Here is a 127,108-nt window from a genome sequence, read left to right as displayed (position 1 = left end):
GTGGTTCTAGTATCATATATACAATTTATAGCAAAACAATAACCTGTGCAATTCCAGTATTTTTCACAAATTCAGATAATCACATTGGGTTCAAACCGACGCCTTTCCACTCATTTGATCCCTTTTTGTTTACTGATTCAGTTCGGTGTATCACCGGTCTCCATTTTTCACATTCTCAGTATAACAAATTGGAACTTCGTTCCCATATCTATATCAATAGTATGGAAAATTCATACATTTCCATTTCAACATATTTAGTATAACAAATTGGAACTTCGTTCCCATAATCTATATCAATAATATAGAAAATTCATACATTTCCATTTCATCATATCACAAGTTTAATCCCAAAACCTGCTAAATGATAGAAATCCAGTAAACATTATTTAAATGAATAAGTAAAGGATTCAAGCATCTTCTACTATAGTATAAATTTTTTTTATAAAGTTTGGAGATCATACGTCAAAATCCTCATTTTTACCAAAAATCGTAAAATCATAAAACCAGCATTTCTACTCAGTAGAATTTAGCAAATAAACAGTTAAATCATACATAATAACATAAACTAGCTTTTTAGCGGTTTGGTTTTTCCAAAAATGCTGTTGTAATCAAATTCCCCTTACCTTACACTCGAAACGAAACTTCGTACGAACACGGTCCAAATCAACAACTCGGGACCCTTAAAACCTAAAACCACAGAATATAATCTTACTATATTTTGTACTACTATCCAAATATCCAATCAAAACTAAGATCAGATCCCTACCTCGATTTTTGGGAAAAACCCAAAAATCTCCGAAACGACTATCCAATCTGCTAAAATTGTAGAGTTTTCTCTTTTGATCCACGCAATACCCTCTGTTTTAGGAAATGGATGACGAACGGTGAAGAATCTTAGAGAGAGAGAGAGAGCTTTTGGGAGAAACTTAGTTCTTAAGCAACTCAAATTGGATATTTATAGGGCCTTTGACCAAGTCTAATTCATCGACAAGGCAGCGTCTTTGTCGATGAATCCACCACACAGCTCGTCGACGAGGCCATCCCTTCGTCGCTGAGTTCAAGTTCTGGATATTTCTCTAATCCGTTCGGTATTTGCTTGTCGACGAGGCTCTGAATTTCGTCGACAAGGATCTGAAGGACTTCGTCGACGAACGTGACCCTTCGTTGACGAATGCAGCTTATTTCGGGTTTGGGTCTCTACAAAGGAAGGGAGGAGGGTGATGAAGAGGAAACTAAAGCTGATGATGATAATGATGATGTTGATGCTTGATCTATTTTATGTTGTATTAAAGTCTTATCTATGTATTGGCTTAGTCTTTGTGTTGCTTTGTTTGCTCTTTTTTTCTTTTAGTTTGGCTTGTAACTTCCTTGCTTATGACTTTTTGTAATTTTTAATGATTATATGATTATGCTCTTTATGTGTTATCCTAAGACTCTTTGTGACTATGCTCCTCATTTCTTTTTGATTGATGTCAAAGGGGGAGAGATTTTTTAGAGTGCAAACATGAGAAGAGAGTATCTTAGAGAGCAACAATGAGAACATGAGAGCATGGCAAAAATGTAAAACACATAATCTTGACATGAGATATAGCATGGGCCATGGGGGAGTAAAAACAAAAATGAGCACAATGAGAAAAATGAGAACATAAGAAGAATGAGACCATAAACATATATGTTGACATAAGCTATAATGCATTAAAACATAATATACTTGATTGTGACTTATTGAGGTTTGAACTTACTTATATTTGAAATCATCATTTTTCATAATTGTTAAAAGGCATGCTTATTGTAAGCGGGAGCCTTATCAAGGTTCTCTCATCTTTGCTCCTTATTTGTCATTATAAAAAAGGGGAAGATTGTTGGCCTAATATGATTTTCGAATCTTTTTTTAATGATAACAAATAAAGGTTTCTTTAACAAGTTATTGTTTAAGTGATGATATTTCATGAAACCTTATATGACAAAGTTCAGAAGGATCAAATAAATGAAAGTTCAAGATCACATGTACCATAAAGCTATACTCCATCAACAAAGTGATCAAAAGAAAGCTCAAGAGGACTAAGATGTTCAAAACATATGGAAGCTTAAAGAATTTTAAAGCTTAAGTTTAAGAGGATTCAAAGTAAAGATGTGACGACCTGCTTAATTTCCTCATTTTTTTTTTCCATAATATAATCAATATCACAAAACTCAGCAAATCATAATCCACTTGGACCCGTGGGTACCAAGGATACATCAGAAACACAATGCGGAAGCCTAAGCAGCAGGAAACATATAATCATACACATCTCATTATACCATATATTACAGTACCAGAGTTACTACAATTACTGTATTTATATACACACAGTACACAACTCAAAAGCTATCTTAGGACCATCTCATAAAAATACATTCGACCCTATCAAAACACTTACCCTTCTGGAAGGGCAGATCAACCGTACTAGATGAGCGGGGCTTTACCCGCTCTCCTATTAGGGGCTCCTGAAATGTTTATAAAATTTGGGGTGAGACACCTCTTAGTAAGAGAAATAGACTAACACTAGTGTGTGACAACATGAGCATTTCTGTGATATACATATAATCATAAACATAATCAGTAAAACTGTATATACATCATTTCTGGAAAAACATGTATAATCAACATGGCAGAATGTAATGGTTTCCATAGCATAATTCATCTTATATAAATAATAATACGAAAACAATCATGGTAGGTTAGCTGGTTGTTGTCATGTATTACTCTCACATGACTGGGTTGTGTGGCCCGAAGGCGGGACCTGACAATGGTTGACCGACTACTGCCAAGTCAAAAGTACAATCTGTAAGTCTGATGGGTCTGCTAGACCTGGTCCGTACACCAGGGGCACTCTCACACTTCTTAAAAACCACATCGACCATCCAATCTCACACCACTCCGTATAGCGGCGTTAACATAAATATCATGATCATTATGACCATGGACACATAACAACGGTACCGTGCAAGTGTTAGCCTAAACCAAGTCAATCAGGTTTTTATATTATATAACATATACTGAAACTGTAATACATGAATATTTCATATCATTAATTATTAAATCAATCATATCATTTTGCATATATACGTATATCATGAAAATTATCAGCCCGTACGCCGGTATTTCACATTTTACTATAGCTCGGCCTGTATGTCGACAAATCGTATCCATAGCACAGCCCGTACGTTGGCAAATCATTTCCATAGCTCGGCTCATACGACAGAAAATCATACACATAGTACACCCCGTACGTTGGAAAATCATTTCCATAGCTCGGCCCATATGCTGGCAAATTGTACACATATCTCGGCCCGTACGCCAGCAAACAAATATAAAAATCTCGGCCTGTACGCCGATTTTCCATTATAAAAATCTGTATCATTAACACATTCCCAGAAAACAGTTTTTCATTATAATTTCTACTCATGCCACACTAAACAAGTTTTTCGTATATTTAACATACCATCATTTTCAGCAGTATTTCCCAAATATAACTCATATAGAAATATATTTATTTCCTTGAAATCAAATGCTATAATATTATATATACTTTTCATAAAATACTAGCTTAGTTTATCCCCTTACCCGTGTCCTGAAAAGCCCTAAAGAAAATTTGTCCTACACCCACAGGGTTTCTCGTTCAACACCCTGAAAACAATATTTTTCAGAACTAAAGTTTAGTATTTCTACACGTACTATGCTTTCTACAACTGTAAAATAACCAAATACTGAGTAGAAAGCGTTATCTTGGATTTGAGATGGTTTCTAACTTAGCCCCACCTACGATCCGCTCCGGCAGACTTGCAAAAAACTTTCCTAGGAGTGTCGTAGTGGCTTCAGATCGTCGAATTGACAGAAAATCGGCCCGAGATCTTAGAGAGAAGGATGAGAGAGAGAGAGGTTCTGCGTAGAAAATGAACTGAAAAATCACGTTTAACCCTATTTATACTGCGGGATTCGTTGACGAGCCACGTCACCTCATCGACGAGTCCTGTAGAAAGTTCGTCGACGAACTTCAACCCTCGTCGATGAATTTCAGGCTTCCAAAAATCCTCTCTCGGTATCTTCTCGTCGACGAGACAAAACTTCGTTGATGAGATTGTGTAGAACCCTCGTCGAAGAAGTCCCTGTGTTTGTCGACGAGGCATGGAAAATTTCTTGGGATTATCCCATCCAAAATGCATTGTCGTTGACGAAGTCGACTGCCTCCTTCTGTTCCTGTTTCCATTTTCCTTTCTTTTTATTATTTAAATACCATTATTCTTCGGGTCGTTACAAAAGATATATATGAAGACTTCAAGCTTAAAAAGTTTTTATGTCTTTAGGATGTCTTATATAAGTACTTCATTATAAATATCATTTAGAAATGCTTTGAAGCTTAGGGGTTGATATGGACTTAGAGAACTTATTTTGAAGACCTCGGAAAATGCTTTTTAAAAGTAACAAAGCAAGATGGTTAGTTTTGAAACTAACCTAAAAAATTAGATTTTATAAAAGTTTAGGCGACTAACTTGTGATTGGTTAGGCGAATGAAGATTTTTCTGAACTGTTTTTGAACAGGCAGTGAAGGATCAGGCGACTGACCCTTGAATCCTCAGGCACTTGACCTTGTTTTAAGTTGAAAAATTACACTGTATTTAAAAGGATCAGGCGACTGACCCTTGAACGGCTAGTTTTTAAAACAGCCTTTTAAATCAAAAATTTGAATTGCTTGTATCCCAAACTTCGTATAAACTTGGGAAACACTCCAAGTAACTTGGGCAACACGAATTAAACACTTTTTGATCCTATAAATACATGGTTTCTCAAATCCAAGCTATTACTAAGAAATTGAAAATCAGTTTTCAAAACTCCATTGCTTATTCTCTTTCAAAGCTCTCTTGCACTCATACTTTTGCTAAGAATTTCCTAAGATAAACTGACTCTCCAATCACTGATCTGAAAGCTAATCTTATGAGGTTTGATATAAATCAAAAGAAGAAACTTGGTGAAATACTTCTTTGAGCTTCAATTCAGTTTCTCTTTGATATTTAATTTGAAGTATTAGGTGAGCTATATTTGTACTAACCAGCTATATCTGAGAGCATCTCTTGTACACAAGAATCTTCTCTCGTTTCCATGTTTTCTTTGACGATTCAGGGTCACTAGATTGTTGTACCAAGCATGAGATATCGTTTGGAGAGGTGTATTCTAACCTGTTGAAGGAGAGATTGTAAAGGCTGCTCCTACCCGTCAAAGGAGTGTGTAGCGATATGTTTCGCCCGTAAAGGAATACTATAGTGGAATCCTTAGGTGGTCTTGCCTAAGGCGATGACGTAGGTTGAGTATAAGTCGAACCTCGTAAAAAACTCAGTCTCACTCTCAACCTTTACTCTTTAATTTTTCTGCATATATAAATTGTATGATTGTGTATCTAAGTGTAGGTAGTTGAGACAATTGAGATTGAGAAAAACTTTTAATTTAAGGAAGTACTTTAATTGATCGTTTGAGGAAACCTTAAAGGGAGTACGTTGGTCAATCGTTTGCGGAAACCTTGGTTAAAATGAAGCGTATAAGATTCATAAAAACATGGCTATAATCAAACTTTACGCTGAGTTTTGCAAACACTGATTCAAGGAAGTGCTGTTGCAACTTTTGTGTTGGTTAAGTATTTTGTATTTGATCGATTAGTTGATTGGATTGTCATTGTTGAAAGTATTTGGTTTGTGTGGATTGTGGTTGATTTAATTAAAGCATTAAAAATCAAAATCATTCTTATTTGTTTGTTAAGTTTACAAAAGGTTGGGATTTGAGATATGATTTAAAAGAAATTTTTAAAAACTCAATTCACCCCCTCTTGGGAATACACTTTCTTTTCATTGATGGTTTGTAAAATCAAAATTTTGTTCATAGGTTTGATATATTTTTTATTTTCTTTCTTAGTTTTATTGATAACTAAATATAAAAATATGAATCCATTAATATTTTCTTTTCCTTTCCCTTATATTTTCGGAGTTTCAAACTATGTCTTAAAATTTCATAATTTCATAATAAACAGATTCACAAAAGGAGCAATCTGATCTTCAAAATATTTTTCTTCTTCCATAATTTTGCACCAACTACGGCAGTAGCCGGGGCGGTTTTCAAACAACTGTAGCAGCAGCAGCTGTGCTTCTTGTTTAACGACCACCAAGAAAATCAATCTTCAGATGGCCGGCTAAGATGGTTGAGGAGGAGTGAATGTTGATTGAAAGAAATAAAGAAGAAATAGGTTTCTAAACGGCAATGAATGATTTCCGTTGGGGAGTAAACGACAACGTTTTGTTATTTGAAGAGAAAAAAATTTTTTATTTTAATCCCAGCCGTTCATTTTTTGAACGGACAGTTGTTGCACAGCTGAGTCCTCTGCTGCCCGTTGAGGAGAGGAGCCGCAGCCTTAGTACATAGGTCTAACTATTTTCTCTTAATTACTGTCTCATCTCTCTTAATTAATCTTTCCCAAATAGAATTTGGGCTTAAATTAGGTTCGGCTCCACTTAATCACTCCCTTAATCAATAACATTCAAAATTTGAAAATTTGTGTGCATTGATTATCCATTTTTTCATTTTTAGTAATTTAGTGACAAAATATATATATATATCAAATCAATGAACTAACGCTTGATTTTACCCATCAATAATATTTTATTTATTTGATTTTTTAAAAATGATAATTGAACATGGTATCAGAGCTAATTATCGGGCGTTCCTAAATTCTAGTCTTGTTGCTCATGTTTATTTTGTATAGTTTAAAAATATTATACTCTTTATTATGAGTGTTATTTGCTGTTGAGAAAGTTTGATATATATATTGTTGGCCCACGACTTAAAGGCTTAAAGCTTTTAGGTAAAGCGGTAATTTAACAATAAAAAATAATTTTTTATGTTTTTTATTTTTATTTCCTTACCTCAAATCAAATTCTTGATTCAAACATTAAAGTTAAATTGTGATTTTTTTAAGTAATTTTTTTTTTTTGTAGCTAGAGATTATTAAAAATTATGTTGAAACTTGTAGATTACTAATTCAAATCACAAATGCAATCTTTTCAATGAACATTTTGGCTACTCCCAATGGCATCAGAACCTGGTGCATTGAATGTTATGTATGTAGTAACTTTTTTCTCACTTACAACAATGACAGCAATAGCAACTAAGAATTTCAACAACACTAATTAATCAAAATAGCAAAACTTTGAACCTAATTGCAACTGTTTGTTACGATCAAACCCACAATACCTAAGGAAACGTTAATAAGTAGAACATGAGTTAAGCTTGTAGGATAATGGTAAAAAAATTATTAAAGTTTATGTAAACTTTTGTGTATAAAAACTTTGGATCATTTATTCACGTGGACCTTTTCTTGTAAATCAGTAAGCTAGCCAAGTCTGAATAAATTTTTCAAAAAAACTTTGGGACTTCTTACAATGCACTTGCTTGCTTTTCTTTACACTTGTCCTAGAGAGAAATTAGGCTCCAAAATTTCAAAAGAACTCCTGCTACGACTTCTTGAAATTCAATAGCTGATCACATTAGAAAATCCTTAATTTTATTTTTCTTTGAACAATCCTAGTCTAGCCCAAGAAAAAATAAAAAAATAAAAATAAAAGCAAGCTAAAGAACCCCTGGCTATGGCACATGATGGAGTTTCTTCATACTTTATTCAGACTTTTATTTTGGTGCATGCACCATGTTAGGGGGCTCACTCACATGGGCATTCTATCATCAAAGCATCCAAGTCAGGGGAGTCATTTTTCCATACCTCTCAAAAGTTCAAAGCAAGGTAGACCAATTGCACTTTCATATTTTGCTTTAACCAATTAGTTGTCTAAAGTAACAATTAATTAAGTTTCACTTTATACCCTAATTTTTTTCAATCATATTATAACCTTCGATTAGTATAGTATTATAGACTCGTCATTTATTATCATCAAGAGTCCTTACGAGTTGTCTTCAGATGCACAAGTGAGCACCAACTTGAAAAAGTCACCAGAGTTTTGCTAGCCTAACATGAAGGCTTAGCTACGACTTGTTAGCACCAGAGTATCCTCATGAACATGATGAGCATCAAGAGATACACATACACAACTCATCTTCCATTCAAATTTCTTACAGGACAAACTTGTGAGTAGAATTTCTCAATAAGACCCATCAAACATATACATAATGAGTGGATTTGATCCTAAATCATCTGTTAAGTTTGGAGAACTAGTTAGGTTGATTCAATTTCACTTTTTTTAATAAATGGAAAACTTGGTTGGTTGAGTAATTTTTGTTCAACCAACCCAAGGTAGCCCATCTACCAATCACAGCTATATCTATTTTCCTCTGTTTGGTGAGCCTAAAACTGATCATTTCTCTGTTCCTTTACGAATATCCGGCCACACAGCATTCCAGGAATTTGAAAAGAGAGAAGACGCTATAAAAATGGAAGCCCTGGATTTATTCTTTTTTGCCCTTTAATTAGAGCATCAATTCCAGATAGTTGATTCACGTTTGCACAAGCATATAAATAGAACAGTGTACTGGTAAACCGAAGTGCAAAAACGATGGAGAAATCACAGGTTCAAACACTTCCTAACCTAAAGAAGTTACATGAAATTAACCATATAATGTACATAAATTTGATGCATCTACATGCACATATATGTGTTCGTATGCATATATGAATATGTGTGTATGTATGTAGATCTCATGCCAAATTCTCGGTAAAGCCCCCAGATTTCTTGTCTATGATGAATGTACAGAACGAAACAAGAACGATGCAGCTTTTGTACAATAGAAACTAAAAGAATAGTTCTCAATTGGGAATTATAGAATTCTTCCCCTTGTCATGCCTTGGCAGCATGAATCTTCCGGTTGAAATGGATCTCTTCACTGCAGCAGGACTCCTAACTAAATTCAACACACTGCTTGTATTATTTGATTTGCCGTCTTCTCGAACATGTTCTGTTGAAGATCCACCGCCCATTGGAAATTTGCAGTTTCCCATTTCAATTTTGCAGTCATCTTCATTAGCACGCAATATGTCAGCGATCAGTAAGCGGCCTTGACCGGAAAAAGAATCCAAGGAAATGGATCTTCTTAACTGCTGAAGCTCCTCCTGTGTAACCCCAATCATGTTCATGCCATTTTTTCTTGTACTCTCCTCCTCACTAGGAGCTTCAAATTGATCGAAGGGAGTCTTTGGGGCAGTAAAGCTTACCACCACCTCCTCGTGATGACCCATTCCGAGATGATCGACCATCAAAACTGCGGCGTTCGGATGCTGAATTTGAAGAGAAGAGATCTGCAGAGCAGCAGGGTTCTGTGGAGCTGGGGCTGGCGACGGTGAAGGATTGAGAATTGCAATATTTGAGCGGCACATGGGGCAGTTTGTGTGAGATTTTAGCCAGGTGTCAATGCAGGGGATGTGAAAAGCATGGTTACACTTAGGCAACAACCGGAGGCTCTCCTCTTCCATAAACTCACTGAGACAAACAGAGCACTCTGTTCCTTCAACCAACCCATCTCCCTTCGTGTACTTGCAGACTGTGATGGACTTGATCAGCGATTCGTCTAACCCGGCCGAATTGACCTGCCAGGGCTCGTGGTTCATTTGGCTGTGATCATCTTCCAATTCGGCACCTGGGTTTTGATGATCTCCTCTCCTCCTGCAGTATTTTGAGACTATGGTGTAGTAGCTTACTAGCAGGAAAGCACTGGCCAGGATGCCGATGAGGGCGATGACCAGTGGGGATAAGCCGGAGCTGGAATCGTTGTCGGGAGGCGGAGGAGGGAAGATTATGTAGCACCACTGTGGGCAGTATATGCTGCAAATTCCCCTGGAGCAGTCCCTGAAATCGTCATATGTCGGCCAAGGAGCAGGGCTCCCCTGAGAACCCATTGCCCCTAATCTGAATTCGTAGCAGAACTTGGAAGAGCCTCTTTTTTTCTATGCGATCCCCCTCTTAAGGCGTTTTCACACAACGCATCAGAAGGTTAGCTTCAGGGAGAAAGGAGAAAGAACACAGTAGGAGAATGGAATTATGAAAAAGGGGAAGGGGGGGTGGGGCGGCTTGGAAGGAAAGAGAAGCAAGGGTGAGGAGTTGGGAGGTGGAATTGATGTGACCTTAGCTCTTCCTTCTCCTGTTTTTGTTTTTTTCGTATTTGTTTTTGCTTTTGCTTTCTGTCTTCTCTTTGCTTCTAAGCTTTATTTTTCAATAGAGGCGATGGTGTGTGTTGACTAAAATTAGATGATGTATGGTTGTTGATTCATATTTGCCTACCACAAATATATAAATAAATAATTAAATAAATAGAAGGGAAAATGTAATGGCCTTCAAGCTAGGGTTGGGGGGTTGTAGGTGAGAGAGAGAGAGAGAGAGAGAGAGAGAGAGAGAGAGAGAGAGAGTGGAATCCGGTGTAAAGATGTAGAGGGGCTACTAGACAAGAGTGCCATCTGGACCAATAGCGCATCCCCATATCAGAAATGTCAACCCATTTTTTTGATCATGTGCAAATCCTGTGGATGGGAAGACCCCCAAAGGGCTTATTAATTAGCTCCAAAAAACATAAAGATATAAAAATAAAAATAATGAAAATAAAAATGAAAACGAGAAACCCGCCTGGGGCTGGGGTACAAGGGCGGTGGGGTATTTCACCGATTGCAACTCAAGAGTAACGCTATATTAGTAATGGGTCGGAGGAGGATGTACAACAGCTACAAGTGAGAGAAATGAATTCAGCGTGACCTCACAAAACACACCCTTGGGCCTGTAAAACCACACTGTCCAGAGCCATCTGGACGGGGGAAAGATTGTGACAAGCGAACAACCTAGCATTAGGAAATATTAGGATGACGAGTTAAATGACTTACTGTTTTCTACTGGGATTTTTTAGATCTTGGAAGTCTGGAGAGCCACCTGGTTTAGATCTCGTGGTTGGCAAGTGAAAGTGAAAACTGAAAAGTGAAAACCACATGGTGCCAGCAGAGTATACCCTCTCTCTCTCTCTCTCTCTCTCTCTCTTAAGGATGAAATAAACACGCCGTTCGCACATCACTGCACGTAGGGGTGGAGTTAGGAGGAAAGATCAAAATGCAAAGGAACAAAAAATTAGAAAAGAAACTCTTGTTTCTGGGTCGGCTTTTGGGGGGTAAATTACATCACAGTTCTTCTCATTTCATTCCGCTTTTAATTTAAACAGTTTCATAGTTGAAGTTATATTTTTGAACTAGCCAAATAAGTTCTTGTTTAGAAAATTCGTCTAAAAAAATTTACGATTCAAATTAAATGTCAGCGCCGTTTTACCTTTTTCTACTTTTCATAGGATTAATTCTGATTTACCAAAAAATGAAAGGGAAGATTCATTTTTCATTTTTCATTTTTCATTTTTCTTTTTCCCCTCATTTAATACATTTTCTTTAGCCTTCTCTTTTCTTCCTCAAGTGCAATGGGTCAATTTTTCAATCTCACCGTGCTCCTCCTTCCTACATTCACTTGCATGTAGAACATTTATATAACATTTGATTGGTACAATGAATATGACAAAAATAGTTTACAGAGAAAAAGATTTTTCATTCTAAAACAAAAGACCAAGCAATTACTGACATTATTCTATTAAATTAGTACTAATTTCTATATAGTCAATTACATCTGATCCTCATTTTATTTCACTTCGAAAACCAAAAATAGCAATTAAAGTTAATCCAACGGCTTAAGGCTGACAATCCCTCCTTCCACAAAGGAAGTGCTTTGAGATGACTCGTAAAAAGTGATATACGACTTTTGACTCTTAAAATTGTTTCCCCTAATTTATGTAATCCAAAACATTTGTCATCTGAGTATTTCTGTAAGACATCCAAACACCCCCTAATGGACCTAATAGACTACTTCCATTAAAAAGTGATAAATGACTTTGCACTCTAAAATTATTTCCCCTAATTTAAGTTATCCAAAAACATTTGTCATCTGAATCGAAGTAAACAAGTATTTCTGTAAGACATCCAAACACCCCCTAATGGACCTACTAGACTACTTCCATCTCATCAGGGAGCAGGCAGCTGCTACCCACGAACTGCATTTACCAAACTAACCAAGACTCCTAAGACGGTAAGTAGTTGCAGCATTGCTTGTGTCTGGCTGCAAACCAACATCTTACGTTCTCCGAGTATATATATTATAGAATAAAGAGTCACATTACACACTTTGATAACAAATTATGATTTAAGATGAGATGGGGGTGACCTAGTCCTATTGATTCAACCCTCACAAGCAAGCATACACACTCAAATTTAAGAGTCTTATGTGTTCATTTGTTTTGTTTTGTTTTATTTCATTTCTTTCTGTTTGTAGTTTGTTTTCCTGTAACCACGGTCTTCATTCACCGTAAGTGAGAGATTTTCTAATAAAAATAGGAGGCACTGCCCTCTTTTAATACACACTCAAACACTTTAAATTAAGAATTCAATTATCCAAACATAAACACAATAAATCATGTTATATTTCACATTTTTAAGGATTTTGAAAAAGTGTATGATGTTGTTGATAAATAAATCCCAAGAGTTCTTTCACAAAGGTATTAAGTTAAAATGCGGAAAGATGCTACTCCAATATTTCAAGAATAAAGTCCTATGATTAACACAACAATATTCCCACAATTGATTTAAAGCTAGCAAGTTCCAATATTACAATCTATGGATTCAAAGGACTTATCAACTATGGAATTTCAAATTTACAGTAAAGGCTTACAATATAAAATAAGGGTTCAAATAAGTGCTGAGATTACCAAGAAAATTGTTTGGGCGACTTGACGTTGCTCAACACAAGTCTTAGACCATGCCAGAAAATTCCTTAGAACAAGCTTTAAAATATCGAGACAAACGCAGCAATGTAATGGAGGGGAAGTGAAACTGCTGTATGTAATGATCCAAATGAATGCTAAACTTACCAATCAAAATGATGGTTGACTTGACGATATTCTACACAAGATAGAACTCTCTTGAAGTCCATCATGCAAACTTTGAAATGTAATATGTATGTTGCAATGGAATGGTGGATTGTTGGCCTTGGCTGTAACTTGGTGGTGGCTGTGTGGGTGATCGAGGGAAGTAGTGAAAGTGGGATAGGGATGGAGTTGCTGGATAGAATAGTGATCTCTCACCACCTGATCTCCGAGGAGAACGACGTAACCTCTCACTACACAATCACAAGGATTGAACAAAACTTAACAAGCTTCACAAAGGAAAAACATTTTTAATTCAATAACAATACTTTTCTCTCTCTACATAGTTCTTACAATGAAAGGGTATATGTAGCTAGCATGAGGGGACAAAGCATTAATAAGCTTAGCTAGCATGGGGGGACAAAGACATTAAACAACTTATAATTCCCATACAAGCATGGGAGACAAATAATAAAGACTTTTTTTTTGGAAAAAGAAGATGGCACCTCCTATCTTTATTAAAAAAGCCCTCACTTATGGCGGAGGAATAATGTGGTTCCAAGACACACAATTTCCTAACGTACATATGCAAGCAAGTTGTCTTGCATGTTTACAAATTAAATACAAACAAAAGTCAAAGGGAGACCCAATTCGTGTGGGCTCAATGGAGCCATGTGGGGCCCACAAGACCGTGTGGGACCCACATGAATTTTGAACTCGGTCTTGCTTCTGCATCTCTACTAGAGTCTTTTTCACACTAAAAAGTCTTCAAATAATCCATTCAAAATCTACAAACAATTATGAATCATTGTGAACATCGAGAGGTTGTCCACGTGTCATCATGTCGGCAAAAGAAATGTGGACATTGAGAGACCGTCCACATGTCATAACATTTGAAAATGACATAGGTAGGGCATACTGATCCCCATCAAATTAGGGATATGAGATGGTGACAAGCCACCTAATCAAGCTGTTTTCCCCCTAACTTGGTACAACAAATACCAAGCCTTCTGCTACCCTAGGTTTCATGGTGAAATGCAAGCTTCCTGAGAGAAGGGAATGAACGGGTATAATGATAGCATAACCTCCTTGGTCAATGGATTTTAGGATGAAGGAATTATTATGGGAAGAAAACCATAATAATTGTTTAAGCTTCTTCTGGATTCATATGCCCATCCATTTTTTTTTAAAATCAAATTTGTTTCAAGGCTGAAGAGTGATACCTCACAAACAAGACAAAAATACTCTCTAGATAAGCATCTCATTCTCGAAAATAAGATTATTGAAATACGTCATTTCATGGGATACCTTAAATTTTTTAAACCGAGGGGAATCAAAAGATTTCAGATCTCTTATCCTATTCTCACCCCTTTAGGCCCTTCACTAATCAGTGAGATTAATTGGTGCTAGTCATGTTCTCCAGAGGACACCAACCACCGAATCATTTCAATTGTCTTTTTTGATCACCTAACATCCTACTCTGTACTGTGTGCAATGGTCAATCGGGAAGCGCTATCCCCACCTTCTGCAGAACCACTTTTGGACCAAAATGATTGGAAAGATAACATAATAAAACAGAGCTGTAGTTAAGACTTTTGAAAAAAAAAAAAAAACGCTCGAGAGAAATTGCCTTGAGCAACTGAAGCAAATGTATCAGCAGTTTCTAGGGGACGAATCAAAAGAAGTGAAAAAAAAAAAATAAAAAATAAAAATCTCAGTTTGATATGCCATGCCCATTAGCTACTATATTAATGTGATTAGTGGACCACAGCTGAACCCATTACACATATTTAAGATGAACAAGATAAAATAACACAAAGCATCAAAATTTTTATAATTAATTTGATCTATGATAACAACCTTAATGTACACTTATTCATTCTCGTTTGCTATAAAAAATGGGTAATAAAATCATTCTTGTCTATGACTAAACTTTCTACCAAGAAATGAGTGGCGACTAGCAACACTGCACTGTACCAAAGAAGAGGGTCTCTATGCCTTGCTTTTCCTCTTGTCATCCAATGCCTAATCCAAAATAGTATGGCTCCAAATTAGAATGTCTGAATAAACTGATAACAAATCATGTCATACCATAAGGAATAAACTTTAATGCAGCCAAGTAGATTTTTAGTTGAATAAGTAAAAAAGTACATAACCATAGGGTATAAACTTCAATGCAGCCAAGTAGTTTTTAGTTGAATACAAACAAAAGCATGCATAACCATCCATGAATATGCACAAATGACTAGTTAGAAACCAAGAATTTAGTTTTGACTTTTTTCCCTTTTCAACAAAAAAGAAATGTGCGACTCACAACAAAGTACTGAACCAGAATAGAGTTTTAAGTTCCTAGAACCAAAACCATAGTAGTTAAGGCAAAAAAATAAGAAGGATTTTTCTTTAGAATGCCATTTGAATTAGAAGGATTTTTCTTGGGAATGTCATTTGAATCCTGGGTGAAGCTTACTGCAATATCCAGAATGAAGCTTCTCTGTCTGTCACCAAAAAAATGTAATTTATATGTAGGCAAAATTCTGCAAATAGTTGGGATTTAGCCATCATTTACATGCCTGGACCATGATTAGTCTTTCAATGTACTCATCTAGAATGACTTAAAAGATTATTGAAGCTTTCTAAGATATTTCACGGCTAAGGATTTCGCACTTAAGTCACAACCATTAAAAAAAAATGAACCATTCACAAAAACATGTTAGTCAACTCTATCAACTTACACGGTCCATTTCAACTATGGTGGAGATAAATTTGTCACACACTGAAGCAATCAATAATGGTAAGATCAAACTTGGTCAATGAAGCATGTAATAATTTTGCTTTAAAATTTTACCAAGTTTAGACAGCAAAGCTACCACCAATACAGCACTAGATCAAGTTCATCATAATAGCACAATGGGCATGGGAATAAGTAGGGTTACAAAATCTTTTGAATTTATCTATTAGCTATAAAGATACACAAGTAGGCAAGATCAAACTTGGTCAACGAAGCATGTAATATAGTTTGGCTTAAAATTTTACCAACTTTTGACAGCAAAGCCACCACCAATATAGCGCTAAATCAAGTTCATCATAAAAACACAATGGGGATGGGAATCAACTTCTTCTTTTGGCAACTTTCTTCTTCTCTTATTTCATCTTATTTCTTGTTATTATTGCCATCCACAAGACAAATCAGATTTGTACTAGTGCCGACTGATCAAAGAAAGAATATGTTAAAGAGTGCCCGAGGGCTGCACTGATAATTGTAATAATCCTGGTCATCATCTATTAACGTATATTTGGGTTGGCCTGGCTATGAGAGACCTCTCCACCAGCCAATTGCTTACCCATCCTTTCTCTTCTCTCTTCTCCTTGCACAAACCCTCATCTTCTAGTTAATCAATCTAGATCTTTTCAAATACATAACAGAGTACTGAAGCATGTTACTGTCATAATATTGATGAGTCCAATTCATAACACTGTTCATAATCACTGTTTATCTCAACTATTCACAATAACAGTTCATCCTGATTGATTTGACTTAATTTTTAACTTCTTTTTTCTCATATTCTACCCCTGCTCAGTTCTTAGATTAAGTACCTTCATCAGGTTTAAAAGTGTCTTAGGGACATTTTGTCCTTCTCAATTCAGTGTGAAATCAGAATGAATAATTTCTGTATTTCTTTTAAATTTTGTACAAGCCAATACAAACTACTTATAATACAATCTCTACTCTAAATATGGAAACAATCTCTTAAAAGAATCTCACTCAATAATATACAATAAATACCCCCTAAATCTCCCCAATGTACATAGGATCTCTCCAATATACACGGGATTTCTACACTTCCCCTCAAGTTGGATCATAGATATTGATCATGTCCAAATTGCAGATGAAATCATCAAAACTCTGTCAAGCTAACCCTTTGGTAAAGATGTCTGTGGTTTGTTCCTTGGTAGGTACATACGTCATACAAGTGGTTCCTTCTTCAACCTTTTCTTTGATAAAGTGTTGGTCAACTTCTACACGCCTAGTCCTGTCATGTTGAACTGGATTGAGAGAGATACTGATGGCTGCTTTGTTGTCGCAGTAGAGTTTGAAAGGGAATTTCACCGGGATTTGTAATTCTTCAAAGAGTTTCCGTAACCACAATCCTTCACATATCCCTTGTGCAGCTGCCCTGAATTTAGCCTCAGCACTACTTTGAGCCACTACATTCTGTGTTTTACTCCTCCAAGTCACCAAATTTCCCCATACAAAGGTGCAATATCCAATGGTAGACCTTCTATCTTCTGTTGATCCTGCCCAATCTGCATTTGTGAAAACTTCTACTTCCCTGCTTTCACACTTCTTGAAGAAGAGTCCTTTGCCTAGAAAGCCCTTGAGATACCTAAGGATCTTGTACACGACACTTAGGTGAGTCTTTTTGGGTGAATGCATGTGTTGGCTTACGACACTAACTGCAAATGCAATGTCGGGTCTGGTATGTGATAGATAGATGAGTTTACCAACCAATCTCTAATACCTCTCCTTTTCAACTGATATTCCATAGTTTTCAACTCTCTTTACTGCTTCAATGGGGATTTCACTAGGTTTGCATCCAAGCATGCCAGTTGCAATTAGGAGATCAAGGATATACTTTCACTGAGAGATACTGATACCTTTTTTTGATCTGGAAACTTCCATTCCTAAGAAGTATCGCATTTGTCCCATATCTTTAACTTCAAAGTCACCAGCTAGGACTTTCTTCAATCTTTCCATCTCCACCGTATCATCTCTAGTTAGGATTATATCATCAACATACACAATTAGAATTGTTTTCTTACTACTTTCTGACAGATGAAAAAACATAGTATGATCTGATTGCCCTTGTTGGTATCATTGGTTTTTTATCACCTTCGCAAATCTGTCGAACCATGCTCTAGGAGATTGCTCGAGTACATACAGGGACTTGTGGAAGTATCATCATGTAGACTTCTTCTTCTAACTCGCCACGTAGAAATGCATTCTTAATGTCGAGTTGCTGCAGTGGCCAATCTAAGTTGGCTGCCAAGGACAGGAGGACTCGAACTGTATTCAATTTTGCCACTGGTGCAAATGTCTCCGTGTAGTCAATGCCATAGGTCTGTGTAAACCCTTTTGCAAATAGTTGGGTTTTATACCGTTCAACTGTCCCATCATCTCTATATTTCATTGTGAAGACCCATTTACAACCAACAAGCTTCTTCCCTCTCGGAAAATTCATAACATCCCAAGTTCCATTCTTTTCTAGAGCCCATATTTCCTCCATTACAGCTTCCCTCCATTCAGGATTCTTGAAGGCTTCCTGGATATTATTTGGAATTTTTATCCTGTCAAGGTTAGAAGTAAAAGCACGATACTCTATAGACAGGCTTTTATAAGACATGTATTTTGACCAAGGATATTGAGTACATGACCTAGTTTGTTTTCTGACTACAATGGGTAAATTGATTTCATCGAGTACAGGCTTATCAGAAGGGAGCTCATGGTCATCTATTAACTGATTGAGATTGGGCGTGGACTCAAGATTGCTCGGAGCTATCACCAGTTCCAACTCTCTTGGTGCCTCAGGTATGAGATTCTCCTTGTTCTTTGTGTTTGGCTTTCTTAAGTAAACAAGTATTTTTGTATTGTTTTGTTTTTTTGCATCTCCCGTCAAGTTTAAGTGGTCTTTTGTACATGACATTATGCAATGGTAGACTTAGTGTATGGCACAGATTCATCAATAGAGAAATCAAAGAACCGATCTTCACTCCATTTCTCCCCTTGAAGAGAGGGCTTTGGGAAGTAAGGAGTGGTTTCAAAGAACGTGACATCAAGGCTAACAAACAATTTTTTTGTGACAGTTTCATAACATTTGTAGCCTTTTTGAGTAGGAGAGTAATCAATAAAAACGCACTTAATGGCACGAGATTCCAATTTATCCCGATTGTGAGCATGAACATGAACAAATGCAGTACATCCAAAGATTTTCAAAGAGAGATTAGAGTGGAGACGAGAGTTGGGAAAACATTCATGAAATTTCTGGAGAGGAGTGGCAAAAGAAAGAACTCGAATAGGCATTCGATTAATGAGAAGTGTAGCTGTTAAAATGACATTGCCCAAAAAATATTTTTTCATATTTGCAGTGAACATTAATGCTTGAGCTACTTCAAGAATATGCCTATTTTTACGTTCAGCAACCCCATTTTGTTGAGGGGTATCCTCACAGGAACATTGATGAACAATTCCATTTTCTTGGAGATAATGTCCAAAAAAATCATTGAAATATTCCATACCATTATAAGTACGTAAAATTTGAATGTGAGTTTGGAATTGTGTTTGAATCATGGAGCGAAAATTGACAAAAATAGAACGGACTTTAGTTTTATCTTTCAGCAAGTAAACCCAACAAATACAAGTACGATCATCAATAAAAGTAACAAACCATCTCATGTGAGTGCAATTAAGAGAGCGTGAGGATCCCCATAAATCACTGTGAATCATAGTAAAGGGTCTGGATGGTTTGTATGTGGATTTTGAAAAGGAATTACGATGGTGTTTTGCAAGTTTACAAATCTCACACTGAAATTCAGAAGACGTTTTATTTGAACAAATGGAAGGAAATAAATGTCTTAGATATTGAAAATTTGGATTACCCATCCTAGAATGCCATAACAAAATTTCACTATCCCTAGGAATAGATGCAGAATCACAGATAGCAGTTTGACATTGTTCACTCACATTAGCCTCCTCAAAGTAGTAGAGTCCCTCACAGTCCTTAGCAGTGCCAATCGTCTTCCCCAATGATAGGTCTTGAAAAAACACAATGAGAGGGAAGAAATTTAGCAGAACAATTGGAATTCTTAGTTAACTGGCTAATGGATAGTAAGTAGGATAAATTAGGAACATGAAGAACGGACTCTAGTGTTATGGAGTTAGAGATTCGGATATTCCCTTTGCCTGCAACAGACGAGAGTGATCCATCTGCAATTTTAACTTTCAAATTTCCAGCACAAGGTGAATATGATAAGAAAAGATGATAGGCATGTGATTAGAAGCACCAGAATCAATAATACAAGGAGTTTTGGATTTAGAGGTTATATTCAAGGCTTGCAAAAAATTACCTCTTTGGGCTAAAGAACCCGAAGAAATATTTGTGGAAGATGAAGCTCTGTAATAACTAAACAAGGTCTGGTCCACCAACTGCCTCAACATTTTCTCATCAATCCCAATTTCTCTATCTGAACCAAAGACATAAAAATCTCGTTGGATGTCAAAGTATCGCTCCAGTCTTTCCTCTTCTTCTTCTTCCCAGCCACGCAACACGGAAAAATGGTCAACGTTATCGAGAGGAAGCTTGCGTCAGATGTCAATGAGGCGGCGAAGGACTTGGTCGACGCCGTTCTTGTGAATGTATAAGGCGGATGGCATAGATCTGGGAGGTGTGGCCTTCGCCCTTGACACGGATGTGCATGTCGACGTTGTTGAAGAGGTGGCGGCCGAGCAGTAGGATGGTTTGCAGCGCCTTGTAGTGGTAGGACTTCTGGAACCTGGCGCGAGCACTGTGACAACTGAACTTCTTTGGCTCGCATTGTCGGAGATCGGCAAACAGGAGGGTCCGGTCGTAGCGAACCAAGATGTCCTTCTGGTAGAAGGCGATGAGGGCCTTAGGGATGCTCTGGCGGAGGCACCGATCAAGACGGAGATGGCCAGATGCAGCGACAACGCCAGTGACGAAGAGGAATCCATGGAATTCTCGAATCCTGTGAAACTCTATTGGAGGGCCTTGTGAGATTCAGAGGTCATCGAACCTCTACTTTGGCCGGCGGTTTCCGCCATTGATAGTTAGGTTTAATCTCCTAGATCTGATACCATGAAATCAGAATGAATAATTTCTGTATTTCTTTTAATTTTGTACAAGCCAATACAAACTACTTATAATACAATCTATACTCTAAATATGGAAACAATCTCCTAAAAGAATCTCACTCAATAATATACAATAAATACCCCCTAAATCTCTCCAATATACACATGATCTCTCCAATATACACGGGATTTCTACACAGTGATTGCATCTATATGGATGCTATCTGTGTGTGCATCTTTTATGCATGTGACATGGCATGAAGAGTTGAGTTCTGCTATTAGACGTCTGGCCTAGTTGCTCTTTGATTTGGTAGTCCTACTCTGCACTTACTATGTATTACTTGCTGCGTTCAATAGGTTGTAGTGTCTTGGTTCTCTGGCTGGCAGCTTCATGGCTGATTTGTGAGGCCTATAGTTAATGTCTACAATGCTCTGTGCACTTGGTTCAAAGTGCTATGGATACTGGTTACATTTTGCCGGGAGCAGCCCGGTTGTGTTATGCGTGTTGAGGAATGTGGCTGCTCTTTGAAGCTCTCCAGGGTACTATTTATTGCTTGCGCCGCTGTTTGAGTTTCTGCTCATGCCTACACCTGCTTCTTTTTGCGGTCTGGTGTCGTGTCTGGTGTTCTCTTGTTGTATTTGTTTTTCTCTGCCTTATCTGAAGACTCTGAACTGGTGTGAGCCTAGTTTGCTCCTCTTAAGATCAGCTTCTAGTGTTATTAGGTGGTTGTTCGGTGTTTGATCCAGCTCTTTGAGATGTGCCTTTGCGTCTTGTAGATATGTGATGTACTAGTGCCATTTGCTTTTAGCCTGCCATACCTCACAGGGTGCTGGATTATGTTGTGTCAGACTCTGCTGGAGCTGCTTTCTTGGGCGTTGAAATCTAAGTTCTTTGTTTAGTTGTGCTTCTTGTGCTTTATCTATTTTCAGAATGTCTTCTGTCACGTGGAGGATTTCTGTTTGGCCTTGCAGCATAAGAAGAAGAGGCGGCAGTTCCCCTGGAGCCTTACGACTTACATGCAACTCCAGATCTGCTCACTAATATATTATTAATAACAGAAAAGTCTTAAGGACAAAAATTCCAAACTGTTATCCAGCTTCTTCAAGATATGGTAATCTTCTTCAAAATAACCCTATCTTCTATTCTCTCTTGAGATTTACATTATGTTGGATAATTAAATGATACATCTCCAATAGCTTTAGTGTTTGTGAGTGCACACAAAACCGAGCTAACTGAGTAATCCTGGAGGTTGTGCACACAGTCACTCTATGCACCAAGAAATGTTCTTCGTAGGCGTGAAATCGGGTTTGAGGACAGTGGTCCTTCCATGCCTCAGCTTATGACAAGTATTTGTATAACTCACACAACCTAATTGCTGAAATAACATATTTTCTTCTGATACTCCCCCTCAAGGAGATGTACAAATATCACCCAACCCCAGCTTCTCACAACTATTAGAAAGGCAGATTATATAAAGGCTTTGTAAAAACATCATCTAACTGATCCACATATTTCACAAAAGAAGTCCTCAAGACCTTCTTCAGCACAGCATCTCACAAAATGATAGTCAACTTTAATGTGCCTTGTCCTCTCATGAAATATTGGATTGCTGGCGACATAAATGGCAAATTTATTATCACAAAAACATATCCATAGGCTTCGTTGCCAAAAATCCCATTTCTGACAGAAGAGACTTCAGTCGCATAAGCTCAGTGTTCTGCTTCAGCACTGGATCTTGCTACAGTTTGTTTCTTGCTACGCCAGGTAACAAGATTACCTCCCACGAAAGTACATTATTTAGCAGACCTTCGATCATCAACAGAGTGAACCTAATCTAAATAAGAGTATCCCATGATCTCACAGTTTTTATTACATTTATATATCAAACCTTTGCCGGGATCAGGGAGAGCCTTTGAGATACCGCAAAGTCCTAAAACAGCTACTCAATGTGGTTGTTTGGGATTTTCTTTTATGACTCACCACCCCCACTACAAAATATATGTTAGGTCTAGTGATAGTCAAGTAGACCAACTTGCCAATCGAGTGCCTTTATCAATGTTTGTCTTCAGAGTCTAGTCCAACGTCCCTACAAAACTTCGTGTTAGGATTCATAGGAGTATCAACTGATAGCTCCCAACAAACTAGTCTCACTTAGCAAGTCCAAGGTATACTTTCGTTAAGATAGACTCAATCCTCTCTTACATCGACAATCTCAATACCAAAAAAGAGACGCAAAGTACCCAAGTCCTTGATTTGAAATTTAGCTTGAAGCTATTGCTTAACATCTGCAATCCTGATCTGATCAGTGCCAATGCTGATGATATCACGAACATAAACTACAAGAATTACCACATTTTTCTCCTTTTTGTGGGCGAAGATCGAATGATCAGAATACAACTGAACTAAGCTAAATGTAGAGACCATCACAATAAATTTGTGAACACTGGCTTGAGGAGACTGCTTAAGACCATAAATGGTTTTATGCAACTTCGATGTTTTACCATTCTCCTCTTGAGCATCATCCCTCGGAGGTTGCTCCATCTATACCTCTTATTGCAAATCTCCATAAAAAAAGACATTTTTCAGAAATATGTTAGAATACTACTTTACCTAAAAGCTTAATCCATTATGTTGTGGGCCAACAATGTATATCAAGCCTTAACACTCCCCCGCACGCGCAAACAGCAGCATGGAAAGATAAACAAACAATGATTAACACCCATATTGGGGAGACAAATCATTTTTTTTTTCAACAACTTACATTAAATATGGGCAATATACTAGAACCCAGGACCTCCTCATAACCAACTTTGACACCATGTTATATTACCGCTTTACCTAAAAGCCTAAGCTATTAGGTTGTGCATCAAAGCCTTAACAACATCCAACTAGTATAAGGACCAATCAACATTAACTGCCAATGAGATCAACATTTGAACAGAATTTAGTCAAGCAATAGGAGAGAATGTCTCAATATAATCAATACCATATGTTCGGGTGTACCCATTGGCAATCAATCGAACCTTAAGCCATTCAACAATGTTGTAGAAGGATATTAAATGTGGTAGGCTCAATGAAGCCTAACCACCTTCTTACAAGGAGGAAGATCCACCAAGCCCAATGTCCCTTGAGTGCTCAAGGGATCCACTTCTACATCCATTGCATGCTTCCACCCAGGGTTAGCAAGCACTTCAACATGCAAGGAGGGGGAAAAATAGAGGAAATAAACAAGGCAAAAGAATACGTATGACTAGGAAGGTGAAGAACTGAAACATAATGAGCAACAAAATAAGTAACTAAGGACTGCTGAGTGCATCTTTAGGGATGTCAACGGGGTGGATTTGGAGTGCGATGGCCAATACCATCACTGCTTGGCCAAATTGCCCCGCTTCGAAGCCGCTTCGGGGAAAAATCACCATGCCATCCCCAAATTGTTAGGAGCCCTGCCCCCAGCTGGGTACTTGAATGCTGCCCCGAGTAGTGCCCCGACACCCTGAAGAAGAAGGATTAGGGCTTGGGTTGTCAACATCAACCCCCCTCAGTTTTTCAAATTTGAGCATATAAGCAAAACAATCCCAAGAATAGGTATAACATCATTATAAATTCAGAATAAATAAAACAAAAAAAAAAAAAAAAAAAAAAAGAAGGAAGATCCCCCAAACAAAAATACAAACCCAAACTGTGGAAGATAAATCCAAACACAAAAAGCATGTACACCAAAATCTGGAAGGCAAGCACAAAATTCAACAGAGAAGGTAGGCACAGCACACAGAGAAGTTAACAAAGAACATGAAAATGGATCAAATAGGGAACACCTCTCCTGTTATATGGAAACATCAAGTCTAAAACACAACTGCAGCTCCAAGGAACCATATTAATATATTAGACATCACAAAGCCATGGGCTCCCTTGCATCATGGATTCAAGCTTGCTATGGTACTGCTCCCATCCTTCTGCCCCCATTGTTTTGAACAGTAATTAACCCCCAAGAACAATGCACTTCACTAGCTATTCAGACATCCTCCTAATCCCACACTTGGCAATTGGCACTCCCCTTCCGAGATCTAATTCATCTAAATGATTGAATCATTCTAAACCCTAATTCCCTAAATGATATGTTCTTTCATTTAAATACCACTTTTACCCCTAATATATCTTATTCCATTTTTGCCCTTTATTTTTAAAATTTGTATTATTATCGACACGGGTGTAATGTTATTACACATACATATTATATTATATTATATATATATATATATATATATATAAAATTTATATATTAAATAACATTTGGGGCAGGGTAGAATGGGGTGAGTTATAAACGGGGCAGTAATCGGGGTGGGGCGGAATTGGGGTAAGAAAAAACTCTTCATGTTTCCAGCCCAAAATCCGCCTCAATCATAAAAATCTCCCGAACTACTGCCCCGAATCTGTTTAGAGACTCCCAAATCCGCCCCTATAGGGGCGAATTGGGGTGGGATCTCCACTAAACCAAATCCATTTACATACCTATGCATGTTTGAGTGCCTTTCTGATGAGTAAATACATTAAGAAATTCAGACCTCTCGTCTAACAGATAGATCTGGATCATACATAAAAAATCATCCACACAAGACACAAAATATTGATGACCGATCAAATTCTAGACCTTACATGGACTCTAAATATTAAAATAAATAAGATAAAACAATGATTTACTAAGAGACTCGACTCTAGATGGAAAAGATGTCCTAGTATGTTTTCCTAATTGACACACAAAACACTTTGAATGGGAAGTATACTTGTACATAGGAAAAACTTGTTACAATTTTTAAGTGATGGATGACTCATATGAGCATGCCAGTGATATAGAGAAACGTAATGATTAGAAATTGGGTCTACCACCACCACCATCGAAATAGTACAAACCATCCTTCTCAAGCCCTCCACCAATCCTTTTCTTTCTAGATAAATAACACAATGAGAAGGGACAGAAGGTCTTAGAACAATTATGTGGCTTAGTTAATTGACTAACTAATAATAGGTTGAAGGGAAATTTATGCACACATATAACATAAATAAAGATGAATAGAAGGAAACAAAAGAATATTATTGTGTAAAGTAATGGGTTTTATGGATTATAATAAACTAGGACTATCAGTCATATAGGAGGAGGTAGTGGCACCAGAGTCAATAATCCATGGTGAGGAGGTTGAAGACGTAAGAAGGCAGTTGTAACTTGTACCTAAATGGACCATAGTAGTGCTAGATGTAGAAGACTGGGTTGGAGTAGTTGAACCATGCAAAGAAGATTGTTATACTCCTCTCGAGTAGATCATGTACTCAACTCCCTAGTGGAGTGGCCAAGTGCATTGGTGTCAATCATAGTATCACCATCAACAAGTGACTTACTGGCCCAAGTAGGTTTCATATGGAGATCCCTACATCAATCAATTGCATGATTGTCCTTGCCACAATGTGTGCAATAGCGAGAATTGCCACAACGAACTCCTTTTCTTGATACACTACTTTTGCCATGACAGTGATCCAAACCTCTTCCACATCTTCTAACACTTCCTCAACCACAGTTGAATGTACGACCGACCATGGTTGAACTATCACGTGAAGAAGCTTGAAAAGAAGATTGAGAGCCATCTTTGGTGATCCTTTAGGATTCTAGCGTAAGCTTCATCCATACATGGGATAGATTCATAGGCAAGAATTTGATCGCAAATGGGTTGAAGCTCTAGATCATGTTTTCAAAACCTGAACCAATGATTGACCCGATGAGGTCATTGGATTGGTTCAACTAGTTGGACAGCCGGACCACTGGGTCAAACCAGTGATGCCAATAATATATATTTGTATTTATGTGAGCATGTATTTATATATGTTCTTCACAATGATAATATTGCATTCATTATAGATAATATTGTAAATATGTTGGTCATAATCATTTATTAGCTAATTGCAATAACATAGTTACTAAAAATGATTTTAGACAAAATTTATAATTTTTTTATTTTCCTAAAATGTTCTTGAAACTTACTACTATTATTATTAGGTAAACAAATATTAGAAGGAAGAGAGAATAGTATGATTTAATTATTATTCATTATTAAATAGTCAAATAATTTTAAAAATACTTAATCTATGTGCATTATTGGTTGTTTATATTTCGTTTTTGACTTGACGCTATGGCAGCAACAATACTTAAGCAAGTGGTGCCAGCCAAGTAATTTTCGATTTCGATATCAATTTTGAATTTGATTTTAAAAAATTATAAAAATTAGTAGTAAAACATGGAAATTTGTTTTTTTTTTTGTTTTTGTTTTGTTTTGTTTTTTGTTTTTTTTTTTTTTTGTTTTTGTTTTTGTTTTTTTTTTTTTCCTGATTGGTAAGAAAGGTATGCATTAAAGGGCATCAAGGGGATGCCAACCTGAAGCACAAGAAATCAATCACCCTATAAAGTGTCGTAGAAATAAAAAATCCACTACGCCAACCAGTAACTCTAGTAAACAACTGCTCTTTGCTGAACTGAAGCAACGAGATTGAATTTTGAAAACCCTTATGTTCCTATTTTTCCAAGATCACCTGTAAATTGTGAGGGGAGTGAGAGACAAAGCCTTCCTCTTTTTCTTGTTGCCCAGATCCCTCTCCAAGACCAGAGTTTCCCGTCCATAGATCTAGCGGTAACCCACCTTTGTTCGATAAGAGACAAAGCCACATTCCAAGGATTTGTAGTCCAAGGGCAATAGAGAAGGGTATGGTCAACTAATTCAGCCTCAACCGTGCAAAGGGAGCATCTGTTGGCAATGGAGAAGCCCCTTCTCTGCAAGTTGTATAGGGTCAAGATCTTACCATGAGCTGTTTCCCAAGTAAAAAAAGCACCCTTTTTTGGGGCAGCTGTCTTGTATAAATCAGACCAAGGGGACTGAATGTTGATTGATTTCTAGATAAAAAGTTTCTTGTAAAAGGATCTGATAGTGAAAACCCCTTTCTTGTTCAAGGACCAAATAGGAAGATCAAGAGTGTTTTGAGGCTGGATTTAGTAAAGATGACTGTAGAAATCAATGAGCTGGTGAAGTTCCCAATCTTCCACATTTCTATGAAAAAAGATACTCCAGAAAACCCCTGTAATAATGCTTGAGGGTGCTGACTAATGTGAGCATCTCTATCACAAGCAATGTTGTAAATGGCTGCAAAAGAGACACTGAGAGCAACTGGATAAATCCACGCATCATGCCAAAAATAAATGTTGTTTCCTTCCCCCGCCTGAAATCTAATAAAGCAGAAGTCATTCCAACCTTTACTAATGTATTTCCACACTTCTACACCATATGATCCTCTGCTAGCCCGAGAGGTTCGCCCGTTGTGCTCAAACCCATATTTGATAGCAACTACCAAAAGTGATCCTTCTCAATCATGAATCTCCAAAGCCATTTTCCAAGAAAGGCTTTATTGAATATGTGGATGGACTATAAACCCAAGCCTCTTGAACTGATTGGTCCCCCAAAGGAATCTCCTTTGAATCCCTTCCAATCTCTTGGTACACAGGAGGTGTCAATAAGAATAGGGAACTGAAACAATGTGGGTCTGAGAAGGAGTCCTTGAGTGGCTTTGGATAGTGAATGTCCCAATCTACACAGATAAGGAATCTGTCAATCCTAGAGAAAGAGGGTGGCTCTCTATTGTTGGACCAAGTAAACGTTTCTCCCATGAGTAGAAGATCAATGAGGGCATTCGCATTAATGAACTCTAGAAACTCTCTAATGCAACTGCTCTCCATGCCACCTCCACTTCTTTCATGAGGAAAAAGCACCATGTTGAGATCCCCATCAATAATACAAGAAGCATCCCAATAACTTCTAATTTCGAAGAGCTTTGCCAAAATAAAATTTCTAGAGGGTCCTTCACCTAGTTCGTAGACTCAAGTGAGATTCCAAAAGAAATTGTTGTCTAGGTTTTTGAACAAACACGAGATTGAAAAGGAGTTGATGGAATGATCTAGAAACTCCACCACATTAAGATTCCACATAACATGGATGCCTCCAGCATTACCCACAGCACCAAGGGAAACCCATCCATAGGTCTCCCATCCCCAAAGATCTCTAACAAGAAAAAATCCATGTTCTCCACTTTGGTCTCTTGCAAGGAAACAATGTCAATTCTCCAATCCTAGAGAAAGGATCTAATTATGCTTCTTTTGGATTTGTCATTCAGCCCCCTCACATTCCAAAAGACGATTTTCCCCAACATTATTTAACCAAGCACCTCAACTACTACTTGCCTCCACCAAATTTGTACAAACTCATAACCTATCATAATTAACTGACCATTCTAAACGGTTTAGCTCCCTGTTTATGTCCAATTTCTTGTTGCATTGTCAATAGCTGAAGGAGAAGAATTAGAGTTGGGAGACCAAGGAGAGTATCCCCTTTGATCACATTGTCAGAACCCTTCAAGTCCTTCTCGAGGTCAAAGAAGGAGGAGAAAATCTTAGGCCTGGCAGGCTTAAGACTAGAGAAACCAAGAACAGAGGGGCTCCTGCTCTTTTTAACAATTTGAAAAAGTTTAAATGCCTTCAATCTTCAACCCAACTTGTGGTGGCACTTGTAGCTAGTTGGCTCTAGGGAGCAATTGAGAGGGTACACCATAATAGGGGCAGATGCAGTGGGGGCACAAGTGGTGAGCCAATGGACCTGCCAAAGATGGAGGAGCCAAAGGAGGGGCTGAAGCCTTCAAGATATCCAGGTCTGAGCTGTGGGAAAATGGATTGGAAGTCGAAACATTGGGCTTCTAGGAGGAGGGACTAGGGAGGGAGGGAGGGAGCAAGCATTATCCAATGATGGCGACTGCATCAGGCAACTTTTTCTAACCTTTTGAACCGAACCTCTCTAGGAAGACCAGATGCCTCCAACCACCGCTATTGGTCTCCATAAGGGATAAGAACTTGCCATGTCTATTCAATTTAAAGGAAAGCGAAAGGATTTTATCCCTAACCCTTGATTTGCAAAACCAAGAGGAAGAATTACCACCCATAGCCCAAAATTCTTCCCAAGCACGAAGGAACCAGGTGAACTTCTTAAGGTCCAAGAAAGACTTGTGGTGGCCCTTGCAGTACTCCATTCTAACAATATCAGAAAGCTCGCCTTCTAAAACTATGGCCACTACGAGTTTTTAGTCATGCCTTTTGGGTTGATGAATGCTTCGGTGGTGTTCATGGATCTGATGAACAAGGTTTTCCATGAGTACCTAGATCGGTTCGTGGTGGTATTCATCGATGACATTCTGGTATACTCGAGGAGTACGGAAGAACACGAAGAACATTTGAGGTTAGTGTTATAGATTCTGTGAGAGAAGAAGTTGTATGCTAAGTTGAACAAGTGTGAATTCTGGTTGAGTCAGATTGCGTTCTTAGGCCATGTGGTTACTGGGGATGGAATATCTGTTGATCCTAGCAAGATTAAAGCTGTGGTCGACTGGGTAAGGCTGAAGAATGTGCAGGAGGTTCGGAGTTTTCTAGGACTGGCAGGTTACTATCGTCGGTTCGTAGAGGGTTTCTCTAAACTGTCTGAACCTCTGACTCGATTGACCAAGAAGGGAGTCCAGTTTGAGTGGACCAATGATTGCGAGCAGTGCTTCCAGGAGTTGAAGCACCGACTAGTTACTGCTCCAGTGTTGACCATTCCTTCGGGGGATGGTGGATTTGTGATTTATAGCAACGCGTCTCTGAAGGGCTTAGGATGTGTGCTTATGCAGCAGGGTAAGGTTGTGGCATATGCTTCTCGGCAACTGAAGGAGTATGAGAAGAATTACCCTACGCATGATTTGGAGTTGGCTACTGTTGTGTATGCACTGAAGATCTGGTGACACTATTTGTACGGGGTGCAATGTGAGATCTTCACTGACCATAAGAGCCTCAGGTATTTCTTCACACATAAGGAGTTGAATATGAGGCAGAGGCGGTGGCTAGAGTTGATCAAGGACTACGATTGCACGATCAGTTATCACCCGGGGAAGGCAAATGTGGTGGCTGATGCATTGAGTCGGAAGTCAGGACCTACAAATGTATCTGCGGTTGTAACTCAGTGTCACATTAGACGGGATTTGGAGAGCTCAGGTATAGAGTTGGTGGTTGGTGATCATCAGGCTTATTTTGCTGGTTTGGTGGTCCAACCGACCCTATTTGAGCGTATAAAAGCCGCGCAGGATAGTGATGCAGAGTTGGCAGAGGCTATGGAAAAGGTACAGCAGGGATTGGCTACAGAGTTTAACATCTCTGAAGGAGGTATGTTGAGGTTTGGGACCAGACTGTGTGTTTCGAACGATGATGAGATTAGAAGGATGATTCTAGAGGAGGTGCATCGTTCTATGTATACGGTACATCCTGGTAGTACAAAGATGTATCGAGACTTGCGCGAGACCTTCTGGTGGTTTGGTATAAAGAGGCAGATTGCTCAGCTTGTGGAGCAATGTCTGACGTGTCAACAGGTGAAAGCTGAACATCAGAGGCCGGCAGGGCCGTTGCAGCCTTTGCCTATTCCGGTGTATAAATGGGAGCATATTTCCATGGATTTTGTGACCGGTTTGCCACCAACGCTTCACGAGCAGAATGCTATCTGGGTGATCATGGATAGATTGACGAAATCTGCTCATTTCATACCGATGAAGGTTAGCTATCCTTTGAGTAGGCTAGCAGGTTTGTATGTGCATGAGATTGTGAGAATGCACGGGGTACCGGTGTCCATTGTGTCAGATTGAGATCCGAGGTTTACTTCTCGATTCTGGACAAGTTTGCAGGAGGCATTGGGGACGAAACTTACTTTCAGTACAGCGTTTCACCCCCAGACTGATGGACAGTCGGAGAGGACGATACAGATATTGGAGGATATGTTGCGAGCTTGTGTGTTAGACTTTGGTGGTAACTGGATATAGTTTATGCCACTTGTGGAGTTCGCTTATAACAACAACTTCCAGTCTAGTATCGGGATGACACCGTTTGAGGCTTTGTATGGTCGGAGGTGTCGATCTCCCTTGTGTTGGGATGAAGTTGGTGAACGTCAGGTGTTAGGACCTGAATTTGTGCAGCAGGTGTCTGAGAAGGTGGGTTTGATCCGGGAGAGGATTAAATCAGCTCAGAGTTGACAGAAGAGTTATGCAGATGTTCGCCGCCGTGAGTTAGAGTTTGAAGTGGGAGGTAAGGTATTTCTGCGTATTGCTCCGATGAAAGGAGTGATGAGATTCGGCAGGAAGGGCAAGCTGAGCCCGAGGTATATTGGACCATTCGAGGTACTTGAGCGAGTGGGTCCGGTCGCCTACAAAGTTGCATTACCTCCAGCACTTTCGAGGGTCCATGATGTTTTTCACGTCTCCATGTTGAAGAGGTACGTGTTGGATCCTTCACATGTGATTAGTTATGGTGAGTTGGAAATTGGGGATACTTTAGCGTATGAGGAGATACCTGTTCAGGTTCTGGATCGTAAAGTTCAGAAGCTTCGTACCAGAGAGATACCGTTAGTGAAGGTATTGTGGCGAAACCATGAGGTTGAGGAAACTTCTTGGGAACTGGAAACGGAAATATGCCGAAAGTATCCACAGTTATTTTGAGCACTTGTACATGATCCTACTGTGGGTTGGGATAGGTGGTTAGTCGTCAGGAGTGTGAGTATTGTGAACTCCTGAGACTATTGTATATGTAACCACGGTATTCCTCCGCCATAAGTGAAGGTATGTATGTGTATGTGTATGATGGGACTGCGCTATGGTGATCGCCAGTTCGCTCTTGAGTTGTGTCTATGTGTATGTGTATGATGGGACTGCGCTGTGGTGATCGCCAGTTCATTCTTGAGTTGTGTCTATGTATTTGACTATATGTATGAGTCTAGGAATAAGAGATGGCAAATTTCGAGGACGAAATTTTTGTAAGGAGGGGAGATTGTAAGAACCCAAAATATGAAAAATGGGTTTAAATATTAAGAGAGGGGCAAAATTGGAAATTGCTGGGTCAAAGGGCTATAAAAGGAAATTTCCTTTGCTTCCTCATTAAGAAATCTCAAATATCTCTCTCTCTCTCTCTAAACCTCTCCCTACTCCTCTCTAGAATTCTTCGCCGATCGTTGACAGAATTGAGAAACGGAAGCTACCACGAGGATTGTGGAAGGATTCTCTACAACTTCTAAGGATCAGAATCTCGTTTCGGAGATTTTCGGGTTTCGGCGTAAAATCGAGGTAAGGCTCGATTTTCAATTCTGATCCAGTAGATTTGTAGGTAACTGTCTTGTGAACATATTCTGTACTGTGATTTGTAGGTTTTGGAACTCGATTCGCTGTTTAGGGACCTTGGAGTTCGGGATTTGCTTACGGGGTTAAGGTAAGGGGAACTATGTTTATATTGGTTATTTTTTAAATTGGACTCGGTGGAACTGTGGTCCACGGTCCTGTGTGTGTTTTGTCTACTCATTTGGGGGGATCTAACAGGGAAAACTATGGGTTTTTCATTATTACAGTTTTGGGAAAAAGGGGGCGACGGGCTGAATCCCGGGTTTTGTTGAAAACCGAGTATATGTGTAATTTATACTGTGATATTAGGATGACCGTGCCTTGACTTATTTAAACTGTATTTGTTTGGAAAACCATGATTTAGATTACCAAATGAGTGTGATTTGTTTGGTTATATGAGCATGCATGTGTGTGTGATATGTTGAAATGCTAGTAGGAACGCGGTTCCGAAATTGTCTCAGGTACTTAGAGTGTCCAGCTCTATATCCGAGAGCGTGTTATCGCCTACCATGTAGGCAAGAGTGTCCGGCTCTATATCCGAGGGCGTGAGCCTATTCCGGCAGATCAGGCCGAAGGATGTGGATCCACCAGTTTAGCGCCGGTACGATGCCATGTGAGTCGAGGACTAGCCATGTGCCGGTGGCGCCGTGTTCGAGGGTTGGCTACAGGCCAACGCCGTATGTCGCGGGCCGATTTCGGGCCGAAGAGTGTGACGACACTGAGGATTACTGATCATGTGTATGTATTGTGATGGGACTACGTATAAATGGCCGCTGTATGTGTGCGTGTATGCACTGTGTAAATTAGTACTGGAATGCATTTAACTGCGTGTGTGTATCATGATAACACTCAAATGCCACACACCGATATAACCTGTGTTCTTCCTTACTGAGAGGTGTCTCACCCCTGCTGTACGAACATTTTTACAGGTCCTTCGAGTAACCGGAACTAGCGTCCTGGTGTAGGGAGCGTAGTGGCTGGTGTATTGCATTAGCACTTGGGTAAGTGCTATGACTGTAGTTTTGTTGGGTTGTCATTTTGGGTTATATTTGGGCACCCGTTTGTACGTTTTGATAGAGCATTGTGTCCGCTCTTGTATAGACTCTGGTATGGTACAATTGGTACTGCATATGTTGATATAGAATGACTTTTTTCCGCTGCGTATATGATTGTGGTTGGTTGTGTTTAGGGTGCCTGCGAACCCCACGGGGTCGGACCCTCATCCATTGTACTGTATCTGTGATGATTTGTATGATACAGGGACATGTTAGGTTACATTCTCACCTCCGGGTCCTATTTTGGGGTTCGGGGCATGACATTGTTAATGAAGTTCAACCCTTGCCAATAGCTTTAATTTCTCAAGGGGATAGAAGAGCTAGTCTTTTTTTGACATGTCCTAGGTATCCAACAACAAAGTAGAGAATTTTTTCAGATAATATCTTACTGTAGCAATGTGCTTAAGATCTCGCAGTTTGCATCGAGCATTATACTCTAACATTATCCGGAAAGAATTTGACCTCAATCTCTCTCTTCAAGTTTGCCCAACTATTAACTACACCTGTCCATTATGTATCTCATTGTACTTAGGACACCACCCAAGGTCTTAATTTCGATTTTGACTCAAATTTCAAAGCTCCAAAAGTACAAAAAATTCAATTTCGACGTCAATTTCAATTGCAATTTGAAAAAATAACGGAAATCAGTAATAAAGCATTGAATTCTTTAATGGAAACTTTAGAAATGGTTAATAGATGTAATAATATCAGTTTTAGGACTAATATATTACAAGTTAAATATATCTATGTTGTGTATAAGGTGGAAAAGTTGTAATATAATGTGTATCAAGCATCTTTGTAAGATAATGTGCATTAAACATATTCAATTAATACAAATGAAATTCGTAAATCATTTATATATTATTTATTATAAAATAATGATAATTTAGACAAATGATTAGATAAAATGTTGTCGTAAGTTAATATAATGTCAAACGCCCTTGTAATAATCTTTTTGTTTCAATAAAAAAAATAAAATAAATTAAGATAGAAATTTCACTTGGCTCCTAAATTGTTAAAATTTCAAGATTTTGATAAATTTCAGATGATTCTTTGAAATTTCGACGAAAATTACGTAAAATGGACATTGACTGCCATTTCAATTTTGAGGGTGACAGAAAATGGAAATTTGGACAACTTAGTGGAAATTTAAGACTATGACACCATAGCTTAGCATCACCACTTAAGTACATTGTCACATGTTAGATACCACTATACCTAAAAGCTTAAGTTGTTAGGTTGTGAGCTAACAATGTATATCAAGCTTTAACACTCCCCCACATGTGCAGTCCGACAGCACATGGAGAGATAAACACACAATAAATAACACCCATCCAAGGGAATACAATAATATTTTAAACACAATAAAATAGACACGAGCAGCAAGACTAGAATCCACGATCTCTTGGTAACCAGCTCTAATTTCATGTTAGATTATCACCCTAAAAGCTTAAGTTGTTAGGGTGTAGGCCAAATATGTATATCAAGCTTTAACATCACCTTTGATACTTTCGGCTCCTTTGAGTCGGCTCTCACCACATGAAAGTATTGCTCCATGTCAGATAAGAAGTTCTCCAATTCCTTAGCATTATGGGCACCTCCATACACTCGTGGTTCTAGAACCCTTGTTCTTCTAGACTCTACTATTGTAGGGTTGGACTAACCAATAGTAGGAACCATTAGGTTCATCTTGGCATTAAACTCACTCATCTGAATTTGTAAAGCTTCTACTGTAGCACGGAGATCCCTCAAATATTTTATAATAGAACCCCATTGAAGTTTTTGAGATCCCTCCCATTCATCATTCAACAAGTTTGGCCATCTTTAAGACCATATTATTGGCTTTCTCAGTTTGCACCTCTAAAGCTTCACACAATCCCACAATATGAAGGCAACCGAATTTATGAAGCACTAGTTATAACAATCTTTCTTAACGAGTCAGTCGAAAGTATACCTCAATTTTAACACATGAACAAATGCTCGACCATCAAATACAAAGTTAAGGAGACATAGTAAACAAGCACGAAGTAGACAAGAGTCAGATGATAAACTGAAAAGCAACATAATTCATTATTAACACCTTCGTAAGCAACGTGTGTTTAGCAATGGAAGAAAGTAGGCTGAACATGTCTACAAATGCTAGAAAGTTTAGTTTTACAATTATTGATGAACATTCACCCTCCCCTAAAAAGCTTTCTACGTTATACTAGCTCTAGCATTAGGAAACATTAAACTGACCAAGGAATCATACTCCCATTTTACACTAAGGCCTTATCCTACTTAATGAACGAAACCTACCATGTACATGATGGTTGCCCATACCGTGTACATAAGACAAGCGATTGCAGGCAAGCACAACACCCTGCATAAACTTGGCTGGAGACAACTAGCCAAATAGCAAAAATTTGACGGTGATCGAGTACTGATGTGATCAAATAGCTCACAAAGTGACCAAATGTACAAGTAGAAAAAAAAAGATAGAAAAAGAAATCCATGAATTGATCTCTCATGTAGCTTCTGTATATTTTGAAGAAGTTACTTTTCAAAATCGAATTGTCTCTAAATTAGATCATACTCTCAAGTCCACAATTTCTACTCTCTTGCTCATTATTGATCCCGATAAAAAAAAAAAGAGTTGTCAGCCTACATAGCAGTCCAAATGTCGTTCATGTCCATAATACTTTGCCTACTCCATCACAAACTTCTTGCAAGCTAAATTATGGAATCAAGATCACTTTGCCTGAGTTTATTAAAGAGGGTGATCTAGAACACCTATTTGATTAGTTCAACCAAATTGAAAACATCTTCACTTATTGAAGGGTTTGTCCAGAAGAAAAGATTGGCATGGCATTCTTCGTCCCAAGGGTCTTTCATGTACTTGGTGGCATAGTCATGTTAATCAGCACTAACTTTGGAGGAAAGCTCCATTCACTAAATTGGAATCTTATGCAGCATATGATGGAGGAAAATTCATTGTGATCAATTATGAACAAGAGATGTACTTCAAGTTGTGAACCTAGACCCAACAAGATGAGGATGCTGATGCTGATGCATACAAGCTTGAGTTTCATAAATTACTCGCTTGATGTTCTTTTGATAAAGATGAACAACAATGCATCCATTGGGGGACTTGGTCATGGTTTACATGTTGAGCTACAGTCCTATGACTTTAACCCTGTGGATCAAACCACTACCTTTAGTAGGAATGCAGAGAAAAAGGCAAGTATTGGAAGTCAACTTGCACGAAACTGTTCCCCAACATAAACCACCTCCTGCCCCTATCAAGACACTTAATTCCAAGTGGGATGAATAATTTCAAGTTGAATGCGCTAATTGAGGGCTTAAGTGACACTCTTAATTGCAATTTCCCCACAACTTGTGTTCGTTGTAGCCTATAGTAGAGATTAGTGTGAGAACTCCACTCATGGTCACATAGTCAATGCACTTCAATATTCTTGGGATGAAGTTGAAGATGGTAATGGGAGTTGGGATGCATAAACCGTTCTAATGCAGATGAAGCTGGTAACGTGAGCTAGCCTGTGCACCCCTTTGACTCTAGGAAAGACTGATGGAACAGGCATAGAAAAATTTAAATTTTAATTCAATTTTCAATTTTATGGTATTGGACCATACCTTCAAGATTCTACCCCATTATTATTTAAGTAACTTTGCTTATTTAGGTTCCATAGTATTTTAGATCTAGGTTTCCTAATATTTTAGTTTATTAGGTTTCATTAATTAGTTTCTATATCTTCCCAGGCCTTGTAAGCCTATAAAATTCCCCTATGTATAAGATTTTATTTAGAGTTGGATTGAGAATTTAAGTTGTCAGACATTGGTCCGGCATCACACAGTCCCCTTTTCCGTCTAAAAAGGAATTCAAAATAAAGTGTATGGGTTACATATATATGAGGTGGTAATTGATTCATTTTAAAGATTAAACCAATAGATAATTAGTCATAAATAGTAGAAATCAAATCAACCGACATTACACTTGACAGTAATAATAAGAATACCTTGCTTTGGAACATTCTCATAATCAACACTAAAGTGTCACGCATCCTACAAAAGAAAATTAACAGTATTATAAGATATCATTAAACATAGAGGAAGCAAATTATTTGCAGTAAAAAATTTCTGCTGTCAACAACTAGGTTCAAGAAAAGCATTGACAATTTATGCTTTAAACAACCAAATTTCCAGTTCATTAACCACATAGAAACAAGAAAGGATATTAGCTGGCTATTTACTTCTGATAATTATAATTAACCACTCTAATTTAGGCATAATATGGCTCCAAACTTTACATTGGATTCATAAAACGGGGGATCATTGTAGTTAGAATCTTTTTTTTTTCCTTGATTTTTTTTTTTGTCCAATTGTTCTTTCTCAACGATGAAACCTCAAAAGTCTGTCCAACTACCATGAAATTGTTTCAATTTTTATTTAAACTTCATTCAGTTTATTGAGCTTATGGATGCTAATGACCAAAAGTCCCTGTTATTTTTTCTCCTAGACACATGGTTTTTGGCGGCCAAGCAAGCAAAGTGATAACAACATAGAGAACAAACTTTTAGGCGCACCAACAATATGCTAATTAATAATGACACAGTACGATATATTAAATAAAGGAAAATTAAAGCATCTAATACAAAAGAAAATCCACAAACAAAAATAATGTATTACCGAACATCATCATATGTGCTGAAAGGATGTGAAGATCCATTGGCACATATCAAAACAAACTGGGTTGACACCCCACAAGGAACTTTGATCTGCAACAATAACACATGATAAAACTATATTGGATAACTCACAATTATTCTCAACTCAACTATGCACAATGGTAATACAGACAGCAACTAAATTATTATTATTATTTTTTTTCATTTTTCAAAGATAATGAACATACTGATAAGTCCTTGGAAAATTTTTCTGCAATTACTACGGCACCCGTCTTATTTATCTTAACTTGGTATCCTGACCGTCTCAGAAAAAGAGTTGTTGGCTCCCAATCTTCTAAAGAATCCATCTGTCAAATATGTCAAAATTACCTTGTAGTCAGATGATATTTACAGCCAAATGTGAGTTTTAAGCATACCATTTTACCCATTGTTATTTTACCACTTTGCCTAAGCTTAAGCTGTTAGGTTGTGGAACAACAATGTACATTAAGTCTTAACACTCCCCTGCATGTGCAGCCTGATCGCACATGGAGAGATGAACAACCAACAAATAACACCCATTACAGAGAATAAGATAATTTTAGCAACCAATGAATAAATGCGGGCAACAAGACTAGAATACAGGATCTCAGGGCAACCATGGCTTTGTGGCATGTTAAGCAACCACTTTCACCTAAAAGCTTAAAGCCTTAAACTATTAGGATGTGAGCCAACAATGTATATCAAGCCTTAATACCCATAATTTTTTAAACCACCAAAAAACATGATTTTTTAAATTCACACCAATATGCATTAAATTAGGAAAGAAAAACTAAATCAACAATGTATTGACTGAAATTTTCATCAACTGCCATATCATATAACTGCACATTACATCTTAAAATACAGTAGAAAGCTAAAAGATCAAGCATGCTTAAGTTCATTTGATTCCATAGACTGAAGTTTTGCACACCCATGGCAAGGAGGAAAGCAACCCCCCCCCCCCCCCCCCCCCCCCCCCCCCAAATTACAATTACTGAATATAGTCATCCAGACAACACTGAGAGAATGTACCAAGAACCATGAATAAAGGCCGTAATCAAAGGCTGTGTACCAGAATAAAACAAGGATCCAAAGTACATAAACCAATTAAATACTCCAAACCTCAGACATAAAAACTGAATTCAAAATCATACAGACCAAAATGGAACTCAGAGGAATCCAATTTCAATGGGGTTTGAGGAACACACTAAAGTGTGGACCCCATTGTATGACATTTATGTTTTTATCTCATTTTAAGCTCTGCTTCTACAATTTGTTTCATGCATCATGTATAGCGAAGATTTAATACTCTCCATCATCAATATAGTTTGTACCTATCCCATATTAGTGAGAACGTTTGAGATGGAATCAAATTTAAGATTAAATTCAAGTTTGAGCTTTGAACAAATACAGAAATGAATCTTAGGACTCAGTTGGCAAAACAAAGTTAAATCAATAGACTTAGTCTTGCAATTTGAGAAATTTTCGGTGAGAGAACATGACTTTTGTAAACGGACTCAAGTAAACAAAGCTTTTCAGCCAGGATTCATCCCAGGGAATTGAATCTGCTATAACTATGCAATCACTCGCGTAGAAGTCGGAACCACCTGAAAAATAAGTAATCTGGAATTTATGAAGCAGATGAGAAAATATACCTATATTTACTATGGTCTCTCTCTCTCTCATGTGCGTAGACAAAAGGGGCCAATGTATTTTTTTTTCAATAAGAAAATCATCTTAATGGGAAAAGAATTTATAAGAGGGAGAATAAGAAATCTCCCTAATAAAATCTGGAACAAACCAGAAAAAAACAATAAAAACCAACAGAAATAAGAAACTCAACAAGCCATCATGTTCCTCCAATCTCTTTGAATCTCCTTTAAGCTATTTCCTCTAAAAAAACCAAAACCAACAATCACACTGATGCTACGAAATGAATCTTATCCAAGACCAATTCAAAATTTATTTTTTTCTCGGAGAAAATTCATGTGTTCCATTCCATCTATAACCCCCACAATATTGCAAATACACCACACCTCCATAACGCTGCCCTATCCTTCCTTCTGCCAAAACCTGCGAAAGGAGTGGCTAATAAGTCTTCCACCGATACAGGGTGTTCCCAGCTCTCCCCCATTATACCAAAAAACATATTCTAAATTTGAACTACTACATCCCACCCAAAAAATATAAAAGAAAAAGGGAGGAAAAAGATAACCATCTACATGACACTTGCCCACTGCCCGAGTGTCATGGTCCCATACCGGATGTGTACTAGGGAAATCTTGGGCTTATAAGGATGGTTTAGGCTCCAACTATGCGAGGCACCTTCCCTAGGACAAACCTGTGAGGCCACTAGAACAAAGTGGACAATACTTCACTAGAGTTGGGCCTAAGACCGTTACATTTGGTATTATAGCCACCCTAGGAGTACTATCATGTAAATGGATCCTACACAAAGGTGTAAGCCACTCTGACGAGGGTGTCAAAGATCAAACGAGAGATCCTATCACGGTCTCATATCGGATGTGTGCTAGGGAAATCTTGGGCTTATAAGGATGGTTTAGGCTCCAACTATGTGAGGGGCCTTTTATAGGACAAACTCGTGAGGCCAATGGGCCAAAGTGAACAACGCCTCATTGGAGTTGGGCCCAAACCCAAGACTGTTACACCAAGGCTCCCTCCCACATGGGCCACACCACATCTGCATCTAGAGAGGGCATGTTGCAGCCTTTCCTTCACATTTGTTGGAGGCTATTTACTTGATTTGAATTTGTCTCCAAGTTTAGGGATGCAAACATCCACTAATATTTGACCTAAATATTTCAATATGCTCAAGGGAGTTAAACCTTGACTTACTATTTATTTGTTTGATATAATTTGAGGATTTGATCAAAACATCTCCACCTCTCTCACACTTAGTTCCCTAACTCTTTACAACCAATTCAAGCCCAAATAAAAGAGAAGAGTTGCGTTAGGTAGGTGACAGGCTAACAGCCAACATTAAACTTGTCAAATCTCCATGACATGGAACCTTATTGATTATTAGATGGGGCATCCATAGTACTCCAATGTTTTGAGGATATTACCTTAGATCATGTAGAATTGCAAAGGAGACTCCTAGAGGGAGTTAAGGCTTGGTTGTTGTTATCATTGTTGAATAAATATTGATAATAAATACATCTAGGGATCAAGTTCTACAAAAGAATTATGTATTTCTCATAAGACCACATTTTTGTCGATGTTATTTTACCACTTTACCTAAAAGCTTAAGCTGTTAGGTTGGGCCCAACAATGTATGTGAAGCATTGAACCTATAGTTTTAAAAACAAAACCAGAACAGCTACCCCATAGTTTTAAAAACCGGACCAGAACGGCCAGTCTATTCCGATTGGACCAGTCAACTCACCATCCGAGTAAAGGGCTTAAACTGGATATAGAGTGAACTCATATCAACCTAGTCACGCTTGGATGAACGAGTCGATTAGGTTGACCTGGGTTTCGTTAAAACTGAAAAAGCATGGTGTTTTGGGAGGCGCTTGGGATAGAACCCAGGACCTCAAGTGTGTATTGCAAGGGCTTTATTGAGGAAGCTACATTTGTTTTGTGTTTATCATACGCACACGCACACACACACACACATCTACATATACATGTGCATATAAAATTATATATAAAAAAGTAAATTTTACAAAAAATTATATCTTTTACCTTAAAGTCGTGGTTTGAAGCTTCAAATATTAAGAAAAATAACACCAAATATAAAAAACTCTAAAATTTTCATCCTTGGTCATCGAAAGTAAAAAAAGAAAATAAAATATGTATAAATCAATTAAACAAAATTTTGATTTTGCACAATATTAATATTTTTTTTTAATTTTAAATAAATATTTATTTTTAATGGTGTTTAATATAAAAAATAATAATAAAAAATGAATTTTCTACTTATTTTTCTTTTATTATCATTCTTCAAAATAAAGTCCTTGATCCAAAAAATATGATAATAATTATTAATATTAATATCATCTCTCTTTGTAATGCACAATTATAATATCACCGGTTCAACCTGCTGGTCCGACCGGTTGAACCAACCTGGTGGCTTCACTAGGTCAATCATTGGGCCCAGTTTTTAAACCATGCTTGACCCTCCACACATGCAGCCTGACTGCACATAGAGAAATTAAAAAACGCTAAAATAACACCCATTACAGGAATAAGATAGTTTTTAACAACAAAACAATAAATGTGGGCAGCAAGACTAAAACCAAAGACCTCTTGGCAACCATGGCTCATATACCATGTTAAATTACCACTTTACCTAAAAGCTTATGCTGTTAGGTTGTGGGCAAACAATATCAAGCCTTAACAAGTGTTTTGACACAAATTCCACAAAGAGTTATTTTTTAAAACTTTCTACATCGAAGCAAACTACAGTCATCAATTATTCTGGACTTTGAAAACTACTATTAGAAATGAGCCCTTCACCATACTTTAGTAAAGCATGTCGTCAGAATGGTGTTAGATTGTTCATCCAAATATCCCAAATGAAAGGCATGATTCAGTCTGTTGAGGCCTCTCATTGAACAAAGAACTCATATCAAGCACCAATATCTAGGGACAACGCTAGAATAATGAGTCCAAATGCCTTCTCCAAGGACTCTAAACTTCTAACTTCAGAGCTTCACCTAAAGACACAATACAACTGTCCAGATGTCTCAGCAGACTGTTTTATGGAAATTTAGAAAATTATTGCCCCAGAAAACCCACCCACTCCATTCAAAACCATACTCTTAAATTTGGGAATTTCACCTATAATTATTTCAGATTTCAGGAGGGTTTGAAAAGAAATCAAGGCTCAAGGAAATTTCAAGAATTTCAAAAATTTCAGCCAAAATTCACAAAATTTTGGGAATTTAGGCCAAAAAAAATACCAGCTAAAATTGTTTATATTTAACCAAAAATTTGAAAAGGAGCTAAATGTGTGGTCTTTTATTTTGCTTCTAAATTATTCACAATTTATTTTAATATTTCCAAAAGTTTCAGTCATAATTTACACCATTTATTATAAACTTCCCATATGTGCTTTAAATAAAAATCAAATATTCCATCAAAATTGAAAGTTCCATGGAAATTGCCATAAATTGAGACCCTTGAAATTTCCACCAAAATCAAAATTTTAGTCCTCGCCAGAAACCATTAGAGATGCCTGTCCACATTCAAAATCTCTGAAGCTACAATGCGTCCTAAACATCAACTGACCAATTAAGTAATCAGTCCCCGCCTCCCAGGTCAAATGATGTGCGTATGATTGTGACAAAAGGAACAGGATTCTACAGCATACTAAGGAATCATCTCCAATGAGAAAGGTCCTTGGGGAGTCACAGGCTCGCAGAATTGAATGCAGGGAACATGGTTTGGATTTCTTTAAAGGTGTTATCGGAGAGACCTACAAAGATAGCAATTTTTCTTAGTTCTTCACTTATTTGAATATTGGGAAACCCTCAAACACCCTCACATTTCCATTACTTACTTGAATCCAATCTCCACAAGACAACTGAAAATACAAATATAATCAAAGGACGACAGCACCTAATCACATGCTTTCCCCTAGGATAACCTGATAAGGCATAACCCCAATAGGCTAGCACAATGGTAGAACAAAATGAGATGAGCTCCATAGGAAGCATAGATCTCAATTAAAATTCCCTCGAAGGCAACCACAGAGCCCATGTGGTCCACTTTACCTAGGTTCACACTGAGGCAGTGGTCCAAAGGCCAAAAGAGAAGTCATTTAACAATGTAAATTGTGCTTTAAAAAAGGGGATGCATAAGAAATTGAGGACTACAAAAGAAAAAAGTACAACCACCCACAGACTGGTTTGCCTTTCTGTCTCAAGTGCCCTTGTTTTCCTTTTCAGAAGCCCCTAAACATGGGATTTCCCCAATTTCAAAAAACTTTAGCATCAGCTGTAGTTACTAAAAATATTTCCTGCTTAAAAATGATATTAGGGGAAAAAAAATGTTGCTCATTTTCATGAAATAGAATTTTTGTTTTGGAAAAAAGTAGCATTCCAAAAAGCATTTTAAAATGCCCTGCAATGTTTAAAGTTTCTGGCAGACCAAAGGAGAAAGTTCAACTTGGAAACAGAACTAACAACCAAAGGAACACAAGTAATGCAGGATGGAGAAGCAGAAAACTTGAATCCAAGTCTAAACTAAAGCTCGTAGATACATTGGGAATACATGTATCTATATTGATTTCCTCCTAAATGGCTTCAAATATATCTTCCAATCTGAATGTTTGAATTTCAGCACCATTTTCCCGATAAACTAGCATCTTAAAGCATATTAGCTGTTAGGAGATGGTAAGACACACTAAATGTTATTTTTATATTATCAAGAAAAAAGTGAAAAATCTTTAAAAACCTACCAGTCGCAGAATGCTGAATGTAGCTTGACCTTTAGAAATATGTGTGTCAATCTCTAACTGCATTTCAGGATCTACAATACACAATGATTATCAGAAAATAGTGCAAGTAAAATATCATTCAAGGTGAAAGAAAAATAGCCAAAGGTCTAAAGAATAATTTACAAATGTATAAGGGATACAAATGATTAATATTCACACAACATTTAGAAAAATTTTCAAGCTAAAAGTTTGGTTGCTAACTAATTTGGAAAGTGCCCAAAATATACCTTTGGCCAATTACACATAGTTTTTCCCATCTTTCTTCTCATAAATTAATGTGAAGGGTAAACAACAACAACAACAACAAAACCAAGCCTTAGTCCCACTAGGTGGGGTCGGCTATATGAATCCTTTTCCGCCAATTTATGCGATCATGGACCATTTCTTTTGATAGATTCAAGGATATTAAATCCTTACTCACTATCTCTTCCCAAGTTATTTTAGGTTTACCCCTACCCCTTCTATTGCCCCCCACAGTAACTAAGTCACTCTTCCTCAAAGGTGCACTATGTGGCCTACATTGCAAGTGTCCATACCATCTGAGTCATCCATCCCTTATCTTATCTTCTATAAGAGTTACCCCTAACTTACCACGAATATTTCCATTCCTTAATTTATCTTTCAATATTATACCACTCATCCATCTAAGCATTTTCATCTCAGCAACTTTTACATTTTGGATATTATGTTTCTTCGTCGCCCAACATTCCGATCCATATAGTATAGCTGGTCTAATAGCTGTCCTATAAAACTTCCCTTCCAATTTTAAGGATATTCTACGATTGCAGAGCACACTTGAAGCAGTTCTCCATTTTACCCAACCTGCTTTAACTCTGTGCATTACATCATCTTCAATTTCTCCTTCAGCGTGCATAATAGATCCAAGGTATTGAAATCTACAAGTGCTGTTTATTTCTTCATCATGAAGTTTAACTTTGTCTCCAATATTCCTCCTATCATTACTAAAATTACATTTCATATATTCTGTCTTATTTCTACTTATCCTAAAGCCTCTAGATTCCAAAACTTCTCTCCATAATTCTGACTCAGCCTCTACTCCATCCCTAGTTTCTTCAATTAATACAATATCATCTGCAAACAACATACACCATGGAACCTCTTTTTGAATACTCTTAGTTAATTGGTCCATCACTAAAGCAAAAAGATAAGGACTCAAAGCCGGTCCTTGATGTACACCTATGGTGATTGGAAATTCTCTAGTTTCTCCATCTATAGTCCTTACACTAGTCATTATTCCATCATACATATCCTTAATAACATCGGTATACCTACTACATACACCCTTTTTTTCTAAAACTCACCATAGAACTTCCCTAGGTATCCTTTCATATGCTTTCTCAAGGTCAATAAATATCATATGCAAGTCTCTCTTCTTTTCTCTAGACATTTCAATTAATCTTCTTAAAAGATAAATAGCTTCTGTGGTAGATCTCCTAGGCATAAAACCAAATTGATTTTCTGAGACCTTCGTTTCCAACCTTAAATAAATATTCCTATTGATAAATATTATAAATGTGAAGGGTAAAGAAGACAAAAATTTATCCCACACAATCCTTGGCTTTCCATTATATAAATATTCCTATTGATGGTTTGTTCCAGATTTTTTTGTACTGTTCTTCAGCTGCCCATTGTAAAGCTACAACTTAGTATTTATTTATTATTTTTTGGCATTTCTCACATGGCCTAGTGAGTGGTGATTGACACTACCTCCTCGTTCCACTAATTGCCCTGTGTCCTTTGGTCTATTTATTTCCCCCTCTCCACTTCAAAATTTCATGCCAATTAGCCATACATTGCATTCTCCCAGTTTGTTCAATAAAAAAAAAAAATTAAACAAAAAAACAAAAAAAATGTTTGGCTTGGGAGAACCAAGGAGAAAGTCAAGGGAAGAATAAAGGAAAAAAGGGACAATCTGGATGTTTTAGACAAATATATGAATTTTCTTGAAATTTTTTAAAACTTTTTTTGACATTCTTAAATATTTAACTTTTAGATATTTATGTTTTTTACATATAATGTGTATTCAAGTTGATCTTGAAAGTTGCAATTGATTAGAAAATTATTTGTTAAAGCTTGATATACATTGTTAGCCCACAACCTAACAACTTAAGCTTTTAAGTAAAGTGGTAATAACATGGTATTGAAGCTAGTTACCAAGAGGTCCTTGATTCTAGTCTTGTTGCCCATGTTTATTGTGTGATGTTTAAAAAATTATTGTATTCCCTATAACAGGTGTTATCTATCGTGCATTTATCTGTCCATGTGCTGTCGGGCTGCATGTGCTGGGGAGTGTTAAAACTTGATATGCATTGTTGACCCAAAACCTAATAGCTTAAGCTTTTAGGTAAAGTAGTAATCTAACATTATTAAAGTCGAACTTTTTTTGGCTGCAAGTTTTCTAAAAATTTAAACTTGACTCGATTAGGCTCAATTTGATTACAAATTAATAATAAAATTATATAATGAACATATAGTCTTGGATATCTAAGTAAAATATATATTATATGACTTGTATAATATAAAAATAATTAAATTACAAAAACTCGATTAGCTTTGCGAGTGGTATGCAAAATTTGAATTCGACTTGTTAAGCTACTTGAGTAGTTCGCATTCGACATGAACACAATTAGAATTGAATCTAGTATGAGTTAGTAAAATCTATTGAAATTCTATTTCATCTAAATCTTACTCCATTGATCACTAACAAACGCAAGCCTTTTAGGACCGGGGGAGTCCTCAAGTGCAGGCTTGATATGCATGGGTGAACAAAAAATTGACCCACAAGCTTAAGCTCAATGCATATCAAGCCTTAACACTCCTACACGTGGAACCCAATTGCACATGTGGAGACAAAACAAATGATACGCAACACCCATGACAGGGAATAAGATAATTCTTAATAGAAAAATAAGCGCAGGCAACAAGACTAGAACGTAGGACCTCTAAGAAAACATGGTGTTGATACCATGTTAGATTACCACTTTGCCTAAAAGCTTAAACTATTAGGTCTTCGGCCCAACCATGCATATAAGTACACATCACTTACTCAATTTTTTCAATGTGGGGCAAACTCACAAGAAGAATTCTCAACAATCTCCCTTTTGAACAAAAGTCATTCTTAATCACTCACTGTCATGCAACCAACTAGGAGTCATTATTCAAGGAAAGCCTTGAAAGCCATGGCAGTCCACTTATTTGGGGATTAGAATCCATGGGATTCACCACTCATTTTCTACAGGATCAACATCCATGGGAACACATGCATGAAAACTCAAGCCCAACTCGAATCATAGTCTAACATCATTCCTCATGCGTAGGCTTGACATGCATGGTGGGCACCAAATTGACCCAAAAGCTTAAGTCATTAGGTTGTGGCTGACTTTGATACCATTTGAAGGTCCTCATGCACAGACTTGACATGCATGGGTGGGCACCAAATTGACCCAAAATCTTAAATTGTTAGGTTGTGGCCTAACAATATATATCAAGCCTTAGCACAATACTTGGGAAGATTCTTTCCCTTGATAATCTATAGCAAAAGGAGTTTTCCCATGTTAGTAAGCACTTCTTTTGTTTGGATAAGGCCGAATCTATTGATCATATCCTCATGCACTACTCTTTTGACCAAAAACTTTGGAACTTAGCCTCTTTTATGACCAGGCAGCAGTGGGTCACTATGAGAACAATGCAAGAAGAGTTATGGGCCTTGAAGACCCAGCAAGGAAAGGAGGAAAGCTTTGTCCCTCATTCCCCTCGCCATATTTTAGTTTTTGTGGAGGAGACGAAAATAAAATAGCTTTTAAAGGATCAGCTAAGCCCTTACATGTTTGTAAAGCCCATTGGATCACTGCAGTGTAGCATACTAGGTTGTAGGTTGTTTTTCATTAATACTATCGTAATTCTTGACTCTTTTTTTTTTTGGCACCCTACACACTAGGTAATTTCCTTTTTTCATTTGTGCTTTGGTGGCACACCCTTGATTTTTTTGTTTTTTTTCTCTTTTGATAATAAAAGAAAATGCATTAAGAAAGAAGGAGAGCAATGGAAATCCTCATTAAAGAAAAAAAACTGAAAAATAAAAAGAAACAACACACCCTAGTTAAAAACCCCTCTTTGAACCCTTGCCATTGTACTTCATAGAGTACTATAAATTAGCTAAGTCTCACTGACCTTTCCTCGCCTTACTCCATCTGCACAAACTTCTTGTCATACAAGATTAGACATCCACAATCCCAACATATAGAATTTGGTGTGTGGGACAAGGAAAAAGATGCATTATTTGGCTTCTCTTTGGTGTGTGGGACAAAGGAATTTTAAGGGGCTGAGCTTTTCTGATATTCAGCGCAACTGGCATATGTTTGGGAGAGTTAGTTCGTTCTGGGTTTTTCTCTTTTGTTCCTTAGTCTTTAGGTTGCTCCTTTGTGTTTTTTAGTCTTTAGGTTGGTCCTTGTGTTTTTTATCTCGATTTTCCAGACTTTGTTAAGGAGATGTCTTATTCTCCTAGCTTTATATTCTTATTCTGTTAATGAATTCTTCTTTATTATCCAAAAAAAAAAAAACCCCAACTTATCCATCTTGAGAGTTTCAATACTCTTCCCACTAATTTTTTGGGGGAGGGGGGAAACAGAATCCCTACATTGATTACTCACCAACACCTCTTTATCAAACCCATCCTCCTCAAACATAGAGACCACCTCCGAACCTTCAAGGGGAGATGGAGGCACGTAAAACCAAGGTCTTAAATTTCGATTTCGATTCAAATTTCGAAGCTCCAAAAGTACGGAAATTTCGATTTCGATGTCGATTTCGATTTGAAAAAATAACGGAAACTAGTAGTAAAGCATGAAATTCTTTGTGAAACTTTAGAAATGGTTAACAAACATAAAAATATAAGTTTTAAGACTAATATATTACAAATTAAATACATCTATATTTTGTATGAGGTTGAAAAGTTGTAAAATAGTATGTGAATCAAACATGTTTATAAGATGATGTACATTAAACACATTTAGTTAATGCAAATGAAATTCATAAATCATTTAAATATTATTTATTATACAAATATTGATAACTTAGACATGAATGGTTAAATAAAATATTACTATAAGTTTATTTTTTTATATAATTTCAAAAGCACTTGTGACAACCTTTTTTTTCAATAAAATAAATTAAAAGAGAAATTTCACTTCACTCTCGAGGTTTTGATAAATTTCGACAAATTTTGCTAAAATTTTGAGGTTTCGATAAATTTCGGATGATTCATTGAGATTTCGACGGAAATTATGCAAGACGGAAATCGACTGCCATTTCGATTTTGAAGGTGACGGAAATCGCAAATTTCGACGAAAATTTTGATAGTTTCGTGGAAATTTAAGACCATGCGTAAAACATACTCGAAAGTAATTGAGAAGAAACGAAGCATGCCCAAGTTGTTTGTGAACCTCATTAAGTAAAATTGTAATAGTCCACCATCACAAACAAAATCAATACCAAACTCACTAGGGACTAACCTCCCCATTTCCTTTTCTGCTCAAGACAATTTGTTTCTTTACCCATGTTATCCAAAACTGATCCAAATAATTCTGCCTTTCTTCAATATAGCAATTACCATCTGTGTCTTTTTAAAAAAAAAAAAAATTTAAAAACATACTCCCATGCAGAAGAGAACTTTCCTTCTACAGCCCCTCTTGTCCTATAGCCTAGCGAATTGGTCTTCACACTCACCTAACCATCATTTGATCTTACATCACAGTCCCTTAACTTGTGATCCACTTCTATACGCAAGCCTCGACCAACTTTAACCAAACCCAGATGACTAGCAGGTTGATGCGTCCACTCCACCCCATACTCAACCATATCCAAAGGAAACTCTCTGGCCAACCCAACAATATCGCACCATTTGTTCTCTCCACTTCACCCACCAAAGATAGATTTAACCAACCTAGTTGATCCGCTTGACTTCTCCACATGATTTTGCTGCTTTTCCACCTGCACATCCTCATGTTTCATTGCAAAATCCTTGCCACAACTTGCACCCTAATCTGGAAGTTAATACCCCTTACGTGAGCAATTCTTACAGCCCTATGCCTTTCAGGAGGCCTCTGAGGCTCTCCACAAATCATTTCCTCAAGTGGACCATGAATTTTATTCAAAGTCCAATGGGCAAGAGTTTGGGCCCAGACATAATTTAAGATGTTTGGCTCGATTGATGATTGAAGCTTTACTAGTAGATACCGTACACTAGTGGGAGGTAATCTAGTCACCTAGTCTAGGAGGAAACAAACTACTATAGCAAGATCTAGTGCTGAAACAAAATATCAAGCTGCTCATACTACTGAGCTGCTCACACTGTGAGCAAGCAGATGTACTTTAATTCATTTATGTCAGAGATGGGATTCTTGGTTACAAAGCCCATATATCTTTTGGGATAATCAAGCTACCATTTATCTTGCTAGAAACAGTTTTTCATGAGAGGACAAAGCACATTGAAATTGACTCTCATTTTATTAGGGATGTTGTGCGACTTGTGTCAAAGAAGGTTGTAAGATTAAGAACTCCGTTTGTGAAATCCCTTGAAGAAAGGATGTTTTCACTAAGGCTTTATTTAAGCCTGCCTTGTCTAGTCGTGTAACAAGCTGAGGTTTGGTGATATACACCCCCAGCTTGAAGGGGAGTGTTAGAAGAGAGGGGCTACTTTAGTAATTATGTGATACAAGTTGGGTATTTTAGTCTTTCAAGTTCTTTTCATTATTAATACATAAGAGGGCAGACCTAGAGCTGAACTTAAGGTTCCAGGAAGCTGCCGCCTCTTTTTTCTTTTGCTTTCTTCATCACTTTTCTTCTTTTCTTCTCTTCTCCTCTCTTCCATCTCTGACTTTACAACAGAAACAATAAACTATTGTTCTTCTCTACCAAAAACATGTTTGTTTAAACTACATTGCAGAAATAATGATCACTAATGAACAAAAGAACTTAAAATTTCTGCATCCAACACTAAGAAGAATGATTTTAGTTTGAGAACTAAACAACACACCCAGCATAATGCTTGACAAGCAATTAAAGAGATGGATCTACAACACTACAATATATTTAAGAAATTGTTCACATTTAGTTCAAAATGTAATGAGAATTTTTTTTAGTTTCTTTGGATCCAACATCAAACAACTGCAAAACCACTTACCACATGTAATCTTGTTCTGATCATTGGCAAACAGCCTCACAATATCCCCCTGATAAGATTTAAGAAGTTCAGTACAGAGATTCCAGAAAAAAATCAGCATTTACTACAAGCAGTGGAAGCTTCATGTATTATGCCATGTAAACTATTGCAAGCAGTAAATTACAAAAAATAAAAAATAAAAATAAAAAAATGACTCTAGAATGAATCAAAGGAGAATCATACTTCCAGTTTCCAACAAGTAAGAGAAATTACTAGAATGGATCTTCAATCAAGAGCAAAAGGTTCAAAACTAAGTGATGTGGGACAAAAAAAGTAAAACTAAACTGGGGTTTTTTTTAACATTAGGGGGCTTAGGTAGTTAGTGCATGAACTAATGAGTATGGAATGCTTGATGATGATTTTAGGTTTCTTGTGGACTTTAAAAGGGAAGTAATTCCTGGAAATTTACAATTGTATGAAAAAGGGGATATTTAATGTTAATTGCTAGTGTAGCTTAAAAAGATTACCAACTCAAGATAGGATTATTGAAGGGCTTGGAAAAAAGCATTACAGTGGAAATAGAAACAAGAAGGAGAAGAAGATGATGACCTTATAATCTCACTAAGGTCTTTAAAGTCCCATCGAGAAGAAAACAATAGTCTCACTGTCAAAAAATATGCAAAACTTCGTAGAGAACTCTTATTGATTAATTTTAAAATTTTCACTTAAAATGTTTTTGCCTATGTATAGAACCATAGGGCTTAAAATATGAACTGCATTTAAGCCGTCTTTTTAAAACACAATAGGTCTAATAAACACCAGCCATTCTTAAGAAGGAAAATATTTACAGTAGTCAAAAAAGACTCAAATCAATGACAATTCATCGCTAAACACTGAAACACAAAATAACTTCACGACAAAGCAACATAAAAAAAATAAATAAAAAATAAATAAGTAAAAACGGCTGTACCCAGTGCACAAGGCTTCCACTTTGAGCGGAAAATATTTACAGTAGTCAAAAAAGACTCAAATCAATGACAATTCATTGCTAAACACTGAAACACAGAATAACTTCACGACAAAGCGACATAGATATACAAAATAATCAAGATTCATTTGAATGGGGAAAGTCATCGATACCACATGAAAAGTACATTATCATCCTATGGTAGAACCCATCATCACTACTCAAATGCACCTGGACTTCCCTCCTTTCTTCCTCTTCAAGCATACGCTTATAAGTGTTGATTTCCCAATGACATAATAAACTTAAATAATAGTCATTTAAATATATCGAAATATTAATGTGCTTCTCTTCAATACTTCATGGGCAGATGCACCTCTATAAATAAATTGCAAATACACCTTGACAATCCTCAAGTAACGCATGATGCTAAAGATGCCAGTCTGCAAAATTTTCAAAAGCCAAATTTTCAAGGTCCCGCAAGTTCTACATGTTATTTTTTTTTGTTATTCAATATTCAAGCTATTTTGCTAATTTTGATTGATTTAGGTCACTTGGTCATGTAGTGGTGTTTCGCTATAAATATCTTTTGTTAGGAACTAGGATCTTGTTTGAGTATTTTTTTTATAGCAAAAGAAATTTATTAAGAGAGGAAACAACTACAATCAAGAGGACAAGAAGTTCTCACCTAGTAAAAAGAAAAGGTAACAGATAAAATTAAAATTAAAATAAGGAAAATAAATGAAAATAAACCTAAAGAAACCATATCATTAGGCCTTTCTTTCAAATCCTTGCGATCATATTTTATCAAGCACTTTAAATTACCTAGATCACTTGGTCATATTTTTATCAAGATCTTACCAAAATCCACCCTAATTTCTTATTCACCAAGGGCAGACAACCCCATGCCCATCTGATTGATAAATTCTTGACAGTTTTGTGTTCTGGAAAGGCAAAGCTTTAAAAGTTGCTTTAGATATTAAAAAAATTCCTCCTTTTTTTTTAACTCTAGGAAAGTTTTCTCTTAGTTTAAGTAAGTTTCAATTTTTTAAGTTCAATAGGATTTAGAAAACTATGTATGATGGCCGTTTATACAAACAAAGCTTGTAAGCATAATTATTTAGCGTTGATTAATTGTGTCATCCAAATCATTAAGTCTGCGTTATATTTACAATGTTCCTTTGGTAATCCTATTTTAATTCCCAAAACCTTACATTATTCATCATTCTAGCATTAAACATTTACAACCCCAATTTGTCTTTATTTTCCATTATTTCTAGAAATTTTTTTATGACATAAATCACCTAAAATTTCCCAATCATCCTATAATACATCACATACTTTTAGGCGACTTTATTCTTTATTGTAAAGGGCTCATGGTGTTGGGGATCAAATCCTAGCCCACCTAGCCCTAGACATAAGCACCAAACATATGGCTATAATTCTAACTAGATGAGTTTAAACACTCGCATTGAACACATAAGGCATCTTATCTTAGATGTCATAATCAATATTTGCTCCACAGTCTCGTGCAACTCCATTTTGTGATAATTATTAAAAAAAAAAAAACTTAAGTAGATTGTGCTTCTCTAGGCAAAAGGCACTACAATATTAACGAAAATCAACCCACAACAGTCACAAAATGGATAAACTGGAAAATTAGTTCTTTATAACTCTTATCCCAAATCCAAAGAGAATATATTTATGTTTGGAATTCAATTAATGTATCCAATTCAGTCACATGGGTGAGTTTCTGTATCAATCAATGCATTATTCATGGATTGTCCACCTTTTTAAAAATTTTTTATAGAAAGTTCATAGAAAACCTGATGGCCATTTTCATCCATTGGAATACACTCCACCGCAATCAGTTTATCAACATCATCGGCTGTGACTACATATTCCGGGTTTGTGGCTCCTGTATCAAAAAAGAAGACATAATTGACATACGAGAGAATGATGCTATATTCAAGAAGGCTCTTGTCTAGCAAGTCTTCCAGAAAGTCAAAATAATTATTTCAATGCCCACCCTCAATGTACTGCCTAGTGCCGTCCTGAAGATGACGAACCCACTGTGCAACCAAATGTTGTCAATAATTAATTCAGGATCTATGAAAGCAAAACGCATAAGAGATGGATGGCATTTCCATGTGGATCCTCAAGACAGCTTTACCTGAAACATACATAGAGAAGTCCCGCGTACAGGATACCCACATCCTAGAAGTTTGCCTCCTGGTTTGGCCTCACCAATTATCTGAAAACCCTCTATACCAGGGCCTCCTTCTGATGCCAACAGAGAATATTAGACTTACCAAATTTGCTGGCTTTTCTTTTCTCTATTTTGGGGTCAGAATTTTCTACTGAAGGTACTGCACTCACTTTATACCATTAAAAAAATCATTACCTTCTGAAGCAAAGGAAGCAACCTCATCATGTCTAGGGGGTGAATAAAACAAGACATCATTCATCCTTCTTTCAGCTCCCTCCTTTGCTACAGCATTACCAAATATATTATGGGAAGTAGTGCCCGCGACTTCCCTGCAAAAACCACTGCACGTGAATGTGTGCCTGCGCATGTGTTTCTGTATAATGCAACAACAGTTCTCAATAATTTATTCCAATTCAACTCTTTCAATCAATTACACGTTAAACTTCTTTACAGAAGGTTTTTGGTAGAAAAAGAAAATTTATTGAGAGAAAGACAGTTACAAATGAAGGATAACGCATCCTTTTGGAAGAAAACAAAAGGATAGAAAGAGACAGACAAACTAAAAAAAACAATAAAAAAAGATAAATTAAAAAATAAGGCTAGAAATATGCAATGAAAACACTAGTAAAACAGGATATCAGAATAGAGAAACTTAATAATACCAGGATATAACTCTCTTAATAAATAAAACTCTACAATGTACTAACTAATGGCATAAAAACATTACTAGAAAAATACTACAGTACAGAAATAAAAATTTTGGAAACATTTAAATTTCAATATTGTATTAAAATTGAATGAGTAGTTCCAAATGCCTTAGCCTTGCCCATGGGAGCCTCTTTGCATTCTCAATCATTTCTGAAAACCTCAGGGCCTGTCAATTGTGGAAACAGTTTTCCATTTTCCAATTTTAGTTTCACAAAGAATTACAAAAATTCCATCCTATTTTTAAATTTTTCAAGATTCGGGCAGAAGGAAAAGAGTTCGTTTAGTTTTAAGAAATATTTTTCATTTTTATTTCAAAATAATACAACTTATTTTCCAATTTTCCAAAAATTATATATGGTAGTTTTTAGGAGCATGGATTTTGGGGTTAGATTTATATTTGTGGGATTTGGAATAAACTCAATACAATTTTACTATAATTAGTCTAAATCCACATAAATTCAAATTCAAGATCCAAATCCCATGCTCCCAAATGCAAGGTAAGTAATCAGAAATCTAGAAAACAATAAAAAGATGTTTTCCAACTTTCCTATATAAATTTAGAAAATTGGAAAACAAGGTGGAATGTTTGTAAACATTTTAAAAATTAAAAATTGAAAATAAAACTATTTCCACAAGTGATGAATGCCACAAATTTTTATAATTTTCATTGTTTTTATACAAATGTTGTAAAACAGTAAGAAAAAAAATTAAGCTGAGGTTTTTTGTAATTCTTTGGAAAACTAAAATGGAAAATAAAATTGTTTTGAACAACAAAACAAGCCTTTAATCTAGCTCATGGGGACCTACCTCTTCACATCCCCATCATTCACTTGTAGTTGAAGAAAAGTCAACAGTGATTTTTGAAGTGTCTGACAATGAACAGCCTTGATTTTAGCACTGATGTCGACATCCCCAAAATTTTCATGTCAAGTATAAGAAACTTAATAATATTATTCTTATATTGGAGTAAAGAATTTGTAACAAATGATGAAGTTGATTGGAAGGACTTGGAGATGCTATCCGCATTTAACCATTCATTAGCTTGTCTACAGCTTTCTTGTCTCTAGAATGCATCATCCTCTTGAATTTCATCACATTCTTCTTCTTCTTCTTTTGTAGTTTCCTCAAGCTCCTTAAAAATTTTATCCTCGTTTTCATGCTGACATGATCTTCTTTGCAGTCTGGTCCTCAAGTTGTCTAGGCATTGCCCCAAAAGAGCCCCAATTTTTTGTGCAGATCTGAGTCTGGTGTCCGGAAAATTGCAGCTAAAACACATGATGACTGCTTCTCTCATAACATTAAACACTTAAATCCTTGGTCTATGGTTACCAAGCAACACATGAATGGTTTTCATGGAGAGAATATCCCACCAAATATACCCACCTTTGCAGGGGCCAAACATCTCAGTTCGACATTTGAAATTTCAAGTTTACCCAAGAAAACTAAAATGAGAGTGATATGGCTAAGATTGCAAACATAATTGACCAGAACCATACTCAAAAGATCCAATCCAAAGAATTTCAATGGCCTAAAAAAATAAAAACATTCGAGGTGCAGGACACGATCAAGATAAGGGTAAGGGTTGGGTCAAATGGGCATGGCAGAGTCTCCTTTTTTTTTTTTTTTTTTTTTTTATAGGAGCATCAAACTTGGACTTAGGTTACCCGAGTATGTCCCTTTTTAGGTTCTGGGGAAAAGGCTTAAAAGAGGAGGGGGGAAGGGAATATCCCTTGAAAAGCTACTCACAATGGCATTGACAGCCCTGGTGAAGGATTTTCTGCTGTGACCAAAAGCCTAGCTGATGTTAGAAGGCAAGGGGAAGGTTCCTGTGAGGCAAACAAAATCCCAAAAAATTAAAATCATGAACTGAATAGGAAAGAGAGCAATAAGGTGAAGATATTACAAGCATCCATCAAGGTGGGTTCACCCCTTCTGTTGCTCTTCATCTACCTTTATTTTATTTGGAAAACTGGTAATTAGAACCAAAAAGAAGAAAGAAGTGTGTGACTGAACACAAAAGGGTGAGGAAGAGTGAGGATCATTTGCTCTAAAGCCTCTAGTACCAATTGATGCAAGACAGGCAGTGGAAGAGGAAGAGGAAGAGTGAGGATCCTCTGCTCCAATAACAATTGATGAAAGACAAGCCGCCAATGAAGAGGAGAAAGGGGAGAAAGGAGAGAAATATAGAGGGGAAAAAGTGAAGTAGGTTTGCATTTAAACAACACAGGCTGTTTTAACGAGTGCTGTTTTCAAGATATTGTCAGAGATAAACATTTGCTTATATCCTTGCCCTAAATCTTGATACTTGAAATTTGAACTGCTTAATAATAATGCCTGGCATGGCAATGACGACTAGCCTCTCAGACTTAGTTCCAGCGAAGCAGCTCTTCTTTCCTCCTTCAAACGAAGGTACGAAATAGCTCCAACAACAAAGCTTTTCTTCTCTTCTCAGTTGAATGCTATAAGATCAACAAGAGGAAACTGTTGAGAATGGGGGAACAGGTGGAAGATGAATCAAAACTACAGAGAGTCAGCATTTGCATGGGGAGGCCACTCTTCTGTCAAACCTGCTGGTGGAACTGCTTTCCGGCGCACAGAGTGTGGCCCTTTGAACCTCATTGGTCATGAGTTGCCTTTGAAGAAGTGGAGTGGAGAATCGAGGCAATCATAGACACAATCTTTCGCCGATGTTGTCAGAACAGCACCCACGAGGGGGAGGAGATTAACAAAAAGAGATGAATCCCTTGATTCCTGGGGCGGAAGGGCTGCTTTCCTTCCAAGTTCAATTTTCAAATTTGTTTCCTATTCTAATTTAGGGTGCAGGAAGGGGAAGAATGGGCCTGGTTACAGTGGGCCACCCAAAACAGTGTTGAAATGGGTTGTTAGAGAAAAAAGAGAAACTGGGCCCAATCTAACTCAAAAGAAACCTTCGTCTCTTAGTGTACTCAAGGAAGGGGGCCCATTAATCCTAAACCCGCAAGAATCAGTTTGACGGAAAGAGATAGAAGCATTTTCCCTACTCTCCTAGTTGCTGCAGACAAGGAAGGAGATGGTCCCTCAAACACTTCTCAGAAGGACCTTCTACCTAAATACAAGTTTGGCATCTCAGAAGAATTGCATTCGAATTCAGGGGTGTGAAGAATTCTGAAGGTAAAGAGGCTAAAAAGCTCTTTCCAGAAGGCAACTTGAAGAGCGACAGTATCAACTTCCCGAACTATAAATATCCTAATCAAAAAGATATCTGCAACCAGTCGGAATATGTTGCATCTAGCAATAAGGGATCTAAGCGCAGTATCATTACAGGTCTTCCTCCTCCAATCATCCAATTATGATGCAGCAAGGGAGATGGGAATGACGAAGATGAGGAAAAGCACTCAGATTTGGAAGATGACTTAAGCAGTTTCTGTGACTTCGAAAATGGTTTGTAGGTCGACCAGCTGCAAGCCAATTTAGTTACGGAAGGAGAATTTGATTAGGCCCAAATCTCAGAAAGAACTCTAGCTAATGAAGATGAGGAGATACCAAAGCAGAGCTTAGTTCCCTCACAAGATACATAGCATTTAGGAGAAGAGACTTTTCAATTGTCTCCTGACACAGAACAAGAGGATGAAGATGCTATGAAGCACAACTCAGACCAGAGTAAAGAATTGATTGAAATGGGGTCTTTGTCCCATGTTCCTGAGCCTACAAGTGTACAGGTGGACATCACTGATGTTCCTTCTGATACTGGGAGGGGTACTGATGAACAGATAACTATTCCTCTGCGCAATTCAAATTCATCCAAATCTGGAAAAGTTATTCTTCCCCTCCCTGTTCAATCCTCTCTCTCTTTTGACGCTTTATGCCACAAGGAAGGTCTTGCTAGGGGTAGTGCCTCTGTGCTTGGTTCAGGGGGGTGGTAAGAGAGACTGCGGAGACCCAAACGAACTCCTGAATGACTTGGGTCTGAAACTTGTGAGTCCTGCTGGAGATGAGGTGAGATTGCGATTGAGTCATAAAACATATGAGAGGAGAAAGAGGATGGTTCAGAAAGAGTTAAAGAATCCGACTTTCTCCGTCAATTATGGGGGTTGAAAGGGTAGAGGGAGAGAAGATAAACAAGTCAGATTATGAAGATTGTCAGTTGGAATCTTAGGGTTTTTGGGGATGTTAAGAAGAAAAGTTTGGTTAGGGAGGTTTCGCTAAGGGGTTCTCCTGAAATTGTTTTGATTCAGGAGACTAAGCTTGAATCAGCAGATGGGGAGGTTTCTAGGGCGATTTCAGAAGGCTGAAATAAGGATTGGGTATTGGTACCCTCTCATGGGTCTGCAAAGGGCATTCTTGTGTTGTGGTACACCCATATTATCAACAAAGTGGAACGCCTAGTGAGTTTCTTTTCTCTTTTTGTTTCATTAGATGTGAGAGACTGGGGTCAATTGTGGGTTTCTTTAGTTTTGTTTTGTTAGAAACAGACTGGGGGCAGTCTACTCTGTTTCTGGCTTTTGTTCCCCTGAGTAGATCATGGGGGGTGACTTCAATGCGGTGAGGTTTGCTCAGAAAAATAAAGGTGGGAGGGGGAGGCAGGGTTACTCTAACAATGCAGAAATTTGATTTATTTATTAGGGAGAGTAGCTTGGATATTCCTTTGAGTAGCGCCAACTTTTCATGGTCGGTGGGTGGGGCTAGGGCTTTGGCTTTGGCTTTGGCTTTGGCTATTAGACTTGATAGGTTCCTGTTCTCTAGCGAGTGGGAGGATAAGTCCCTAAATCTTTCTCAAGTCAATCTTCCTAGAGCCACCTCTGACCACTTTGCTATCCTGTTGGAATCTAGGAAGGTGTCTTGGGGTCCTACCCCCTTTAGGTTTGAAAATATGTGGCCGGAACATGAAACTTTTCAGTCTTTGGTGAGGGAGTCTATGAGTGAGGATGTGGATAGGGGCTGGGAAGGTTTTAGATTCATGAATAAATTGAAGAGGCTGAAAGAAAATTTGAAAGAGTGGAATAGGGAGGTGTTCAGAGACATTAGGCGTAAAAAGACCTGTATTTTAGGTGAGTTGACTGAATTAGAAGTAGGGAAGAAGTTACAAATCTCATGTGAGAGGATCTGAAAAGAATATCATTAAAGAATAAATTGGAAGAAGTGATTTTTAAGGAAATCAGAAGCTGGAGCCAGAAGACGAAATTTAAATGGGTAAGAGAAGGTGATTGCAATAGACTTTTTTATAGGATGGCAAGTGAGAAAATGAGGAAAATTTTGATTAGGGAGCTGGAATTGGATAGGGGGAAGATATTATCTCGAAAAATAGTAGGACAGCCTCAGATATCACTGATTTTTACTGTAATTTGCTTTCTGAGGAAGAGGCATATAGACCAATGGAGGAATGGTTAGAGTGGGACCCTTTGCCTGATGAAAAGATAGCTTGGCTAGAGCGACCTTTCGTGGAAGAGGAAGTGAGATCTACTGTCTTTGGAATGGAAAGAGATAAAGCTCTAGGGCTGGATGGTTTCAATTTGTCTTTTTTTTCAAGAATGTTGGGAGGTGGTTAAGGATGACTAGATGAAGGTTTTTAATAAATTGGAATGGGATTTTACGTAAGAGTATTAATTCTACGTTCATAACTTTGGTGCCTAAGAAAAGCAGATCTATCAAGATATCTAATTATAGGCCTACTAGTTTAGTATCCAGCAATAATGAAATAATCACAAAAGTACTAGCTAGAAGGTTGTGTGTGTTGATAATACTATTACTAAGGCCCAAAGTGCTTTCATAGGGGGAGACAGATCGTGGAAGTGATTCTGATCCTGAATGAAGTCAATGGGGATGTTAGGAGAAGGAAGAAGAAGCAGTGTATTTTAAAGTTGGACTTTAAGAAAGCCTATGATTGAGTGAGTTGGAACTTCTTGGATAAGGTTTTTATACAGAAGAGTTTTGGAGAGAAATGGCAAAGTTGGACAAAAGGTTGTATATCTAATGTGTTTTATTCAATGTTGGTGACTGATGAGCCTAAATCTGGGTTTAGGGCGACAAAGTAGATTAAACAAGGGGACTGTCTCAAAAATTCATTCTAGTGGTGGATGCCTTGAGCAGGATGGTTGATAGAGCTGAGCTTAGAGGTTTAGTGAAAGGTTTGGAGTGGGGAGGAAGTAATGGTTTCACATCTTCTGTTTGTTGACATACTGTTCATCTTTTTTGAATATTTGGGGCTTGTCCATATATTCGAAAGGGTTTCGAGGCATAAGATTAATTTGAGGAAGAGTGGCATTGGGACTATTAATATGCTGGTGGAGCACATTACAGAGTTATCCTTGGAGGTAGGGTGTGTTCCTTAGGATTGAAAGTTTTCTTATTTAGGGGTTCCTTTGGAGGATAATCCGATCCGCTAGTTTTTGGGATCCGGTTGTCGAAAGAGTGTCTAAGCGATTAGATGGTTAGAATGGTCCTCTCTTTTCTTTCGGATGTCGGATTACTCTAATTCAAGCTTGTCTTTCTAGTATCCCACTTTATTTTCTTTCTATTTTTAAAATTCCTGCGAGTGGCTAGTAGGATTGAGAGAATCATGAGAGATTTCCTTTGGTCAGAGGTGGGGGGTGTTAGGGACCAACAGACCATTTGGTGAGGTGGGAGGTGGTTTCTAGAGGGGCTTGGGTCTTGGTAATTTTGGTGTCAAAAAACACGGCTCTCTTGGCCAAAATGGCTTTGGTGGTTCCCTTAAGAGGATTCTTCCCTATGGCATAAAGTTATCAAAAGCAACTTTGGACTTGATGGGAATGGGTGCAACACTAATTTGGGTCTTAGATGTTCTTCAGGAAGTCCATGGAAAGCTATCTCTCAAATTTATTCCCTCTTTATTCCCCACACTAAATTTCTATTGTTTACAGGTTGCAATATTTGCTTTTGGAAAGACCTTTCATTGGGGAATGTTGTTTTTTCCATCCTTTTTCCCCACCAGTTTCATTTGAGCTCCGGACTAGATGGATATATTTCTTCTTTCATAATGGAGTTGGGTGGTCCTTTACCTTGGAATTTTCACTTTAGGAGACCCTTAAATGATAGCGAGATGGAGGATCTATCCTCCTTGTTCGTCTTGTTGAATAATTGTGGAGTCTCTTTGGAAGCTGATAGCCGCTCTTGGTCTTTGGATCCATCGGGGTTTTATTCTTGACTAGCTTAGATTTTTCTTTTTCTCTCTATAAAACTATTTGGGAGGCCAAAGTCCCCCCTAAAAAAAACTTTTCTCTGGCTGGTCATGCTTAATAGGATCAACACCAAAAGTTGTACCAAACCATGAGACAATTAAAGCTCTCTCTTCGGATCTATATGTGCTTGGTTTTAATTGCTCTAAAACTGCTCCGCATCTTTTCATGCATTGTGGCTTTACTTGGAGGATTTGGAACAAGCTATTTAATTATTATGGGGAATGTTGGGCTTGTGCAGGGACTATTGAGGAAATTTTGGCAATTCATTTTTATCAGTTTTCGCAGGAAAAAGGAAGGTAAAAATTTGGGAATTGTGCCCTATTTGCTGTATTTTGGGGTCAGTGGATGGAATGAAACAACCCTCTTTTCTCAGGGAAGTTGTAATTTTTGTTGGTTTGGGAAAAGATCACTATTTGGCTTCTCTTTTGTGTGTGGAGAATGGGAATTTCAAGGGGTTGTTCTTTTTGGGTATTAAAAATGATTGGCTTCCTCATTGAATTGACGGGGCATGCTGATTATTTTGGGTCGTTTCTAGTGTTTTTCGGCTTTCCCTTTTTACTCTTTCTGGGATAACCTAGAGTTCTGAAAGGAGATGTCTTATTCTCTCGTTTGTAAATTCCTACTCTATCGATGAACTTCTGTTATAAATAAATTTAAAAAAAAAGATAATGTTAGAAATTGGAATACTTTATTAAGATGATGCCGTATTTTGTTCTTTTGTTTTCTCTTGAGGACGACTTGTTCTCTTTCTTCACATCTTCTTCTTCTGCATTTCAATAAAGTTTCTTTTTCTATTAAAAAAAAAACAATTTGTTCCAATCAACTCTGGCAATCAATTATAAAAAGTACCCTTTTGGATAAAGGAAAAAATTGTCAGGAGAAGAGAAAGATAAACAAAACAATTCAAGAAAAGAAGAATAGATCATCCCCCTAATCATTTAGGTGCAGCCCAAAAGAAAAAAAGAAGTTATGGTATCCCTCCCCCCTCCCCCTCAAAAAAAATAATAATAAATTAAATAAATTATAACAATGTTGTATGAATGGGCAATAGAGTGTAATTATTATTATTTTTCTTTGATAGCAAAAGAAATTCATTAGATAGAGAAAGAATGTACAATCAAGAGAAGAGACATCTCCTTAACGAAATTTAGGAGCCCCCAAAGAGAAAAAAAAACTAAAAAGAGTAAAGAGCAGCCCAAGAAAATCAGCATGCCCTAATAAGAGAATGCCAATCACACTGAATATCTAAAAAACACATCCCCTTGAAGTTTCCATTACCCACACACCATAAAAAAGTCAGAAGATGAACCTTCTCCCACACCAACAAATGGAGTTGACGACTTAGAAAATAGTGAGTGATGAGAAGATGAAAGCGTAAGAGGTTAATGGTACTTTTTAGAAATTTATTCACTAAGGATGATTTAGAAAGACCTATGATTGAGGGGTTGGAGTGGAGTCCTATTCAAAAGTTCAGATCTCTTGGTTGGAGTCATTTGAGCAGGAGGAGGTAAGGGCAGTATGAAATCAGAATGAATTATTTCTATATTTCTTGAATAATTCTTTGTACAAGCTAATACACTACTTATAATACAATTGGGTATGCTAAAAATGGAAACAATCTCCTAGAATAATCTCTCTTAATAATATACAATTCTCTACATGAATATCCCCAAAATCACTCCAAGATACTCAGGATTTCTACACTCCCCCTCAAGTTGGACCATAGATATTGATCATATCCAACTTGCAGATGAAATCATCAAAACTCTGTCGGGCTAACCCTTTGGTAAAGATGTCTGCTGTTTGTTCCTTGGTAGGCACATAAGTCATACAAATGGTTCCTTCTTTAACCTTTTTTTTGATAAAGTGTTGGTCCACTTCTACATGCTTAGTCCTGTCATTTTGAACTAAATTGAGAGAGATACTAATGGCTACTTTGTTATCATAGTCGAGTTTGATAGGGAATTTCACCGTGATCTGTAGTTCTTCCAAAAGTTTCTGTAACCACAGTCCTTCACATATGCAACTACCCTAAACTCAGCTTCAGAACTACTTCGAGCCACTACATTTTGTTTTTTACTCCTCCAAGTCACCAAATTTCCCCATACAAAGGTGCAATATCCGGTGGTAGACCTTTTATCTTCCGTTGATCCTGCCCAATCAATATCTGTGAAAACTTCTACTTTTCTGCTTTCGCACTTCTTGAAGAAGAGTCCTTTGCCTGGAGAACCCTTGAGATACCTAAGAATCTTGTACACAACCTCTAGGTGTGTCTTCTTTGGTGAATGCATGTGTTGGCTTACCATACTTACTGCAAATGCGATGTCGGGTCTTGTATGTGATAGATAGATTAGTTTACCAACCAATCTCTAATACCTCTCCTTTTCAACCGATATTCCGCAGTCTTCAACTCTCTTTACTGCTTCAATTGGGGTTTCACTAGGTTTGCATCAAAGCATGCCAGTTTCAGTTAGGAGATTAAGGGTATACTTTCACTGAGAGACACTAATACCCTTTTTTGATCTAGCAACTTCCATTCCCAAGAAGTACCGCATTTGTCCTAGGTCTTTAAGGTCTTTAACTTCAAACTCAGCGGCTAGGACTTTCTTCAATCTTTCCATCTCCTTTGTATCATCTCCAGTTAGGATTATATCATCAATATACACAATCAGAATTGATTTCTTCCAATTTTCAGACTATTGGAAAAACATAGTGTCATCTGATTGCCCTTGTCAATAACCTTGGTTCTTTATCACCTTCGCAAATCTGTCAAACCATGCTCTAGGAGATTGATTAAGTACATACAGGGACTTCATGAGTTTACATACTCTGTCTTCTTCACCTTTCTTACTGAAACCTAGTGGTATCGCCATGTAGACTCCTTCTTCTAACTCGCCATTTAAAAATCCATTCTTAATGTCAAGTTGTTGAAATGGCCAATCCAAGTTGGCTGTCAAGTACAGAGGACCCGAATTGTATTCAATTTTGCCACCAGTGCAAACGTCTCCGTATAGTCAATGCCATAGGTCTGTGTAAACCCTTTTGCAACAAGACAAGCTTTATACAGTTCAATTGTCCCATCAGCTTTATATTCCACCGTGAAGACCCATTTGCAGCCTACTGGCTTCTTCCCTCTCAGCAAATTCATAACATCCCCCAAGTTCCATTATTTTCCAGGGCCTGCATTTCCTCCATGACGACTTCCCTCCATTCAAGAATCTCCAAGGCTTCCTGGATGTTCTTTGGAATTTTTATCCTGTCAAGGTTAGAGGTAAAAGCACAATACCTTGTAGACAGAATTTTAGAAGACATGTATTTTGACCAGGGATAGAGAGAGCATGACCTAGTTTGTTCCATGAGAGCAATGGGTAAATTGAGGTCATCAGGCGCAAACTTATCAAAAGGAAGCTCATGGCCATTTGGATCAATTACCTGATCGGGATTGGGCATGGCTTCATGATTGCTCGGAGCTACCACCGGTTTCAACTCTCTTGGTGCCTTAGGTATGAGATTCTCCCTGTTCTTTGATTTTGGCTTTCTTGAGTAAACAAGTATCTCCTTGTTATTTTGTTTTTTTGCATCTCACCCTGAGTTTAAGTGGTCTTTTGTACATGACAAATCAGGTGACAATTCAGGGAATGGTGTAGTGGTGTTGACAGACTCAGTGTATGGCACAAATTCATCAACATAGAAATCAAAGAACTGATCTTCACTCCAATTCTCCCCCTGAAGAGAGGACATTAGGAAGTAAGGAGTGGTTTCAAAAAACATGACATCAAGGCTAACATACAATTTTTTTGTGACAGGATCATAACTTTTGTAGCCTTTCTGAGTAGGAGAGTAACCAATAAAAACGCACTTAATGGCACAAGGTTCCAATTTATCCCTATTGCGAGCATGAACATGCACAAATGCAGAACACCCAAAAATTTTTAGAGAGAGATAAGAGTTGAGCCAAGAGTTGGGAAAACACTCTTGGAATTTTTGGAGAGGAGTAGCAACAGAAGGAACCCGACTAGGCATTCTATTAATGAGATATGTAGCTGTTAAAATGGCATCGCCCCAAAAATATTTGTTCATATTTGTAGTAAACATCAATGTCCGAGCTACTTCAAGAATATGCCTATTTTTGCGTTTGGCAACCCCATTTTGTTGAGGGGTATCCACACAGAAACTTTGATGGATAATTCCATTTTCTTGAAGATAATTTCCCAAGATAGTATTGAAATATTTTGTACCATTATTAGTACGCAAGATTTGAATGTGAGTTTGGAATTGTGTTTGAATCATGGAGTGGAAATTTATAAAAATAGAACAGACTTCAGTTTTATCTTTCAACAGGTAAACCCAACAAATACGAGTGTGATCATCAATAAAAGTAGCAAACCATTTCGTGTGAGCGCGATTAAAACAGCGTGAGGGCCCCCATAAATCACTGTAAATCATAAAAAAAATGTCTGGATGGTTTGTATGTGGATTTTGGAAAGGAATTACGATGGTATTTTGCAAGTTCACAAATCTCACACTGAAAATCAGAAAACGTCTTATTTGAACAAATGGAAGGAAATAAACGCTTAAGTATTGAAAATTATAATGACCCATCCTAGAATGCCATAACAAAATTTCACTATTCCTAGAAATAGATGCAAAATCACAAACAGCAGTTTGACATTGTTCACTCACATTAGCCTCCTCAAAGTAGTAGAGTCCCTCACACTCCTTAGCACTGCCAATCGTCTTCCACGATGATAGGTCCTGAAAAACACAATGAGAGGGAAGAAATTTAGCAGAACAATTGGAATTCTTAGTTAACTGGCTAATGGATAGTAAGTTGCAGGATAAATTAGGAACATGAAGAATGGACTCTAGTGTGATGGAGTCCGAGAGTCAGATATTCCCTTTGCCTGTGACAAACGAGAGTGATCCATCTGCAATTTTAACTTTCAAATTTCCAGCACAGGGTGAATATGATGAGAAAAGATGATAGGCAAAGGTCATGTGATCAGAGGCACCAAAATCAATAATCCAAGGTGATTTGGATCTAGAGGTTATACTCAAGGCTTGTAAAAAATTACCTCTTTGGGCTAAAGAACCCGAAGAAATATTTGTGGAAGACGAAGCTCTAAAATAACTAAACAAGGTCTGGTCCGCCGACCTAGATAGACCATGCCTCAACATTTTCTCCCCAATCCCAATCCCTCTGTCGGAACCAAAACCGTCAAAGTCTACGGTCAACGTTATCGGGAGGAAGCTTGTATCGGATGTGAATGAGGTGGCGGAGGACCTGGTTGACGCTGCGCTTGTGAATGTAGAAGGCGGAGATGGCCATGACGGAGGCACCGATCAAGGCAGCCATGGCCAGATGCAGTGACGAAGCCGGTGACGAAGAGGAATCCATGGGAACGGGTGCAGTTGGTCTGAGCAACTGCCTGTGCGAAATGCTATGCAGAGTGATGGAGGAGTTCTTGGCGTCGGAGTAGGTCTCACGTACGGCATCCCAAACTTCATTCGCCGACGGCAGAAAAAGATAAATCCTCCCGATCGACGGCTTCATGGAGTTCACCAGCCACACCGTGACCATGGAATTCTCCGATTTCCATTTCTAAAGAGCAGCAGCTTCAGTTGGGACAAGTCTCCGTGTCTCGCCGGTAAGAAATCCCAACTTTCCCTTGCCATCGATCACAAGTTTGATCGATTGTGGCCATTCTCAAAAAATCTTACCATTCATCTTCTCCATCGTGAGATGGAAGGACAAGTTGTCGAGTCCTATTGAGCCCATGGTGGAGATAGCTTCGTTCTCACCCTCGTGAGATTTAGAGGTCATCGAACCTCTACTTTGGCTGGCGGTTTCTGCCATTGATAGCTAGGTTTAATATCCTAGCTCTAATACCATGAAATCAGAATGAATAATTTATGTATTTCTTGAATAATTCTTTGTACAAGCTACACTACTTATAATACAATCGGGAATGCTAAAAATGGAAACAATCTCCTAGAATAATCTCTCTTAATAATATACAATTCTCTACATGAATATCCCCTAAATCACTCCAAGATACTCGGGATTTCTACACAGTAGTAAGGCTTGAGTGGGATGAGGCTCCTGGGCTTGATGGGTTTAATATAGTTTTTTGTCAAGAGCATTGGGATGTGGTGAGGGGGGATTTAATGAAGGGTTTTTATGAGTTTAATGGTAATGGTAAATAGGGGGGAAATCTGAATTCTACCTTTACATAGACCAATTAAGGTTTTGGATTTTCAGCCAAATAGTTTAATATCTAAGCATGTATAAGATCATAGCTAAGGTTCTTGATAATGGGTTAAGTTCTGTCCTTGGTGATATATCTCTTGCTCAATGTGCTTTTGTGGGAGGAAGGCAGATTGTGGATGCTATCTTAGCAGCTCATTAGGTAGTGGAGGATGTTCAGTATAGGAAGAGAGTGGTATTGTGTGTAAATTAGACACTGAGAAGGCTTATGAGTTGGTATTTCTTGGACAGGGTGCTTAGGAGGAAAGGCTTCGGAGTTGGGTGGAGGAGTTGGATTAGGGGCTGTCTTCTAATGCTTATTATAATTATTAATGAGCAACCTAGAGATTGGTTTTGTTCTTCTAGGGGAGTTAGGCAAGGGGATCCGTCATCATCCCCCTTCTTTTTGTCCTTGTGATGGATGTGCCAAGTAGAATGATAGATGGGGCAGTTGGAAGGGAGTTGAGAGAGATATTAAGGTGGGCGAGTAGTACCTTGTTATGCCTCATTTGCAGTTTCCAGAGGAAATAAATATTTTTTCAGATGATCATGTTGACTTTTTTGTGAACATTTCTCACTATTCTACAGATTTTTGGCTCTCTGGTAATAGAATAATTCTGAGGAAGGGTGACCTTTGATCTATTTAGTACAATTAATGTTAAGGGTTTTGGAGCTGACTTCCCTAGCTGGATTCGGCATTTTAGAGTGGCTTTTGATCTATTTAGAAGTTCCTTTGGGTGGTGTTAAAAAGCTTGATATACATTGTTGGCCCACAGCCTAACAGGCTTAAGTTTTTAGGTGAAGTGGTCATCTAACATGGTATCATAGCAATGGGCAACCAAGATGCATGTACGAGATAGTGTAAAAAACTTGATATACATTGTTGGCCACAACCTAACAGCTTAAGCTTTCATGTAAAGTCGTAATCTAAGATCAGGCATGTGTCATTTGTTTGCCTTTCGAGATCCAATTGTATCTAAGGTAGCTGAGCGATTAGATGGGTGGAAAGGAGCTTTATCCCTATCCATGCCAAGCAAAGCCCTTCTAACTTCCTACAATTCGAAAGGCCTCTCATCAGCATACAACACTTCATAAAAATTAGTAATCTCATATGCCCAATCTGTATATGATAACTCGCTACCCTCCCGAGTCTAACTCCATATGAGACTTTTTCTCCTTCCATTTGTCACCATGTGAAACAACCCCTAGTTAGACATCCCCACCCCCCCCCCCTCCAACCCATCTAACCCTCAACTTCTGACGCCAGCTCCTCTGTTCCCTCAAGAAAGCACCTCCAGCTCACTGCAAATATGAACCCTTCTAACCTTATCATCCTCCCCCAACAAACCGCACTCCTCTTTAGAAATAGTGCTCCTTTTTTCTCTGTAGATCTCTTAGATTACCACTTTACTTGAAAGCTTAAGCTATTTGGTTGTGGGCCAACAATGTATATCAAGAACACTCCCCCACACATACAGCCCAGGAGAGATAATTACAAGGAATATGATAATTTCTTAAACACCACAAAATAAATGCAAGCAACAAGACTAGAACCCAAGACCTCCTAGTAACAGCTCTGATACCATGTTAGAATACCACTTTGCCTAACAGCTTAAGCTATTAGGTTGTGGCCAATAGCTTTAAGCTTTTTTAAGTAAAGTGGTAATCTAACATTACTATTATTACATCACCAGTTGGACCGCCTGTTTGACCCACTAGTCCAACCGACCCAGTGGCTTTATTGGGTCAGTTACTGGTCCAAGTTTTAAAACCATGATTGTAACAAAAGGAATGTATGGTAAAAGATAAGTAGCTAAAAATATTCTGCCACATGATATAATCGATCATAAGATAAACTTGACCATGACCATCAAAAAGGACAACTAAACTGGGGAAAAAAAAAAAAAAAAAGGAGGAAATGCTAACCTCTCGCTATTGAATGTGAACTCCTGCAGATTGTCATTATTGAATGGCTGGTGCATCTTACCATTAAGCATTAAGTTTTCCATACGAACATTCCCTTGCGTATATCTTGACATATTTTCTGATGGTTCTGTATACTGCTCACCCACAGGGTGGTTATAATTAGGGAAACCAGGCTGAACCTGCAGCAATGAAAAACAAATATAAGGAAACAACATATGTATGCTTACTTGTGTTCGATGAATGCATAATGGTAATTGAATTGAAAAAAATATTAAGCTGAGAACTGCAATAAAGTATAAAACATTCAATAATACCATGGGCCTACGAGGAAGTTGACCTTTCAAGATGCTCAAGTCAGGTCTATCTTTATCATGAGAGCCACCCCCAACATCATTATGCAAAGCAGAGTTTAACTCCCCAATTTTAGCCTATGATAGAAGCATCCATACATTAAAATATTCAATGAGAAATTCAGAATGGCCCAAAAAACTATGAAAAATAAATTCCTCCAAACAAAAAACTAGTGAATATCTCCATATTACAACTAAGAAATCCAAATTGTAGATATGATCAAGGTGCAAAATTTGGAAGGAAACTTCCATATATTCAGATTCCTGAAAATCTTTACAGAGGCATTTTTCTATGTTTCTGAAATATTGTATACTGATGATTGTTTCCCTTAATTTAAAAAACTTATCTAAGTAAGCCAATAAAAAGATCAGATGACAGGATTGCTAAAAAAAAAATACAAAACAAACAACAAAATAAATCTTAAAAAATAGATGCTGACAAAGCGAGACCATTTGCACTCTTCTAGAACTAATTAAGATGCAAAGTCAGATCACAAGAAGATGGCTTATTCAAATGAACTGCAGTGATATCCTATGATCTCTTAATGGTGATATGCATTTATAATACTTCAATTCCTCAAGGTAGAAATAGCAAATATGTCTAATTTTATTAGCACATGAAAGATTTCTCTGCGTGTGTGCACGTGTGGTAACTGAAGGAGGCTACAAAAGACAGAGCAGTAGAAAGAATACAAATTTACATTCATAGAAGGAACAATATACAGCAAGAAATAGCCATAGCAACAACTGTGAACATGCAAATACAATATAACTTGCTTACATGTGAGGCTTTAATCTTCCACTGCAGCTGATCATATAGGTACTGAAAAAGAGAGAGAGAGAGAGAGAAAGTATCATTTAATGTATTTGTTTACATCAACACTGAATAGAACATATAATGCTGGATAATGCGCGCTCTGACCAATTCTACAAACCTAATTTCAGAGTTTGAACAAAACAGACAGAAGGATTGGAGGATAACCATTACCACATTTTGAGACCTTACTACACATTTGGTACAAAGGAATGGAATGGAATCTAGTGGAATGGAATCGAATTTATCACTTGATTTCATCATGCTTTCCATTCAATTTTTATTTCCATTCCATTCCATTCCTACCCTATTTCATTCTGCAAACCAAACATGCGCCAATGCTTAAAAAATAAAAGGAATTAAAAAAAAAAAGCAATAGCTAGCAGTGAATATTCTAATTTGCCACTTGCAAGCATATGTCCAAATTTGAAATATCAGAGTCAAACAGTCATTTGGAGAGACTTTCAAAGTCATGTAGAATTTCCTGCACTCTTCATCATATTTGTTCATAGGATAAACACATACTTCCGCAAACATCAAATTTAAGATGTTAAATGCAACTATATGTATGTTCAGATGGTCTCACTCAACACCAATGCCTTCATCAACATGGTGAACATTGAACAGGGTGTAGCAATTGCCAATTTTCAACACCCATCTTGACTAATTGAGGGCTCAAATCAATTTTTTAAAAGCCAAAGGCGTAAAGCAAGGCCTTTTTGAGAGGTGAGGCGTAAGCCATAAGGCGCTTAAGCAAAAACTTTTTGATAATTTTATTTTAAAGTAAAAATATGTAAATAAATTACTTATATTACAAATAAAATGTTAAAAAAAATCAAATATAATTTGTAAACTACTTCTTGGCCATTCAAGAAATACTAATTTAAATTCATTACATAAACCATGCTATAACATTACAAAGTTCAAACTACTTTTCAAGATCTACAATGCAACACTATTATTTTGGAAAGGTTGAAGTTCAAAAGCTTTAAAAATCAATTCATATCGCAACATTCTCTTCATATAAACATGTAGTTAAATTTTGCTATCCAAATCTAACTTGAGATTCAACAGTTAGGATTGGGTGCGCCTGTGGTCCTTTTGCTGCCATTCCCAGCTATGCCTCGCCCTGGTTAAGGTTCAGTGGCAGCCGCAGCCGCAGCCGCAGCATTAGAATCCTTGAGCTAGATCTTGTAGTTGTAGGACTACATACATACAGATTTTCTTGTTCTATTTTAGTTTTTGTTTTTAGGTTGGCAGTAGGTAGTAGTGGAGTTAACTCATGACCAGTAGTTTCTTATTTTGCTAACTTAAAATAAAAATAAAAAATAAAAAATGACCAGTAGTTTTAAAATTTTGAAGAGTACTCAAAGACTCTTCCTGCTTGTAGCACTTACATAATAAAAAAGGCAGCTTCTGGTTAACTGAGTAGTGGTTTGGCTGATCAGTTTCTTCAATTTTTTTTGCCGCCTTTCTTAAATAGGTCAAAGGAGTTAATCCCTCTAAAAAATCCTTAAGATCTTGTCCTGAACCCAAGGCTTTAAGATTTTCCTTCGTAAGATTAAAGCCTGAGTTTAATGAGTCTAGGCTAAAGTGCCCAAGGTTATCCATATAGGCCTTAGACTCTAATGTTGCTCCACCTCCACTTCATTAAACTTCGAATAGCAACCTTCACATTTGCTAAGTCCTCCCTTAGTGATTCCACCTTTTTGGTGACCTTTAAACACTTGTTGCGAAGATTGCAAAAGTGGCCACTTGCGGGCCAGTTTGTTGGCCAGCTCCTACCTAACCTTGACCTCCTTCTCAACCAAGCCTATGAGCTTAATGTTTTGCTCTCGAGATTTAATTTTTTTTCCATAGTTCGTCTTTTTTTGTTGGCCTCACTCAAAAAGTTCAAGCATGACCAAAGAACCCTATTGGCCTTGGAAAAAAAGGTTAGCTTGAGGAAGTGTAATTAACTAAAAAGCTTAGAAGAAAGAAAAATAAGAAAACACATAAGAAAAAGGGATAGTTCAAAAAGATTCAATTGAGTCAAACAGATTCAATCCGTTTGACTAGGTCAATGAGACAAACTCGAGTTGACCCAGGTCAAATCGGGTTGACCTAGTCGAAGGAGAGAGAGAGAGAGAGAGGGAGAGAGGTAGGGGTCTTACCACACTTGGAATTTTTTTTTTTTTTTAGAAAACAAGAGAGTGACACGTGGCGCCTTGCCACTAGCTTGGACCAAACCATCTGGATTGCTAATATGGTAGCAATCCAGTCATCAACAGAAAACGCAACGCAAACGGTTGAGATTCCACATCTTTAGGTGACGTCACCTAGAAGACGCGGACGAGAATGTGCCACATGTGACCACTTGGTAGGAGACAAATGGCCCACTATAGTAAAAAGTATTATTATTTTTAAAAAACTTATATATATATATATATTTGTTTCCTTTTATATATTTTCTTTTCTTTTCTCTCTGTTCACTCTCTCACTCTCTCGAAGCTTACTCTCTCTCTACCCTTCTGCTCTCTACCTCTCCTCTCTTAGTCTCTTTGCCTCCTATCTCACTTATCGCAACCGCCACAGCCTCCAATAACTACCACCACCTTCGGCGACCCCAAGTAGACCCTTTCCTAACTCTCTCTCTTTCTTTCTGATCTCTCCCTCTCTAATCTCTCTGATCTCTTACCCTAACCCTCTTTTCTTGTTCTAACTTCTCTAAGCCCACCTCCAATTTTGCAGGTTGAATGGGCACATGCGAAGGCAGAGAGCTCTTCACCCAGATCCAACATTTGGACCCAAGTATTCCCTTTTCTCTCAATCTCTTTTTAAGTCGATCTCTCTCCTTCTCTTTCTTTTCTATTTTCACGGGCTCTCGGGTCTTCTTGCTCTTTATCGTGAGCAAAATGGTGAGGGAAGGGATTGGGCATAGTTAGATTAGGGTCTGCTTAGGGTTTAGGTTGGGTCAAGTTAGGGTTAGGTTAGTGTTGGGTTGGGCCTTTGGTTTAGGGTTAGATTGAGTTTTGGGTGTCACAACGTCCCAAAGAAGAGTCTGGAATAACGAGGAATAATAATATTATAAGTTGAATAGAGTCACCACTAAGCTATTTTTTACCTGAGTATGGTTAGTTCACCTAATTACTACTTGTTGATTGGTCTCTAGACTAATCCTAGGTTTCTCTTGCAAAACAAGGTATGTGAAGGTGTGGATTATTGGATAGTGGTTAAATTAACAAGGGAAAGTTTCTGGAGTTAGGGTTGCGGTGGAATTCGAAAAGGTTTTCGATTTTCATCCCAGACGATGTTCATGATGAAAGATGGCAGAGTTTTACAAGAATCAATTATGATAATTTTAAAGGCCAAAAGGCTCATAGCTCGTCAGAGGGTGGCTTAGATGGGTGTGGAATTGAGGAAAATATATGAAGAGATGAGAAAGCATTATAGTGAGATAGTGCCAAAGATCTTAAGGAGAAATTTAAAAGAAGATTTAAGTATTGTGGAGGATCTATATGCAAAGAAGGGTAGTGATGGGGCTAGCAAAGGAAAGGAGATAAAGAAATTGAGGGGGACCACTCGAATAATAATAGTGAGGACCTTAGTGAGTTTGACTGTGATGGGGGGGTTGCTTTTGGATGAAATTTGGGAACAATACGGATATGTTTCTGACTCTTGGGTATTTATCATATACACATCCATACCCATTGAAGGATTGGAGGAGGTTTCTATTTTTAAGGGTATGGAATAAATTACTAGATTTGCTGGCAACGTTGGGCAAGTTTAGAGGCAGTGGAGGACTTTTCGGCAGTTTCTGTAGTCAGTTCTGGCATTTTTAAGGGCAGCGGATGGAGCATAATGTGTGCATTTTTTTAGTGAAGGAGTCACCGTATTCACTGGTTTTGAAGAGGATACATTATTTGTCTTCTCTTTGGTGTGTGGGTCATGGGAATTTTAAGGGGGTGAGCTTTTCAAATATTCAGCGCAACTGGCCTTATCTGTTGGATTGTTAGATTGCGCTGTTTTCATTTGTCCTTTTTAGTTTTTGGCTTTTTCTTTGCTTTTTGTTCGGATTTTTCCAGCCTTCGCTAAGGAGATGTCTTATTCTTCTGGTTCTACATTCTTAATCTCTGAATAAAATTCTTCCTTCCTTATCAAAATAAAATAAAATAAAATAAAATAACCAACAGGGATGGAATTTTGACTACACCAATGGAGGTCATTCATAGGGAGGATTTAGAAGCTCAAGAATTAGGGATAAGATGGATTTTGAAAGATCAATAGTGACAAATGAGGAAAATACAAAAAATATGAGTTTCAAAATTAGTCACTAAAGTAAAAAAAGCACTAAAAAAATGAAAAGAGAGATATCTATAGCACTGGATAACATCCCAATTGAAGTTTGGAAATGTTTAAGGGATATTGGAAGTATATGGTTAACAAATCTATTCAACACTATTATAAAAACCAAGAAAATACCAAAGGATTGGAGGAAAAGCACGTTTAGCTACATACAAAAACAAAAGAGATATTCAAAATTGTAATAACTATCACATAGTCAAACTTATGAGTGATAGCATGAAACTATGGGAAACGGTAATTAAACAAAGAATAAGATTAAAAAGGAGGATCTCAAAGAGTCAATTCGGTTTTATGCTTAGGAGGTTGACAACAAAAGTTATTCATCTTTTAAGAAGGTTAATGGAAAAGTTTAGGGAAAAGACCTAAAGAAAGCCTATGATAGAGTACCTAGGGAAGTCTTTTGGTGGGTTTGATGTTGTTAAGGATATCGATAGAGTAACGACTATTGTTAGGATAGCAAAAGAAGAATCTAGTGAATTTCCAATCACAATAGGAGTACATCAAGGTTCTACTATGAGCCCTTATCTTTTTGTTTTAGTGACCGAAAAACTCACAAGGAATATTCAAAATGAGATTCCATGGTGTATGTTTTTTGCAGATGATATTGTTTTAATTGATCATGAAAGTAGAAGTGGAGTAGAATATAAGTTAGAACTATGAAGAATAACTTTAGAGTCTAAATATTTTAAGATAAATAGAAACAAGATAGAATATATTAAATGTAACTTCAACCACGTAATGGGGAATATTGGAGATATTAAACTTGATAATCAAGATATTAATAGTGCTAGTAGAATTCGATGTCTTTGATATATCCATGCAAGCAGAAGGAGAGATTGAAGAGGATAGATCACCAAAAATAACGATGGCCCTATCCCTCTCTCCCCCCCCCCCCCTAGTGATACAATTCCTCTTCTCCTCTTGTGCATTCATTGCAATGAAGATTGGTTTAGGTTATGATGAGCCAAGAGATTCAGATCGAAGGAAAATCCTTTGATCTGCATTTGGACAAAGGCAAGGGGAGTTCATCTTTGCTCGTGGTCAAGATGAAAGTTGTTCGTAACAGATGGGTTAGGTTATCAAAAGAGGTTGTTTTGTGGTTCATTGAAGGGTTGTGGTTTTTGGTCAGATGGAGAGGGCTTTTTGGAGTTTTCACAAGGGTATTACGTAATGTTGGCTATCGATTAGGTAGACGAAGGTGGGAAAATTCCTAGGGTTAGGGTTGGGTTGGAAACGTAGGAGGTTTTCTGTGTTCATTCCTTGAGGTACAAAAGGTGATTGATGGCGAAGCTTCACTAGTGCTTTTTGTGACCTGGCAAAGGACTTACCAAAAGATCTGGTTTATATAGTTGCAGATGGTCATCTACATTTCAGATCATGGAGTCAGGTTATGCTGGAAGGCAATAAAGATGGAGGCGAGGGTCACAATCATCAAGCCCTCTTCGAAAATCGAAGTATGGTGGCCGAAAGGGAAAAGAGGTGTTGTAGGTGTGGTGGTGTGGTTCAAACAAACAAGGCTAAGCTTCCAAAGTGAGCAGTGCTCACCATTAATCAGCAGGAACTGTCTGAAAAGGAGGCTAGGGTTCAAATGAAGAACGCTGGACTTTCAAAGACTGCAATCATCACCAACCAGTCGGATTTGCCTGAGATGGTAGCTAGGGTTCTAACGGATGATTCACTCTTCTCAGATGGCTGCTAGGGCTGCACTCAAGGTGGAGGATGGGAAGAGACATGCACCGGGAGGTATGTTTCTAGTTTTGGACCTGGCCCAAGTGCCCAACTAACTGATAAGAAGGGTATTTCTTTTTTATATGAACTAGGCCACTTACTTGAGCAAGCCCAGGATTAGATTTTATTTTGTTGGGCTCTAACGAGGAGTCCAAGGGGGGGTCCTCATTCCTAGGATTCTATTCAAAAGGTAAATAGCGAAATTCAAGATGCTGAACACGGAAATGAGGAATCAGATAAGTCAGTGTCAGATTTCAAGAATAGGGAGGACCAGATTTCAATCCTTAGAGCTCAGAAAACGAGCAGTAATAAGGAGGAGGTTAGACTTCACACTCAGTTTCCAGCACTCCAAACTTTGAGTCAGGCTGATCAAACTCCGGAACATACCCAGAATATTAATAGCTCGGAGCTAGAATTAGACTGTGGTATTAAAAATGTAACAAGCCTGAAAGAGAGCTCAAAAAATGGGGAGGTAAGATGTAAAAAAATCCAGGAGCAATTATAGGGAGACAGATGATAGCTTGTGTCTGAATTTTGACAGATTTGAGGGTAGTAAGGTGTATGATCACCAGAAGCTAGCTCGTATGGGCACTGAGATGAGTGAAGTGTTATATGAGAAGAAAGAAAATTCTTGTGTGACAGGGACAAAGCCTTTAAGGAAAGACCCTAGAGGAGAACTTAGCATAATGGAAGACTCTGACAAAGAAGGAGGTTGTGTGTAGCAATGGGGAAAGAAAAGAAAAGGATGTTAGGAAATGGGGGGATTTTTGAATTCAAAAAGTGATGATTTGAGTGAATTTGCCTGTGATGGGGGATTGTTGTTGCATTAGATTCAAAAATAATATGGGTACATTTCTGATTGTTGAGATAAAGTAGGGAATTTATTTTATGTTCATCTTGCCCGTTGAAACGTTTGGGGGGAGTGTCTATTTTTGAAAATAAAGATTTGGTCAACAATTTACAGAAAAGGGACCGAATATTGCCTACTCCAGAGGGGGAAATTCCCAAGGAGGGTTTAGAAGTTCAAGATCTTTTAGATAAGTTGGATTTAAAGTTTTGTGATATTGGAGGAAATGAGGTTCACTTGGATGGTGGCAAAAGTCGTAAATTGAAGGGGCAAAGAGAATTAGCTAATTTGAATAGCTCGATAAATTTAATGGAAACCTATCAAATATGCTTTTTTTTTTACTATCAAAAAGAAAGATTGAATAGGATGTAATAAATAGACTTCGCAAGTTTGTTAAATGGAGGAGTGGTTCAGGCATGCTGTGTGATTGTAGAATACCCTTAATTAAAACTAAAGTTCTACAGAATGGCTATAATACGAGCCATGCTATATGGATTAGAATGTCGGGTAACTAAGAAACAATATATCCAAAAAGTAAAAGTTTCCGAAATGAGAATGGTAAGGTGGATTAGTGGTATTGTTAAAGAACAAATTAAGAAACAAACATATTTGCAACAAGTTAGGATAGCACCATCAGAAGCTAAAAGATGCGTGGCTTATATAGTTTGGACATTTGAAATGCATTCCATGTAGTACACCAATAAGGACCAGTTAGTTATTGTTACTAACTTACTAGTAGACGAGGTAAAGGTAGGCCTAAAATAACTTGAAATAAGATAGCAAAAAAAGATTTAACAGTTCTTAAGCTAGCCAAGGAAAATGCCCTTGATCATGTGAATTGGCGGAAAAGGATTCATATCGTTGACCCCACCTATTGGGACTTAAGGATTGTTGTTGTTATTGTTACGGATTTAAAGTTGTCTGATCCTGGAGGAAACGAAATGCATCTCGATGGTGGTAAAATAAAGTGAAGAAAGGTCAGATGGATATAGCTAATTTGAAGCAAGCCCTTAAATTTCAATTTTGACTAAAATTTTGAAGCTCCAAAAGTACAGAAATTTCAATGAAAATATCGATTCTAAAGGCAATTTCGATTTTGGTTTGAAAAAATGATGGAAATTAGTAGTAAAGTACGAAATTCTTTTATGAAACTTTAGAAATGGCTAATAGACAAATTAATGTAAGTTTTAGGACTAATATATTACAACATAAATACATATGTTGTGTTGTGTATGAGGTGCAATAATTGTAATACAATGTGTCTTAAACATATTAGGTAAAATATAAATCAAATTCAATAATCAATTAAATATTAATTATTATACAAACAAAGAAAATTTAGACATTAATGGTAAAGTAAAATGTTGTTGAAGTTTTAATTTCTTATGTAATTTCAAAAGCCCTTGTAATGATCTTTTGTTTCAATTATAAAAATTAAAAAATAAAAAATAAAAAAAAGATAAATTAAGAGAGAAATTTCACCTTGCGTCTAACTCCCACATTTGAATTCAAAGGAAATTTCATTCTACGGTTAAAATTTCGACAAGTTTCACTAAAATTTTGAGATTTTGATAAATTTTGGATGATTCATTGAAATTTTGACAGAAATTATACAAGACGGTAAATTGACTACCGTTCCGATTTCGAGGGCAATGGAAAGCGGAAATTTCAATGGAAATTTTGGTGATTTCTTTAGAAATTTTGATTTGAAGTGCGCGGTGAACTACAATGGAAAGGAGTTGAAAAGGGGTTTTGCTGGTTAATTTTGTTTGGGTTTTGTTTTATTTTTCTTTTTATTTTGTTTTGATTTTTTGTTTTATTTTTTGATGGACTTCCAATCCCCGCTTAGGCTGTAACTTCTCTTTTTTCTATCTAATACATCTTTTTTATCTAAATAAAAAAAAAAGTAAAAAAAAAAAAAAAGAGAACACATTAATATAAAGACTCAAAGAATAAGAAGAAGAAAAAGAAAGCTACACAACCATGCCCTCAATAATTCCAAACACTCAATTTCGACGAAAACAAGGATCACATGGTTTATAATCCTAACAAAAGAATGGACTAGCATTACTAGTAGTTGGCATAGTGGATTGTGCATGATACACACCCAGACTATTCTTGACTTTTTTGACACCTTATGGATGATTTAATTTTGGCACCCTTCATGCCCTTTAATGACTAATTTTTCACTGATTCAAAAAAAAAAAGGAGTGAGAGCCTCAGACAGCATTATAAGCTAGTATTGTGAGCAATGAAATGCATAAGCACTAAGCTGCAGCGGGTGTATTACTGCAATATAGTCATTCCACCCTTTCTTAGCTAATTATGTAAATCAGAGTTGCCAACCCAGTTGGGATTCTGTCTCACCATTTCTCCTTTGGTCATTTTCTCCTCTCTATTTTCCTTGCATTATGACACAATAAAATAAAGAGAAGAAACCGTAAAGAAAGGAAATTTTACATTTTAACAAAAAAAAAAAAGGAGTTGGGATGAATTGGATAGAAATTGAAGAGATAATAGAGAATGTCATTATTGCTTTGATGCCACGCCAACAAACATAAAATAAAACAATGAGAAGCAAGAACAATCTCACACATAGTCCACATTTCTTATTCATCTTGTGCAGACTAGCTTGCAGAATGAAGTTGATACCTTTATGCTGTTAGAAATAGCAGGAGCATTTATAACACGGGGACAAATACCATATTCAGCCAATAACCCTAGCATGGATGAGGTAAAGATATATCTCTCGTCCTCTACAACCTGGAGTCAAGTAGTCAACAACAATTTTAACAATAGCAATTACACCAGTATGAATTTACTCAAAATCAAAAAGAGAAAGGAAAGAAAATGACAAAAGGTAAAGCAGCCTGAGAACAGATATAATTATGACTACAAGTGCTTAGAGTTCTATGCTAGAAAGCATCCATCCACAGAGTAGCGTCAAGGCCAAGACAACCACATCCATGAAATATGTAGATAAGCATTGAAACATAAAACTCCCAAAATTGAAATATAAATTGCACAACATCCACTGCCTACTTGAAATATAAAGATTACTAAAAAAAATTGCACATTCTGATCTGTATGGATGACAACATTAAACTAGTGGTTTGGCTCCATATCTTTTAGTTTATAAAAATTTGATCAATGAAACTTCTGCTGGGACATGCAAAACTTTTCAGAGGTTAGACAGTAGGCATATCAGAAGCGGCACAATGTCAGCAATTATTAAGTCACTCCCCATGAATGCCTGGCTAGGTTTTTTTCTTTTAGAAGAAGGTTGGAGACAATATACTAGCTCAGGCGGAAACAACAAGAACAAAAGGAAGGCTACCAAAGCCAAACAAACTAGAAGAACTTTAAAAAACTTCCTAAAACCAGAACAACAACCACTAACATCAAAGAGAATGTACCACAAGACAATTTCAGGGTCTAAAGAAGACTTCTCAAAAATCACTAAATTTGCAAACCGCAGCAGTGAAATCGTTACTCAAGCATGAAAGCCAAAAGATCTCTTCATCCCAACAAGAAAAATGTTCTGGGAATCTTCAAAATAGCTGCAGAAGTTTGGGAGCTTTTCTTCTCTTATTTGGTCCCAAGCAGAGTTGAAAGTAAAGGATCATGGAGGAGAGAGGAGCCAAACAACTTAATGATCCTTTACAGAATTGATATTACAGATCAGGACTGATCTGGTTTCAGTAATTCTCCTTGAAGATCCTCATGGCCTTACCCGATTTCCATCTTTGATAATTCTGGTATCTTTAGCAGTCAAAGGGAGTGCAGAATCAATTGCAATAGACAGGCCATACTTCTCCATAAGAGAGCTAGAAGGATGCGAATTATCAAAAAAATAAAGAGATGGATTTTCCATTTACAATAGTATGCTTGAAACAGTAGTACACAGAGTCTCTAACCTTGAGTGTCCTTTCCCAGGTCCAGGAACACTTAGGGGGAGGCTTGACTGCCCAAATACATGTCTTTTAGCTTATAAACATGCACCCATGTTACCCACAAGAAGGACTTAAGACGTACATAAGTGCCAAAGCAGTGTTACTGCTGAAATATCGTTCCCCTCAAAAGGTTTCTTGTTGTCTAACCCACCTTCAGAGAAAGGCATTTTCGTCCGACTGACAGTGCACCCTTGGTTATTGGTGTCAATTTCCTTCCGCAGAGAGGATATTAGCCTCTGCTCTAGCTTTTTATGACATAAACAGGGAGGAACAAAACCGAACTCCAATAGCCCTGAACACTCTTCAATATGGACTTTGTCAGATGATGTCTCCCAGCATAGGAGAGATGCTTAAGGGTCCAATATAAATCCTAGGCGATACTTTTTCACAAGCTGGGCACGGTCCTTGTTACTAATTTTCTTTGTAACCAAGTGGAGAGCTAGACATCTCACAGGAAAAGAACCTTCAGCCACCTAAAAGGTTTGAATAACATCCTGCTTCACAGTCATAGAAATGCCAGATGTTAAAATAGAAAAGGATTAGTCTTAAGCCCTGAAAGAATGTAGAACAGTTCCAAGGCATTTTGAATACTCCTCACTGCATTTACTATGATATTTGAGTTCATCTGGAGTAGCAGGCTAACAGCTCTTCCAAGAACTTATGTGACATAGGACAAGAAGAAAGACCTTGGGAGGATCCTTGGTGGAGGATAATTAAGAGTAGGGTTAAGGAATTGTGAGATTAAGTTAGTAGTTTATAATTTGTGTTTAGTATTAATTAGTATAGTATTATGTGTATTTGAGGGTTGTTTGTAATATTTGTGTAAGGTAGGGATATGTTTGTAATGTAATGTAGTTTTAGGGGTTTAGTGTAATTTATGTAAAGAGGCTTTCTTATAAATAGTGTGTGAAAGACATGATGTAGGCAATTGTTGATGAATGTGAATTGAAGTGAATGTGAGTTCCACCCCCCCCCCCCCCCCAATATCTCCTCTCTCCTCCCTTCCACTTCTTCTCTTCTAATTTCTCCATGGCTGCAGAACCTTGATGCTGCCCCTGCATCATTTAAAAAAAATTCAGCCTCGAATTTTGAAATGTTGGAGGATCAAAAGGGGGAAGCAAACTTGGACTCTTTGAAAGCCAGCGCTTGAGTGATACAATAAACCATGATCCTTTGGCAGCATCATAGACTTGAATTGAGAGTTTGCATCAATAAGCAAATCGGGAATGACAAACTCTACAATAAGAATGTTTGAAGGACTTTGGATGTCAAACACATTCAATTCCTTCCTTGTATTGTCTTCAAGCTGAGTATTTATGACTGATTTTTTGTCTTGGTTCATTGGTAGAGCAGAATTCAAAATGATTTTCTTCCCATTATAGTGAAAGACATATGTGTTCTCATATCCTTGAGTCACACCTAAATCATCCAACCAAGGAGTACATGGCCAATCTTCATAGGTAGGATATCACACCAAACATTAGCTAAATATTCACCCATTTGGATGGGAACCAAACATCTTTCATAAACATGTACAATAGAGTTCTCAACCCAAAATATCTCATAAGGCTCTAGGTGAGGTTCTGAATGAAGCTGCATTCGAGTGACTCCATTTATGGAAACCAAATTCATTGGACATCTTCCATCAATGATGATTTTGCAGACCTTTTCTCCACATTTGAGAAAGGTGTTGAAGAGCTTGAAATTGTGCCCAAGGTATGATAAATGGCATTCTTTTTTCCTAAAATTCGTCACCATTTGGCTGAATTTATGGATATATATGCTGCAACATAGATATCACCAACAACCCTCCAACACAATTTTCCACAAGCTTTATTCCTAACATCTCAAAACTATCTTCAATTCACCTTGATATTCATTGTCCTGCTGAAATGAAACAAATTCACAAAGAAAACCCACAAATTACAGCAATAAAACCTGATTTTTAATGCTGGAGTGACAATTTCTAGGGTTCCGTGCAAAAATTATGGCATATGCTTGCAATATATTATGTCCACAATCAAAATATCTTCTTGCAGCATAAAATGTCGCAGAGAAAATCCAAAATATCGTGGCTGGGCAATTTATCATGAGACTGGAAACAGGAGATGCTAGCAGACATTCTCACTCACGTTGCCAGCGTGTGGGGCGCCGGAAATGGTGCTCCGGTGATGACTTTTCAGGCGAGGGTAGATCAGGGGCTGGGGAATACAGTGGTGGTGGATGTATGTCAAAAAAACCGGCAATGGTGGATTTTGAAGGGGTCGGCGGCTGGAGAATTTTGGCCGGCACGTGGTGGTCAGACGGAGATGAAATTTTGAGGGAAAGGGTCTCAGGGGGTTCTGTTTTTGGTGGTATGGGTGGTGTTGCAGGATGGTGGCTGTAAGGTGATGTTTGGAGAAATGGGGACAAGGCTAGAATTTTCTGAAAAGTTCTGAAACTGCAGAACTTCTTTTCAGTTTTTTTTTAAACTGAAAGTCAGAAATATATATATATATATATATATATATATATATAGAGAGAGAGAGAGAGAGAGAGAGAGAGAAAGAGAGTTAAAAAACTGCAGGAAAGAAAAGAAGAAGATGGGAGATTGGAGAAGTTGCTGGATAGAAACTGCCAAAACTGCCAAGAGACAGCCACAGAATTCAGAAATGAGAACAAGAGTTGAGAGTCATGGGAGAGAATAGAAGAAGATGGGAGGTTGGAGGAATTGCTGGACAGAAACTGCTGCCAGAAACAGCCAAGAGACTGCCACAGAATTCAGAAATGAGAAAGAGAGTTGAGAGAATTATTGGAGAGAAAAGAAGAAGATCGGAGGTTGGAGGAGTTGCTGGACAGAAACTGCCAGAAACTGCCAAGAGACAGCCACGGAATTCGGAAATGAGAATGAGAGTTGAGAGAGTTATGGGAGAAAATTGAAGAGGAGAAAGAGAAGAAGAAGAAGAAAAGGAGAAGAGAATCAGAGAAGAAGGCTGCTGGGCAGAAGGCTGCTGGGCAGCAAAGGATTAGGGACAGATCAAGAGATCAGAACAGAAACCAGAGAACAAGAAGAGAAGAAAGAAGAAACAGCAGCAGAGAGGGAGCAAAAGTTACAGAACAAAAGAGAGAAGGAAAGAAGAAGAAGAGGAGAAGAAGCAGCAGCAGGGAGGAGAAGTTACAAAAACGAGGAGGAGAAGGAAAGAAGATGTAGCAGAGGGAGATAGAAGTTGCAGAACAGTGGGGGAAAGGCAGAAGAGAAGAAGAGGGAGAAGAAGAAGATTGAAAAGAAAAGATGGCGGAATTGAAATGGAAGAAAGAGATCATGGTTGGGCTCTGATACCAAATGATGCAGGAGCAGTATAAAGGTTCTGCAGCCATGGAGAAATTAGAAGAGAAGGAGAAAGGGGAAGGGAGGAGAGAGGAGATATCAGGGGGGGGCACTCACGTTCACTTCAATTCACATTCATCAACAATTGCCTACATCATGGCTTTCACACACTATTTATAAGAAAGCCTCTTTACATAAATTACACTACACCCCTAATACTACATTACATTACAAACATACCCGTACTTTACACACATATTACAAACAACCCCCAAATACACATGATCCTATACTAAGTAATAATAAACACACATAATAAACTATTAACTCAACCTCACAATTCCTTAACCCTACTCTTCTTAATTATTCTCCCAAAAAGGATCCTCCCAAGGTCTTGCTTCTTGTCCTACATCATTACGAGAGGAATTTTATTACAATTACAGAGGTAGGCGGAGATTGGGCACCCTTGCCTAACCCCTTTTTCTCCTTTGAAGAAACCCTTGAGAGAGAGAGAGAGAGAGAGAAGAGGGGTTGTTATGCACTCTTTAATCCAACTGAAAACAGAAGTTCCAACAGCCTCTAAAATATTGATAATAAAGCGCTGATTGACCATGCCTGACTGTTGTTTCAGAAGGGAAGGAAAATTAGAAGGAATTCAATAATCAACACAGGATAATCCATTTATCCTTTTTAAGCAAATAAGTGGCTAAATTACTCATAGACTACAAGAGCTCAAAGGCAAGTTTAGTACATGCTGATCCTTTACATAGTTGGAGTAAAAGAACAGAGAGTAAAGTGCAGTTAATTTGATCTCCATTATTCTTAACAAACACAGAAAAGTTTACAATTCCATACCACCATAGAGCAGAGAGTTTGGGGTGGATGAGCGAAAATGGGAGAAAAGTACATTCATTGTGAATGTTGAAGTGCCCGAAAACTCGCAAACTCTTGGAGATGTTAAAAAATCATTTTCACCATCAATATAAGTACTTCAAGAGAATTTTTAGCGCTCAAGAGGATTATTAGGTCCCACTTGTGGTTAAATTTTAAATTTTTAGGCATTCATGTTGGGCAGTAATGTTGTTTTGATCAAAACTGGGAATTAAGGGCTCTCTGTTGGCCATCCAAATGATAGTCTTCCAAGCACCAGATAGCACTCTGGGTTTACAAATTTTCTTCCAAAATGCAAGGTTTTTGACACACAGATCATTTCTTACTCTACATTAAGCCTTCGGAATTTTTTTAAAAGCAAAATAAATATTGTTAAAGCTTGACATACATTGTTGGCCCACAATCTAATAGCTTAAGCTTTTAGGCAATGTTATAAATTATAATCAAAGATGGTATCAGACGTAGTTACCAAGAGGTCCTGTGTTCTAGTCTCATTGCCCAGGTTTCTTGCGTGGTGTTTAAAAATTATTGTGCTTCCCACAATGGGTGTTATTTATCAATTTTTTATCTCTCCACCTGCTGTCAGGCTGCACGTGCAGGAGGAGTGTTAAAGTTTGATATATATTTGTTAATGGTTATTTGATCATTTAACATTATTAGTATGGGTTAGAGTTATGTTAGTAAGCATGAGTTTGTAAGGATATTATGGTCATTGATATTGTACTTGGCATACCATATACATATATAGCAAGAAAAATTCATTAGAAAGAATAAGAATGTACAATCAGGAGGAGAGACGCCTCCTTAACAAAGTCTGGGAAACCCCAGGGAAAACAAAATAAGAAAACTAAAAGATGTTAAAAACAACCCAAAGAAATCAGCATATCCTAAGAAGTCAACAGAGTAAACCAATACAGCTCATTGTCTGAGAAGCATATCCCCTTGAAATTACCAATGCCCGCGCACCATAGAGAAGCCAGAAAATGAATGTTTTCCCACACCAACAAAAATGCTAATTTCTTCCCTGAAAATATACGCAAGTTACGTTCCTCCCATAAACCCCAAAATACTGCGAATGAAGCACTAATCCATATCGCATTTTCTTCCTTCCTCCCAAACGCAACAAAAGATATTGCCAAAAACTCCTCCACTGTCCCTGGACAAACCCAACTTTCTCCAAAATAACTGAATAACTTGTTCCAAAATTTCCACACAAAATTATGATGCAAGAAAAGATGCAGAGCAGATCTTGAGCAGTTAAAACAAAGCATGCATATATCGAGAGAGAAAGCCTTTAAAGGCCTCCTAATCCGCAACAAGTTATTAGTATTTATCCTATTAAGCACAACCAACAAAATAAAAGCTTTGATTTTAGGGGGGATTTTGGTCTTCCAAATAGTTTTGTAGAGAGGAAAGGAAAAGTTAGTGTTGACCAAGAATTCACAAAAAGATCTGCGAAAAATAGACCCCCAAGGGATCTAAGAGCCAAGGTCGGCTATCAGCTTCCGAAGATACCTGACAATTATTCAACAGGACCAATAATGAAGATAACTCATTTGTTTCCCTACCGTTCAAAGATTTCCTAAAATGAAAATTCCAAGAAGGTGAAGGGCCATTCAGATGAACAAGGAAAGAGGATCATTTTGTCCTGAGCTCAAACAGATAGGTGAGGAAAAGAGGTGGACAAGACAATATTTCCCAACCAAAGGTCTTTACAGAAACGATTTACGCCCCGTGCCCAACACAAATTTAGAATGGGGAATAAAGATGGTAAATCTAAGAAATAGCTTTTCATAGACTCACCAAAGAGAATCTAGAACTCAAACCACCATTCCCGTCAAGTCCAAGCCTGCTTTTAATAACTTTATGCCACAATGAAGAATCCTCTAAAGGGAATCGCCAAGCAAAAGAGCCGTGTTTTTAGACACCAAATTTCCAAGACCCAAATCTCCCTACTCTTTAGACCTACAAACTACCTCCCAACTCACAAATGATCCCTAAAACCCCCTACCCTTGACCAAAGAAAATATCTCATAATCCTCTCGATCTTACTAGAAACACCCACTAGAACTTTAAAAATAAAAAGAAAATATAACAAGATACTAGAAAGACAAGCCTGGATTAGAGTAATCCTACCACCCAAGGGAAAAAGAGCTCCCTTCCAAGTTCCACCCATCTAGAAGCTTCGACACTCTCTCAAATACCAGGTCCAAAAGCTGACCGACCTAGGATAACCCTCCAAAGGAACCCCTAGATAAGATAACGGCTAATCCAACTCAACCCACCCTATCTCCAAAGATAACTCTCTGACATGCTATGCAGGCACGTTAATTGCCGTGATACCACTCTTCCCCATATTAATCATAAGCCTTGAAATCCTTTCAAAAATATGGAGAAGCCCCAAAATATTCAAAAAATAGAAGGCATGTGATCCTCCAAGAAAAAGATGATATCGTCAATGAACTGAAGGTGTGAGACCATAATCTCCTCCCTCCCCACCTCCAAACCTTTCACTTAACCTCTATCCACCGCCCTATCAACCAACCTACTCAGAAACAGAGCATGACCCAACCTAAACACTACCACCAAACCAAACTCAGCCATCTCCGAATAGCACCCTCCCATCGCTACCCTTCTCAGAACCACCACAACCCTTCAATATTTTGCAAAACCAGCCACATAGCCAAAGACAGAACCCACAGAACCCTCAGAACTATAATACTGCAAAATCCCATCACCAGATTGTTAGGAAGCTCAGTCTTATCCTTTAATGTTAAATTAATCTGAATATGCTCACTCGAACCATTCACCTCTGGGCTGATTTCTGTATTTTCTGCCACGGTTTTGCTCTCAGTATCTTCCTAGTTGTTTTTTCCAGTCTTCTCTCGGGTCTGGGTACTAGCCTCTTTTTTCTTAACTTCTGAGACTGACCAAACACCCTTTTGGGTAAGGATTCGCATGCTACCCCCTTTACCTTTAATTACCCATTTAGTAGCTATAAGAGGCCACTAGTAACAGGCCAAAACTTCCCTCTCCAGAGCCCAATATTATATTTGGGAGAAATTTTAAAAATTGGGCTGAGCAGGAAAGTTGGAGAATCTTTCCTGAAATCACAAGATTCTCCATCACTCCTACCTGAATCATTCTTTCCCCTCTCTGGCAGATCACTGATGACTTCTGCAAAGGAGCATTTCTTCGACTACGTTGAGCCTCCACTCTGCTCCTTCGTTAACTACTGTGTCTTACTATGTTCAAGAAACCAGAGTCTGAACATCTATTAACTTTATTGAATGTATAAATGGAGGATGAGAAATAGCAGGGTTCAAGAGGAGACGTTGGGCCAGCCATGCTTGCAGAGTCGAAGGAAGACATCAGGAGAGCCTTCGTACTAAGGTGACCCTATTACTTAATGAAGGTGCTTTATAAACCTTTGTAAACATATGAATCAACAGACAACATAGTATTCAAATGCTTAAATTAAAGTGATAACGCAGAACAGCTAAATTAAATATCATATATTCTAACAAGATAGCAAGAAATGGAAAATGTGTATTACAAGCCCAATTCCTATGCCAAATACAAGACACCCGATCACCATGACTGCAAAATCAGGTGCTATTGCTGCTATTATAGCTCCAACGAGATACCATAAAGCAGCCACAATCAACTCTCTTCTTCTTCTTGTAAGTAAAAATCCATCATTTCTCTATCAAGAGAATTTTGAGTTTCAAGATCAAAGTTTGGAAGAGGAGCTAACCAAGAAAATCAGCAGCAACAAACCAATCAAAGCCCCATATAATGAACCACTAGCCTGTTCCCCATCCATGTGTCTTCCCAAAATATAAACTAAGACCCGTTGCCCACAACATATTTAATAGAAGGAAAAAACAAAGAACAGATGCATGCAATACACTTCCAAGGACACTCTAGAAAACCTTATTTCCAAATTGGCATCCCGCCCAATAACTTGCAAGCCAAACTTACTCTTTATAACTTTATGCCAAAGGGAGTAAGGGTAACTGCAGCAGCCATATGCCCAATACCGTGTTCTTAGACCCCAATTTTCCAAGACCCAAAACCCCCTCCACCTTCGACTTATACACAAACTCTCAACTGACCAGATGATCCCTCTTCTCCCCTACCCCTACCAAAGAAAAGTTCTCATTTCGCAAATTTACTAGCAAGTAGCAACCTCTACAATTTACAATAGATGACATTAATAAACTTATTATCATGCTAACCACTATCCCTCAAGCTGGAGCATACATATCATATGCTCCTATCTTGTTACAAATGAACTTAACCCAAGTAGCCCCCGAAAACTTAGTAAACAAATCAGCCAATTGATGATACTCTGACTCCATTTATCGTTTTTACAAACTTTTCTACCAGTTTTTCTCAAACAAAATGACAACGAACTTCAATATGCTTTGTCCTCATAGAAAACTTGATTGGAAGCAATATGAACCATCACTTGATTATCACATATCAACTCCATTGGCTGTGAATGTTGGAACCTTAAGCTCTTCCAACATAGTCTAGAGGCAAATCAGTTCATTGGTGGTACTACCAATGGCTCTATATTCAAACCCTATGCTTGACCTTGCAACAACACCTTGCTTCTTATTCTTCCAAGACAACCAAGTTGCCACCAATAAATGCACAATATCCAATTGTGGACCTTGAGTCAAAGGATGTCCCAACCCAATAAGCAGATGTTTATCCCAGAACATACGTATGACCCTAATCCTGATACAAAAGATCTCTCCTCGGTGCAACCTTGAGACATCTTAAGATATGAATAAGACCTTTCCAATGAATGGTTTCAGGAGAATTAGGGAATTGACTTACAACACTAGTCAAAAATCAGATTTTCTGGCTGAGTGAGTGATAAGACTGGTAGCAAGATAACTCAACTTTCCAACAAGTTTCTGCCATCATCTTCAATCAACTAACAAACCCTCGGAATTGGCTTGTTATTAGGGTCCATTGGTGCATCTACACACTTGAACCCCAATAGCCTATCTCATCCAATAGATGAAAGAACACATTTCTCTTTGACACGACATTCCTATAAAAGATCTAGATTCCTCAATTCCCAATGAGTACTACAATTGTCCGAGATCCCTAGTCTTGAATTCAATCTTTAAAAACAACCTAAAATGTTATATATCCTAACTATCATCACGCATGATGACAATATCATCCATAAAAACAATTAGTGGTATCTTACCTGCAAGATAACAATAGGATAAATACAAAATGGTCTCCCATACATCTCCAAAAGCCAACAATCAACATGGCCCTAAATCATCCAAATCACGTGCTACGAAACAGCTTCAAACCATACAAAGACTTCTTTAGACTAGACACAAACCCTAAATTCCTTTGAGCAATAATTACAACAGCAAAATATTGCTCCATGTAAACCTCCAAGATCACAGTGGAGAAAGGCATTCATCCAAGTAGTGTGAAAGCCAATGAAACATGGTAGCCAAAGAGATGAGCAATAGAATGGAAGTGAGTTTGGCCTCAAGAGACAAAGTGCCTAAATAGTCTAGACCTTAGGAGGGGTCAATGGGATTTTTAAAATCTAAGGGAAGCCCCACGACTTTTTTTGCCAAACCTCAGGGAAGGTTAGTGTCTTTTCTCCTAATAAATGGTATTAAATTTTATGTTTAGCAATAGTTAATCAAAGGGCATCCCCAAGCCACAAGGCTCCCTGCTTTGTCAGGGTAGGAGGAGGGTCCTCAGACTCATCACTATGTACGCAGCCTTAACCCTGCTTTTATGTAGAAAGGTTGTCTCTTTGAACTCGAACCCGTGACCAATCAGTCACAAAAGAACAACCTTACTATTGATCCAAAGCAACCTCATTTAGCAATATTTAATAAATAATAATATTTTTTTTCAACATTGCATTATTATAATTGAAAATATTAATAATTATTTTTTCACTACTAGTATAATATTTTATTATATTGTCATGAAAATATAAAATTATTTAGCCTAAATGAATAATATATACAAAATTATTTTTCAGCAATGATGTACAATAACTATTAATATAATAATGTATTTTCAAAACAATAAAAATTATTATGATATAATATTTCTAATATAATATTATTAATGCAATTACATTTACAATATAATTTTTTTCTCATAATAAAATTGATTTTTATACAATTATATTTTAGCAATATTATAATTAAAATTGTATTATTCTTTAAAAGTTTTTTAAGTATTGAACAAACAGAATTTCTTGAACAATATATCAAAAAATACTACTGTCTATGGTATCATGGTATCTTATTATGAATCAATTAGCTTATTTATTATTTACTATTTATTATTTATTATTTTTATTGTTTAATATATTTGCTCATTAGCTCTTAAAGTACAAATTTTTAAGCTTTTGTTTTTCAATTTATTTTATACACCGGAGGATATATATATAGGCAATCTAAAATCAATTTGATTGCTTTTCCCTAGTTTCATTAGGATCATTACATAAAACAAACATTGAAATAGAATTAACATATCATTCTAGAGTACATTCTTTATGCTAGCCAAATACTGGAATCACTTTGTTCATTCCAATCTATTCCATTTCTACCTTCATTCTTCTCCTTTTCAATTCCATTCGCCAACCTTTCATCACCTAATATCCATTATTTGTACACGATGTTTCCCTCCATATGAATATTTAGTACTTCAGTTAATGGTCACAACTGCAATGTATGTTTAGTAGAATACAGTTAAACCCTAAGCTAACACACTGCAAATGTCGAGAAGGAGAAAGCCCAAAATAGTGAAACAAAAAATGTATCCTTGATTAATATGGTTCAAGCAGAGATGAAAAAACAAAAAATAGCAATCATAAGAAGAGATGGGTGCCAAGAACATCATAGTGTGCTATAAATACATGTAACAACAAGAAAGCATTGCAGTTGTGGACTCACTACATCAGTGATCTGTTTCTTTGTCTCAATCATGTTCTTAACTAGCTTGACCCTTGAACGACATGTAAAACATGAGATAAGCCAGTGTCAAAAATTAATTTACCTTCAAATCATGAGCCAAGGTTAAATTTTTTTCTAGCTCAACTTTTCTGTTAGCTAATTCTTTTAAGGCAGAATTTATGTCTTCATTGTGCTTCTCATCAATTGCCTATCACTCAAAAAATAACATCATGTAAGACTCTGAAGTATAAATGGAGGGAAGAGGAGCCACATCACCAACCCAGAGAGATGAATACAATTAACCAAAATTATTTTTTTAAGAAAGACAAACCATTCGTAAGTCAGAGACTTTCCTCTCAAGTGCATATTTCTCATTCAGCAGCCGCAATTCCTGGTATAATAGAGAAAAATGCATTATCTTGTGAGTGAGAAACATTGGCATACATTGGCTGCAATAGTATTCAAACACATGCATATGAACAAAGGCCTTCAAAGAAACAGCATACATTCACACAGGCAGCAGAAATTTGTTCACGGAGAAACTGAATCTCCCCTAGCTGCGCCCTAGCATGTGAATACAACTCCTGCATAAAACCAATTACATTTAAAAAATAAAAAACAAAAAAATAAATAAAATAAAAGAACCATACCAAGAGTGGAGAAAAGTTTAGAATCAAAATCCAATTGAAGTATATCAGATACCAGTACCATGGTTTCTCGGTCTTGAAATTGATTAAATTTGCTTTCTTCTTTCAGATTCCTTGAAGCAGACTGAGTTCCAGGGCTATGTCTGCTGAAGCAAATAAATATTGATGCCAAATCAATACTGTTAATAGAAAATTTTTAATATGTAGCCAAGTCAAAGTAGTTGGTATAAATGGGCTATATCAAAAAGCTGAGGAATTTTTAGATAAAAGATGAAATTATGAAGACAAAGAAAATAGTATAATACTTGGAGGACAAGAAAAACTTGAACAGAACTGAGGAGATTTTAACTTGTCTGCATCTTAAAAATGACTCAGTGAAAGATTAAAATCTGCATTAAACACTACTTTCTAGAAAGTTTGGTTCAGGTACTACCTGCTTGAGAAATCAGAGGTTTGATTCTGAACCCCATCATTTTTATGCCCGTGAATAGTGCTCTTACTGGAAGACATTGCATTGGCAGTACTACGTCCCTTCTGAGACAACTTCTGATCACATGACAATTAATTTTTTCCATGATCACCCATGAATCTTGCATTTTACCTCATCTTGTGCTCATGATCCGTATTTCAATATCTGGAGACTGCCAAAATTATGAAGACTTTAATCCTTGCTGTTGGCACTGTCACAGACTTAAAGGGTTATAATAGTTAAAATATTTGTCTCAAGTAAGAAAACCAAGCCACAAAATATTTGTAAAGGAATCAAACAGTGCTTAAATAAAATATACAATATTTTCTACTGCACTGACAAGTATGCCACACTCTTTGCAGTTTTTGCTTCTTTATTTTCACCATTTAGAAGAGGAATAAACATATTTGCGTGCATAATATTTAAAAAATAGGAAAAATAAAAACCAATCCTCAGTAATGAAAGCTGCAAGTAATAGTCACAAGAATATAGGAGCAGGAGCAAAATGCTAAATGATTAGAAAAATAACAGCCACATTAGATTTTGGGTTTCCAAATGATGAGGCCTGGCACTGATAAAGCTGATGAAGGAAGACTTCTTTCATAATCCATGTAAAAGCATGCAAGCTTAATCAGAATGAGGAATGTTAATAAAATCAAGGCACAAAATAAAAGCAGAGGTGACAAAGGGTAGCAAAAGAATTATGATAGATCGTTTGGCAAGGAATGACAACTTTTTGAACTGGAACATCAAACTCAGATACCCAAAATAATTCACAATGAAGTATCATGCAGCCCATCCAAGGCAAGGCAAGTCAAATGCAAACAAATAAAAAAGCTATACCTCTACAAAAACATTGTATTTTTAAGATAAGAACAGAACAATGGATATTCATTTCCAAAATTGTCAGTCATCTTTGTAATAAATGCAACTCCTACTTTAGTATCTTAAAACAATGTTTCGAGTACCAATGCACATCTTGTATTTCATTCCATCTTCAGGTCACCATATCGGCCTCCTCTATGGAGTCCATTCAATTTCAGACAGCAAAGCCTTGTTTGGATCCTGAAACAGGGATGATCAGGTTGGGCATGCCAATCTAGCCATTCCCAGTCATGCCTTTGGATTTATTATCCTCCAATCAAAATTATTGATGCATATGGCCTATCTTGTTTTCAGTTATTGTATATAAGTAAATTTTCCATCCTCAAACACATAACCCCGTTCTGCCTCTCTGGATTCCCATTCCTACCTCCCTTAACAGAAATTTCAATTTGGGTGTGGTAACTTCAGCCGGATTGGGGAATGATCCAGCTATAGTGTGGGGCAGCAAAACTTATTATATTCATTCTCCCCCAAATACCCAGCTACATTGTCATCACCTCCTCATTCCCATTCCTATTGAATCATTTCCAACTCCAAAAAGTGGCCAAACATCTTATCAGCACCTTTATTACTTGAATTTCTACTTAATTTCTCTGAAAGTAACAGGAATGATTTAGATTAGAGCAATGTAGCTGCAATGTAATTGCTCTAACCTGAGGAGACAAGGTTATAACCACATTTTTCTCATCTAAGAGGATATTCGTATATAAACATTAGAACACCAATATAAAATTTATTTTGATGTTGCAAGCTCCAGTTTTCTTGTAGCATCCCTTCCCACTTTATCCACATATATCACTTGCTTCACAAGTCCCTCCTAAATGCATATTAAAAGTATTCCTAGTCACTGCAAGATTTTCTCATGGTTTTCATTTGCAAACTATCATGTAAAACCTAATTTCATTTGCATTCATTATTATTAAATTCACACCTCCTACCTATAAGTTTTTTTAATAAGATTGTTAACATTGGTGTTGTCACCTAAAATTAGCCCATCTAGAAACTCAATTACTGAAGGCCAAACAATATATCCTTCTTACGCAGTTTGCAAATGTTCAAGAGAATCCATAGCTCAAATGTTGTGATACCGTACTAGGATAAATACTGGACAGTCAATCATAAATGATGCCAAACATGCTTTCGACGTAAGAGTAATAAGAGCAAACTATTGACTTTATGAGTCCTATCCCGTTTTTGATTATGACAAATCCAAAGTATCTCACTTGTGCATCTAGTGCTTGAACAAATAATTCTCTTAGAAGGCACGTAGAGTCGAGGTACGATCAAAGCCATAAGGATCTCAAAGCTCACACTACATGATAACAATCAGGAGAGCAAAAAGAATGAAGACATTTTTTGTTGTATTGTAATACATTTAAGTATTGGTCTGTAATAATACATCTCATACATGATGGGATTGAAAGCTCAAACACAAGACCACATACCGACCTTAGGTTCCAAAATTTTCATGAAAAACCCTTCACAAGGGTTGAAAATTTTAGGGTCAAAATCAGGGCAAAACCTTAGGCTTTCACTGACCTCGATCGACCGACCCATGCACGTTATAAACACCTCAGTCGACCAACCATATCCCTTTGGCTAGAATACACAGGCTCGGCCGACCGGCCAGCTTGTCTCTTGAAATGCCCAGCCGACCGAACCTAGGAAGGTTTGGAAATCGCCTCTAGGCCAGCCGACCGAACCTTGCAAATATTTTAAAATATTCAAAGGCCAGCCGACCGATGCTTCACCCAACTGACCGACCCTCTCAGAGGAAGGTTGAATTTTTTCTTAAGGACAGCCGACAGGTGGCTTCCCCGGTCGACCGAACCTCTCGGGTTGGCCTGATTTCTCAGCGCTAAAGATCATTAATTTTTTAATTAAACTTTTCTAAACTGACAAGTGTGTCCCTAACGGTCATAATTTTTTGGAATTCTATATATAGCCCATTCCAAAGCATAATTAGTAATTTGATTAGCTAAGAAATTCTCTAAAAATATTTTTTTGCTCTATCATTCATGCACTCACATTCTCAAGCTTTTTTTATTCTCTTTTTCAATATTCTTTTGCTAAATCATTCTAGAAAGAGAGCATTAATTCATTCTCTTCATTTGCAAATTTATTGCAACTTGAAGATTGATTGAATACTTTTTCTTGTGGGTATTTTACATTCATTCAAAGCTTATACTCTTATTCATTCACTCAATTTTGAAAATCATTTTTTGAGAGTAAGCTTGAGTTCTTCCCATATTATTTGATTGATAAATACTTTTTTGAGAAAGCTCTTTTACAACTTGTGAATCTTTGCACATTCATTGCAAGATTCGAAAGCTTATTTTTGTGCTTATTGCAAAAATACTTTTATAAGCTAATCTCTAACATCTCCTATACTTTATTGTTGAAAATTATTTTTTGGTGGAGATATTAGTTGGACTTTAGATCTTTGAAATACACCTAGTGAATATTTTACATTCGAAATCAAAGATCATTCTTTTATCATCTCTCACATTATCTCATAAATATAATTTTTGAGAGATAAACTACAAATACTCTATTGAGCTTAAACTCCCATCATACTAGAGTGCATTGCTTTTATTGTTGTACGCATTTGCTTATTGTAGAAGCACTTCATTTGTACAAAAAATTTTCATATTGTTGTATTCCCGGTGTGAGGTATCATCGGAAGATGAGGTCGCCATCCTATAAGGTGTACTAGTTTGGCTCAGCCTGGGTAATTGAGCTAGGAAGGCACCGCCCTATAAGGTGTCAAGGTTTGGTTCCACCTGGTAAGTGAACCAGGGAGTCTCCGCCCTGTAAGGATAGGTTGTAAACGGCGTCGCTCCGCCCGGTTAAGTGAGCATTTAGTGAATCCTCAAGTAGGTTGGCTTGAGGCGAGGACGTAGGCAATATTAGCCGAACCTCGATAAAACCCTATGTCACTCTTTCCCTACACTCTTTACATTTCCGTATTTGCCTTCTTATCCTTATTTGTTGAATTTCCTGCAGCTACATTTAAATACTGATTGGGGGTTAATTGGAAAATACTGGAACTATCATTTTTGTTTAAATTATTTGAAAGTCATATATCTATTTGATTTGTAGTTAATTAGATAGACCCTAGGTTGAGTAATATTGATTGTGATTTTAAATAGACCTAAAAAGTTTAAAATATCCAATTCACCCCCCCCCCCCTCTTGGGATTACACCAAAAATCACACAAACCCTTCATTTTTCAAAAAAAAAACAAAAACAAAAAGGGGGGGCAAAAGACACCTCCCTTGAGGTTTAGCCTCTAAAATTTTTGAAACCTTAGGGGAGGTCATTGTCCTTTCGCCAAACCTCAGGGAAGGTTTTGCCCAAAAAAAAAGAAAAAAAAAACCTTTCAATCATACCAGACTATGGTTGGATGGAAAAACATTTGGTATTTTAAGTATTTGGATAAAAGTTGAAACTGATGTGACCCACTGGATCAAGCCAAGTCGGGTCAGGTCACCTAGTCTAGAATGAGATAGCTTCTTGTGGAAATAATTCTCATTAATCGTAACATAGGTACGAGTTTGTATAAATAGATGTACAACAGAAGAATAGAAGGAAAGAACCAAGAAGGAAAGAACAAAGATGCTAACTTCTAAGGAAACTAAATATCCTAGGATATTCACACATTTTCAGCCGAGATTCTCTTAGAAAAATAGGAAAGTTGACTAAAAAGATTTGAAACTTCCAACACTCCCCCTCAAGCTGGCTTGAAGATATCTTCCATGGCCAGCTTGCTAATGAAGTTTTCAAATTGTTTCTTCAGCAATCCCTTTGTCAGTATGTCTGCTACTTGCTCAGTTGATATATGGCAGACAGATTACTCCCACATCTATTTTCTCCTTGATAAAATGTTTGTCTACCTCTACATGTTTAGTTCTATCATGAAGAACGGATTGTGAGCGATAGCTATTGCAGCTTTATTGTCACAATACAGTTTCATTGGTAGTGAATTAGTAAGCTTTAATTCTTCTAGCAACCGTTTGATCCATAGTGCTTCACAAATTCCATGAGCAACAGCCCTAAATTCTACCTCTGCACTACTCCTTGCCACCACATTTTGTTTCTTGCTGCGCCATATTACTAGGTTTCCTCCAACAAAGGTGCAATAGCCAGAAGTTAATCTTCTATTAGTGATACTTCCAGCCCAATCTGCATCAGTGTATACTTCAACCTGTAAATTCCAATGTCATCCAAATAATAAACCTTTACCTGGAGTCCCTTTTAGGTACCTTAGAATCCTGTACACAACATCAAAATGCTCAGGTCCTCGTGAGTGCATAAATTGACTTACCACGCTTGTAGCAAAGGCTATGTCAGGACGTGTATGAGAGAGATAAAGGAATTTCCCTATCAATCTTTGGCATTGATCTCTATAGATCACTTCTTCAACCTTAGCTAGTTGGAGTTTTATGTTCGGCTCTAAAGGTGTTTTTGCTGCTTTGCCCCCTAGCAAACCTATTTCTCCAAGTAAATCAAGCACATACTTGCGTTGGGAAACAAAAACTCCTTCCTTTGACCTTGCAAATTCCATACCAAGAAAATACTTAAAGTTGCCTAAGTCTTTGATCTCAAATTCCTGAGCAAGGATCTTCTTTGACCTCTCTAGCTCATTGTTATCATCACCTGTCAGAATTATATCATCTATATAGACAATAAGGAAAGTCATTTTACCTTCACTCGTGTGTCTATATAACATAGTATGACTGTATGACCAGCTTGACCTTGGCTGCAGCCATGACTCTTTACTACCATCCCAAAGCGTTCAAACCAAGCTCTAGGAGATTGTTTGAGTTCATACAATGATTTCCTCAATCTGCACAGTTGCCTTTGCCACCTTTCCCTTCAAATCCTAGCAGTAGATCCATAAAGACTTCCTCCTCTAAGTCTCCATTTAAGAGGCATTCTTCACATCCAGTTTATATAAGGGCCAGTTAGAGTGAGCTACTAGAGAGAGCAACACACGGATTGAGTTCATCTTGGCTACAGGAGCAATTGTTTCCTGGTAGTCAATTCCATATGTTTGAGTGAACCCCTTCACCACAAGCCTTGCTTTGTACCTTTATATACTCCCATCAGCCTTGAATTTTACTGTAAATACTCATTTACAGCCAACAGTCTTCTTCCCCTCCCGTAGGTCACCAATTTCCCAAGTTTCGTAAGCAATTAGTGCATCCATCTCTTCTTGAACAGCCAATCTCCATTCCAGGTGATCTAGTGCTTCCTGAATGGTTCTTGGAATAAACATATGAGAAGCATTTGAAGTAAAGGCCTTGTGAGAATCAGAGAGTCTATGATAGGATAGATGGTTGGAATTAGGATGTGTGGTACAAATTCTAACTCCTTTCTTAAGGGCAATGGGCAGGTCAAGATCAAAAGAATTATCAAAACAAGGATCTAGAGAAGAAAAAGTACCTGGAGTATGTGAAGGAGGACCAACTTGTGTAGGTGATGATGATTGGCCTTGCTCTGGATTTGAAGAATTCTTCTTCTGGAATAAACACGAAGCTCAGATGAGGGAATATTTGATAGTACTTCTCCCCCTGTTTGTGAATCAAGTATGCCTTGTATAGGTAGACTAGGATTTCCATTATTTTCGCCAATTTAAGTATCGGTTTTCTGACCCTTTAAAGAGTGGATGTCAATGTCAAGGAAAACATTTGAAAAAGGCTAAGAGGTTTGCCAAACTCATCTTCAGTTTTCTTTTTCTCCCCCTGAGGATAGTTATGGCCAAAAAAGGGCTGGTTTTCAATAAAAACAACATCCATACTTATATGAATTTTCCTGGTCAAAGGGTTAAAACATTTGTACCCTTTTTTCTTGGGAGCATATCCAAAGAAAACACATTTTTCTGCCCTAGGATCAAGCTTGGATCGAAGATTGGTAGGTATGTGAACAAAAACAGTGCATCCAAACGCTTTTAGTGGTAGGTCTGATGTTATCCGACATGTAGGAAACAGTTTTTTTAGGCAATCTAAGGGAGTGATGCATTTTAGCACTCAAGTAGGCATCCCATTAATTAGATAACATGCAGTTAAAATAGCATCACCCCGTAGATATTTAGGAACTTGCACTGAAAACATTAGGGCCCGTGCAACCTCTAACAAATGACGATTTTTTCTCTCAGCAAAGCCATTTTGTTGTGGGGTGTCACGACAAGTAGACTGATGTTGAATCCCCTTTGTTGAAAGAAACATTCATAAACATTTGTTAAAATATTCAATACCATTATCAGTTCTAAGGATACTGATTTTTGTTTGGAATTGGGTTTCAACCATATTATAAAAATCTTGAAAAAAAATTTCAACCTCGGATTTGTCACTTAACAAGTACGCCCAACACAAACGTGTAAGATCATCAATAAACGTAACAAACCATTTCTTACCAGAAGTAGTAGTGATTTTTAAGGGACCCCAAACATCACTATGAATTAAATAAAAAGGTTTGGAAGAATGATAAGCTTTTGATTGATAGGTGCTTCGGTGACTTTTGGATATGTGGCAAACATCACAATGAAGAGAATTGCAATCCAGTTTTTTAAAGAGGCTAGGAAACAAATGTCTTAAATAGAGAAAACTAGGATGTCTCAGTCTAAGATGCCAAAGCATTATTTGTTCACATACAGAAATAAAACTAGTACTACAACTCAAACCCTGAGCTTGTTTATTGTTGAATAAAGTCTCATCAAAGTAGTAAAGTCCATCAATCATCCTAGCACTGCCAATCATCCTTCTCGAGAGTTGGTCCTGAAATTCACAATGCGAATCAAAGAAAATGACACAACAATTAGAATCCCGTGAGAGTTTACTAACAGACAGCAAATTACAAGCAAGTTTACGGACGTGAAGGATAGATTTGAGTTCTATTTTTTCAGAGATTTGGACAGAACCTGTTCCAGCAATGGATGAAAAACTTTCATCTGCAATTCTAATCTTTTTTATTACCAGAACAAGGAGAATAAGATTGAAACAATTGTAAGGTACTGGTCATGTGAACAGATCCACCAGAATCAAAATCCATGGTGCAAGATTTAAGCAACAAGGGTAGGCACTAGAGTTATCACCTGTTTGGGCCAATGAACCACTAGGAAGACCAGAGGCAAAAGTAGATTTCAGCAGTTGAAGAAGATGATCCACCTGCTCAGCACTTAGGAAATTAGCTTCATTGGCTTTAGGGACTGCATGATTGCTACAAGAGGGTCAAGATTTGTTGCTCTTCCAGTTTTTAGGCTTTCCATGGAGTTTCCAGCAATTTTCTCGAGTGTGGCGTGGCTTATTGCAATAGTCACACCATAGAGTAAGGCCGCTGTGCAGAAATATTGCCAGTAGCCAAATCTGTGTTACCAGCAGCTTGAGGAGCAGGATTATTGGCAGCAAGTAGAGCAGAATTTTCCAGTCTCATCCTCCTTTTTCTTCATCATCACACTCCTTTGACAATTTTCTCGTCGTACTTTAGAAAATACTTCCCCGAGTGGGGGTACAGGCTGTCTCCCTAGGATTCTTCCCCTTACTTCATCAAACTCATCATTAAGTCCAGCCAAGAATTTAAAAATTCTTGTATTCTCCACCATCTTCTTATTGTGATTGCAATCAATAGGATTTTTCCATTCATAATCATTGAATAAATCCAGATCTTGCCATAGGACCTTAAGAACATTGAAATACCTTGTTACACTACCGTCTCCTTGATAAGTATTGCTGATCTTTTGCTGCAATTCATAAATCTGAGAGTGATTCCCAAGGTCAAAGTACATCTGACTCACATTGTCCCAGAGTTCCTTTGCAGTAGAATAGCACATGTAATTAGCACTAATCTCTTCATCCATAGCATTCACGAGCCACGCCATCACCATGGAATTTTCAGCATCCCATATAGCATAAGATGGGTCTGTCTTCTTGGGCTCCTTAGCATCACAAGTAAAGTACCCTATCTTCCCTTTTCCATGAATATACATCCTGACAGATTGTGACCACCGCAGGAAGTTGGCCTCATTCAATCGTATATTGGTAATTTGGACAGAGTAAGGTTCAAAATGGGTAGGTTTAGTTTCAGGTTTGGTTTCAAGTTTATCCATGGCTACAGCAACAAAAGAGATTAGGGTAGAGTTGAACAAGGAAGAAAACCCTATAGAGATTAGAGTCAAATTGGAGCCGCCAAGGTAAACTAGGGTTTATACAAGGCCAAAAGTCGGACCTAGCTCTGATACCATCTAGAATGAGATAGCATCTTGTGGAAATAATTCTCATTAATCGTAACATAGGTACAGGTCTGTATAAATAGACGTACAGTAGAAGAATAGAAGGAAAGAACCAAAGATGCTAACTTCTAAGGAAACTAAATATTCTAGGATATTGACACATTTACATCCGAGATTCTCTTAGAAAAATAGGAAAGTTGACTAAACAGATTTGAAACTTTCCAACACCTAGGATGAACAAGTTGACTCCAAGTTTTTTATATGATTCAATGCAGCCATATACCAAATTCCGTCAGACCAACCAATTGCTTAAGACTATGGTTCCAATCATTTAGGGTCAATGACATGAATCTTCTCCTTTTGCTAAAATAAATTTTATAAAATAATTTTTCTATATCAAACCCATTGGTAATGGTCATCATCCTTGATTAAAGTAAGTACCATCCACCTCAATTAAATTGCTCTATCACACTTACTAGTGCTTCTAATGTTCCATGCTATACAAAGTCCAAACCATCTTTGACCGATTTTCTTTTATCTTGTCTTTGTTATATGCTACCTTAACTTCTCATGTACGGCATATGCAATCATTTCTTATTCTATCTTTTCTTGTATGGCCAATTGGCCATCTGTCTCAACACCCTTTTTGCAGTCATAATAACTCTCTGAACATGCTTTTTCTTGATTGCCCAACAAATTCATTAACAATTCTGATCTTCTAGCAATCTTATAAAAAAAATTATTTTCATTTAATAGATATTCTATGATCTCATAACACTTCAAAAGCATTTCTTTTCTTTACCTATTTCAACCTAAGGCTTTGCCCAACTAAATTGTTCATATAACTACTAATTTTCTTGGTGCTTGTTTTAGCTTCCTTTAACAAATCATTCTAATTTTATGTGTTCAATCAATGGAAAAATTGATTTGAGGCAATGCAAAATTACAAAGTATGCAAAAGGATTTTTATCCAAGTTTAACCCAACTAAATTCAAGCATAGATTGAGAAACATATGTTAGCACTTTCATGGGAGCATAGAACACAGCCTGTTCAACCCTTACAGTTTACCTCAAGTCACGTTATAATCTAATTTAAGCCAAACATACCACCCACCTGGGACTCATGTAGCAATTCCCAAACCCCAAGCACAATGATGAAGAACCTACCAAGAAACTCAAATCTTCTCAGACAAGCTTATTTTCCACAACTAAAGGACACTGAACTGATAATATTTTTTTGGGGAAAAGAATTTTTAGCAGAAGAGATAAATACAGAAAGGAGCATAAGCATCCTCCTTATAAGAGATGAAAAGGTAAAGGCAAAAAAATGGAAAAACACCAAAACAAAACTGCCATCCAATGACACTGAAGATCAAAAAGGATAATCATTTAAAACAACCAGCTGCAAAGCTCACAATGATGTCGTATACCGTATCCTATCAGAAAGGATAGAGGAAGACATTTTTTCCCAGTGAAAACACAAGCATTCCTCTCCAACCAAATACCCCACAAGACAGCAAACAGTTCACATCTCCACAATGCTGATCCATATCTACTCCTTCCAAAACCTCTAAAAGATATAGTTCAACAAATCCTCCACCAATTCTCGACAAACTCAACTCTCTCCAAATAAAAAAGGGCAGCCCAGTGCACAAAGCTCCCGTGTATGCGGGGTCCGGGGAAGGGGCGGACCACAATGGGTCTATAGTACGCAGCCTTTCCTTGCATTTTTGCAAGAAAATGAACAAGTGAACAACAAAGGAACTGAACTTTCAGAGTGTGATAAACAAACATCTGGAGATAGAGCCCTAAAAGGCCTCCTAAGCTACTACAGATTGTTAGTGTTAACTCTATTAAGAACAACTAAGTAAGTAAAAGCCTTAATCTCTGAGGGGACTATGGCTTTCCAAATGATACAATGATACAGGGAAGACATATTTTCAAGGGTCAAACACTCAAAACAATAAGGATTTATGGGAGAACTCTCCAGAAGAGTATAGAACCCAAGATGGAAAGGCAAATTCCTTCCATTAAGCACAACAGAACATAGCTCCATAACCTCCCTATCATTAAGAGACATACAAAAATGAAAATCCCAAGAGAGCTCGTCCCATTTGAATTAGAAAATAAAGAGATAGATCCTTTATGCGAAAAGGAAATCCTATACAAACGAAGGAAAAAAGTGCAAAGAGCAGACTCACCCCCAAAGCATCTTCCAAAAACCAAATACATTAACGATTACCTACAATATAAATAATTAACTGTGGAGTAGTCATTTTTTATTGCTTTGAGGACTGACCACTACCAAGGTGACAAATACTGCTAATCTAGGAAAAAATTTTGGAGCTGTCTAGTTATAACTTTGAATTTAAGAAACAAAATAAATATGATATTTTGCTTGCAAAAAGAAAAAAACTTACAAAACTAGTAACTAACAATGCCCTTTACATGCGATAAGCAATTGCACATGAACAGTCCTCTAAATAATTTGGAGGAAATACACTAAACATTACCAGCATAGTTGTCAAATCGAGATTCAAATTGTGAATTGAAATCCCAATTTCGTGAATCAAATTGTAAGATTCGGTGCAAAATTTGAAAAATTGATTCCTTATGACATGCATATATGTAAAACAAGTAAAACAGTAAAATACATAGAAATCTCAACAATTATGGACATCCATGTTGATAATTGGAATGACGCTGACCTTAAAGCAAATTTTGTAGGTCTAAATCCTTCCATGATCCACTTAACTCATACATATATTGATATATAAGGAAAAGTACTCATATATGCAAGATATACCATGATCTAACCATTCCACCTCTATCAAGCATCAAGTTAAGCTAGTTTCTATGAAACTATAACACTTGTTATGTATCTCAAAACTAAAGCACTAAGTCTAAGAGTTCAAGATACACGAAAAGATAAGATAAGGACACAATAAATTTTAAAAAGATGACCTTCATGCTTATGGTGTAAGTTACATGTTCAAAAATAAAAAATTCACGTGCATGCTTTCTTTAAAAAACAATAAGGAGAGGAAACAAGAAAAACTTAATGAAAAATTGAACTTTATGGTTTTTAAGGGAATCAATCAATGAAAAACAATAAAAGTTTGAACTTTATGGTGTTTAATAAGAAAAGTTATTTTTAAGGCATGCCCTTGCTCTATTAACTAAAACAAGAAGAGAAAGTAAATAAAAAACATAAACAAAACTTACTAAAATATAAAAACTAATGAAAATTAGATCTTTAAATCCAAAGGAGTAGAGAGGGCAACGTGCCAACTAAAAGCTTACCCACCTAGTTGACTTAGTTTTCTTCTCAGGAATAGGTTTCCTTCTCTAAAAAATCTGGATTTCTTCTGATCTTATCTAATGGAAAAAATAAGAGGTGCAGAATGAGAGGGCCAACAGACTTCTTTCATTCCTCTTGGAGGAAAAAACTCATGTAAATAACAAATAGAAAGCCATCTAAAAAAAGAAAAAGGTTCAAAAATCTCCCAAGTTGGGTTTTAGAGGAATTGCATTTCGATTTGATTCACCGAATCACGAGGTGAACCGTATGATTCACCTAGATTCATTGCCTTCTGCGATTCTCCCATGCGATTCAAACCAATTTATGCCTTTCTCAATACGAATCGTATGATTCGAATCGAGATTCGTACGATTCTAACAACTATGATTACCAGCACTTCGATGAGACTCAAAGAATAAAAAGGAAAAAAAAATCACAAGATATAAAGAGTCAACTTATTTCAAGTAGAAGTGTAATCTCAAAATTTTCCACTTTTTTAACTAGAAAAGAAAATGTATATTAATACAGAAAAAATTTACAATACAGGATAATCAAGAAAGAATCCTCCAAAAAAACAAAAAACAAAAAAAAAAACTCAAGTATAAAAACAAAACCGGAAACCAATCATGCTGAACATCTTCAAAACACAATCCCTGGAAACAAGCAGCAGCAACAGCCCATAAAGAAACCAAATGCTGAATCTTATCCCAAACCAAAACCCAAGAAGTCTTCTTCCCCTTCAAAATGTGATTGTTTCTTTCCACCCAAATACCCATCAGCACGGCAAACAAACCACATTTCCATAGATTTGTCTTTGCTCCTTCTGGAACCCAAAAGAGAAATGGCCAGCATATCCTCCACATACTCTAGACAAACCCAAGAACCCAACTTTGCCCAATACAACCAAATAAATTGTTTCAAATCCTCCAAGAGAAAGAACAATGCATAAACAAATAACAGGCGGAATCAGAACTAGCAAAGCAAAGAACACACTCATCCGGATGTAAGCCTCCTACTCTGCAACAGATTGTTAGTGTTATTAAGAACAACCAACCAAATAAAAGCCTTAATTTTAGAGGAAATTTTGGCCTCCTAAATTATATGAAAGTCTCTCGGGTCAAGAACTCGAAGAAAGAATTACATGAAAATTCTTCTAAAGACTCCAACAGCCACTTCCTCACATCCTCCCCATTCGAAGAAAGGAACCCTCCCACAAACTCAACAAAGAAGCAAGCTCCCCCATGTCTCTATCATTCAAAGATCTATGGAAATCAAAATCCCACGAAAAAAAAATTCTCACCATTAGAAAGCAAAAAGAAAAAATAAGGCCATTATGTAATCAAGAAAGATGATACATATGAGAAAACGACATGAAAAGGGCTGAATCCTCCATCCAAGGGTCTTCACAAAAATGAATGCGCATTCCATTACCCTCAAAGTTGGTAGTAGGAAAAGCACATGGATAAAGCTGATATATAAATCTCTAAGGACTCTTAAAAGAATATCTAAAACCTATATAAGTATCCCATCCATTTCCTTGTCTGCTAAATTTACTTTTAATTACTTTATGCCAAAGTGAGTTATCCTCTAAAGGAAACCTTCATAACCATTTACTCATTAAGGCAATGTTTTTAGCTCAAAATAGTCCACTTCTGCAAACAGGGCAGATACTCTTCCTGCATCCTGTGGTTGTATGAATGGGTTTCTTGATCACACATAATTGAAGTCCTTATATATCAGAAAAATGTTCTGGAAGCCGGTCTAAGGATGAAACCAAGTAATCGAAAGTTCACTAGCACTTAAAAAAAAAACCAAATTCAAGGGGGGGAAACTAGTACAATTAAAATAAACAATTTTTAAGTAAAACCCATGAATCCAATAAATCAAATCCCAGTTATCCATGCACGAAGAGATTCATGAAATCCTAAAGCACTATAATTAGTACAGTTAACTATTAATTATGAATAAAATTATTAACTAAGTTCAATCATGAATTTATCAACTCAAAAAGGGAAGATTTGCAGAGCAATGATTACCTGCGCTAGCAGAAAATGAGATCCCCGCGTAAGGGAAAGCTAGACTGCCGTAGGCTAGTTGAAAGAGAGAGTCTAAAGAGAGAGAAACCCACGAGCGACTTCTATAGCCCCATAAAACAAATAAAAAATTAATGAGGAAATTACAAATCTATCAAAGTCGTAGAGATTGATGCACGTCTCCTTTTTTGTACTGTTGACTTTTCTTGCCTTGTGGAAAGCTCCGACGACTTGCGGTCCCTGATCCACACCATGACCAAGTGCCTCTCGCTCTCTCTCTTACTCTCGCTCGCTCTCTGGTCTCAAGGCCTTTACCCAGCTCAGATTCGAGGTAGTTCCTTCAGTCATCGGGGCAATAATAATTGATGCGGACGTTGAGCTTAGGGGGCGACGACAGCAAGTGCTCCTTAGTCCTTCCTGCTCCTCATGGCTTCAGCACAGAAATTTCAACAGTTTGACTTTCTAGTGTTCTTTAACTTCTTTATTTCACACTTATAGGTTAAATTTTTTAATTCAATTATATATGAAAGAATCTTTTTTTCTCATATTTTGTTATTAAAGATAAAGAGGGAAAACAAAATATATAATAAATTAATTGATGAAAATTTAATTTAATACATTATTAATATTTAATGATATAATTAGTGTATTCCCAAAATGGGGTGAATTGGAAATTTAAAGTTTTTAACCTAAGTTAGATTCAAATCCACAATCAGTAATTCGCAACTTAGGGTTTGTTTAAGTAAATATCAATTACCCAATAATATAAAACTGAACAAATGCATAAAACAGATACAGCAGGCTTAGTATTTCTCAATCATTCACAATATTTAAAACATAAGCACATTCATAACAAATTTAAATATAAGCATACATGTGCAGGATTTTAAGTGCTGAAAATTAAATAGTGCAGGGAAAGAGAGAACGACACACGATATGATATTGAAGTTCGGCTAATACTATCTATGTCCCCGCCTCAAACTCACAAGTAAAAGGATTCCACTAATGCTCACTTACTGGTGGAGCGTTACCGATTACAAACCTCCTCTCCTTACTAGACGAGAAATACCCCAGGTCAGATTACAGACCTGACCCCAACATTCACAACACCTTACAGGATGGTGCTCTTAGTTCTCCTAACCGAGTCCGAACTAATTTGGTGCACACTTTACAGGATGGTGCAAATCCTGCTTTCCTAACCGGGTCTAAGCTAATATGGTGCATATTACAAGTCAGTGCAATCCTCTTCCAACGATCACACACCGGGAATACAACAATAATAACTTTGTATACAAATAAATGCTCATTACAGTAAGCAGGGATGTACAACAATATGCTCGAATGCACTCACAAATAATAGGAGTTTAAGCTTAATGGAAATTTAGTTAAGATAAATGTCAACACTCAACAATATGTGTATATGAGTATGTGAGAGTAAGATCTTTGATCTCAAGATGATATATTCACTAAATGTATTATCAAATAATCTTTAAAACCTTAAGCAAATATCTCAACAATATTTTTCAAATATTAAGCACAGTAGATATTAGAGTTTAAGCTTGCAAAAAATAAGTTTATCAATAGCACAATTCAAGCCTTTGAATCTTACAATGAGGATGTAAAGATTCACAAGCAAATGGAGAGTTTTTCCCAAAAGATATTTTTGAATAAAATACGATGGGAAAAACTTTAAACTAACTCTCTGAAAATAAATATTCAACAAATGCAAGTACGAGAGAGAGTTTAAGCTTTGGAGTATACTATGTAATCCTCACAATAAAATACACTAAATCTTTACTTCAAGTTGCAATCAATGTGCAAATGAAAATGTGAGTATTATGCTCTCTTTCTAGATAGATATGCAAGTAGTAATATGAAAGGGAGTATAAATCTAAGCTTGTTTGTGAGTAAAACAACAAGAATAGCACAATTAGTTTGAGTGAGACATTTTTGATAATCAAGTACTAATCTATATTTTAATGAGGGGAAATGAAAGAGTATATATAACTTTCCCAAAAAAATATTACTGTTAGAGACATGGCAGGTATTTTGAAAAAGTTTAATTAAAAATTAACCCTGATTAAAGCGATAAAAAATTGGGGAACCCGAGAGGCTCGGTCTACCGGTGCTAGCCTCAGTCAGCTGAACACTCACAGCAATTTTGAATTTCAAACAGGGTTTGGTTGGCTGTGGAAGACGCTAGTCGGCTGAGCCAAGGGCGATTTTGAGCCTTCGTGGGTTTGGTTGACCGGGCCTAAGGCTGGTCTGTTGGTTCTTCATGGTTGGTTGGTTGGTTGATGGCTTTTTGAACTAATGAGGCCGGTCGATCGAGGCATGCACATCAAGTCAAAAACCAAAGGTCAGTTAACCGAGTAAATTAAGGCATTTAAGGGTTAGTCGGGCAAGGCTTTTTTATTAACCCTAAAAATGCAACGTTGGTCGACTTTGTAAAATTAATTTTGGCCCTATTTTTTTTTTACCCTAAATAATTTTCCTGAAAACATGTGTTCCTAAGGTTAATCTAGGGTCTCTGTTGAGTTGTCATTCCCATCATGCTTGAATGCATTTATTATAGACTAAAAGCAAAATGCAATTATAATAAAATTAAATGTCTTTTTCTTTCTTCCTTTGCTCCTCTGTTATCCACAGAATACACCATGTGGTATAAGCTTCCTTCATGGCTTCCATTTCCTTTCTCTTATGTGTGTACTAAAATATAAAACATGTTCAAGCACTTAAATACATATATAAGATCCAAGTGCTTTGTCAACATCAAAACAGGGATCGGACTAAAAAAGTCAATATTTAATATTTTAAATTTTTATTATATTATATAATTTTTATTTTAAATTATATTTGATATAGAGACAAAACACATCAAAAAATATATTTATTGTTTATTTTCCTTTCATTTTTTTTTTTTCATCAAACAAAATCATATACGCAAATTTTTGGGATTATTTTCTATATACCTCCTAAAGTAGCAAATCAAATAATGTTGACCACTAATTTTAAATTAATTTTTAGATTATTCTTTGTTATCTAAAATCTCTAGATTGATTTTAAATTTAACACTTTAAAGATTTAATTTCAATTTGTTTCCATTTATTTGAAATCATTTTCAATCTTTTCTTAAGTTATGCACGAGAAAAATGTTATAGACGACAATGTTATCATGTTCAAGTCAACTTTACAGTTAACCTAGAAAAAAAGTGGCTTAATCATGTTACTTTATTGAGTTTATATAAATCAAAAATACAAATAGCCAAGTCAAAATATTTTTTACACTCTTTCGTTGAATGCACATGCCAAAATCAATTGCTTCTAAGTATAAAATATGAGTAATAATTCTAATAAACTCGAGAAGTTATCCACTTCTAATTGTTGATTGTCTAGTGATATGATACTTTTATTAGTAGGTGTTCTATGTTATTAGCACTTTAAGGTTATAACTTTAATAATTTATTATTTAAGTTTTTTGAAAATTTGCAACACATAGAAAAAATTAAATTTAACTTGATTTTAGGCCTAGGTCACCATTGTTGCAGTGATTGAAAACTTGTAACAATGGGTTTCTCCATAATTCATTGGGTTGACTAAGGCATTTGGTCTAACATAAACCAAGCTCGGTTTTAAGCATAGATCACTATATTTTTTGTCATCTGCCCAATCCTGATAGGATTTGTAATGGTTGTCGTCGTCAAATTCTGACTGGAGTGTCAACAAAGAGGGAATGACACTTCCTTAATAAGAAAAGAAGCTGTTTCAATGAAAAGAGAGTAAAATAATTAAAGCGTAGTCACCACTTCTTCTTTTTTTTAACACGGGGAATATAAAGAAAAATCTTACAAAAACATATGCGAAAATCAAAAAACGAGTTTGAGAGTACATTTGTGCGAAGGGAAGGTGTTAGCACCACCAACGATACTTGTTCGCAAAGCAGTTACTACAATTACATATGTATTGTCTTTGAAAATAAAATAAAAATAAATAAAATTGAGAAAAGATCCCTTTTAGTCATCCATTGATGAAATTATTGTCTAAGCACTCCCAATGTAGTTTTGTGAAGTCCAAAGTATTACTCTAAAAAGGGCTAGCCTCAGAACCCTAAGTTTTTTTTTTGTGAAAATGAGATGATGATAATGATGATGACGACGACTAATAAATGCATAAAAACAATTAGTTTTGAAAGCATTGAACTTACATTATCGACCTGGCAAACCAAAGTTTTAGAAAAGGAAAATCGAGCTTGTATTATTGATCACTGAATGAGTAGTGAAATAAATGAGTTTTGAAAAGTGTTGATTTGAAAAATGTAATGAAATGTCTAAATTTATGGAAATATAGGGTTTCATCATCAACCTATTTAAAAATGAAAAAAAAAAAAAGTTTCAAAAACATATTTTTGGGATTTTCCAACAATTTTTTTTATTTTCAATAAAGGCCGAATAAAATACACAGTAATACGAACATACTAAAATACACAACACATACGTACACTGATATTATTAGACATACACATACATGCATACATACATATTACTATATATATATAACACTAATATTATTATACATACACATACTTGCATACATGCACAATATTGTAAATATATATATGAAAGCCAACATACCAAATATGCCATAAACACTTGCGTGCGCACACAGACACAGCATAAAACACATGCAGCATATAGAGTAAACACGCATTCATTAACACATACACACATATCCACGAGCACAAGTCCTCATGCACATATATTAATATATATATATATATATATATATATATATATATATCACATATGTCCCACACATGTATAGTACATGCTAAATATGCATAAATTTATAAAAATATATAAGCTTATATAAATATAAATACAACTATGTATTTATATATATATATTCATATATATCATGCATTATATATAAACACACACACATATAGCCAAATCCACGCACCCATGCATGTCATCATACACCCATGCCCCCGCATAGCCATGCATTCATGCACACATGCATACATGCATAGATACATCATGACATGCCTTATCATTCATATGCATACATACATCACATCATACATGCATACATACATCATGTCATGCCTTATCATTCATAAGCATACATACATCACATCATACATGCATACCTATATGTGCATACATCTATCATGCACATGCATATATGAAAAATCATGCATCAACATCCACACACATGCGCTTTCATGCATTAACATACACTCACTGTAACGCCCCGACCCGCCACATGAGGCCCGAGGTGCTACTTTAGTAACATCTAAATTCCTGATACCATAGTCATTATATAAAAGCAACGGAAATAAATGAAACATCCTCCAAATACATTACTAGAGTTCTAAACTACCATTATAACACAGAGGTCTCCCAATTTCCATATTACAACCAGGAAATAAGAGTGAACTATCTCATTCCATACAACCATATTACATATTCAGGAACATCAAACATAACTTATATACATCAGAGTTCTTACGGACACTCATAAAAACTAGTTATTACCCTGCCTCGGAGCTCACTAAGTTCGATCTCGAAATGGTCCTGAAATAGATAATTTGTATACTGGGGTGAGACACTTCTCAGTAAGACGGATTAAGTTAATATCAGGGTGTGGCCAACATGAGTTTTAGTGCAACAGAATACTTCAATCAGTTTAATGGTAATAGAATACACAGCTGAAAACAATACACACTAGTATTATAGAAAATACATATTTTTCCCTGCACAATATAGTTCGCCTCATTATAGCCCATTTTACTTAAAATCACATATATGCATAAAAGAACCCACCCATATTGGACATCACATATCACATATCGCACCATTTACTTCCCCCATGGTACGGGTTGTGCGGCCCGAAGGTTGGACTTAACCTAGGTGATCAACCCAAAATAACTCAAAGTAACCATCCGCAAGCTCAATTGCAGGTTCGATTGTCCTACCACTTCCTGGTCCAGACCCCAGGGAATGTACAACAACTCTACACAAGTCAATCGGCTGAAGCCCCCTACACTTCCACTACAGTGTGGGTGCACTTGACCAAATAATTCCCTAACAACAGTATCGTGCTCACAATGCAACTGGTTCTCAGGGTTCTTAAACCATATCATGCAATTTAAGTAATGAAATTTGTAGTATAAATCTCATTTCGTATAAACCTGCCATTTCAGAACCTCAGCATATAGTCGTCACATCAAAACCCGGCATATAGCTGTCATATCACAACCCGGCTCTCAGTCGTCATATAAAACCTGGCTCTCAGCCGTCGTATAAAACCCATTATTTTACACCAGCAGTTTTAGTATTTTTCACAAACAAATCCAGTATTTTTCACAACCAGTGTAAATCACCATTCTAAGATATATTTCCCTAACCATACTCAGATTTCATTATACAATAACCATATAGATTATTCACATACCACACGATTTTTGTATTTGAACATAATCCAATAAACAGCCAAGTAATACCTCATAGTATATTTAGTTAATATGATGAAAACCAAGTTTTCCACCGTTCATCTCATTTGAAATACCATAAGATATAACCATAATTTATAAAACCCCTATTTGAACTGTTGGATTTTGAAATAACACTGAAATCATGAATATACATACATATAACGCAGTTTAATCGTTCAATTTTGATAAAAACCTAACTTAACTTAATCCCCTTACCTGTTTCTAAAAAAGAAATTGATTTCGTTCAAAAAATAGGAAACCCTAGTTTTCGAATTTGCCGCCAAAAACAAAACGACAAGCTGAGAGAGAAGGGAGAGATGATCGGAGAATAAACATGGGCTCCAGGTAAGCCAACAAGAGAGAGAGAGAGCCACGAGAGAGTGAGAGTAGAGAGAGAGAGAGTCCCAGGAGTCACTTGAAGAGAGAGAGAGAGAGAGAGAGAGAGAGATAGGAATTTAAATTATGAAATAAAATGTGTTGCTTAGCCCTTAAGTAAGCAAACCCGCAGGAAAACCGTCGATAGTTTTTCTGAGCTTGACAAAACCATCGATGATTTGGCAGTTGACTGTCCTCGATTGACTGTAACCATCGATGGTTTTCCTTGAGGTCAGTGAAACCGTTGACGGTTTGGGGTCCTGCCAAACCAATTTCCTCTTTTCCTTTTCTTTTCCTTTATTTCTATCTTCTTTTATATTTACAATCTCTCTTCCTTATAAAAATTTCATCCTTGAAATTTGCTAACCATCACCAATCACACTCTCTAGAGTTTTCCTTAAAGAACGTTCCAGCTCTACAGAAGAGTCGATAGCCACCCACATAGCGGCCCCATCCCAAGTTTATTAATTACCCTTACTTATGGCGGAGGAATACCGTGGTTACACACAATGTCTCGGGAGATTACAATACCCATAAAAAACTCTCTCAAAGACCATTCATATTCTAAAACTGTAAACACACCGACAAAACTAAACAAATCTACCTTACACAACCTATATACACAAACCAAACACTTACCTGTGTTGTCATACTAACTTGTCTTGCACTGAGTTTCTTTGAAAAGTTGTGGGTACTTCCGTCGTATCTCTTCCTCCAACTCCTAAGAAGCCTCCTCTACTGTGTGATTATGCCACGACACTTTCACTAATGGTATTTCCTTAGTACGCAATTCCTGTATTTTTTGATCCAAAATCTGAATTGGTACCTCCTCATAGGATAGAGTATCTCCAACTTCCAAAGATTTTTATTTTATCACGTGTGAAGGATCTGGAACGTACTTCCTCAGCACTGATACGTGGAAAATATCATGAACCCTAGACAAGGCTGGGGGTAACGCCACTCGGTAGGCGACTGGACAAATCATTTTCAGAATGTCGAATGACCCGATGTACCTTACCTTTCTTCCCAAATCTCATCACTCCTTTCATCATAGCCATCCTCAAAAATATCATATCACCTATCTCAAACTCCAGTTCTCGCCGGCATGTATTTGCATAGCTCTTTTGCCGACTTTGTGTTGTTTTAATCCTTTCCCTAATGAGCTTGACCTTTGCAGAGGTCTACTGAACAAGTTTCGGCCCTAACATCTGCCGCTCACATACTTCATCCCAGTATAATAGAGATCAGCACCTTAGACCATACAATACCTCATATGGTGCCATCCTGATACTGACCTGATGACTGTTATTATAAACAAACTCAACTAGCGGTAGATATCGAATCCAACCATCCTCAAAATCGAGCACACATGCACGTAGCATATCCTTTAGAATCTAAATGGTCCTCTCAGACTGTCCATCAATCTATGGATGAAACGCGGTTCTGAAAGTAAGTTGAGATCCTAAGGCATCTTGCAAACTCTTCCATAACTGAGAGGCAGACTGTGGATCTCAGTCTGAAATAATGGATACCGAAACACCATGAAGTCGTACAATCTCCTACATATAAAGCTCTGCCAGCCTATTCATAGAATAATTGACTCTAATTGGAACAAAGTGGACAGTCTTCGTTAGTTGATCAACTATTACCCATATAACATTTTGTCCATGCACCGTTGAAGGCAATGTCATTGCAAAGTCCATAGAGATATGCTTCCACTTCCACTTAGGGATATTAAGTGGTTGAAGTGGTCCCATTGGCCTTTGGTGCTCTACTTTCACCTGCTAACATGTCAGAAAATGTTTTACAAATCTGACAACCTCCCTCTTCATGTTACTCCACCAGAAGGATTCTCGTAGATCTTTATACATCTTTGTGCTCCCAAGATGAACAATATAGAGAGAGCGATGAGCCTCCTCCAAAATCATCCTTTTAATTTCTACGTCATTAGGTACACATATCTTGGTATGAAATTTGAAAATCCCATAATCAGAGATATTGAAGTCTGTTTGCTGCTCACTCCGTACTTTCTCGACAATTTTTATCAATTCTTCGTCTCTCATCAGAGCGGTTTTAATTCTTTCCTGCAAGGTTGGTTGAATAACCAGACTAGCCATGAACGCCTGGTGCTTCCATTCTACTAACTCCACACCTACCCTTTCTAGGTCCATTATGATCCGATATTGAGCTACAACTGCTGATACTAACACACTCACTAATTTTTGACTCAACACATCAGCTACCACATTAGCCTTTCTCAGGTGGTAACTAATGGTACAATCGTAGTCCTTTATCAACTCAAGCCATCTTCGCTGTCTCATGTTCAACTCCTTTTAGGTGAAAAAGTACTTAAGACTCTTATGATCAGTGAAGATCTCGCATCGTTCACCGTATAGGTAATGCCTCCAGAATTTTAACGCAAAAACTACTGCTTCCAGCTCCAACTTGTGCGTAAGATAATTCTTCTCGTACTCCTTGAGTTGGTGAAAAGCATACGTGATAACCTTTTCTTGCTACATTAAGACACACCTGAATCCTTTATGGGATGCGTCACTGTAGATCACGAATCCACAATCTCCTGATGGAATGGTCAATACTGGGGTAGTGACTAGTCGTTGCTTCGATTCCTAGAAGCTCTACTCGCACTCACCAGTCCACTCAAATATCATGTTCTCCCTCATAAGGCATGTTAGAGGACCTGACAGTCTAGAAAATCCCTTTACGAACCGACGATAGTATCCTGCCAAACTTAAGAAACTTCTGACCTCCTGCACATCTTTTGACCTTGCCCAATTAACTACCGCCTCTATTTTACTCAGGTATACTGATACACCCTCTTTGGACACTACATGTCCCACAAATGCAACTTGTTCCAACTAGAACTTACATTTCTTAAATTCAGCAAATAACTTATTTTCCCTAAGTACATGAAGTACCAGTCTCAAATGAGCTTCTTGCTTCGCAAGGCTCCTCAAATAAACTAGAATGTCATCGATGAACACCACCACGAATTGATTTAAGTACTCATGGAACACCCTGCTCATCAGATCCATGAATACCACAGGTGCATTCATCAAACCAAACGACATCCGTCTTTGGTACATCCTTTGATTTAACCTTCGCCTGATGATACCCGGAATGCAGAACGATCTTGGAGAAAACCTATGTACCCTGTAGTTGGTCAAACAGATCGTCAATATGGGGTAACGGGTACTTGTTCCTTATTATCACTATATTGATTTCCCTATAGTCGATGCACATTCTTATCGACCCATATTTCTTCTTTACAAACAACACTGGTGCTCCCCAAGGTGATACTCTCGGCCTAATAAACACCTTATTAAGTAGTTCTTATAGTTGTTCCTTTAACTCTTTTAGTTCAGCCGGAGCCATTTTGTATGGAGCTTTTGAAATTGGTGTCGTCTGTGGATTTAACTTAATGGAAAACTCCACCTCGCGATCAGGAAGCAATCCTTGTAAGTCCTCCCAAAAAACATCTGAAAACTCCGTTACCATGGGAATATCCTCCAGCTTAAGTCCCTCCCTTGATGCTTCTTTCACAAACGCTAGGTACCCCTGGCATCCCTCCAGAAGTAGTCTCTTTGTTTGAATAGTTGAAAGAACATGTGGTGCAGGACATACACATGACCCTACAAATTTAAACTCCTGCTCACCAGGAGGTCTGAACACTACCTCCTTCCTATGGAAGTCAATACTCGCATAATTGGATGTTAGCCAGTCCATCCCCAAAATGACGTCCCCATGCATGTAAAAAACAATCAAGCTAGCAGGTAGCCTTCTCCCTTGAATCTCTGCTGGTTAGTCTCTAATCACTTTACTATGCACTACGACTGACCCTGTCGGTGTGACCACCGCTAACACGACATCTAACAACCGAGTCTCTACCTCGTACACTTTAATAAATCCCCGAGATACAAAAGAGTGCATCGCACCGGAGTCAAACAACACAATGACACTATTTGAAAAAATGGAAATAGTACCTGTCACCACATTGCCGGCATTCTCCACATCTCTCGGTGTAAGCGAGTACACCCGCGCCTAGGCGGTGCATCTCTGCTGACCACTTCTGGGTGCCTGGTTACCTCCCCAATACTGATGTTGTGGAGGTGTGTTATTCTATGTTGCATAACAGTTCTGCGCCATATGTTCAGCCCTACCACACCAGAAGCAGCCAACTGCTCCACCCCTGCACTCGCCCCAATGCCTTTGATGGCATCTAGGACAGGTAAGATGTGATGAATCTCCTTGATGGGCTCGATATCACATCCCCTGTCGCTGACCCGTGAAATGACCAGGCCTCCTCCATGAACCCTGGCTGGTGTTGGTCTGAAATCCTTGAAGCAAAGGCCTCTTCTTCTTGTTTGCTACTCTCACACCCTCCTGAATGCTCGCGTCAACTACCATGGCCTAGTCCACCAGTTCAAAAAAAACTAGAGGCCAACAACGCCACCACCTGTGTGTGTATTCCTTGCCTCAAACCTATCTCAAACCTCCGGGCCTTCTTTTGCTCGTCTAAAATCATGTAAAGGGTGAAGCGAGATAGCTCGACAAACTTGGTCGCGTATTGCTGCACAGTCAAGTGTCCCTGAGTCAGATTCAGGAACTCCTTTGCCTTAGCCTCTCGGATAGTAGCAGGGAAGTACCTATCGAAGAAAACGTCCTTAAAATGGCTTCAGGTCATAATCGCAGGTCCTGGCCGATGTTCCTCCACTAGCTTTACCACTCTCCACCATTGTTTAGCCTCCCCCACCAATTTAAAAGAAGGGTACTACACCTTCTGCTCATCTATGTAATGCAGCACACCTAGCAGCTCCTCTATCTCTTGAACCAAATCTTCACTTGCAATTGGGTTCACTCCTCATCGCAGCCGGAATTTAGAGTTTAATGTGGGTAATCATGTGTTTCTGAAGATAGCTCCGATGAAAGGGGTTATGCGATTCGGGAAGAAGGGTAAAATTTGTCCTAGGTTTATCGGTCCATTTGAGATTCTAGATAAAGTGGGGCCGGTAGCCTATAGGCTAGCTTTACCACCTGTCTTATCCAGGATCCACGACGTATTCCATGTTGCTATGTTGAGGAAGTATGTCCCAGATCCTTCTCATATCATCAGTTATAATGAGTTGGAGTTTAGTGATTCACTGGGGTATGAGGAGGTACCAGTACAGATTCTGGATAGGAAAGTGCAGGAGCTACGTAACAAGAAGATTCCTCAGGTAAAAGTTTTGTGGAGGAATCATGCAGTAGAAGAGGCTTCTTGGGAATCCGAGGAGCAAATGAAGCAGAGGTACCCGCATCTATTCCAAGAAGGTTGATTGGATGAAATGTAAGTAATTAGGTAGTTTTTTTTTTTTGCAGGTACATGTAATGGATAATTAGAGTAGCATTTTAGTTTTGGAAGACGTTTCTTTTGTATATGTAATCCCCCAGGAGTCGGAATGTAACCACGGTATTCCTCCGCCATAAGTGAGGGTAAGTAATAAAATAAGTAGACCCCTTTTTCCTTATTAAGGGATGACGAGTTATGTGAACAGCAAATTCCGAGGACGAAATTTTTATAAGGAGAGGAGGATGTAACGACCTGAATTTAGAATGGTATTTAAATAATAAAGAGAGGAAAATGGAGACCGGAAATAGAAGAAGGCCATCGACTTCGTCGATGAAGACTTAAGAGAATTCATCGACGAACACAGGGGGCTCGTCGACGAGAAAATACCGAGAGAGGGGGGCAGCGTTAATTTCATTGACGAATACAGGGTCTTGTTGATGAATTTAATGAAGGACTTGTCGACGAGGTGACGTGTCTCGTCGACGAAATCCCCTGTCTATAAATAGGAAAATCCGGATTTTTAAGCTTCTCTAAGAAGCTAACTCTCTCTCTCTCTCTCCCCCCTTCGGTTCTCTCCCTTTCTTTCATCGATTTCGAGCTAGATCTTCGTCGGATCGACAATCCGAAGTCACCACGACTCTCCTCGGAAGTTCTCTCCAAATCTACTGGAGCGGATCGTTGGTGAAAGCTAGTTGGAAATCATCCCAGAGTTGAGGTAAGGCTTTTTAAGTCATATTTGGTCTTGCACTAGTTATAAGAAATGTTGTGCACATGAAAATACTGAAGTTTAATACTGGGGGTTTTCAGTTTCAGGGTATTGGTCAGGGAATCCCTCAGGTGTTAGACTTGAATACTTTTGGGTAAAAACTTTCTACTCAATATTTGAGTTTTTGACAGTTGAGGAAAGTATTATATGCTTAGAAATATTGAACTTTAATACTAAGAATTTCCATTTTCAGGGTGTTGATTTAGGAACTCTGCAGGTGCAGGGAAGATTTTCTTAGGGGCGTTGCAGGAATCAAGTAAGGGGATAAACTAAACTAGTTTGTTTTGAGAAAATGTATGTATATATATTTAGCATCTGATTTGCAGAAAATGTATATATATTTATATATATGTTTTATATTTGCAAAATACTGTGAAAATGATCGTATGATCGAATATTTAAAAATCCGTTTGTGTGGCATGAGTATAAAGTGTTATGAAATACAGTTTTCCGGAAATGTGGATGATATGGATTTTTATGATTAAAAACCAGCATACAGGCTGAGATTTTTACATGTTTTTTCGACGTACGGGCTATGTTATGTGACTGTGATTTGCCAGCGTATGGGTTGTGCTATGATTTGTTGGCGTACGGGTCGTGCTATGTGATTGTGATTTGCCAGCGTACGGGTTGTGCTATGATTTGCCGGCGTACGGGCCGTGCTATGTGGATGTGATTTGCCAGTGTACGAGTTGTGCTATGATTTGCCGGCGTACCGGCCGAGCTATGATAAAATGTGTAATACCGGCGTACAGGCCGATGATTTTGATGATATACATGTATATGCAAATTGATATGATTGATTTGGTAAGTAATGATATGAGATATTTATGTATCACGGTTTAAGTATATGTATATGATATCAGAACCTGGTTGGCTTGGTCTAGGCTCACACTTGCACGGTACTGTTGCTCTGTGTCCATGGTCTTCGTGATCATGATATCTACGTTAACGCCGCTGTACGGAGTAGTGTGAGATTGGATGGTCGATGTGGTTATTTTCAAGAAGTGTGCTGTTATCGCACCTGGTGTACGGACTAGGTTTGGCAGATGCATCGGACCTACAGACTACTGTTTGACTTGGCAGTAGTCGGCCAACCATTGTCAGGTCTCACCTTCGGGCCACACAACCTAGTCATGTGGTGGTAATACATGACAATAACCAACTAACCTACTAGGATTATTTTTATGTTATTATTATTATATGAGATGAAATATGACTATGAAAATGCAGTATGTTCTGCCATGTTTTGATGATATATGTATGTTTTCCCAGATTTGATAAACAGTTGCTGAATATGTTATGTATGATATATGTAGAACACAGAATACTCATGTTGCCACACACTGGTATTAGTTTATTTCCCTTACTGAGATGTGTCTCACCCTTTAATCTTATAAACTTTTCAGGAGCCTTGATAGGAGAGCGGGAAAAGCCCCACTGACCTAGTACTGGATATCTGCCCTTTTTTAAGGGTAAGTTTTTGGTAGGGATAGTTAGGTTTTGTGGGATTTGTCCCTAGATTTCATTTTTGGGATGTATATATAGAAGTACAACGATTATAGTAACTATGGTATATTGTGATATATGAAATGATGAGATGCATAAGATTGTATGTTTTCTGCTGCTAAGGCTTCTGCTGTATATTCTGATGTATCCCTAGTACACACGGGTCCAGGTGGATTATGACCTGCTAAGCTGGAATGTGAGATGTGTGGTAATGATTTCATGATGATATTATTATTATTAAAAAAAAAATATGTGAAAAATGAGCGGGTCGTCACACTGGTATTATAGAAAATACATATTTTTCCAACCACAATATAGTTCGCCTCAATATAACCCATTTTACTTAAATCACATATATGCATAAAAGAACCCATCCATATTGGACATTATGTATCACATATCACACCATTTATTTCCTCCATGGTACCTGGGTGATCAACCTAAACTAACTCAAAGCAACCATCTACAAGTACGTCTGTAGGCATCCGCAAGCTCAATTGTAGGTCCGATTGCCTTACCACTTCCTGGTTTGAACCCCAGGGAACGTACAACAACTCTACACAAGTCAATCGACTGAAATTGCCCTACACTTCCACTACAGTGTGGGTGCACTTAGCAAAATAATTCCCTAGCAACGATATCATACTCACAATACAACTGGTCCTCAGGGTTCTTAAACCATATCATGCAATTTAGGTAATGAAAACTGTAGTATAAATCTCATTTCGTATAAACCTGCCATTTCACATTCTCGGCATACAACCGTCACATCAAACCCCGGCATATAGCCGCCATATCACAATCCAGCTCTCAGCCGTCATATAAAACTCGGCTCTTAGCCTTTATATAAAACCCAGTATTTTATAGCAGCAGTTCCAGTATTCTTCACAAACAATTCCAGGATTTTTCACAACCAGTGTAAATCATCATTCTAAGATATATTTTCATAACCATACTCAGATTCGGTTATACAACAACCATGTAGATTATTCATATGCCACATGATTTTCGTATTTGAACATAATCCAATAAACAACCAAGAAATACCTCGTAGTATATTTAGTTAATATGATGAAAACCAAGCTTTCCACCATTCATCTCATTTGGAATACCATAAGATATAACCATAATTTATAAAACCCCTCTTTGAATGGTTGGATTTTGAAATAACACTAAAATCATGAATATTCATACATATAACGCAGTTTAATCTGTTCAATTTCAATAATAACCTGGCTTAACTTAATCCCCTTACTTGTTTTTGAAAAAGAAATTGATTTCGTTCAAAAAATAGGAAACCCTAGTTTTCGAATCCGCCACCGAAAACGAATCAGCAAGCCAAGAGAGAAAGGAGAGATGATCAGAGAGTAAACACGGGCTCCGGGTGAGCCTATGAGAGAGAGAACCATGAGAGAGTGAGAGTAGAGAGAGAGAGTCCCAAGAGTCACTCGAAGAGAGAGAGAGAGAGAGAGAGAGAGAGAGAGAAAGGAATTTAAATTATGAAATAAAATGTGTTGCTTAGCCCTTAAGTAAGCTAGCCCGTAGGAAAACCATCAACGGCTTTTCTGAGTAAAACCTTTGATGGTTTCACAGTTGACTATCCTCGGTTGACTATAACCATCGACGGGTTTTCCTGAACTCAGTGAAACCGTCGACAGTTTGGGGTCCTGCCAAACCAATTTCCTCTTTTTCTTTTCTTTTCCTTTATTTCTCTCTTCCTTTATTTATTTTCTTTTCTCTTTTTTTCGGGTTCGGGTCTCTACACTCATCCACATCCCATGCATCCATACACATACATGCATACATTCACGTATCAACACTACCCAAGCACACGCTAATACACAAACTAACACACTCATGTATATGTGTATACATGGGTGAGTACATACATTTATATATAGTTTTATGCATGTATATATATATATATATATATATATATATATAAAATATAAATGCACACACATGTATATCTCTCTTGTATTAATAAAAGTTAGGTGGGGGAAACTAATATCTAGATTTTCTCTTTTCTATTTATGCCCAATGTACTTCTTCAAGGCTTCTAAATTATGCTTTTAGGACTTCTGCACAGCTACACTTCTTCAATTTGTTCCTTTTGCTCATTCTT

General features: G+C 37.3%; 2 protein-coding genes across 17 annotated transcripts; both read right to left on the bottom strand.

Moving 5' to 3' along the window:
- Window positions 1–8,459: 8,459 nt before the first annotated feature.
- On the bottom strand, window positions 8,460–10,173 carry LOC131166815 (RING-H2 finger protein ATL52). Its single transcript, XM_058125400.1, has one exon. The coding sequence runs from the start codon at window positions 9,921–9,923 to the stop codon at window positions 8,838–8,840; it is 1,086 nt and encodes a 361-aa protein (XP_057981383.1). The 5' UTR covers window positions 9,924–10,173; the 3' UTR covers window positions 8,460–8,837.
- A 2,730-nt stretch (window positions 10,174–12,903) lies between these two features.
- On the bottom strand, window positions 12,904–110,955 carry LOC131166090 (uncharacterized). 16 transcript variants are annotated; one of them, XM_058124362.1, is made up of 21 exons: window positions 110,701–110,939; window positions 110,494–110,594; window positions 96,006–96,262; window positions 95,634–95,715; window positions 95,432–95,509; window positions 95,257–95,316; window positions 95,029–95,133; window positions 82,462–82,572; window positions 72,858–72,899; window positions 72,041–72,154; window positions 71,727–71,905; window positions 55,866–55,999; window positions 55,635–55,741; window positions 55,491–55,533; window positions 55,288–55,379; window positions 52,519–52,567; window positions 45,279–45,349; window positions 39,058–39,177; window positions 38,832–38,920; window positions 38,162–38,207; window positions 14,772–14,986 (listed from the first exon to the last, which is right to left on the bottom strand). In XM_058124362.1, the coding sequence occupies exons 3-21, from the start codon at window positions 96,080–96,082 to the stop codon at window positions 14,954–14,956; spliced, it is 1,632 nt and encodes a 543-aa protein (XP_057980345.1). In that variant the 5' UTR covers window positions 96,083–96,262; window positions 110,494–110,594; window positions 110,701–110,939; the 3' UTR covers window positions 14,772–14,953. The 16 variants fall into 16 exon arrangements, with proteins under 16 accessions (XP_057980347.1, XP_057980345.1, XP_057980342.1 ...); XM_058124359.1 differs by having other exon boundaries at window positions 95,634–95,718; window positions 96,006–96,252; XM_058124364.1 differs by lacking the exon at window positions 14,772–14,986 and adding an exon at window positions 12,904–13,215 and having other exon boundaries at window positions 55,635–55,744; window positions 95,634–95,718; window positions 96,006–96,252; window positions 110,494–110,939.
- Window positions 110,956–127,108: the final 16,153 nt, after the last annotated feature.

This window comes from Malania oleifera, chromosome 10 (genome assembly GCF_029873635.1).
Source record: "Malania oleifera isolate guangnan ecotype guangnan chromosome 10, ASM2987363v1, whole genome shotgun sequence".
Classification (NCBI taxonomy): Eukaryota; Viridiplantae; Streptophyta; class Magnoliopsida; order Santalales; family Ximeniaceae; genus Malania; species Malania oleifera.
Note: the sequence above shows the minus strand (reverse complement) of the source record. Positions and strands in the feature narration are given on the sequence as shown.

Bases quoted from the DNA above. Each gene is read 5' to 3' on its own strand.
- LOC131166815 (XM_058125400.1), bottom strand. From the start codon at position 9,923: ATGGGTTCTCAGGGGAGCCCTGCTCCTTGGCCGACATATGACGATTTC.
- LOC131166090 (XM_058124350.1), bottom strand. From the start codon at position 96,082: ATGTCTTCCAGTAAGAGCACTATTCACGGGCATAAAAATGATGGGGTT. The intron at 95,317-95,431 runs GTATGCTGTTTC...CTATTATACCAG, and splicing joins TTTCTGCTGCCTGTGTGAAT to GAATTGCGGCTGCTGAATGA. The intron at 55,534-55,634 runs GTAAAGCTGTCT...TTGGTTGCACAG, and splicing joins CTTCTCTATGTATGTTTCAG to TGGGTTCGTCATCTTCAGGA.